Below are 144,179 nucleotides of genomic sequence, written 5' to 3'. Positions count from 1 at the left end.
AATAATAACAAAAAGCTCTGGATAGAGCGCAACAGTTAATGACAATTGACAGAGTGCCCACCGCTTTGCGCGATCTATGTCAGAAAACGATCAAGACACTCCCGGTGGTTGCACTTTGCAGAATCTGACGTGATGCACAGTCATCTAGAATGTTATCTATTGAATGACACAAGTGTCAAAAAGGGCCTTAAAAAAACCTTAAAAAAACAAGCAGTGGCATAAGACAGTATATAATGGCCATGAGGGCACCTATGACTAAGTCTAATCACTACATTGAGATAGTAACTTTGGGATGAGACGAGTGTCATTAGGGCTTTAAGAAAAACAAGCATAGGCAAAGAATAGCCATGAGGGCACCTTAGATATTGTTAGATCACTATACTGAATGGACACATAACACTATACTGAGTCGGGTACACCATACTGGAAAGACTCAAAACGAGGACCAGGGGATATCATCATTCAGCCCCGTTCGGTCGGTCCCCAACTTCAGCACCCATTTCTGTTCCTTCTTGTGTAAGAAATCGCTCACATTGGTGATATGAGACGGAATGAATGGTTTCTCCAAAACTGTCCACTTAAAGGACGTGGGTGTATGATTCTGTGTGATGAAATGATTGGTGAGTTTGGTGGCCTGTCGCCTGCAGTTAATAGTACTTCTGTGCTCAGATAGCCGCACCTTTATTTTGCGGGTGGTCATCCCGACATACCTGAGTTGACACGGACAGGTTATGAGATAAATTAATTTGTCACTATTACAATTCGTGAACTTTAGTTGTTTCCAGGGTTTGGAAGTCCCGATGTCTATCTCATTTGTCCTGGAAGTTTGGGCACATGATTGGCAAGTGCCACAGGGGTGGTGGCCGGTCACAGGAGGTAGATCCCAAAGGGTGCCTACAGCTCTTGGCGTCTCACCGAGGGGTCTGGTGTGTACCATCCTATCCCGCAGATTGGGACCCCTTTTGAAGGAGAACAGTGGTTGTGGAATAGAATGAGGGCCTGAGTTCAAGATGGGCCAGCGTTTCTTAACCGCTTTCTTGATATTATGGGATAGTGTGCCAAAGGTGTGTACAAAGGTTAGCCTCTCAAGGGGTGCTTTAGGGGTAGTAGGTTCTAACAGTGCTTCCCTGTTGTTGTTCTTAGCACGTTTTAAAGCTCGGTTGACCAAGCGGGGTGGATATTTCCTTGCAACAAGCTGGTTTTTGAGTGCAGTGGAGTGCGTTCCGAAGGAAATGTCAGTGGAACAGTTCCTTTGGACTCGCAGGAACTGTCCAAACGGAAGATTATCGCGCATGGACTTGGGATGGTGGCTGTCATATAACAACAGAGAGTTCCTGGACATAGGCTTCCTGTACAACTCGGATTCCAAACCCGTAGATGTGGCTTTAATCAAAAGATCCAGAAAGGCTAGTTTATCCACGCCAATCTCAATGGTGAAGCGTAGAAAGGCATTCCTGCTATTCAACCAGCCAAGGAAGTCTCGACAACTGTCTTCAGAGCCACGCCACACCACCAGGACGTCATCAATGTATCGTCTCCATGTTCTTATATGATCACGATAAGGATTGGACTCATTGAGGACAAACCTCTGTTCGAAATAATGCACGTAGAGATTAGCCAAGCTGGGGGCATAAACGCTCCCCATGCTTGTTCCAGACACTTGTAAGTAGATGTTATTTTCGAACTGGAAGAAGTTCTTCTTCATGGCTAGAGTAGCACAAGCCATGATAAAATGTGTCGGAGTAATGGTATCTATCTCAGTGGAGTCCAATAGTGAATGAATAACCTCCAGGGTTTCGTCCTGGGGTATAGAGGTGTATAATGCCTCTACATCAAACGAAACCAACAGGTCCGTGTTGATGTTGAAATCGAGATCAGGTAATATACGTAAGACATCGGTTGTGTCCTTAAGGTAAGTCGGCATGGTTTGGACCATCGGGCGTAGGAAGTGATCGACAAACGTGGACAAGGGTTCCAGAACGGACCCAATGCCCGAGATGATAGGTCTGCCGGGTGGTGGGCGTTTCTCCTTATGTACTTTAGGTAGTATATAGAAGTAGGGAGTCACCGGATGTTCAGTATTAAGGAAACGGGCCTCTGACTCCGTTACCCATCCTTCGCTCACTGCTTCCTCTGTCATGTTCCGAATCGTCCTTTGCAGATCTGCTGTGGGGTCTTGGTCCAGGAGGCGGTAAGATCTGACATCACTTAATTGGCGAAGGCACTCGGCCCTGTATGTCTCGGTGTCAAGAATGACGATTGCTCCCCCCTTATCGGCCGGCTTAATTGTTATAGATTCATCAGCCGACAAGGACTTGAGGGCTTGGTGCTCAGCCTTGGGGAGGTTGCAGAAGGTTTTATTGTCATGTTCAAAGAGCTCATCGATATCCCTTTCAATGGCCTGCTCAAAAGCCAGGACGTTTGCTGGCATTAGGTGAGTGGGGGGATTAAACGTCGATTTAGGTCTAAGTCCAGTGTTGGTCATAGTTTCATCTTGGGCCGGTATCTCTTTGTCCTTAAAGAAGAAGTGCAACCGCACTTTCCTAATGAATTTGGACAGTTCCACACGAGTTTCGAAATGTTCGTTCTTGTGTGTTGGAACGAAGCCCAGTCCTCTGTTAAGAGCCGTTTGCTCAATCTGGGTGAGTGTGCGACTACTCAGATTGATCACGATGTTGTCTCCGTTGGAGTCTGATCTTTGTTCTTGGCCGTGGCACTCCGTAGATTTCGAGTCGTACTCGTTGTCGGCGGAGAGTTGAAGTGTACTTGAGGTTGTGGTTGTGCTGGTGTTTGGGACTGCCCTCTCTTTCTGCCCCGTGACCTGCCACGGCCATACCCTAAAAAAGGCTGCCCATTAAAGTTGGTTTGGAAGGCTGGTGGGAAATTCGGAGGAAAGGGTCCCATGGGAGGTTGGAAGGGGATCTGTTGGTTGGGAGGAAAATTCGGAGGCCCATACTGCCACGGATGTGGTGGCCACCATTGTTGGGGACCCTGACTGTGTTGGTTGCCTCTCCATGGCCATTATATACTGTCTTATGCCACTGCTTGTTTTTTTAAGGTTTTTTTAAGGCCCTTTTTGACACTGGTGTCATTCAATAGATAACATTCTAGATGACTGTGCATCACGTCAGATTCTGCAAAGTGCAACCACCGGGAGTGTCTTGATCGTTTTCTGACATAGATCGCGCAAAGCGGTGGGCACTCTGTCAATTGTCATTAACTGTTGCGCTCTATCCAGAGCTTTTTGTTATTATTGTCCTTGACTGGGCATACTATTGGTTACCTAGCCGGGACGTAGCCCCAATCAGGGGCTCCGTTCCTTTGCTGACGCGTGACGCTTTGTTTGGCGCGTCACGTGAGCTGAACGGACCAATGAGTCAACACGCTACATAATCATGGTGTAAACATCCCGCCGGTACCTCCCCAGACGGCACAGATGCCGCGAGGAAGTACCGACGGATAGGTGAGTGCGCGCTACGCTCCCTGGCAATAGCGCGCAGTTCTGAGCCTCAGCATAGAGTCCTTAACTGACAAGCAGATAGAAAACGGGTCTTCTGGGTCTTTTGTTGTCCCACGCGCTCACAGCCCTGTAATGGTTGGGGAATGTGTTACTGCTGCAAGTAACATTTGAACCTGGCGGGTCGTACGCTGTGATACGAGCGTTTCTGGCATTTGAGTCCTGCAACATTGGGCATATTCTACAATCTAGCGGTGACGTGACACCCACCGCCATACACTACCTGGCTTTACACTACCTGGCTTTGCACACTTGATATTTGGGTCCAATTAAAACACATTTTGCAACATCAGATACATGCATTTGATGCTAAAATGGCTATGACATTACTCCTCATCATATGCTAACATCTTACTATAAGTAGTGCTCTCATTGATTAAATTCAGGCTCTACACGGTGAAGGATTCTTGACTTTGAATTTATTCACCTCCCTTTTTTATAGAGCGGTGCTTCACCAGTCCTGAGCCGCAGCCAGGCGAGGTGAGGTGTTTATCTCTTACTGATCAGGTAAGGGGTACCCTGTGAGACTTGAAATATTTCATTCATCACGTTTTCATTTACACTTGGTCAGTGTGCCTTTTTAAGAGTTCAGGTTCTGGACTACACCTATGTGGATAAATTTGCACGAGGTGTATTAGATAGGCTTGTTGTAGACAGCTATGGGGAGATTAGCTCACGCCATGCTTTGTATTTTCAGCCCGCCGCTGAGTGTAAGAAGAGGTCTGGAACAGACACAACCTGGAGGTTCAGGTGACTTTTCTGTGTCGTTCCTACACTACCTTTTATTCTTTTACTTATCTGTCACGTTGGGTTTGTTTTGTTTGCAGTAGCTGTAACTAATAGGTCCTGAAGAAAGCAAGGCTAATAGCCAGGTTTGCTGAAACATGTCGACCACGTCACACCACTAGGCAGGTTATAATTTCACCCTGTCTGAGCTATTTTTTAACATTGGTGCTAGGAGTCAAACCCTAATAAATTAATTATTGCTCCTTAAACCAATTTTATTCACCCCTATTCTTTTCCTGGTTTTTCTTGCACTGCACTATAGATTTCTCTTCAACCCCATCAGCTACCTTACCAACACATATGGTTTGCACCATAATACCAACACATACAGACTTACAGGAAGATCTCTTCTTTCTGTCAATACACCGAGATCTGGTACAGTGTTGGTCCTCGGGGCCCCAAATGATGAAGGGCGGTTCCGAGTGGTGACTGATGGGAGCCAGAGACCAGATACTTATTTTGATCTGGCATAGAGATATATACATATATACACATATATATGTTCTTTAGCATTTACCCCGAAATCATATGGATAGTGGGAGCGCTACACCCGTTCTGTCTTCACTAACTAGCCTGTCTTTTTATTGACCCTCTGGTACTCTGTTGTGAATACTGTTAGTTGGGCTTGTATTCAGAGCTGGTCATTAAACTGCCCATGGGTCCCCCCTTACTGTATGTGTTTTGAATAGGAAAAATTTCACCCATAAATACCATGAAACAATTTAGACCCTCCTATCTTTCACATAGAGAGGGAAAACAGACTCAGTCATATATAAAGTACATAATGCAATATGTGCAAACAAACGTCCAATAAATTTCTTTTTGAACAAACAATGGTCAAATAATACTTATTAAACATTGTTAATGCAAAAGTTAAAATCTTGTTAAAATTAATTGGACCAAAAGATTACATTTATGTTGTAATCTTAATCAAGAAAAAATCAGGGGCAAGTGCCCAAATTCTAATCCACATGAAGGATTGCCAATATTGCACAAAATGACAACAAACAATTGATCATGGTAAAAATTACCCAATGTGCAGATCATGAAATGTGACTACTTTTAGCCATACATTATTATTAGTTAAAATCAGATGATAGTCAGGATGCAATTATTAAGCAAGTCTTATAAACGTAAAGAAAAAGATACAAAAGTTCATGTCCTGAATCACATATAGCAATGATAGAAAAGGATCAGTTCACATAGTTCTCCAAATGCATAAACACACATATATACACACATATGAATATATTCCAAAATACGGCTTTCTTAGTGGGATCATTATTGAATACCTGAATATAACTGGTATTTACAAGGAAAAATAGAAATTAGAAATCCTCCGCCAGATCATCATTTGGTCAAATTAAGAGACCAAAATTTCACATAAATGAAACTCATGTTAAAATTCATTATTATCAATAAATATAATACCCATAATATAAAACCTAAATTCATACATATACACACATATATATTCGATTTGCTGTAGAAGACCATGATTTCATCAAGGATAAACAACACCTGAGGGTTGGTTAAGAAAAAGAGGATAAAGGTCTGATGTTGAGCCCAACATCAGAAATATGGACAATTCAAAGTCACATATTGCAGGTATATTCATAGAAAATGGACCAAATCTTCCCCTGTATTCAGCCCATTGGATATCTTCGTATTAAGTCTAACTATGTAATGACTCTCTAGCTGGCGGAGTTTCTTCTCTCTATCACCACCCCTTATTGATTTCGGTACAGAGTCAATTACATAGTACTTAAGATCTTCCAATTTATTTTGGTGCACAAGTTTGAAATGGCGGGCAACCGGATAAGATGGATCAGAATTCACGATTGCCCGCAAGTGCTGGAGGATCCTATTGAATACTGGGAGTTTGGTACTGCCAATATATAAAAGATGACATGTACATTCTAAAACATATACCGCACAATCAGTTTTGCAGGGAAATGTCCCTTGATCTTATTAATAGAACCTGAAAAAGGATCCAAAAAAGACTGTTTGTTTAAACCAAACTTACATGCACGACAAGAGTAGTATTTTACAAAGCCCCTCTTCTCAGTCAACCAATTACTTTTATCGATCACTTCAGGATTGGTCTTCACTAATGAATCACGCATCGATGGTGCTCTTCTGAAAGTGATAGTGGGTTGATTGAGAAGTTCCGGAGATAAAGTAATGTCAGTATGTAAGATAGACCAATGTTTACTGACAATTTTTCTGATGGCCTGCTCTTGACTACAAAAGGTAGTGATTAGCCTTACCGGAGGTGGAACGGTTAGTTCAACAGGATTCACATCAGTTATTTCATTAGTCTCTAATGGAACACCTATATTCAGTTTATCAAGTGCCCATTGCAAATCTTTAGCCTTATATCCTCGATTTAAAAATCTTTCCCTAGATTCGTTCAAACAGGTGTCTAAATCCTCTTTCCTATTGCAAATCCTCTGAATGCGTAAAAACTCACCGTAAGGAATACTTTTTATGAGGTGCCTAGGGTGAGCACTACTGGCATGAAGAATGGAATTTCCAGCAGTTACTTTGCGATGTAGTTTGGTGCAAATGTTCATATGATCAACAAAAACCTCCACATCTAAAAATTCTACCTTTGAATCACTGACTTGTGCTGTAAATTCCAAATTTAGGGAGTTGTCATTGATCTTTCTGACAAAATCCATAGCTGATTCTTTTGTGCCATTCCATATGACAAACACGTCGTCAATAAACCGCCACCATTTGATAACGTGTTTAGAGAAATCATTCTTATGGGATTGTGTGAGGACGTGCTCCTCCCACCAGCCCACGTGCAAGCACGCGTAACTGGGAGAGAAGCACACCCCCATTGCCACACCTCTGAGTTGTTGAAACAATTTTTTATTAAAGATAAAGAAATTGTTGGTCAAACACATTTCCGTCATACGGAGTAGCATTTTGTTATGTTCATTATAACAAATATTCCTTTTTGACAGAAAGAATTTGATAGCATTTAGGCCATCTAGATGGTCGATACTTGTATAGAGGGAACAGATGTCCATCACTAAAAAATGATACCCATCTTCCCAAATCACATCTTTAAGTTTTTCCAAAAAATCTCCCGTATCACGAATGAAGGAAGGTAAATCAGCTACATAGTCATGAAGAAAAAAATCCACATACTTAGACATGGATTCTAACAGGCTACCTTGTGCCGAAATGATAGGACGGCCTGGCACTGGAGTAATCAATTTATGAATTTTAGTGAGTAAATATAAGGTAGGAGTAATAGGATATTCTGTTTTTAGAAAATTGTACTCATCCTTATCAATTAAACTCTCCCTCTTCCACTTGGATAGCTCTTTAAAAATCTGATCCTTCACTTTTAGCAAGATTGGAAAAGCTACTTTTTTGTAACAATTAACATCACCTAATTGTTTTTTGGCTTCTTCCAAATATGCATCTCGAGGCCAGAGAACAATATTCCCGCCCTTGTCTGCTTTATTAATTATGATGTTTTTTTCTTTACTCAGTTTATCCATCAGGTGGGAATATTGTTGCTCTCTAAAATGGCCTTTTTTGGTTACAGAAATGCATTTCTTATGTAAAGCCTTAAGGTCATTAATCACACAGTCACCAAAAATATCTATAGCATCTCTCGCCATGACTGGCATGAATGTCGAGGGTGGACGAAAAGGAGTGAGGGCAGCAGTTGAGGTGGAGATACCCATACCCAAAAGATCCTCTTGTGTATTTAGCACATTATCATCATTATCATCTGCCAATCCACTAATTGTACGCAGTGCCACTACATCAGCTACTTGAAAGCGAGCACTAGGCTGATTACTAGCAATAATTGATGTTGCTTTTACATTCGCTTTTTTAAGTTTATGAAACTTTATGAGTTTTAACTTTCTAATAAACTTAAAAATATCAATGCGTGATTGTACATACTTAAAATTACTTTTAGGACAAAAAGAAAGTCCCAACGACAAGAGCTGCAATTCAGCAGTGTTTAATTCGAGCTCCGTCATATTAATCACAGTATTGACAGATGATTGAAACACATCTTTAGGTTGCCTCTCCTGGGTGCTCAATTTCTCTTTTTGAAGCCTCCGCGCTTTCCTCCTCTCTTTGCGTTTCCTGTTGCGTTCACTACATTTTGTGGCTGGGTCTGGGGCGCCCAAGATCTGAGCGTTTGATGACTATCCTCGATCATGAACCCCAACTCTTCCGAGGGAGTGAAGCTTTGGGGCTCCGACATGTTTAAATGCGACTCATTTTCGCTTGGAATTGATTCCTCATTACTGCTGGATGGTATACTTGTTCCTGAGCTTGATGCAATATCAGAGATGGTGCCTTGATTTATAGATATCAATGGAGGTTGGACTTTATTCATTGCAAGTTTTTTCACATTGTCAAAGCGTTTAGCAAATGTAAAAATACGTCCAGTCTCGTAATCGCGTTTGTCTCGCGCAAATTTAGTGATTTTTCGATTCATGATCACATTTTCGTGTTTATCAAGGCGTTTTTGTATTTCATCCCTTCCTTTTTTAACAACCTCTTTCTGATCAAGGGCATCAAGTTCACCAATTAAATTTTGAATTTCTGCCGCTATTTCCAATCTATCAATCTCGGCGTACTTTACCAGCATTATAACCATGTTCATTGAGCATTCCAAATTGTTTGTAGCCCACTCCTTTAGCATTAGTGGATTAGGCTTATCGAATGAGGGGGCAATCAACACACGCAGTCCTCTAGGCACCCTGCCAGCCTCCTTGTATTTTTCTAGGGATTTTCGCTCCCACCACTTTGTTAATTCATTTTTTTGAAGTTTCTCCAATTTTTTCAATAAACTCTTTGCATCTTTTGCTTCCGTTGCTTGCACACTCATCTGTTGCTTGGCCCCGGTAGTTACTGGCATACCGGCAAACATTGCATCCGCACGTTCATCTCGGGTCCTAAGCACGTCAGTTGTGGACGCCACAGCGTTTTATTCGGCAATAAAGATATGCACAGTTCAATATTAATTGCGACTTGTATTTTGATCGTGAATCCCAATCCCACCAGCACCTTATATCACAAAAGATGTTCGATGAATGTTGCAGGGAAACAAACAGGTCGCAATTTCCTTATTATTCTTCACACCCACTTAAATCCGGCATACGGGCTCCTTCAGCGCGTAAGAGCAAGCGTCTCACCTGTTTAGCAAACAACCGGACCGGGAGTCCTCCGACGCCGTAGTCCAGCCGCTCACACACAACCGGCTTCCGCTTCACCCTCGATGCGCTTAGAGCTTCCTCGTTTCCGCCTGGTGGGGGGCTTGTTGCTATACCACTTCCGGGTCAAATACAAATATCGGAAAACCGATAGTAGCCGCCATAAACAAGCCACCAACGTGAAGAGGGTCCGTCAAACACGCCGACAGCCACCGCGTGTTAGAATCAGTGAGAACCAAGTCCTGGGAAGAAAGCAAACTCCCTTTCGGCAAACTGCTATACCAGGAACGGACCACCACAAGGTTTTTGAAGTTTTCTTAGTGCATTTTATTCCAGCCTTCACACAAAATGACGCGTTTCAACCGAGTTTCCTTGATCACATGACGTGTTTAGGAAAAATTTCACCCATAAATACCATGAAATAATTTAGACCCTCCCATCTTTCACATAGAGAGGGAAAACAGACTCAGTCATATATAAAGTACATAATGCAATATGTGCAAACAAACGTCCAATAAATTTCTTTTTGAACAAACAATAGTCAAATAATACTTATTAAACATTGTTAATGCAAAAGTTAAAATCTTGTTAAAATTAATTGGACCAAAAGATTACATTTATGTTGTAATCTTAATCAAGAAAAAATCAACTATATATATTTAAAAAAAAAAATTTAAGTTACAATAATTATTTATTAATTTTAAGTTTATTTAAGTATTTTAAGTATGTTTAAATTAATTATATTTATTATTATAGTACTTTAAAATTACTTTTAAGATATTTTAAAAAATCGATATTTGAACTATATTTTTTCCTATCGATATTTTGGAGTCAATATTTTTGTACTCACCTGTTTGTAGATAGGAAGTCGATATTCTGGTTTTCTATATTTTTACCTCGATATTTTGGTAAGTCGATATTTTGACTGTCGATATTATGTCAGTGATTCGGTACATACTTATATTTTCGGGAATTAATATGTGAAATTCACTACATTGTACCGTCTGGAACATAGAATAAGGCATTGCTGGGATTCAGTGGCAAAACAATAAAAAATAATAAGGAATCTGAGGAATGCCTCTAGTCAAGATAAGCAAGATACGTTTTACAAAAGATAGTAACGAAATACTTTGAACAAATAGCACAGTAAAAGCACTGTGAATATTATAAAGCGCAGTGTGGTTATGGAAGAGGCAAAGCACACCCTACTGTACTTTATGTCAATATCAGCAGCCGCAAAGGTGTTTCATAACCATATAGAGGCAAGAAGGAGCAGGCAGAGTGGTTTTACTTTTCAAGGCAGTCTGAGGTGACTTCCATAATAATGTATAGTAAGTGGTTATATTTTCCCATATGCTATAGCTGCCATGTAGGCCCTTGCTTGGGTGATACCATCTGTCATTTATCAAACAATACTTTGAATGGCTGTTATTTATAAATCTACAATTTCTGGTTGGCAAAAGTATGCACCCTGTCCAAGCAGAAGCCACAATCCTAGTCAGGGTAAGCCAGATACACACTAAAAGACAACCTGAACTCACCCTCTGGTAGCTTGGCACAGAACAGTCAGGCTTATCTAAAGAGACAATGTGTAAAGTATTTGTGAATCACACACACAGTAACACAAAGAATACACCACAGAAAGGCTCCACACAGGTTTATGAAAATAAATTATCATATTATAAACAAAACAAGATCACAATGTCAAAAATCCATTGTATAGAAGTTGATATATTGAATTTTAAAAGAGTAAATACAATAATGCGCTTCGAACCAAGTAGTACTAAAAAGGTTACTTTAGGACATTCTGGACCAGGGCAAAGTCAAAGTTCGGGCCAGCCACGATAGAGCGCCGGCAGGCAACAGGACCCACGCAGGCCCTGTGAACAAAGTAACTTTTTTGGTTGCACACAACGAGATGTGTTGATCTTCTCGATGCAGTGAGGCGATGTGTCAGTTCTGAAGATGGGTGCCAGAATCAAGAGGCGTCAAGGGATATGCTGGTTTCTGCCATGTAATCGAGGGGATGCATCAAACTCACTAACCTGCAGTGGCAGTGATACGCTGTCTGCTGCATCGATCTCTGGAGGCAAAGCGCTGGCTCCAAGGCAATGACCCTATGTAACTCTCGCAACCGGGGCGATGTGCCGGTTTTGTTACACACAGACAGGAGCTGCATAAAAATCCATATTGCAACTATCTGGGCCACTTCCAGTGAGCCAGGCACAGGAGCAGGGGTAGAGACTTTGATATCCCTGAGGTCTCAAGCAACATGAGACAAGCCAACGCGCCCTTGGAGAACACTTGGAGGGAAGAAAAAGTCCAGCTCTCCTTTAGCAGAATTAGAGAGCAGCAGGCAGCAGGGCAACAAACAGAAAAGTAGGCCTTTGGATCAGCAGTCCATTTGAGCCCTTTAAGCAGCACAGCAGTCTTTCTGACAAAAGTTTAGTTCAAGATCCAGAAGTGTCTGATTTTAGGGGGTCAGAGACCCAGGGCCTCATTTATGAGGCCGTGCGTCACTTTTACGCCGCCGGTGCGTCACTTTTTGTGACGCACCAGCAGCGTAAATAATGTGCCTTGTTGCACCATATTTACAAAGTGACGCATCTAAGTAGATGCGTCACTTTGTAAACCCCTGCGCCACATTATACCTGCGCCAGGAATAATGTATGCAAGGGGGGCGTATTGATGCAAGGAAGGGTCGTAGAAGTGACGCAGTGAAATCTATGAGATTTCACTGCGTCACTTTTAGGACACCGTTGCGTCAAAATCTTGCGCCTGCCTCACAGCAGGCGTAAGACTGACGCAGGCCCTTTCACATGGGGCTTGCCCCATGTGAAAGGGCGCATTGCTGGAGTAGCGTCACTTTTGTGACACACTCCAGCAATGCGTCACTTTTGCGCTTACAGATACGTCAGAAATACTGACGTATCTGTAACTCCTTGCGACATGATGCATCATTGGTGTCGCAAGGAGTGCGCAGTGAAAAGTGACGCATCGCTGTTTTCACACAGCGATGCGTCACTTTTCATGAATGAGGCCCCCAGTATTTATACCCAAAAGGGCCTATGATGTGGGGGTGGCTTCAAAGCAGCTCTCTGAAGTACACATGTTCCCCTTTCAGTCCAGCCCTGTCTGCTAGTCTGTCCATTGGGGGTAAATCAGCCCTTTGTTTAGAGACAGGACACTACATATTCTAGTGAAGTGTTAGCCCCTCCCTTCCATCCTGTCCAGGAAAGGCTATCAGAACAGTTGTATGTAGATGGGTACTCAGACACGTCTATCCTTCCTGTGTTGTTGCTGCCTACAGGGAATGCTCAAAGTGTAGCTGTCACCCTCCCCAGACATGTATTGGAGACAGACTGTCAGGCACACATAGCTGTAAATGCAGAGAAATGTCCACTTTCTAAGTGATCAGGAATTACAGTTTAAAAGTGTATTAAGAAATTTCCAATGCTAACCTATGAGAGAAGTAGGCCTCAAAGTAGTGAAAAACAAAATAGGTTGTTTGTCACTACCAGGAAATGAAAAAATAAAAGTATGTGTCCTACCTTTTACGTACAACGCACCCTACCATTGGGGATACCTAAGGCATACCTTAAGGGTGACTTATATGTAATAAAAAAGGGAGTTTAAGGCTTGGCAAATAGTTTTAAATGCCAAGTTGAAGTGGCAGTAAACTGCACACCCAGGCACTGCAGTGGCAAGCCTGAGTCAGGTTTGAAAGGGTAGTTCTGTGGGTGGCACAATCCGTGCTGCAATTCACTAGCAAAACACACAAGAGGATGGACGGAATGTTGCACAATGGCAAAACATTCACCCCCAGTCACAGATCTGGGTTTAATCCATCGTTATTTTGCTCACCAAGCCACCCCAGTTCAGACATGGCCATATGCAAATCAGCCTTGACCCTGTGCCTCATGGGAACAGTCCAGCCGGAACTGGCAAGCCATGTTTTCCCCGGACCGGAATTAAGCATCCTAGGACTGGTTTCTGGCTATCAGCCATCTTCAGCCAGGATCGCTTGACTCTAGTGGCGTAGTGAGCACGGGACCCACGTCTGGGCATACCCTTCCCACATAGGGTGAACAGCAAAACACACAAGATGATGGAAGGAATGTTGCACAATGGCAAAATATTCACCCCCAGTCACAGATCTGGGTTTAATCCATCGTTATTTTGCTCACCAAGCCACCCCAGTTCAGACATGGCCATATGTAAATCAGCCTTGACCCTGTGCCTCATGGGAACAGTCCAGCCGGAACTGGCAAGCCATGTTTTCCCCGGACCGGAATTAAGCATCCTAGGACTGGTTTCTGGCTATCAGCCATCTTCAGCCAGGATCGCTTGACTCTAGTGGCGTAGTGAGCACGGGACCCACGTCTGGGCATACCCTTCCCACATAGGGTGAACAGCAAAACAAACAAGATGATGGACGGAATGTTGCACAATGGCAAAATATTCACCCCCAGTCACAGATCTGGGTTTAATCCATCGTTATTTTGCTCACCAAGCCACCTCAGTTCAGGCATGGCCATATGCAAATCAGACTTGACCCTATCAGCCCTCTTCAGCCAGGATAGCTTGACTCCAGTGGCGTAGTGAGCACGGTGTCACAGTCGTAGCCTCCACAGGATCAGGGTGATGCTCAAAGGGGTCCACCTCCTGATTTCCCAAAACTCTGACTGAATGAACATACACAGAGCCTCTAGTAATCAAGCGAGGGAAAGGTAAGGGAAGGGACTGGAACGGAAGGGACAACTGAAACGAGAAAAACACAAAGGTTATAGCATTCACTTCTGCCTACTCTCATTAAAGTCTCGCTAGTAGAACACCTACCCCAGGTATCTTTCTGGAGGTGAACCCTTCCTCTATGCTGTATGTAGTAGTTGCATCTCTCTACCATAAAGCATCGAAATCTGGAAATAAATAATCACAATTATATTCCTTGCATACACTTTCAGGATTTTCATGAATCAAACAGGTGTTGTCCCATACATACCATTCCTCCTTCCCAATGTCAACGTAAAAGAACAACCCTTCTCCAGTAACCGGCAATGTTGCAGCACAAGGGTATTTTAAAGAATAATAGAAACAAGGGTTCCCCGCATAAAGCACAATTAGTCTTGAACTTAGGCAGAGGAATGAAAGTAACAAGGAAAGAAATAAAGGTCCCGATAATCCAACCAGGAAGTCAATAAGGTCTTATCCAAGAAAGAGCAATTCAGCTATAGCGTTCAATATAGAGAATGGCCTCACCGGAGGCTTACCCCAGGATAGAATGGAAAATAACTATAACCTCTACTTATCTAGTAGTAGCAACAGCTTCAGTCTCCCTCCATCTACAAGGGAAAAGGATATCAACCGGTGGTAAAATCCGTGTTTCAGCCGAGAACGCACGAGGGTCAGTTATCGCCGCAGCCGCAGACAGTAACTCCAGCAAGTTCTTCTCCAGACGCGGAGTTCGGCTGCTGCCTAACTCCGCCAAGGCAAAACTGCGTCTCAGCCGAGAACGCTTGAAGGGCCGTTACTGCTGCAGCCGCAGACAGTAACTCCAGCAAGTTCTTCTCCAGACGCGGAGTTCGGCAGCTGCCGAACTTTGCCAAGGCAAAACAGCGTATCCGCCGAGAATGCTTAACGAAGCACAAACCAAGGAACTCGATGCTCTCAGAACCTCACACAAGTTTCCAGTGAGGAATCACGTACAGCGCAGGTCTGCGCTACGTGAGCCTATATGTCCATGGCTCCTCCTTTCTTTAGAGCCTTCTGGGAGATGTAGTTTGCAGGCGCGTCTTGCAAACCGTGACACACGGGACCCACTTCTGGGCATACCCTTCCCACATAGGGTGAATAGCAAAACACACAAGAAGATGGACGGTATGTTGCACAATGGCAAAACATTCATCCCCAGTCAAAGATCTGGGTTTAATCCATTGTTATTTTGCTCACCAAGCCACCCCACTTCAGACATGGCCATATGCAAATCAGTCGTGACCCTGTGCCTCATGGGAACAGTCCAGCCTGAACTGCATTTGTCACCCCGAGTGGGACGGGTATGCTCAGACGTGAGTCCTGTGCACTCCATGCCACTGGAATCAAGCTATCCTGGCTGATGAGGGCTGAAAGCCCGAAACCGGTCCTAGGATGCTTGTTTCCAGTTTAGGGAGGACCTGGCTTGGCAGTTTGGGCTGGACTGTTCCCATGGGGCACAGGGTCAAGACTGATTTGCATATGGCTGGGTTCAAACTGGAATGGCATGGTGAGCAAAAAACGATGGATTTAGGCCCAGATCTCTGTACTGGGGTGAATGTATGACATTATTCTGCATTCTGTCCATCAACTGTTGTTATTGCATTTGTCACCCCGAGTGGGACGGGTACGCTCAGACGTGAGTCCTGTGCACTCCATGCCACTGGAATCAAGCTATCCTGGCTGATGAGAGCTGAAAGCCCGAAACCCGTCCCAGGATGCTTGTTTGCAGTCCAGGGAGGACCTGGCTTGGCAGTTCGGGCTGGACTGTTCCCACGGGGCACAGGGTCAAGACTGATTTGCATATGGCTGAGTTCAAACTGGAATGGCATGGTGAGCAAAAAAACAATGGATTTAGGCCCAGATCTCTGTACTGGGGTGAATGTACGACATTGTTCCGCATTCTGTCCATCAACTGTTGTTATTGCATTTGTCACCCTGAGTGGGGCGGGTATGCTCAGACGTGAGTCCCGTGCACTCCATGCCACTGGAATCAAGCTACCCTGGCTGATGAGGGCTGAAAGCCCGAAACCAGTCCTAGGATGCATAGGATGCTTGTTTCCAGTCCAGGGAGGACCTGGCTTGGCAGTTCGGGCTGGACTGTTCCCATAGGGCACAGGGTCAAGACTGATTTGCGTATGGCTGGGTTCAAACTGGAATGGCATGATGAGCAAAAAAACGATGGATTTAGGCCCAGATCTCTGTACTTTGGTGAATGTATGACATTGTTCTGCATTCTGTCCATCAACAGATGTTATTGCATTTGTCACCCGAGTGGGACGAGTATGCTCAGACGTGATTCCCGTGCACTCCATGCCACTGGAATCAAGCTATCCTGGCTGATAAGGGCTGAAAGCCCGAAACCGGTCCTAGGATGCTTGTTTCCAGTCCAGGGAGCACCTGGCATGGCAGTTCGGGCTGGACTGTTCCCATGGGGCACAGGGTCAAGACTGATTTGCATTTCACTGGTTTCAAACTGAAATGGCATGGTGAGCACAAAAACAATGGATTTAGGCCCTGATCTCGGCACTGGGGTGAATGTATGACATTGTTCTGCATTCTGTTCATCAACTGTTGTTATTGCATTTGCAACCCCGAGTGGGACGGGTATGCTCAGACGTGAGTCCCGTGCACTCCATGTCACTGGAATCAAGCTATCCTGGCTGATGAGGGCTGAAAGCCCGAAACCAGTCCTAGGATGCTTGTTTCCAGTCCAGGGAGGACCTGGCTTGGCAGTTCGGGCTGGACTGTTCCCATGAGGCACAGGGTCAAGACTGATTTGCATATGGCTGGGTTCAAACTGGAATGGCATGGTGAGCAAACAATTGATGGATTTAGGCCCAGATCTCTGTACCTGGGTGAATGTATGACATTGTTCTGCATTCTGTCCATCAACTGTTGTTATAGCATTTGTCACCCCGAGTGGGACGGGTATGCTCAGACGTGAGTCCCATGCACTCCATGCCACTGGAATCAAGCTATCCTGGCTGATGTGGGCTGAAAGACGAAACTGGTCCTAGGATGCTTGTTTCCAGTTCAGAGTGGGCCTGGCTTGGCAGTTCGGGCTGGACTGTTCCCATGGGGCACAGGGTCAAGACTGATTTGCATATGGCTGGGTTCAAACTGGAATGGCATGGTGAGCAAAAAAACGATGGATTTAAGCCCAGATCTTTGTACTGGGGTGAATGTATGATATTGTTCTGCATTCTGTCCATCAACTGTTGTTGTAATAAGCAGTGCAAATGTTACTTATATAATTAGCATACAACTGGTGAATTTCAGTAGATTCTTTGTTTTAAAATTGCAGAGCTTTTTCTGTGAATTACTAAGGTTTTTTTTCATGTAAGTTAAAATCTTGCCTATTTTTAAAATATATGTTTTCACCATTTGCAAAGGTGAAAGTGTTCCTTGTGTGTGTGTTATAGTTATAGTTATGTCAGAGTTTTCAGAGGAAGAATATTTATTTTGTTGCTAATAAAGTTGGTGCCATTTGACGAATCTGCACAAAACTTGCCAAAAAAAGTTCATCCACCTCATCTCCTTCACCTTGACCCATCAAGTGGAGGCCAAGAAAAAGGGGGTTCATGAAATATTTATTTCCCATGTTAATTGCCATAAGAAACTTTGCTGATATACACAGAAAGACAGCTGAACAGAATTACACCAAATTTGTTAAAAAGTTATCCTTGAGGAACATGGCAGCCACCAGCTGAACGGCCGCAGCTGGCTCGCTCCAGAGATGCTGTTTTATAGATTCCCATCATTTTTCTCCTAGCTTTGTAGGTGAAATTATGATTTTCTCCCCTGAAAATACACACAAAATCATCTGTAACCCCCTTTGAGTTACTGGGTATGCTGTCGGAGTACGGAGAGTGCTGTGCTGGACTCCCGCGCGGTGAGGAAAGCTCGGGTGGAGAGAGGAGCGGCAGCCGCGGCTGGTGTTCGCGGTGGGCGGAGGCGACCCATGCGCGAAAGAGACGTGCCTCGGCTATCTTTCTGTTCCGGGTCAGCGGCGAAGGAGGCGAAGGAGGGGCTCGGGTTCCCTTTCGGTCACAGCGGATTTTCACGTTGTGGTGGGAGAGGAGAAGTCAGGTTTGGAGCTCGATTTGATTAATTTGGGAGCCGTTGCCAGAACCAAGGTAGGGAATTCTCATATTCTCAGAGGCTACAATGTGTAGAGGACCCGGAAGAGAGTGTGGTCCCGAGAGAGACTTACCCTGTCCAAGGAAAAGGAGGTGGAAGCTCGGGGGCTCCGATTAGATGGATGGATAAAGAGGGCAAGCTCAGCGTTGGTAGTTCCGCCGGGCAGAAAGACTTTGGACACACAGTAGTGGCATTACCAGAGGTGGTTCAGACCCTAAAAGTTAATAGGTATGCCCTCCGCGCCAGATCAGTATTTTACCCTCTAAATGAAAAAACAGTTTACCTCCCCTGCGTTTCCCCTCCTATATCTGAAGTAGGGGTAAACGCCAGACGGGGTAAAGGGAAAGGGTGCAACTCCGAGGAAGGTGTTGGAGAAAAAACTAAAAAAGCAGATATTGCTGGTAAAATGAAAGTGATGGGAAAGAAAGGATCACCTCCAAAGATAAAAGTTACTCCCTTCCTTAAAACTTTCTATAAAGTCATGTCTAGTAGTACTGCGTTAATAGCCTCCTCCCAATTTAATCATTGAGATGTAGCCAAAGATAATGTAAGCTAGGGGGCACCCATCAATGTCAATACTGCCAATATCATTAGTCTGGTGAATGAAGAGGCAATAGATCAGCAAGTAGCTGAAGCCCCGATTACGATTCACCCAGCTGTAAACCTGTCCAATAAATATTAAGTTTTGGCAAATAGTGACCCAGGTAGTTCCCCTATGGTGCTCTCTGGTGTCGGTAATCCTGATCAAGAAGGTGCAGCATGGCAAGTAGGAGTTGTAGAAGATAATGGCAACGGCATGACCAATGGCATGACCACAAATGGAGTACCAGAGACAACAAGAACACCTGATGTAGCCTCCTCCACTTTAGCGGATATTCTCTTAGCAATGAAGGACGAAATAGCCTGTAGATTTACAGTCTCAGAAAATAATCAAGCTGAAATGGCCAGCAGATTCCTAACCTCAGAGGCGAACCAGGCAGCAATCCAAGCCTCTTGCGAAATATTAACTAAAAGATTAGATGAGGTCACATTAAGAACTGAGGTCATGGAGGAAAAAATCCCGATAATGAAGGACTCTAAGCGATTGACCGAAGCGGAGGTAGCCAAACTGTCTACCCAGAACAGAGAACTGAAAGAGGACATAGAACGCTTAGAAAATCATTCACGACGGAATAACTTAAGACTCTTAAATGTTCCTCGAGCTCTGGAGGGGTCTGATCTTAAGGGGTATGTGATCTCATTGTTAAAGGGTACGGTTCTGAAAGGAGTGCAAGATGTCGACCTTGATCACGAAATTCAAAGGGTGCATCGTAATCCTTTTAGAAGGAATTCAGCTAAGCAAAGGCCAAGGAAGATTTTGGTCAACTTTTTAACATACACAGTCAAGGAGCAGATTCTATCCCCTGCCCTAATAGTAGGCTCCATCTCTTTTGATAGCTCTAATCCTTTCTCCTTTCAAATAAGATCCGACATCTCGCATGTAACTGCTACTAGACAGTGGGAGTTGGGGAAAAGGTGGGGAGGAGAATAAATAGAATAGGGGCTAAGGCACAGTTGAAGTTTCTAGCATTGCTTCGTGTGATGTGGAACAATCGCATGTACCAGATAATATCAGGGGAGGAGGCAGACGCCCTCATTGTAAAGATTAAGGAGGAACAAGGAGTCAATAAGTAGAGGGGTGAGGATTAAAGAGATAAGTAAAAGATAAGTAAATACTTCGGATTGCTCAATGTGAATTCTAGCAGGAACTCAGTAAATTTTGGATGTAGCATCGCAGGGGGGAGGAGGAGCTAAATAGGCTCTGCCTTTTGGAAGTGAGGGTTCCTCATGGGAAGAAGGGGCACAGGCCCAGGGGATTTGGGGAGGGGGTCACTTGGGTGGGGAGCAATGGGTAAAAAACAAAAAAAAAATTCTCATCTCACATTAACAGACAACACACCACGTCGAGCAAAGGAGTTAGCCATACATGCTATTCATGTAGTTTGGGAATATGGCAGGAAACCAAGGTTTGAGGGATAGAAGGACCATCTTTATCTCTTGGAATGTAAATGGATTGAGGTGCCCGCGTCGACCAAGGTTAGTTTTCAAATATCTGGAATAATCCACTGCCCATGTCTGTTTATTACAAGAGACACATTTGAGTTTAGCAGAAAGTTGTTACTTTTTTTTTTAAAGTCCCATTGATCAAATGTTTTAGTGGATCTAACCAGACATATCATTGTAGAGGTGTAGCAATACTGGTGAAACATGGCACTTTATGTACCATTAAAAGAACGCAAACAGACTCCTCTGGGAGATGGTTAGTAGCCCAAATTACTTTAAATGATATGGACATAGTGTGTGCCTCGTTTTATGGTCCTAATATCGATGAGTTGACCTATATTCTTAAGTTGGAATCAATATTGATGCTGGAACCACCTCCTTATATTTTAGGTGGAGATTTTAATGTCCTATTGGACCCTATAAAAGATAGGTCTAATCTGAGTCCGTATAAAGGTGCTCCAAAGATACTTTGTGCATTATTAAATCTGATCCAACATTTAGATCTGACTGATGTGTGGAGAGTTATGAAGGGCAATCAATAGGGCTTCAACTTTTATAGTAGGAAATACGGTCACTCCTCTAGGATAGATAATGTTTTTATAGATAGACAGGTTTTGAATGATGTAGGGGAGATAACCGTTATGCCAAGCCACCTCTCAGACCATGCACCCTTGCAGTTTATATTTCAGAGTAAAGGGTTGCAGGTACAGTCTAAATGGACACTGAAGAGGGCCATGCTCCTTGACCCTGAAGTTATTGAGACTATGAAGAACTTTTCTCTAGAATTGTTACCGCTGAATAACGGCTCTTCAACAATGGATTTTATTTGGGATGCATACAAGGCGTGTTTAAGGGGGAGATTACATGGTATTATATGTTCTAAGAATAGGGCAGAGGCCGGGGTATTGAAAAATATTGAGGAAAGAATAAGCCAGTTAGAGAAGGAGAGAAATGGCTTAAAGAAAGGGGACCCAGCAAATCTTTTGCGAGTTTTGCAGGATCTAGACGAGGCTCAACAGGAATATAGAGGGAAGCTGGATGCAAGATGTAGAGCGCAATGGGACTCTAGAAACATGCAAAATTTTGAATATGGGGAAAAAGCGGGTGCCTTACTGGCATGGAAAGCCAGATTTGACCGTACCAGAAATGATATTAAAGAACTGATTATCAATGCTAACGGGGAGACATCAAGTAAAAACGTAGATATGCAATCCTGCTTCCTTTTGGATGTTTTCAGACCTCTATAAAGAAGATCAGGCTCCATCCCCTTGTTCAATTCACTCATGGCTGAGTAATAAACTATTGCCTATATTGTCCGAGGAGGGTAGGAACAGTTTAGATGCTCCTATCACGGTGGAGGAAATCGCAGAGCAGATTAAGAAATCAAAGAATAAAAAAGCCGCTGGCTCGGACTCACTTCCAAGTGAAGTATATAAGCATCTTGCAGAAGACCCGTCTCCCATTTTGGGCACTATTTCTAACTCTGTATACTGCCCAGCTGGTAGAGTACCCAGCTCGTGGAAGGAGGCAATAATAGTTCTAATCCTAAAGCGAGGCAAGGACCCCCTGAGGGCTGACTCATATCGGCCAATCTCCCTGCTAAATGACGATTATAAGATCTTTATGGGCGTTTTGGCTGGGAGATTGGCAAAACTGGTACCCAAGCTGATACATACAGACCAGAAGGGGTTTGTGGCTGGAAGGCTAATCCAGGAGCAGACTCATCTACTGATAGGCAATATAGATCTAGCCATTCAAAGATCTGATCCCTTGGCCGTAGTAGCATTAGACGCGTCCAAGGCATTCAATAGAGTCAGCTGGGTATACTTATGGGAAGTTTTGGAGGTAATGGGGGTTGATCCCATTTTTATTCATACCCTACAGAATTGCTATCAGGGATCCTCGGCGCGGATCCTTCTAAATGGACTGTTAACAGCAGGTATTAATATTCAGCGAGGAACTCGGCAGGGGTGCCCCATCTCCCCCCTATTATTCAATATTTACATTGAGCCCTTGGCGCAAGCTATAAGGTTGAACAAATGAATCACCCCTTATAGATCTGGACTTTACAGCTCCAAATGAGCCCTTTATGCAGATGACCTTATATTATATACAAGTGACCCGGAGGTAGCGATTCCCCGGGTTGAGGAGTTATTAGTTGAATTTGGATCCATGTCAGGCTATGCGGTGAACAGATCAAAAATAGAGGATATGTGTTGGAATTTGGAGCAGTGGAGGGGACCAGTGAGCACAGAGTTTAGATATCTGGGGATCTATATCGTGAAAGATTTGGAAAAAATCCCTCAGATTAATCTAAGCAGAGTGACTAAAGAAATAGACCGTCTTTTCAGTAGATGGAGAAATCTTCCTCTAACCATTTACGGGAAAATCAATCTGGTAAAGATGGTCATTCTCCCTAAACTTTCTGACTTATTCTCCACCATACCACTAACCTTTTTAAAGAAAAGCATTAGTAAGGTACAGAGTAAGATTGGGAGTTTTGTTTGGGGGGACAAGGGGGTCCGCTTGACCTGGAAAAAACTCAGACACAGATTAATTAAAGGAGGGATGGCTCTTCCCGACATAGGTCTCTATGCAGTAGCATTCCAGTTTAAGAGCATCCGGATGTTACTTGTTAAACCCGATGAGTCAGCTTGGGGTAGACTGCTGGGAGAGATGGTGAGAGCTGAAGGAGGAGGAGGAGGTGAGACCTTTTTGTACAAGTTTGGGTCCCCCCAGATTCTTTAAGCGGGTACGTCTGAAGGTCTTGAGGGCAGCTCTGGAGTTGTGGCACAGGGCGAGACTTAGTTGGGGGATAGGTTATTATTTGGACCTGTCACCAGTCTGGGAATCGCCTGGAACCCCGGAGTGCTTGAAAGACAGTCTGGCGTTGCCAATAAAGAGGGCAGGAATTAACATCTGGAAAGAGCTGGTGGACACTGATGGGGTACATCCTTGGGAATATCTGAGAGTCAAGATAGGCATTGGTCTGTCTAGATTTAAATATTTACAGCTAGTGTCCTGGTATGATGAAGAGAGAGAGGAGGTAAGGGGAAATGAAGAGATTGAGAGGTTGTGTCAATCCGCTCTACCAATTAAAAAGGAAATCTCGATATGGTATGAATACCTATCAGAAGCTGAAGATCTAGCAATTCCCTCGCCAGAGGCGGTATGGAACCGAACCCCTATAGAATCCTCAGTAGAGTCCCTCTTTGAGCCGTCATTAAAGACACTATATAAGTTCATAAAACCTGCCTGTCTGAAAAAGAATCATTTCTTTGTTATAAATAGACTCTATTATTCCCTAGCTAAGATAGCAAAGTTTGCCCCAGTACCACCACCCAAGTGTCCAAGATGCCAAACACTGTTAGCTAATGACCTCCACGTCTTTTTTGAGTGTTCTGAATTGAAATCCTTTTGGAACGAGGTGGGCGACTCACTTCGGGACATTTTTAAAACCAGCGTCGATGTGAATCTTTCTTTAGTCCTATTTGGAGATGATGGTGATTTTTGTCAGAAAGCCTCACAGCAAGATAGAGGTCTCCTATTATATATGATTCTGTCGGCGCGGAGAGAGATCTGTAAGAAATGGAAAGATCCCCTCCCACCAAATCGAGAGGACTGGATCAAAGCCTCGTTTGCCATGGCCCGGCTAGAATATGAAGGTGTGGAGGATAAGTTGATAAACATTTGGCATCCTCTTATGAGCTGGGGGCGAAGCCTCAGATTGATCTAGCTTGTCCTATGATTACACCAAGTCCCGTGCAAAAGGGGACGGGTCGGGTGACCCAAGCGTGTGCGGTAAGCCAAGAGGCCCACAGTTAGTAATAGCGGCTTTATAAGATCCGAAGAGACTTAAAAGGTGAGATGAGGATAAAAAAAACAACAAGCATTTACAATGCAATGGTTTCGCCTTTGGAAAAGTTAAGAGCTATTGGCATTGCTCACACACAGAGCCCCACACACAAATACACACACACACAGACAGAGCCGGACACACACACACAGAGCCAGACACACAAACAGAGCCAGACACACACACAGAGCAAGACACACACACAGAGCCAGACACACACACAGAGCCAGACACACACACAGAGCCAGACACACACACACACAGAGCCAGACACACACACAGAGCCAGACACACACACAGAGCCAGACACACACACACACACACACAGAGCAAGACACACACACAGAGCCAGACACACACACACACAGCCAGACACACACACACACAGAGCCAGACACACACACACACAGCCAGACACACACACACAGAGCCAGACACACACACACAGCGAGCCAGACACACACACACAGCCAGACTCACACAGAGCCAGACACACACTCACACAGAGCCAGACACACACACACACAGAGCCAGACACACACACACACAGAGCCAGACACACACACACAGGGCTTGGCTAATAATAGTAATAGGCCAGGGCTTGGAGGGGCCTGCCTCGTCTGCGGATTCCCCCAAGGAATTCTCCCCATCCTATTGTACACTGGGGATTTCTGATACCTCTGGGATGGACTCTTACCCCATATCTGGTCTGGCTAGGAAAGCTCTCTTCAAGCACTCACACACCCCCAAATCCATGCCTGCAGCGCTTTTACTCTTCTGGGCACACTGGGGTTGACGTGCTTGGCAGGCATAAGCTATTTGCATTATGTGGCGTTCAAAGGGCCCCATGGCTGCTACCAATGCTTGGTGGATGGAAGCATCCACTGCATCGCAAAACTCATCATTCAGGGGGAGAACCTGCAGATACTCCTCCTCTACATATTCCTCCTCCATGATGGTGAATGTGAGCACTGCCGCATTTAGGCCAAATAGCAGGTAAACAGTATAGCCAAGCGTTCTATGTGCTAGTATGTCTAAATGCTCTATGCACTAGTGGGGGCTGTCAAAGTGTAGCCAGAGGCTATTTCTAGCGTGCCTGGAGTCACTAACTTTATGCACGCTAGTCAGTATTAAGTAATCCGCTAGGGGCGACTCACCCTTAAGTATATTGCGCGTCCTAAACACCTAGGCCCGCCCCGATCAGCCTCCGTGAGGGAAAACAGACACTTGAGCCTACGCAGCATTTAATATACAGACTGCGGAGCGATCGTCAATTAAGGCAATGAGAAAAGAATACCGAGTTGCAAGCGTAAGGGCTTCCAGGCGGCTCCGGCAATGTGTGTGATCTCGGGCTCTGTGTCCGGCGCTCATTGATCTCGTCTGACCAGCACATCACAGATCAACGAGACGCGCAGTCACGTGCCCCCTGCCAATCCAATGTGCGCACCACTGCCCGTGACTCGTCCAGTGAGGGGGCCGCGAGTGGAGCGTACAGAGACAGCTCCAACGGCCCTGACTGGTCAGACACACACACAGAGCAAGACATACAAACAGAGCCAGACACACACACAGAGCCAGACACACACACAGAGCCAGACACACACACACACAGAGCCAGACACACACACACACAGAGCCAGACACACACACAGAGCCAGACACACACACACACACACAGAGCAAGACACACACACAGAGCCAGACACACACACACAGAGCCAGACACACACACACACACAGAGCCAGACACACACACACACAGCCAGACACACACACACACAGAGCCAGACACACACACACAGCGAGCCAGACACACACACACAGCCAGACTCACACAGAGCCAGACACACACTCACACAGAGCCAGACACACACACACACAGAGCCAGACACACACACACACAGAGCCAGACACACACACACAGGGCTTGGCTAATAATAGTAATAGGCCAGGGCTTGGAGGGGCCTGCCTCGTCTGCGGATTCCCCCCAGGAATCCTCCCCATCCTATTGTACACTGGGGATTTCTGATACCTCTGGGATGGACTCTTACCCCATATCTGGTCTGGCTAGGAAAGCTCTCTTCAAGCACTCACACACCCCCAAATCCATGCCTGCAGTGCTTTTACCCTTCTGGGCACACTGGCATTGACGTGCTTGGCAAGCATAAGCTATTTGCATTATGTGGTGTTCAAAGGGCCCCATGGCTGCTACCAATGCTTGGTGGATGGAAGCATCCACTGCATCGCAAAACTCATCATTCAGGGGGAGAAACTGCAGATACTCCTCCTCTACATATTCCTCCTCCATGATGGTGAATGTGAGCAGTGCCGCATTTAGGCTAAATTATAAGAATCAACAAGGGCCTTGACTCCTTACTCAGAAAGGCTGAGTCCAACTAAACTGGATAAACAACAAAAAAGCCAATTCCGGGATAATTTTACAATATTTTCAAAAAACGCTGCTTTTAAAGCAGCGTTTTTTGAAAATATTGTAAAATTATCCCGGAATTGGCTTTTTCGCATTTAGGCTAAATAGCAGGTAAACAGTATAGCCAAGCGTTCTATGTGCTAGTATGTCTAAATGCTCTATGCACTAGTGGGGGCTGTCAAAGTGTAGCCAGAGGCTATTTCTAGCATGCCTGGAGTCACTAACTTTATGCACGCTAGTCAGTATTAAGTAATCCGCTAGGGGCGACTCACCCTTAAGTATATTGGGCGTCCTAAACACCTAGGCCCGCCCCGATCAGCCTCCGTGAGGGAAAACAGACACTTGAGCCTACGCAGCATTTAATATACAGACTGCGGAGCGATCGTCAATTAAGGCAATGAGAAAAGAATACCGAGCTGCAAGCGTAAGGGCTTCCAGGCGGCTCCGGCAATGTGTGTGATCTCGGGCTCTGTGTCCGGCGCTCATTGATCTCGTCTGACCAGCGCATCACAGATCAACGAGACGCGCAGTCACGTGCCCCCTGCCAATCCAATGTGCGCACCACTGCCCGTGACTCGTCCAGTGAGGGGGCCGCGAGTGGAGCGTACAGAGACAGCTCCAACTGCCCTGACTGGTTGTAAGCAACAAGAATCAACTCAGAAAACATGCAATAGCGTATCAGTACTCAAATAAGTACGCTAACACATAAACGCCATATTACCTGACACAATACAAGCAAGAGGGAAAGCGCACTTACAAGTCAGGTCCCGGGCCGGCAGCCAATCACAGCGCGGCCCGGGAATGACGTCAGGGGGGGTGTCCCGGGCCGGCAGCCAATCACAGCGCGGCCCGGGGAATGACGTCACGGGGAGTCCCGGGCCGGCAGCCAATTACAGCGCGGCCCGGGACAAAGGGGCGGGACTTAAAAAAGCCCGAGAAACGCCCCCGAATCGCGTTTTCCCCGAGAAAGCGTGATTGACAGCCTCTGTCTCCCAATGGCTAGCCTCCATTTATGGAGCTAGCCAATGAGAGACAGAGGCGGGTCATCGATCCCACATACAACTCAAAAGCTTTTTTAGCGCATGCGCACTACGTGCGCACTTGCAGGCAGAACCTAAAAAGTTATCCTTTACTCAGAAATCATGCTTTTTAGTGATTTGGTGTCGATCTGCTCAGCCGTTTTTGGAAAATAAGCATTTAAAGAATTTCCTGGAATGGTCATGAAAGGTTTAAAAAGTTAGATATATCTGGATGGTTGGCCTTGTGGGAGTCCTGTGGAATTCCAGAGTACACATTTTATAAAAATCGGGCCCTCTGATTGAACAAGGGAGCTTTTTTTCCTGTTGACCATTTTGGTACCGTGGGATCACTCACAGTCCTGTGGTAATGAGCAATCTGATTTGGCTGACCACAACTCAGAAGAAAATATTGCTGCCTCCATTACAGGACTCGGGGACTCAGTGTCAGTGTCCTAAAAATGTTTAAGCTAAAGCAGTATAATGGTGCTAGGTGGGTACACCCTGAACCTCTAGCAGTTGTGTGGGGGACCCAGAGGAAACCTCATGGACCAAAGTTTTCTATTAAAGGTACTGTAGTGCTCCTAAAGGACCCAGTAGTGCCCTCCTGTGAGGTACCACTGTATTCCAGCAAAAAGGCACCTCTCAAGCTTCATCCTGCAGCCAACCCTGCAGCACAAAGGCTATGGATTGCAGTTGGTTTGAGACCAGGTACTGCAGCCAACCCCTATGACAAATAACCTAAGGCTGTGTAGTGGGGAAGTTTACCACCCAATGCGGGGTCTGTACGCAAGACGTCATAAATGTCCATAAGGCTATTATTGAGAGTGACTTTACAACTGTATTTATGGTCTGCACACTTGCTGAAGATGTCTGCAATCAGGCAGAGATATTGCTATGGGAAAGCATGAGGAAAATTATAAAAAAGTGTATTAAAGATTAGAAAAAAGTTAAAATTGGTTTAAGTTAAATGTTGATGTAAATCAATTTTATATATTTATATTAAAGGTAGTACAAATTAAAAATACTAATATACTAATTGCTTAATTTTGAATGCTTTTTAAATACATTTTGTATAATAAATTAAAGTTTGTTTTTATAAACATGTATTAAAAAAATTCCCACAGTGAAATGTTTAGTTTTATTTAGTATAGATTAAAGATTAGTAAGAAAAAATCAGTTGTGAGTAGGATTAATTTAGAATGAGTTAATTATTTAAAAAAATAAACGTATTTCTTCTTTTAAATGTAAACAATGTTATTCAAATAATTTATAATGATATTGTTTTTTTTATAATTTTGATTTTTTTTTAACTTAAGATACATGTATATATTTAAAAAAAATGTAAATACATTCATCTGTTTGAAGGTTATTTCCAATTGGACTTTTACCTCTATTATGTTCTATGTTATTTCCAATCAACCCCCTGAGGGTCAAAAAGCCGTTGAGGCTCCTCAGATAATTTGTTTTAGGGAAATATTTGGGGTTGGGTGTGACTCGCTCTGACCATAACCCCGAAAGGTCCCCACAGTTTCTTTCCCCTGGGGCTTAGAGCATCCACATCACCATGGCAATTAATAGAACATTTTAATTATTTTAAGGGTAGTTTTGCAAATGGCCAGGCAGAGAGGAAGTAAATGACAGTTCACTTGACATGGTTAATGGCTGCACTGTTTGGGTTCTGGGTCAGCCAGTAACTGGAGGTCCCAACGAACTCTGGACAGTTCTGAAACTTAGACACCAGGTGAATCGAGGGTGGTGTGGCTTGCATAGGCCCTACAACTTGTTATTTTTCTCAGAAAGCCCAGAAACTTCACACTTAGGCTAAAGTTATTCATTGTCCTCATATTTCTGTTAGAGAAAGTATTGCAATCTGCAGGATCCACAAAATTCCTTCCACCCAGTGTTCCCACACTTCTCCCGATAAAAACCATACCCCACTTGTGTGACTGGGCTTATTACCTAAGACAAGACCATGGAAGACCACATTGGTAGTACATTGACTTCATCTGGTCACAGTTTTCTTCTGATCCCGTACTGACTCTGGTACCCCTCTCTTGGCAGGGTGTTTCTTACACTTCAGATTAAAACGTAACACTCCCTGCCTTTTAATAATATTTTGTGCTACCTTATTATATAAGTGAACATTTTGGTAGGGTGTAAGGAGATTCTAATTACCCTAGGGGGTGCTGGCCCCTTCCCATTGATCAATCAAGGGATCTCTTTGGCAAGGTCAGACAACACTCACCAAGACTTGCTGTCTGGCTTATCATTAGCGCTCATTACACCCACTGTTTCGGAGGAGCAGTAAAATGTGGTTCCCCTCTACCATTTTTAAAATCCACAAGTAATGCTGTCTTTCTGTTAATGTGTGGAGCATACTTTTGGTAGTTGCGCCCAGTGCAGGTGACCGCTGAAGGAACAGGCTCGGACTACTATTGTCCACATATTGAAGGGCTTCTTAAATCACTAAGAATGTGACTGAGGTGTGATACTGGCTACAAGAAAAGGTCAGGTTTAATTACTGTGTCACTCACCTGTACTGAGAATTATCCTTATCATCTCGTGCAATGACCATTCTTTACAACAGTTTATTGTATGACACGTAATCCATGCAGAATCAGTAACTGTAAATGGGTGGGACAAATATCATGTTCTGCTGTTGTTAATATATATATTGCTGAGAGCGCCATAAACACAAGACGGTGGGATTAACAGTCGAAAGAGGACTGAGGGTTATGGTTGTAAAGGTGATATACAATAGCTCATAGAAATTCCACTTCCTGAACCAGCTGCAACAGCATTTGTTCAGATGACAAAGTACGACAGAACTCTGGACACCCTTTGAGATGCAGTCATAAGGCACATGAAATTCACTGCGTTAACTTGAGGAGGGAAAGTTCGTTCTGTGAATTATCGGCCCGCATTGACCCCCGTGGAGGGCGCTAGCGAGCAGAGAGAGCTGAGCAGGAGCAGTGGCAGAGTAGTGGCAGCTGAGACTGAGGCTGGACTGAGGCTGGAGCTGCAACAAGACGCATCGCATTTCGGAGCACCGTCGCCATTTCAGCGGTCCCTGCCGGTCCCAAGCTGCTCGCCGCCGGTAAAGGAACGGCCTCCTCTGGTGCGAGCGGCGCTAAGCCAGGGGCTGCGGGGATCATTGGACAAGCTGCGGGACACGGCGGCGAGGCGGCGAGGTGGTGAAGCGGCAGCGAGGAGGAGAGGCGGTGAGACGAGGTGAGGCTCACAGCGCATAGCACCTGCGTTATCAGGAAGCCCCCAACTCTGCCCCCAGCTCTGCCTCTGTGTACGATTATATTTGGACATAATCCCCCCGCCTGCAAACAAATGAGGAAGGGGGGGTGAGGGAGCGTCTGATGTACCACGGATCTCACGGATCTCCGCAGCTGACTGGGGTGCGAGTTGATTCTCACCCCTCTTGTTCAAACAATCCTCCGCTTGGCGCTTGGCGCTTGGGGCTTTGGAGCTTGGACTTCTGGCTATTTCATTTCATTGAATCCACCGACTTATAGATCTTTCGGACTTGATGAGTATTACGGCCTGTGGCCAGCAAAGTGCAGCAGAGAGCCAAAAAAAAAACAGTGAAAATAGTAACAGAGTCAGTAGCCCTGCAAAAACCCATCAGCATAAACGAAAGACTTGGCAGACCTGGCTACTGATTATAGCCACAGCTGCAGCAGGCCCTCACGGGTGGGAGGTTCCCGCACTGGCTGTTTTACTGGCTGACATCCTAACGCTTTTTGATTGTGTCAAGCATTTTATGAACTTTACTTTACGCTTTTAAGCTCTATTATAAGCATTATTAAACCGCCCTTTCGGACATACACGTAACTAATGGAAATTTCCACCTGATGCTACTTCACAGTCGCGGCAGACCCTTGGCAGACTATTGGCAGACTAACAGCAGACTAATTGTATGTCAAATAGCTCACACAAGGGCTCCACCTGGCTCTACCAGATACCTAGTAAAACTGACTTCCAAAAGTGACTTTCAAGCCAGTAGTTACTACACCTCATACGCTACACCTCTCCGGACTTCGCAAACCACATCTCGCTATCATCCCTGATGGCAGCTATTCCTATTTAGAGGGACAGATAGGCTTGGGAGGGGGAGTGGAGGTGGAGTGGGATTTGAAGGAGAAGTGGTAGAGGTGGTACATTGGACACAGATACCAGGACACAAGGATAACAGCCTACCAGGTTTAATCTTATTAAATAGACCTGAAAGAATGAGATCTGGAAAAGTGCGGCACAACATAAGTATAAGGTCAAAAAAAGACGAAGAAGACAGGAACCAGGGCACACAAAAGTCAAGTAGAAAAAGGAAGAGGATGGCACAACAAAGAGAGAAACTAGTGTCGGCACCTGAGCTAACAACCCCAAGTTCAAAACAAAGTAATATAGGGATCCAAAAATTATTTTTTCTAAAGGACCCCATGACGTCAATTGACGGGCAAACGCAGGAACAAGCCCTCCAATCAAGCCCAATTACACCGGCACCAAGTGTAAAAGAGAATGTGCAGCTACAATTAAACATTATGAAGGAGAATAAAAAGGATTCACAGGACACTCATAGTGAGAGCAGTCCAATAAAAAATCCACCTGACCAGAAACAAATCTCTCGGTCTTTCGCCAAGCAAAATAGTAACATTGGCCGTGGCAATTCCATTGTGGTAATAGCCCAAATAAATATGAACGACTCCCAATCTCATGAAAGAGATAAGTAAAAAAAGACCAAGGATAAGGGCAAGGTGGAAGAAGTAACAACGAGGAATAAATTGGTGGCGGGACAAATTGCTGCACAGGATGACTCATGGCCAACCTCCTTCTCCCTACCTGACGATATAAGCTTGGACAGACAAACAGGAATGGAAAAAACCATCCAATCCCAGTAAGAAGCATACCTAAAGATCAGCCAAGGTCCGCATGCTAATTATAGATCACAAGAACATGAAAAAAGCATACCAGGGGGTAACGGAAGACTGGAATCTACACCATTGCATCCAAGTGTCAACCCCCACGAACGGGACAAAGGCCAAAACAAAACTAAAGGATGGTCAAAAAACAACCAGGAATCTCCAATTACGATATCATCAATGAGCAGGGCAGACGAAGAATTTGACGTACAGGAAACACCGCCCAAAGAAGAAGATAAGTCCCCATGGAGTAAAACATTATTAAATACCTTAGACCAGGCAATCAAAGCACTAAACTTCCAGTCGGATAAAATGGACGTTCAGATCGACTTAATAAATCTTATAGCGGGCCATATTTCAGGTATAAACACCAGGCTGGACCACATGGCAACCCTGCTTTTAGGGAGGGTTTATAAGGGATTCCGCACAGAGACTATACAGGCAAGTTGTTTATGTGGTAAATTAGTGGATAATATGTCAAATTTACCAGTAATACTAAATGACATACTAAGGGCGGTCCAATCATCAATGGATACAAAACATAACACCAAAACTATGAGCAATACTGGGGCAATAAAATCTGACGTTGAAATTGGGAGCCAATACATAGTAAGAGATTCTACCCAAAACAGCTATGTAGAGGAAGAGATAAGCAAGTTAAGTAAAGAAAAATCTGACAATGAAGCAGGTCAAACAGAGGAGGCACAACACGCAATAATCCATACTAAAGTCAAGTTAACAAAAAGACAAAGAAAGCGCGCTAGGAAAGGGAGGGCTCAACTTAAATTCCAACCTTCAACAGTTATTCATACCTATCCCATCTTTCATCATACCACTACTAGGAAAGAGAAAACCAGCTTCCGAAGTAACTGTTTCACATCATATAGACATGCCCCCGGACCAATCAGCCCAGTCAAGTGCTGTGAATGGGACCAGCCTGATTATAGAATCATCACTCCTCTCAACCTCCTCAAAATTAAAACAGACACAAGAGATTATACAACCAAACAGCCAGAAAAAGAAGCAAAAAAAAAACCACGAACTCAGGATAAAGATAAGATTCAAGATGAGACTGACGAAAGGGTCTTAATCCAAGAGGCCTGTATAAAACAGATAGTAGCGGTCCACCAGATAGACGAAACGCAAACACTCCAAGTCAAACCAGCAAACCAAGACATAAGGTACCAAAATGACCCAATCAACGCGGATACCAAACAAAATATAACAAATAAACCTAACCAAAGGCAATCCATAAAAAGAGCAGATGAAAAGGAAAACACAAGAACACCAATAAAAATTAATTCAAACGAAGATGGACGAACCTGCAGTATTTATCAAGCAAACAAACAAACAGCGTGTACTCATGTACTACTAAATACGAACACTGACAAAAACACGGACAGGATTAACGAACCTATCACCTACTCTAAAAGAACAGATGGGTCATATGAAGAACTAATAATAAAAACTCTGAGTCAAGGGAGAAGAATAAACGTAAAAGGTGGAACAACACAAAATACAAAATCAGAAGAAGAAAAAAAACCAAAAATGAGCTCACAAACTCAAGCAGAAACAAACAATAAACTGGCATTTATACCGGAATACCAGACAACAGGGCGTCAAGACTTCCTGAATAGAGGTAATATAATGCGGCTATTAAGAGAAATCCCAGAACTGGACGACATAGAATCCCAAGATCTTTTGTCTGTAGAATTTAAGCGTACAAAAAATATTTCAGAGGTTGAAGAGTCCTTAACCACCTGGTCATCCAAAGACATAGTTGATAGAATACTTGCAATGAGCTTGTCCTTTGAAGCCTGGGGCATAGCACTGAGGCGGGACGAATGGAAAAAATATCCATTTCCACTTTTAAAAACCTTAACCATAGGTAAAAAGAAAATGGAAGAGGGGAACACCCAAAAATCATGTCTAAAAGGAGCTTGTTCAGTAACTCCGCAAAAAAACATAACACAAAATATAAGGAGACACGAAAATGCAGTGGCGCAAGGAGGCGCTCAGGAACAGATTACTGATTGGTCCTGGGTGGCATCGGCTTTGAGCAATAAATGTTCCTAACATGTCCAGTCATTTAAAAGAAGATATAACATTACATCCATGGATAATAACTGGTAATCAAAAGGAATCCATTGCTGCAAACCCACACACGATCAGCCTCTGCTCCTGGAACGTTCATGGTTTTAATAGTATGTGGCATGACCACGAAACCGCAAACTTCTTGGATCAACATGACTTAATACTGCTACTAGAAACCTGGAACCTACCCCAAATCTCCATCCCGGGTTTTATCGAGTTTCACGTCCTCGCTGAAAAACCTTCTAAATTTGGTCACCCTAGAGGAGGCTTATCAACATATATCGCCCAACAATGCAGATGGCATTCGGAAGAAGTAGACACTGTGGTAAACTGGATACAAGTAATAAAACTTACGGAGAAGTTGGTCTCTGGTTCAGGTACTTGCAATCCATTAGTGCTTAACGTTTATGTACACCCGGAAAAGAAAGAGAAAAATGAAAAACTGATTACACTACTAACCTTGATCAGGGCCTTGCAAAGCACTCACGAGTCGCACTCCATGATCATCTCAGGGGATTTTAATAGCAATCTAACAAAAGATGACAAAATAGCTCAAGCTCTTGAAGAACTGGGCCTTTTCATCCTAAACAAGAAAGACAGTGGGGACAGTGGCATACCTATAACTTTTGTAAGCGGTAATCGAAAGTCAACAATAGACTTCACAATAATGAGCAATAGCCTGATATCGATGGTGAGCGCATTTTCAGTGGTGCAACGTGTGGAAAGTGATCATTTCCCTCTAATCACTAAAATAAAAATGTTGGTCAGCAAGACGGAAAAACAAAACACCGTCATCCAGTATACCGAAAAATTCAATCTACATAAACTGAAATGGGGAGGTAAGGATATAAAACCAACAATGGACAAATTAAAAAATTAACTGCTAAATCTAACATCGGAAGAAAAAGAAAATCCGGTAAAAACATGGGAACATCTATGTGAAGCAGTAACAAGAAATCCCCCAATCACAAATCAAATTTCAAGAAGATTCAATACTGGGAAAAAGCCTTGGTATACAATCACCCTGAGGGAAGAAAAAAGAAAAATCGCACGAGAAGTCCGCAAGCAGGTATTATTGATAAAAAGTGGAATAAAATCAAACAAATCAAAATTGAAAGTCATGCGGAAAAGATATAAGAACATGTTAAGTAGCGCAAAAACATCGTACCAAGAGGAAATGTGGCCAAACTTACTAATTGCCGGGAAACACAATAACGCCAGAACATTTTGGGGTATTATCAACAAAGGGGGAATACCCTAAGACAGGAGGCAGGCATTGGAGAAAGTAAGTGGACTCAGCATGTTGAAAACATGTTTATCGACAGGATGGATGGTCAAAGCTGGCCCTGTAAACCAGAGTGTAAATTATGCACTAGAAACTCCGAACATGCGGAAACTATCTTAGGAAAAGGAGATAATCCACCAGAAGAAAATCTGAAGCAAACTTTGGGTAGTGGAAATGAGAACAAACTTGAAAACATACTGCTTAGTAAATCAGAAAAATTAGTGAACGCCGTGCCTAACACCCTAGTAACAATAGACCAGCTTAAAGCTATAATAAATCGCCTGAAAAAAGAGGGTGCAGCGGGTCCTAACGGGCTTCCAAACTCTATCTTCAAATATTCACCTGAATTCTGGGCAGAATATTTAACACCATTCTTCAATTCAATTTATAATCAGAATAAACTGCCAAGATCCGGGAATGGGAGTATAATTCACCCCATTTTCAAACAAGGTGATCACAATGAGCCGGGGAACTACAGGCTGATTTCGCTAATGGATGTTGAGGCAAAATTATACGGGTCATGCCTACTATCACTTCTTCAGGACTGGATGGAAGATACGAACATAATACCAATGTTCCAAACTGGTTTCCGGTCAAGGACCGGCACACTAACAAACTTGATAACCCTGGCTCTCCTGAAGGAAAAAGCTGAAAAAAGGAAGACGAGACTGTACGCTTGCTTTATAGACCTGCGAGCAGCCTTTGACAGACTGAACAGAACCCATCTATGGGAAAAACTAAGATCATGGGGTATCCCGAAGAAGCTATTGGAGGCTATTACAGGCTTGAATAGTAACACCTGGGCTCGAGTAAAATTGGGAGACGGTAGCAGCGTAACGGCCGAAATTAGAACACAACAGGACTTAAAACAAGACTGTGTACTGGCCCCAAATTTATTCAACCTTTACATGGCAGGCATTGTCAGCCACATGGAGGTCGGGAAATGCCATCCACCCTATCTGTCAAAAATTCCTATCCCATTCCTGCAGTATGCAGATGACATTGTCGTTCTGAGTCAAACGCCAATAGGCCTGCAAAGATCGATCATCAATTTGACAACTTATTTGGAACACGAATGTTTGGAATTGAATAAAGACAAAACCAAAGTTGTCCGCATTGTGGATCCAAAAAAGCCAACATTCAAATGGTATGCAAATAGTTCCCCAATAAAGGAGGAAACATAATATAAGTACTTAGGTTTGAAATTGGGGCGAGGACAGACGAATAAAGAACATAAAATCGATCTAAAAGCAAAAGCTCAGTCCCTGATCTACGAATACCGGCAATTACAAAAAAAACTAAGTTGTCCAAATTATACACACCTGCTGAAAGTGATAAAAGCACAAACCCTACCCTCCTTGTCATACACACTGTCCACCTGGTGTGGCAAAGAAGCAGGGCTGTTAACCAGCTTACAAACAAAAGTATACAAGGCAGTTCTAAACCTCCCAAAATCGTCGGCACCGGCGCAGGTTCGTCTAGAATTTGGCCTTCTGATTCAGAAGTTTCGCAGTATGGGAACCTTTGTGAAACTCTGTCATAAAAATAAAATACGCATGTCAGAAGAGGGCTCAATGGACAACCTGTGCTGGAAAGAAATCGCCACCCAGCAGAAACTGCACGTCCCAAACAGTTGGGGAGACTACCTGTCCCAATCCCTGAACTGTATAGGAATTGAAGAAACTTGGGACACGAGGCCAGATAGACATACTTTTGACAAAATCGCAAACAACGCGGTCAAATGGGAATCCTATCTGGAAGATAAAATAAATACTGCAAAACGACGACACGGGTGGACTGTGATAAATTCATATTCCGGGATAAAACCACAGACCTATCTGGAAAGACACTTTAATAGTGCCCTAAAACAAAGATATATAAAACATCGACTAGGCCTACAGTTTTCAAAGGATTTGTTACCATCCAGGAAAAATTGTCACACTGACCCCCATTGTCGTTTATGTGGATATCAAAATGAAACATTAACCCACTTACTATGTGTTTGCCCTGCGCTTAAGGATTTGAGGAGACGGCTTTTAAAGAACATTTTTAACAAATTGAACATTCGGACATGTAGGCAAGCTGTAATTTGATGGCTAGATGGATCATGTCCTATGTTGGCCTTTAGCGGGGTCAAATATATGATGAAAGCCCAATCACTCTTACAGCAAGCTGAACATGGAATCATACCACCAAAATGAATTATATGATATTTATTTTTCATCTGGCAAACAGTTTCTATTAGCTAATATTTTAACACGCGTTTTATGTTCTATGATGATCTAAATGCATTTTGTAATAATTTTTAATAATTTTAAACAATAAAAATTGACTTGACACTGCGTTAACTCGGAAATCATTCAACTATCAATAGAAGTGTGCAGTGCTTCATTTTGAGTTTGTCAACGTGTTTCATTAGTGGACAATTACATAATTTGCATTTGTTTAGAAATTCTACATAACATAAATTAGTGTGATGTTGATTGCTTCCTTCTTCTGTACACATTATATCTTATTTCTATCTTGAATTCGTTCCATGTGTCTCTCCTTATTGGGCACTCCTTCCGTTGCACATTAACTGTTTTTTTTCTTTTCTGTAGGATTTCAGCTCTGTTTATATCATTTTTATCGGATTAGCACTGATATCTCTATTTTAAGCACAGCAATGCCATTTTGTAAGTCTCGACTCCTCTAGCAAGAGTCAGTCTAAGAATTTCAGGCAATATGTGACTTTGTTTCTCTATGTGTGATGTTCTATAAACCAACACAAGTTTTTGAGCATACAATAAAAATGTCAATTTTTCTTAATGCACATGCTAGTATTATTGTAGAGCACCCCAGATTTCTAAACCTTAGTAAAATATATTTAACTCGCGAATTATAAACTGTTTTGTAGAACAGGATGCTGTTAGGCTATTCGTTTTAAGCTCTTTCCAAAGAATAATCCGCATCCAGCAGCAACTGAAAGAGGCTTTTCTACTGTTGCAATGATGGGGCAACCCCCGGTACAAAGGAAATCCTCCCTTAACACGACGAACCTGTGCTCTGCCGCTCTTTCCTTTGTTCCCCTGGTAAAGCAGCTTAGTGCAGCACTTCTATCATTGAATTCCGTTAATAAGTGACAGCCTCGGCTGACGTCTTCTTATATGACTGCTTTAAATATCTATTACTCGCGACTTACATCAGCAGCAAAGGTCAGAAGCAAATGATGTCCGTGAAATAGTGCATGTCGGTGCAAAGGGCGGCTGTTCCGGGCACTTACGTCAATCACTGCAGGTCAAGGAAGCTGCAGCTTGAAGCCATTTCGCAAGTTGTGGAACAGTGAAGGCTCAACTTTCTATTTCTGTTCAAATAGGTTGAATTTTTTGTCTAATTTTAATACTTACTTTCAATATTTATGATTTAACCTTTCAGAGGTGGAATGGTGTGCCTGGAACCGTAAAAGTCTCAGCAGTTCCGCCCGTATAAAAGTCCTTTTTGCATTTCTTTCCCATTTCTTTCCAGTAGTCGCTGTGGGTGGAGATGTGGACTGCTGATGCACAACAGCTGGCTCGCACCACTCCGTTCGATAAATATTTGCTTTTTCATCATTCTAACAAAGCCTGCTGTCCTGAGTGAGCCATAACGCTGCTAAAAGGAAGAAAGCAGGATTGGAGATAAGGTACTGCGATGTATTCCAGAGCTAGCAGGGGCTTGGTACCCTTTCCTTTGAAGCTGGTGGTCAAGTGCCCTACTATGTAATGCCCAGTCCAGCCCCCGGACAAAGGTAACAGCAAGACTAAACAGTGGCGGCCAGAATGGCTCGCTGGTGAAGCGGCAGGCGGGTTGCACAGGGGTTGGGGCTGCGTGGATCGCAAAATTAAAAAAAATATTAAAAATATAAAATAAACTTACCATGCTGCTGGTCCGGCGTCTCTGCCCCTGCTCTCCTCGTGGAACTTGAGTAACAGAAAGCAGGTCGCACTGACCAATCACAATGCTGCAATGCAGCCTTGTGACTGGTATGCACCCAGGCACCCCTGACCAATCACAATGCTGTAGTGTAGCTTTGTGATTGGTTTGAGCGTTTTGGTTCTACGCTCAACCAGGGAATGGGGGCGTGGGCTTGTTCTCCACGCAGGCTGTAATACAACCTGCATGGAAAATGGGGAAAGTGCGCATGACTGGTTTGGGCGGCCCGAGAGGGCCGACCAAACAGTCATTGTGCACTTATGAGTGGGCAAACCCCTCCACCCCTGCTAAGCTCCGAGAGCGGAGTAGCCCCACCCACCCGCACGCACGCAAAGCAGCACCAAGCATAAAATGATTTTAGGTTTCTTCTTCCACGCACTGCTTAAAAGCAGTGGGACAGCGCTCCACCACCATAGCAGAGGAGCCGCCACTGATACTAATATAAGGCATTGTCAGACTGCTCCCTTGCCTGGCGAACTTAAAATGAGACATTGATGTTACAGCAAAAAAACTGAGCTGTGTGAATTTGCAGACATCAAACGGGTGTACGGACTTTCTGACCTTTTTCTTACTATTTTGTTAACTTGTCTGCTACCTTAACTGACTCTAGTCCTTCTTTCTCAGGATGGCTTATTTGCTCTCCATTGTGCTATTGTAATTATTTCAACAATTACTCGCTCTTTTTACTGACTGCCACATCACTGTTTTTTGCAGTCTCTCTACAAACAGCTTAAGCTGTCTTTCCCAGAGGGCATTGTAAACCATACCTTAAGATACACTTGGGCTTTTGGTCTGCTCCCTGCTCATCATTAGAAGGCTTTATGCTCAGAAATCCATGCTCAAAATTCAATGGCTTTCGTTCTTATTCTTGTGTTTGTCCTACCCCTGGAGTGTGTGCATTTCACCATGGTTTTAGGCAGTGTATCTTTCTACTGATGATGTCAGGGGACTATTTTTCTTTCCACTTTTTCATATGACATTTGTGATTCAGCTGTCGGTGGCAGTGCCTGCCTTGCATATTCCTATCCACTCTCTGTCCTGTTATGTTATTTGGATTTGTATGACCACCTACTCAACCCAAAGTGGAGTATCTTAGCTCTATAACAGCACTTTAGTGGATTAGGACTGGAACTCGAACAGTCGAAGAAACATCAAAATGGGCGAAAGTGAGGCAATGTTAGAATACCCATGTTTTCAACTGTTTCTTAAAGCTGATGAAGTTTTCAGTAAGATGGAGAGATAGCAGTAGGGTGTTCCACTGGTGTGTGCCACCAGAAAGGAAAAGGCACAACACCCGCTTCCCGTGTTCAGGGAACAAAAGTAGATTGTAAAGATGTGGAGAAGAGTACATGGGTAGGTTTTATGATCCACATTCTTTTGTCAGTTAGCAGGGCCAGTGCCATGCAGAGCCTTTTGTGTGTAACACAGTAGTTTAAGCAGAGCATGCATAAGCATTGAAAGCTAGGGGAGGGAGTTAAGGTGTGGGGACATGGAAGTACAGGCTGGGACATTGAGTGCCAAGCGAGCAGTGGCATGTTGCATGTTCTGCTATCTCCTCAATACATATTCAGGAATCCTTACGTATAGTGCATTAACATTATCGGATAGGCTGATGATCAAGGCCTGGCTGAGAGTCTTACAAATGCAGACATGGAGCCATTTAAATACCTGGTGAACCAGTCTAAGAAATTCAACACTAGATGAAAAAGAAAAAGATGAAAAAATTTTTATCTTTCGAGGTCCCCCAGCAACATTGAAATATGAAATACCAGCATTTCTAATGCACACAGCTACCTCCAGAGAGGTGTCCTGGCGCTGGGGGTCATCGGGAAGATTAAGCGAGCTATTGCCCAGAGTCACATGGTGCTGGGCTAACCTGCCCCGACACCAGGGATTGAACCATGAACCCTGTGGCTGGAGTCAGGCACCTTGGCCGCTGACCCACACCTCTTCCACATTCATCTGTCACTTATGGTTCCTGCTGATGGCCATTAGCCACAGCCTAGCACATTTCACAATAGTCCAACTTCAGCCTGCACTCATAACCAGGCTATTACAGACTATCTTAGTCTGTTTCCCCAACATCAAGCACTGCAAATGCAGTACTCTGATCCTACCTCATGACCAGATCTGTCATGTGGCACCCAACGTCCTAGTCAGGTAACTGTCACCTATGCCTGGGCCCTTTTTCCTTCCTATGCAGCCCCTTATCACCCTGGGGCTATAACCACAGACTCATCTCTGTACATTCTCAGGACTTTCATCAACTGTCATCACCATGGCCTGAGTGCAGCGCTCCACCACCTCAACATCCCCCTGGTTCTGGACTCAAATACTGACTCTGGACATCTTTAGGAATTTAACCCACTGCTATCTCTGAACCCACGGATTTCAGCCACATCCCACAGCATCTGACTAGAGCACACGTTCCAAAGGCCATGCTATAGCCATTGCCAAAATCCTGATCAGAATCATGACAGTGCGTTTTACTCCCTGATCGTCAACAATGGTCTGCCATTCCAGGCTCTCCGTTGCCTCAGGTATAGGAAATGGATGCTCACTCCTGCTTCCTCTCGATGACTTGAACTGATCTGACCTTCCAACAATGTGAAAGCAGGCAATTTCATATGGAGCAGGTGTGAACCTGGCCTATCATTTGTGAGCTACCATCTTTCACATTCTACCCCCTGCCTGTCACTTCCTAGGTGACAGACATCTTCTAAGGGTCTAATATCTCACTATTCCTTTCCCATGTGATGATCTTGGTGCATGGCCCATACAACCACTTTCCCAAAGGTCATTACCAATGACCGGGCCCATGTCCCAATGGCTTATTTCCCACCATTCGTCTACAGCTCAATCTGTCCCCATGCAGCATACCCAGACCGTTGGCCACAGTCCAGTGTGAGACCTTTGACCAATGCTCATAAATTGGCGTATCACATGTACCATTCAGGGACCAGTTGAAACCACCACATACTACTGTCCAGCTCTTCTCCTGCATGCTCAGTGCCGAACCCCAAAGGTGTGTATCTCTGGTGCACTGTACGGCAGAAGATTTAACGATCACGCCGTGACTCCAAGGACTCCTTGTGTTGCAGAGCCAGAAATCAGAAGTTTACCCCTGAGCACTATCATGATGGGGCGATGCAAATTCTTCATGACTTGCAACTGACGGCTTGGCTTTAAAACATGATTTATGTGCTTTCGCAAAGGAAATTTTGCTGTCAATAAAAGCAGCCGTTCATTATCATCATCAATTGCTCTAGATCAAAATCATGAGTAGGAAAATGCTATCATCAAGGGAGATGGAGGTGCTGTAGGTCTGCTGAATAAAACAGGAGATCTCAGACGATGTATGATATCTGAGCCAGAGATTTCCAGAGTTGTAAATGAATTGGAACAAACATTTGTGAATGCAAAATAAAAAACAACCTTTGCCACCTTGAACAAATACCTAGTGTACAGAAATCTTTCGCAAAAGATTTAAAATCTCTGCTGTACACAACTGAGGAAGTTGGTCATCTGTTTATGGGGGAGAGTGGTGATCTTCTCAACCTGGACAGCAATGAGGTCACCCCTGCTACAGTTATCATGGCAGTGAAAACAGCACAGGAAGTGTTGCAAAAGTGTTCAAAGCCCATAACACATACAATACCTAGAAACCAATTTCAATTACTCAGCACCAGTCTCCACAAAACATCTGGGTCCAAAGGCAAACTATCTTTGTTAAAAAGTAATTGCAATCTGTTTGCTATGTTATATATTGGGTTGAGGCAAGAAACTGTAATTTGAAATGATTTTTCAAGCACAAGAATCAACCTTTTCTGAAACCTACATCTATGAATGAAAAACTCAGACAAGGACTGAAGTCGCAGCTATTACACTGTGTTGCTGGATGTACCACAATACACAACACTGCACCACAGGTGGATGTAAATATTAGACTGTGCAGTTATAGTAAATGTGCTACCTCCCAAGTCTTGTAAAACATTTGATGATTATGCTTCAATATTTGGTATACCCTACATAGAAATTCAAGCAAGGACTGTGAAATGATTGGATCTGATGTGGAATATGCATATTTTACTGGTGATGGTCTTTCCAAGTGATTTGAATCTAACACTACTACACCCAAAGATTGCATGGTTTTCTTAGACGAGGCAAAAACAAGGAAGAGTTGTTTAGTTTACTGAGTAGGCGTGTGCAGCCTAATTATATTGAAGGGAAGCAAGTAATTGTCACCAGCCATGATAAAGTTGCAAGTTCCACACCAATTACGAATTATTTTTCAATAATATTGCCTTTCAATCATGAGGAAGCAGCCAGACAAGTTATGCTTCATTCTTGCCTTGCAGCAACAGAAGGTCATTCCAAAATAAGGATTCAAACAGTAGATACTGATGTAGTCATTCTCGCGATTGCTAATTTTAAAAACAATGGATGTCAAGAATTTTGGTTAGCAGTTGGTATTGGAAAAAAGTTCAGCTACATAACAGCACACGGTATTGTAACAAGCTTTGTCATTGATATATGTGAATCTCTGCTCTTTTTCCATGCTGTTACAGGTTGCAACCCACAATGGCTTTTCATGGGAGACGGAAGAAAGCAGCTTATGACACCTTGATGCCACGATCGTCGGCTACTCCCACATTTAAATTTCTGTTGGATCGACCAAGTCCTGTTCATTCTGTTCCCTTTGGCAATGTTGAGAGATTTATTGTACTAATGTATAGCTGCAATTGTCCATTGCAGTAAATAACAGTACTCGCCAATTCAGGTTTGCAAGTGGCAACAGAACATCCAGCCAACACAAGACGCTCTCCTTCAACATGTTAAATGATCTGCCTACCAAGGGGCAGTGTTTGGAGTCAAACTTTAGTGCCCATCCAAGGATTGCCAAATGTACATGATTTGGGCTGGAAGCAGATTGATGGAGTAACAACACTACATTGGACAACCATTCTGGCGGCATCTAAGGCATGCAAATAACTTATTTGTTTTGGGTGCAGAAAAAGTCATGCCAAAATCAATGCAAATGCACAAAGACGAGACTGCTGAGTACCGACATTTGTAGCAGTGGAAACTCTTATCAAGATTAAGACAGTGTACTAACTCAAATCATCATTGCTTCGTATTATAGAAATGTTATTAGGGTTTACTATATTTGTGTATTGTTTAATTACAATGGAAACATTATCCACATGTTCTTAGTATGTGTTGTACAGTGTGTTACTTATTCCTGGTGTTCGTATTGGTGGCCATTTTGGTGTTATTGTTATGATGTTACAGTCTCGATCCAACAAGGGCATGCACATGCCATGAACTGATATATACAAATTTACTTTTGTGCCGAATTTATCGCAAATCAGAAGATTTAAATTATTTTTTGTTATAGGTTTGCCATCTTGAATTTCAAATAGACTATATGATGTCATAGCGATACAAAAGGGGATGATGGACGGAGCGTTTAAGCAAATTAAACACTCACCCCCAGTCAACTGATCTGGGTTTAATCCATCACCATTCTTTAGCCCACTCAGCCACCCCATTTCAGACATGGCTATATGCAAATCAGCCTGACCCTGTGCCTCATGGGAACAGCCCAGCCCGAACTGCCAAGCCATGTCTTACATGGACCGGAAACAAGCATCCTGGGACCGGTTTCGGATTCATAATCCTCATCAGCCAGGCTATCTTGAATCCAGTGGCCAAGTGAGCAAGGGACTCACGTCTGAGCATACCCTGCCACACTTAGGGCGAACAAAGCGATACAAAAGGGGATGATGGACGGAGCGTTTAAGCAAATTAAACACTCACCCCCAGTCAACTTATCTGGGTTTAATCCATCACCATTCTTTAGCCCACTCAGCCACCCCATTTCAGACATGGCTATATGCAAATCAGTCTGACCCAGTGCCTCATGGGAACAGCCCAGCCCGAACTGCCAAGCCATGTCTTACATGGACCGGAAACAAGCATCCTGGGACCGGTTTCAGATTCATAATCCTCATCAGCCAGGCTATCTTGAATCCAGTGGACAAGTGAGCAAGGGACTCACGTCTGAGCATACCCTGCCACACTTAGGGCGAACAAAGCGATACAAAAGGGGATGATGGACGGAGCGTTTAAGCAAATTAAACACTCACCCCCAGTCAACGGATCTGGGTTTAATCCATCACCATTCTTTAGCCCACTCAGCCACCCCATTTCAGACATGGCTATATGCAAATCAGTCTTACCCTGTGCCTCATGGGAACAGCCCAGCCCGAACTGCCAAGCCATGTCTTACATGGACCGGAAACAAGCATCCTGGGACCGGTTTCGGATTCATAATCCTCATCAGCCAGGCTATCTTGAATCCAGTGGCCAAGTGAGCAAGGGACTCACGTCTGAGCATACCCTGCCACACTTAGGGCGAACAAAGCGATACAAAAGGGGATGATGGACGGAGCGTTTAAGCAAATTAAACACTCACCCCCAGTCAACTTATCTGGGTTTAATCCATCACCATTCTTTAGCCCACTCAGCCACCCCATTTCAGACATGGCTATATGCAAATCAGTCTGACCCAGTGCCTCATGGGAACAGCCCAGCCCGAACTGCCAAGCCATGTCTTACATGGACCGGAAACAAGCATCCTGGGACCGGTTTCGGATTCATAATCCTCATCAGCCAGGCTATCTTGAATCCAGTGGACAAGTGAGCAAGGGACTCACGTCTGAGCATACCCTGCCACACTTAGGGCGAACAAAGCGATACAAAAGGGGATGATGGACGGAGCGTTTAAGCAAATTAAACACTCACCCCCAGTCAACTGATCTGGGTTTAATCCATCACCATTCTTTAGCCCACTCAGCCACCCCATTTCAGACATGGCTATATGCAAATCAGTCTTACCCTGTGCCTCATGGGAACAGCCCAGCCCGAACTGCCAAGCCATGTCTTACATGGACCGGAAACAAGCATCCTGGGACCGGTTTCGGATTCATAATCCTCATCAGCCAGGCTATCTTGAATCCAGTGGCCAAGTGAGCAAGGGACTCACGTCTGAGCATACCCTGCCACACTTAGGGCGAACAAAGCGATACAAAAGGGGATGATGGACGGAGCGTTTAAGCAAATTAAACACTCACCCCCAGTCAACGGATCTGGTTTTAATCCATCACCATTCTTTAGCTCACTCAGCCACCCCATTTCAGACATGGCTATATGCAAATCAGTCTGACCCTGTGCCTCATGGGAACAGCCCAGCCCGAACTGCCAAGCCATGTCTTACATGGACCGGAAACAAGCATCCTGGGACCGGTTTCGGATTCATAATCCTCATCAGCCAGGCTATCTTTAATCCAGTGGCCAAGTGAGCAAGGGACTCACGTCTGAGCATACCCTGCCACACTTAGGGCGAACAAAGCGATACAAAAGGGGATGATGGACGGAGCGTTTAAGCAAATTAAACACTCACCCCCAGTCAACTGATCTGGGTTTAATCCATCACCATTCTTTAGCCCACTCAACCACCCCATTTCAGACATGGCTATATGCAAATCAGTCTGACCCTGTGCTTCATGGGAACATCCCCAGCCCGAACTGCCAAGCCATGTCTCACATGGACCGGAAACAAGCATACTGGGACCGGTTTCGGATTCATAATCCTCATCAGCCAGGCTATCTTGAATCCAGTGGCCAAGTGAGCAAGGGACTCACGTCTGAGCATACCCTGCCACACTTAAGGCGCACAAAGCGATACAAAAGGGGATGATGGACGGAGCGTTTAAGCAAATTAAACACTTCAATGAGGCACAGGGTCAGACTGATTTGCATATAGCCATGTCTGAACTGGGGTGGCCGAGTGAGCTAAAGAATGGTGATGGATTAAACCCAGATCAGTTGACTGGGGGTGAGTGTTTGATTTGCTCAAACGCTCCGTCCATCATCCCCTTTTGTATCGCTTTGTTCGCCCTAAGTGTGGCAGGGTATGCTCAGACGTGAGTCCCTTGCTCACTTGGCCACTGGATTCAAGATAGCCTGGCTGATGAGGATTATGAATCCGAAACCGGTCCCAGGATGCTTGTTTCCGGTCCAGGGAAGACATGGCTTGGCAGTTCGGGCTGGACTGTTCCCATGAGGCACAGGGTCAGACTGATTTGCATATAGCCATGTCTGAACTGGGGTGGCCGAGTGAGCTAAAGAATGGTGATGGATTAAACCCAGATCAATTGACTGGGGGTGAGTGTTTGATTTGCTCAAATGCTCCGTCCATCATCCCCTTTTGTATCGCTTTGTTCACCCTAAGTGTGGCAGGGTATGCTCAGACGTGAGTCCCTTGCTCACTTGGCCACTGGATTCAAGATAGCCTGGCTGATGAGGATTATGAATCCGAAACCGGTCCCAGGATGCTTGTTTCCAGTCCAGGGAAGACATGGCTTGGCAGTTCGGGCTGGACTGTTCCCATGAGGCACAGGGTCAGACTGATTTGCATATAGCCATGTCTGAACTGGGGTGGCCGAGTGAGCTAAAGAATGGTGATGGATTAAACCCAGATCAGTTGACTGGGGGTGGTTGTTTGATTTGCTCAAACGCTCCGTCCGTCATCCCCTTTTGTATCGCTTTGTTCGCCCTAAGTGTGGCACGGTATGCTCAGACGTGAGTCCCTTGCTCACTTGGTCACTGGATTCAAGATAGCCTGGCTGATGAGGATTATGAATCCGAAACCAGTCCCAGGATGCTTGTTTCCGGTCCAGGGAAGACATGGCTTGGCAGTTCGGGCTGGACTGTTCCCATGAGGCACAGGGTCAGACTGATTTGCATATAGCCATGTCTGAACTGGGTGGCCGAGTGAGCTAAAGAATGGTGATGGATTAAACCCAGATCAGTTGACTGGGGGTGAGTGTTTGATTTGCTCAAGCGCTCCGTCCATCATCCCCTTTTTGTATCGCTTTGTTCGCCCTAAGTGTGGCAGAGTATGCTCAGACGTGAGTCCCTTGCTCACTTGGCCACTGGATTCAAGATAGCCTGGCTGATGAGGATTATGAATCCGAAACCGGTCCCAGGATGCTTGTTTCCGGTCCAGGGAAGACATGGCTTGGCAGTTCGGGCTGGACTGTTCCCATGAGGCACAGGGTCAGACTGATTTGCATATAGCCATGTCTGAACTGGGGTGGCCGAGTGAGCTTAAGAATGGTGATGGATTAAACCCAGATCAGTTGACTGGGGGTGAGTGTTTGATTTGCTCAAACGCTCCGTCCATCATACCCTTTTGTATCGCTTTGTTCGCCCTAAGTGTGGCAGGGTATGCTCAGACGTGAGTCCCTTGCTCACTTGGCCAGTGGATTCAAGATAGCCTGGCTGATGAGGATTATGAATCCGAAACCGGTCCCAGGATGCTTGTTTCCGGTCCAGGGTAGACATGGCTTGGCAGTTCGGGCTGGACTGTTCCCATGAGGCACAGGGTCAGACTGATTTGCATATAGCCATGTCTGAACTGGGGTGGCCGAGTGAGCTAAAGAATGGTGATGGATTAAACCCAGATCAGTTGACTGGGGGTGAGTGTTTGATTTGCTCAAACGCTCCGTCCATTGTCCCCTTTTGTATTGCTTTGTTCGCCCTAAGTGTGGCAGGGTATGCTCAGACGTGAGTCCCTTGCTCACTTGGCCACTGGATTCAAGATAGCCTGGCTGATGAGGATTATGAATCCGAAACCAGTCCCAGGATGCTTGTTTCCGGTCCAGGGAAGACATGGCTTGGCAGTTCGGGCTGGACTGTTCCCATGAGGCACAGGGTCAGACTGATTTGCATATAGCCATGTCTGAACTGGGGTGGCCGAGTGAGCTAAAGATTGGTGATGGATTAAACCCAGATCAGTTGACTGGGGGTGAGTGTTTGATTTGCTCAAACGCTCCGTCCATCATCACATTTGTATCGCTTTGTTCGCCCTAAGTGTGGCAGGGTATGCTCAGACGTGAGTCCCCTGCTCACTTGGCCACTGGATTCAAGATAGCCTGGCTGATGAGGATTATGAATCCGAAACCGGTCCCAGGAGGCTTGTTTCCGGTCCAGGGAAGACATGGCTTGGCAGTTCGGGCTGGACTGTTCCCATGAGGCACAGGGTCAGACTGATTTGCATATAGCCATGTCTGAACTGGGGTGGCCGAGTGAGCTAAAGAATGGTGATTAATTAAACCCAGATCAGTTGACTGGGGGTGGTTGTTTGATTTGCTCAAACGCTCCATCCGTCATCCCCTTTTGTATCGCTTTGTTCGCCCTAAGTGTGGCACGGTATGCTCAGACGTGAGTCCCTTGCTCACTTGGCCACTGGATTCAAGATAGCCTGGCTGATGAGGATTATGAATCCGAAACCGGTCCCAGGATGCTTGTTTCCGGTCCAGGGAAGACATGGCTTGGCAGTTCGGGCTGGACTGTTCCCATGAGGCACAGGGTCAGACTGATTTGCATATAGCCATGTCTGAACTGGGTGGCCGAGTGAGCTAAAGAATGGTGATGGATTAAACCCAGATCAGTTGACTGGGGGTGAGTGTTTGATTTGCTCAAACGCTCCGTCCATCATCCCCTTTTTGTATCGCTTTGTTCGCCCTAAGTGTGGCAGAGTATGCTCAGACGTGAGTCCCTTGCTCACTTGGCCACTGGATTCAAGATAGCCTGGCTGATGAGGATTATGAATCCGAAACCGGTCCCAGGATGCTTGTTTCCGGTCCAGGGAAGACATGGCTTGGCAGTTCGGGCTGGACTGTTCCCATGAGGCACAGGGTCAGACTGATATGCATATAGCCATGTCTGAACTGGGGTGGCCGAGTGAGCTTAAGAATGGTGATGGATTAAACCCAGATCAGTTGACTGGGGGTGAGTGTTTGATTTGCTCAAACGCTCTGTCCATCATAACCTTTTGTATCGCTTTGTTCGCCCTAAGTGTGGCAGGGTATGCTCAGACGTGAGTCCCCTGCTCACTTGACCACTGGATTCAAGATAGCCTGGCTGATGAGGATTATGAATCCGAAACCGGTCCCAGGATGCTTGTTTCCGGTCCAGGGAAGACATGGCTTGGCAGTTCGGGCTGGACTGTTCCCATGAGGCACAGGGTCAGACTGATTTGCATATAGCCATGTCTGAACTGGGGTGGCCGAGTGAGCTAAAGAATGGTGATGGATTAAACCCAGATCAGTTGACTGGGGGTGAGTGTTTGATTTGCGCAAACGCTCCGTCCATCATCCCCTTTTGTATCGCTTTGTTCGCCCTAAGTGTGGCAGGGTATGCTCAGACATGAGTCCCTTGCTCACTTGGCCACTGGATTCAAGATAGCCTGGCTGATGAGGATTATGAATCCGAAACCGGTCCCAGGATGCTTGTTTCCGGTCCAGGGAAGACATGGCTTGGCAGTTCGGGCTGGACTGTTCCCATGAGGCACAGGGTCAGACTGATTTGCATATAGCCATGTCTGAACTGGGGTGGCCGAGTGAGCTAAAGAATGGTGATGGATTAAACCCAGATCAGTTGACTGGGGGTGAGTGTTTGATATGCTCAAACGCTCCGTCCATCATCCCCTTTTGTATCGCTATATGATGTTATTGGCAAGATCCATGTGAGGTCTTGCTCATATATGATTACTATTCCAAAATCGAATATCTGTACCAACTTTCAGCTTTCGATCACAACCGGAACGATTTTTCAGTCTAACAGCTATACAATAATCGATTAGTGGAGGGCCACTCAAATTAGTTGGCATTGGAACTTAGTAACCTGTCTGGTGACTGTTTACATTGCACTAGGATCTGTTGAGAACGAAAAGACATACCTCATATAAAACATTCTTGTACAAACAAGGACCAAAACAAAGAACATTTGTTGAAATAAATAACATTAAAATACTTTCAAGAGAAAAACATCAGGATTCAAACCCATCTTCAAACTGTTGACACCCCTTCCCTCTTGAAAAAGAGATATTCTAATATTCTTAGATGGTTCTCATTTTTGGAGATAGACAAACACTCCCTCTTAAACATCCTCTCAGATATCAGATATCCCTCCTTCCAAAACTACAATTTCCCAGCCATTTTGATCAAAAACTGCACCCACATTCATTGCACCTCACTTTGAAATTCATTAACACTTCCCTTTCACGGGGTATCTGTTCAACCAAGCTCCGAATAGCCAATGTCCTCTCTGCTGTATCAACTCAATGTGGATCTAAAAAAACTTCAGAATAAAATCAAAGTAAATGTTTTCTTGGTAAAAATAACAAACGCAGTCAGTTCAATTCAATAGTAATCTTTATTTATCAACAGGCGGCAAAAGAGCATAATAAATACAATTCCTAAAGTGCAGCAATTCAATATATTCCTCTTCACATTATAATATTTTACAAACAGCATTATTTTAGGAAGGCCCTTGATAACATGATTTATCTAAAAGATGTATATAAATAGCATAAATTAAAATCATTCATACAATACGTCATGTCTATCCATAGCAATTCCTTTTCCTAATAGCAGCTGTTATAAAATTGATCACTTGCAAAAGAAACAATTGATGAACGGAATGCTGGAAAATGCAAACATTCACCCCCAGTCACAAGGATCTGGGTTAATTCCATCATTCTTTTGATCAGCACACCACCCCAGTTTGGACCCAGCCATATGCAAATCAGTCTTGACCCTGTTCATTGTGGGAACAGTCCAGCCCAAACTGCCAAGCCAGGCCCTCCCTGGAACTGAAACAAGCAACCTGAGACCAGTTTTAGGGAATCGCCCTTCATCAGCCAGGCTAGCTTGAATCAAGTGGTGTGGTGAGTGCGGGGCCCACGTCTGGGCATACCCTTCCCACTTAGGGCAACATATGCAAAAAAAACAATTGATGGACGGAATGCTGGACAATGCAAACAGTCACACCCAGTCACAAGGATCTGGGTTAAATCCATAATTCTTTTGCTCACCACACCACCCCAGTTTGGACCCAGCCATATGCAAATCAGTCTTGGCCCGGTTCCTTGTGGGAACAGTCCAGTCCGAACTGCCAAGCCAGGCCGTTCCTGGAACGGAAACAAGCATCCTGAGGCTGGTTTCAGGGCATCACCCTTCCTCAGTCAGGCTACCTTGAATCCAGTGGTGTTGTGAGCACGGGACCCACGTCTGGGCATACTCTTCCCACTTAGGGTGACATCTGCAAAAGAAACAATTGATGGACTGAATGCTGGACAATGCAAACAGTCACACCCAGTCACAATGATCTGGGTTAAATCCATAATTCTTTTGCTCACCACACCACCCCAGTTTGGACCCAGCCATATGCAAATCAGTCTTGGCCCGGTTCCTTGTGGGAACAGTCCAGTCCGAACTGCCAAGCCAGGCCGTTCCTGGAACGGAAACAAGCATCCTGAGGCTGGTTTCAGGGCATCACCCTTCATCAGTCAGGCTACCTTGAATCCAGTGGTGTTGTGAGCACGGGACCCACGTCTGGGCATACTCTTTCCACTTAGGGTGACATCTGCAAAAGAAACAATTGATGGACTGAATGCTGGACAATGCAAACATTCACCCCCTGTCACAATGATCTGGGTTAAATCCATCATTATTATGCTCACCACACCACCCCAGTTTGGACAAAGCCATATGCAAATCAGTCTTGACCCTGTTCCTTGTGGGAACAGTCCAGCCCAAACTGACAAGCCAGGCCCTCCCTGGAACGGAAACAAGCATCCTGTGACCGGTTTCAGGGCATCACCCTTCATCAGCCATGCTAGCTTGAATCCAGTGGTGTGGTGAGCATGGGACCCACGTCTGGACATACCCTTCTCACTTAGGGCAACATATGCAAAAGAAACAATTGATGGACAGAATGCTGGACAATACAAACATTCACCCCCAGTCACAAGGATCTGGGTTAAATCAATCATTCTATTGCTCACCACACCACCCCAGTTTGGACCCAGCCATATGCAAATCAGTCTTGACCCTGTTCCTTGTGGGAACAGTCCAGCCCAAACTGCCAAGCCAGGCCCTCTCTGGAATGGAAACAAGCATCCTGAGTTCGGTTTCAGGGCATCACCCTACAACAGCCAGGCTAGCTTGAATCCAGTGGTGTGGTGAGCAAAGGACCCACGTCTGGGCATACTCTTCCCACTTAGGGTGACATCTGCAAAAGAAACAATTGATGGACTGAATGCTGGACAATGCAAACAGTCACACCCAGTCACAATGATCTGGGTTAAATCCATAATTCTTTTGCTCACCACACCACCCCAGTTAAGACCCAGCCATATCCAAATCTTTTTTTAAATTGTCCTTTTTGCATTTGTCACCCTGAGTGGTACGGGTATGCCCAGACGTGGGTCCCGTGCTCTCCATGCCACTGGAGTCAAGCTAGCCTGGCTGATGAGGGCTGAAAGCCCGAAACCGGTCCTAGGATGCTTGTTTCCAGTCCAGAAATGACCTCGCCTGGCAGTTCAGGCTGGACTGTTCCCATTGGGCGCAGGGTCAAGACTGATTTGCATGTGGCTGAGTCCAAACTGGAATGGCATCGTGAGCAAAAAAACTATGGATTTAGGCCCAGATCTTTGTACTGGAGTGAATGTATGACATTGTTTTGCATTCTGTCCATCAATTGTACTTTTTGCATTTGTCACCCTGAGTGGGACGGGTATGCCCAGACATCGGTCCTGTGCTCTTCATGCCACTGGAGTCACGCTATCCTGATTGATGAGGGCTCAAAGCCCAAAACTGGTCCTAGGATGCCTGTTTCCATTCCAGGGAGGACTTCGCCTGGCAGTTCAAGCTGGACTGTTCCCATTGGGAGAAGGGTCAAGACTGATTTGCATATGGCTGGATCCAAACTGGATTGGCATGGTGAGCAAAATAACGATGGATTTATGCCCAGATATCTGTACTGGGGTGAATGTATATCATTGTTCTGCAGTCTGTCCATCAATTGTACTTTTTGCACAAAATTGATCATGGCATAACTTACTTATGGAATACTTAAAACTTGTGAATAAATCATTCCTGACTGATATTGCCTGAGATTTGGTGCTGGTAGGATAGGGACTAAAAAGGACTTCTGTGGCGTAAAGTATAAAGTGTAAAACAATAGAAAGTGGACTGTGCAATGATTAGAACCCATATCACATAGACATGTTGGAAGTGCATTTCACCAGAAATGCACGGGAATGCACAAGGTATGACAAGGCTTACTGAATTGCCTAAATGTTGATAAGCGTCTTCTGTCAATGTCACTGGGACTGAATCACTATGTCTTTTTGACAGAGAAACCCCAGTCTAAAAAAGAAATTCACAACCAGGAAATAAAGAGATATAGGAGATATAAAAGATGAGGATTACTACCATCTCATACGGTATTTAGAGCTAGTTTCAAAACTTGCAGAACAAACACTTTTTATTTTACTGAAACATTCTTTTATTTTTATTTTTTACATTTCTTACAGAGAATCAGAGAGCCCTGATGAGAATCTAGGCAATTACAACCTAAGATTCGAAACGTGTCGGCACATCAGAAAGAGCATAGAGGAACAGATAGAGATTTTTTCTTGTATAGATGAAATATTTGTTTATTGAATACATGCTCTTACTGATACATAGATAATTCTTTTAAAAATCTATGGAATTGATGTATTTATTGCATTAATTATACTTAAGGTCACAATTGATTTAATGTGTTTTGTATATAATTGTGTGTATTGTGATGTAATATGTACAGTTTGTTTAATGTAGTTGAATGTAAATAGATTTGTCTAAAGTGTTTTTTAGATTATATGTAAACTTTGCACTATCTTTTTATTTTCACAAAAAAATGGTTTAATGATAAAACAAAAAGAAGAAGAATAAAAATGGTATAAATGAATAAGAGGTACAAACATAAAGAAATGTGTTTGACTAATGAGCATAAATCGTAAGCGCTTTCAAAAAGTAGAGATCCAGGCGAAATCTGTTTTTTGCACTTATAGGGCCCTGCCTGTCTCTCGTCCCTTTGGGCCAAAATCCTCTTTTTATACAGATCTTTCTAAAAGTGGCATTTTCAGAATTGTGACTTAAAATCTACAGATTGTGACTTAAATCATTACAGGGAGTTTTAAATTACAATTCTTTAGATACCAAACTCGACAATACTGCCTGCTCCCAATTATAATTTCTCACTTATTAAATCTATTAGGTTAACCCAATGTTATCCAATTGGAGAGGCAGGCCTTGCAAGAGAGAAACATGTATTTAAGAGATTTTTACTACCAGGGCATATAATCCTTAAAAGTATGTCTCTAAAGTTTATATACACTGCACCCTGCGGTATGGGATATTTCGGGCCTACCCTAGGGGTGACCTATATGTATTAAAAAGGAACGTTTAGGCCTGGCAAAAGGTTTATTTTGACATGTCAAAATGGCAGAGCATACTGCACACACAGGGTACAATGGCAGGCCTGAGACATATTTAAAAGGCTATTTAAGTGGATAGCCCAATGAGTGCTGCAGGCCCACTGATAGGATTTAATGTTTAGGGCCTGGATACATGTAGTACCATTTTACTGGGGACGTGCATGTAAATAAATGTGCCAAATGGGTTTAAGTCAATTTTACCATGTTTAAAGGAGGGAGCACAAACACTTTAGCACCAGTTAGCACTGGTAAAGAGCACAGAGCCCTAAAAGCCACGAAAAACAGGTTCAGAAAACAGGAGGCCTAAGGAAAGATGTTTGGGGGATGACCATGCAGAGAGGGCAAGCTCCAACAGATCCTAATTCTAAACCCTCTTCATTAGCTACAGATGACAGCCAAAATCTCATGTCGCTTTGCATTACTTACTTTCAGTACATCAGCCTGTCTTCCTCCATGAGAAGCGCATATTCTCAACGGATTCATAATCTGCCCGAAGCTAATAGCTCCTGTTCCACAAAATACCAAATTTAATGTAGTAAAAAACTATAATGCAAGCATTCACTAAATATGTATAAAAACTCATAAATGCTTCACCTAAATAATTGAGACTTTCTCTACCCTGGCCGTCATTCTGCAGGGTTCTTAACTAATATGTTTGAGGTACACTTTCCATATGGCTATCCTACTCAATCCTTTTTTATACTTTTCCTTAATTATTTATGTATCTGTTGTGTGCATGAATTCCTCTCCAGGCATGATCTCAGAGTATGTCTGTCACTTTGTGTATGCTGTCTTATTTAACACGTCATGTGTACACTGCTCTGACACCACTGGGTTAAATTCCATTATGAACATTGTAGTTATGAATAAATTAATAGTTTGCGATTCACCAGGCAACAGATATTGTTTTGCGTGCATCTGTGGAAGTGATTTACATAGTTTCCCCATGTCCAGACTACCTGAATATTGATTTCCCTTTTGCAGCAGCACCGGAACATGAGCCATATTTGCAGTATTGTTACACATAAAGAAATACGTATTTTTGTTGCATCTTCTGTGGCCCCTTATAAGCCTTCAAGACATCATGATTCTAATTGAAAGTACCAGAAATAGAAAGACGTGTAGATTATTGTGACTCGACAACGTGCTGTGTTAGTCATTTAGGGCCAGATGAATTAAGCGGATGTATGACGTTACAACGCATACATTCACAACGCATACCATTACAACAAACATTTAACAACGCAAGATCCATTACATTGCGTGCTATTACAACGCATGCCATTACAACGCAGATGCTATTACAACGCATACCATTACAATATAATGGCATGCGTTGTAATAGCATCTGCGTTGTAATGGCATGCATTGTAATAGCATGCGTTGTAATGGATCTTGCGTTGTAAAAGTTTAATTGTAATGGTATTGCGTTGTTATGCCCGCGTTGGGATGGCTGTTTCCCGAATCAAGCCTATCTGGATTCACAAATGGCCTGATTCACAGAATCAGGCCTGAAAAAAGGCATTAGGTATGGTTTAATCCGAAATTGCAATTCAGTAACATGTTTCCAAATTGCTATTTGGGATTTCATATGTATGCCAAATTGGTATTTCGAAGGGGGGTGTTTAGGGTGTCCCTTCCAAATACCAAATTAAATGGTATGTATTGTTGGTTTGCGACCAAACTCCATCGCAAAATAGTCATACTTTACCACCCATTCTACATTGATGGGAACCCATTTACAAATAGTAAGGGGTCCCCTTTCCTTTTGAGAATGTAAAAAAATATTATTTCTTAACAGCAGGCAATGGCCAATGGACAATAACCTGCTCTTAAAAAAATTCAACTGAACGATTATTTTTTTTTTTTAATGCATCCTGTTTCCCTTTCCTTTAAGGGCTGCATTTCAAAACAACAACAAAAATAGCTTTATTTGAAAGCAATCACAGACATGGTCGTCTGCTGAACTCAGTAGACCACCATCAGTGTGATGGCTGCATTTCTGAATGGGTCGCAAATAAATAATATTCATGAGGTAGGTCAACTTGCGACCTACTAGAAATCTTGTTTTGGAAATTAAAAGGTTCACACATTAGGAATACCAATTTCCTTATTGTGATTTGGAGATAATCACAATTAGGAAATCAGTATTTTTAATGTTGGTACATTTGGCCCTTGGTAACTGCATGTCTGCTCTAGTGACACCAAAGTGGGAACAACTCCTCTGTAAAGCCTTGCACAGTTCGCTATTGCAGCCAAAATCAGGCTACTACATGAGAACACACATAAGGTTGCTAAAATAGATTTTAATTTACCAGCCCGTATTGACAGTAAGCTGCATTAAGATTGCCATTTTGGTCATGAAAAAGCAAGGAAAGACTCCAGTATAATTTGCTTGGTGTATGTATGTCTATACAAAGGTATGTGCTCTATAAGACTTAGATGAGCCATGCAATGAATTCAAAGCTTGTGCGACCAATTATAACCTCCCTTGTAGATATTTATTAAGCAACTATACAGTTATAACAAAAATAATTGCCACTTTGTAAATATAAAGGCAGATAATTACCCTGTTTTTTCCCCTCTATGATACAATCATGTGTTAGTCTTGTAATGTATACATTTCCTCGATATTGATATCATTTTCTCCCGTAAATTAAACTTTGACCCCAACATGCACTTACTTCTGCAAACAGCTGACAGCGCTCACAAGAAAATATACGGGCCCTGATATACCATTGTTTTGTGTCACCCTTGCACCACGGAAGGAGACGTAAAACCTAGATTCAGATTTCCCAAGCCACGCAAGGCCACCCTGAGTGGCTTGGTAAATCTGGTGTAACGCAAGGCTGCTCAAGTCGCTGCTGCATGGTTGGGGCGTTACATGGGAGGAGCAAGGGTGTTCCCACGCATCCATCCATGCATTGGACACATTCCCAGATTTACTAAAAATGGTAATCCTGAGAATGCCTCAGAACTGTGGGCCTCATTTATGAGCCCTTGCGTCACTTTTACGCCACCGGTGCGTCACTTTTTGTGACGCACCAGTGGCGTAAACAATGCACCTTGTTGCGCCATATTTACAAAGTGACGCATCTAGGTAGATGCGTCACTTTGTAAACCCCTGTGCCACATTATACCTGCGCCAGGTATAATGTATGCAAAGGGGGCGTATTGACGCAAGAAAGGGTCGTAGAAGTGATGCAGGGAAATCTATGAGATTTCACTGCATCACTTCTAGGACACCGTTGCGTCAAAATCTCGCGCCTGCCTCACAGCAGGGGTAAGACTGACGCAAGCCCTTTCACATGGGGCTTGCCCCATGTGAAAGAACGCATTGCTGGAGTTGCGTCACTTTTGTGACACACTCCAGCAATGCGTCACTTTTGCGCTTACAGATACGTCAGAAATACTGACGTATCTGTAACTCCTTGCGACATGATGCGTCATACATTAAATATGACGCATCAGGTATGTCGCAAGGAGTGCAAACTGAGAAGTGACTCATCGCTGCTTTCACGCAGCGATGCGTCATTTCTCATAAATGAGGCCCCGTATGCCTTCACGCCAGAGGCGCAACGAAGAGAAATATATTTGTTTCTCCTTCTTTCTAAGCGTGGTGCATTCTGAAGAACACTTGGAAGAAAATGCCTCTCAGGGTTGCTTTTGTGCAGGAAGGTGCCTCTTCCTGCACAAAAATATTCCTACCTACAACACAGGCGCAAGGGTGCCTGAGTTGGCACACGGCAACACATTGTGCATTACCGCATGCAGAGAGCAGGAATGTGCCATATATTGGTAAATTTAGTGCAACAAGTTGTCTTGCTGTGTTGCGTTGCGTATAAGTATGATAATTCTGCCCCATAATGATGTACGCAGCACAAAGATGATGTTCAAAACAACGAGTCGTTCGCGTGAAGTTATACTGCAGAACTGCATCCCATTATCTCTAGAGACACGTGGCTTCAATGTACACCAATAAAAGGAAAATAATTTATTAGGCAACCTAAGTTACTTCAAACTTCAGTTCTTACAGCGCGTGATTTTCCGATTAGAATAGGATGATGTCTTTGGGCGCGTTTTCCATGGGCCTCTGCTGCTCCCGCCTCTCGCTGTATCTCGCGTGGTGATAGAGATATATAATCACAATGGTGGCACCGTTCAACAGAATAATGACCAGCAGTAGCCAAAACGAGTATCCATAGCTGTTCTGTTGGCTGAACGTAGTTTCGCCTTTAAAGTTCTTCTTTATCAGACGCTCGGGGAATTTGTTGACCTCAGTGTTGACCGCGCCCAGGATCAGGGCGAGTAGGATGAAGCTACCTAGAAAATGGAGCACACATTAGTCCTCATTCAAAAACGCACCTCACTGTAATATATCGTGCATACAAGTTACAGGTACTCAGCGCTATTATTCAACAATTAGGATACAGTACAAACATGGGGCCCAGGTTAACACTATTCTCTCCATTCCCATTCATGGTGTGCAAATGTGCACAAAACACATTTATTTACGAAAGGCCTCTGAGGTGGGAGTGGCTTCAAACTGTGCATCACTAGACAGTGAAAGACACGCTATTGTTTTGAGTGACGTAGCTCAGTGTTTCAAGTCAATTGTACAGGGTTGTTCCAGTTCGTTGCCCTTCTCCATACAGTTGTTATGTTGGTTATATGTTGTTCTGCCACTTTAAGGGCTCTTCAAAGAGCAAGGGCCGGGGACGATTGAAAAGAGGGTCAGGGTGGAGGGAAGGAGGGGACTTGTTAGAGGGAATCAGAATGAGCTCTGTGGGTTGACTGATGTCTCCCAACACTTTAGCACAACACTGATTGGAGCACTAGTGCATTGTGGGTAGTCGGCCTTCCACCCTGATGTATTGGTACAAACGAAGAGAAGAGGGGGGAAATGTTGACAGTTGGCGGAGGAAAGAACAGGAGGGAATCGGAGCGTGAATTTGTTAGAAGGTGTAGTGTAAATAACTACAAATGATTTGAATAAATAGTAAGTTTATTCCATATAAAGAAGCACTCCTGCATACAGCCGAAGTCTCCAGGAACTCCGTGGTAACTGACAAAGATTACAGTTAATAGCAAGCATATACATACAGTGAACTGTAAATGGTCACGAGTGATACAGAGTTAAACAATAACAAAGCTCGAGGTGATAAGTTAAATCAAAACATAGGCACGAGTCAGTACGAGTCCATGTGGGAGAAATGCGCGAGTGGACCTCGCGCCACGCATGTACTCGCGCTGACTCGTGTGCTAGCTATACAACAGAAGGTGAGGTGAGTTGTGACAGTGAGAGGAATTAGGGCAAAGCAAGACAGAGAGTTACAGCGCGGGTGGACCAGAAATAGTGCTTCGGAAGGCAGACGACTGCCACCTTCCTCCTCACCTCAATGCGAGCCACCTATTTCCTAATGGATACATGTCCTTAAGAAAACATAGTTGAGAACGGAGATGAAGGGAGAAAGAGCTACAGTAAATCAAAAGGCTTCTTAAAGAGAATCATCAGTATTACATGAGAAACGTACCACAAGGTGCTAACCTTTTAGCTCTTGCACTTGCCTAGAGTAGGTTATCCTGGAGGCTAAACTTTCGGATCTCAAAAGCCTTCACCTAGGTTGCATAAGTGGGTTCCGTATTGATGTGTCAAAGCTTTATCCTGGTGGCCAAAGGTGCATACACCCACAAATGCTTGTTCACTCCCTTTTTGTCTTTATTGTGTATATACTTTCACACCTCTCTATCACGAATACCTATACACATACAATGATACTGTCTCATACTCATAGTTATAAACTCTGGCACACACATAAAAAGTGAATGCATCATATTCGTGGCAAAGAGGTCTTAGAGTGCACGTCACAATCTGTGTACATGAGTGTGCATTTACATCTACATTGATTCATGCATATTTGTATGTGCATGTGAGTGTGTGTGCGGATTTATGTACAGTTGTTTGTGTCATGGGTGTGATCATTGACAAAAGTTCTCCTCTCCTGTAACCCTGATCTTGAAATGAGGCTCGTGTCAGTGGCATGTAAAGTCAAATCAATTTAAAATCTGTAGTTCTGTTTTCTTGGGAATTTCTTTTCACGGTTCGTCATAAATATATATGCCAGGAACCACATTGCAAACATGTATACATTCATACCCTAAACAGATTTAGTGAGTATATATGTTAGCATTTTACTCCTTCTTGTACTCCAAGAACTGATGCGCTTGAATGGCTCACTTTCTAGGTTTATTTAAATTGTTTAGTGCCATGAAACTATCTTTTTTCTGTGTGCAAGTGCTATGTCATGTTTTAAAATTGACAAAAAATTAATACACACAATAGGACACATGCTTACAGACTCAATATAATGTAATCATAGAGCCTGATTCACATAGGGAAGTTACACTTTCAAGTAAGCTTACACTTTTTGATAAGTTTACTAATTTAGAGTAGTTACAAATTCTGACTGTAAGTTGCTACTTAAAAACAGTACTAAGTCTAGCACTACACTGGGCCAACCACTGGTATTGCCATACCCTCCCATAGAAAAGTATTGAAATATTGACTTAAAATAAAACCCTATTGGAAATAATGTTAAATTAAATAAATTACTTACTTTAAAATACATTTTTCTCCCTGTATGTCCGGGGCATGCCACATTTTCCCTGAATATGCCCGCCATGTGTTGGACATGAGCAAGCAAAACCAGTAATGATTCACCAACCCTTGATAGTGTGGGCTATTGTGTCTGTGGCCAGGTGACCCTTTGTAGGATGAGCCTCCAGGTCAGAGATTTACACAGGTGAAGCCAACAGAGGCTCAATTGGTATAAACACAGTGCTTTCCATGACTCTAAATAGAGTGAAGAAACAGTAGGAGCATATTTACGAGCCCCTACCGCCTCCACAACATTATTTTCAGTGACGTTGCGATGGTGATAGGTGCTTCGCTTTATTCACAAGGCAGTGTTAAGCCATTTAACGTGGCTTAAAGCGGCCTTGTTAATAAGTCACCCTTTCAGTCTGTACTTAGAGTTAAAGGGGAAGGCAATGGGTGTTTTGCAGTGGGCGTTCCACCACAACACCCACTGATTTTGACGCTGCCTCCTATTTACAAGGGCAGCGTATATAGGATGCAGCGCCAAAATTAAGACCAGTGAAAACCTGATCTTAAATAGGCGAAACGAGTAGAAATGCTTTATTCCTCATCGCTTTTGTTGTTTCCATGTGTCCTGTCTTGTGCAGCACATATAGAAACAACAAATTGCCTAAGATTGTTTATATGCAGGAAGCTCCCCCTTGCTGCACATAAACAATCATGTTTAAAAAATGCTGTTTTGCAACTTCTATGTGGGCTGCATTAGGCAGCACATATAGAAGTTACAAAACGGCATTTAAAGATTGTTTATGTGCAGGAAGGGGGACCTCCCTGCACACAATCTTCCTCTCAACACAGGCACCCTTGCACTATTGTGCAAGTGTGCCTGCGATGGCTCTAGGCAGCTAAAGTTAGCACCAGCATAGAGAGAAACACAGGGCTGCACCATATTCTAGTGAATATGTTGCAGCCCTGCGTTTCTAAAGTGATGAAGCGTGTCGTTAGCCTTCTTGGCTTAACGACACGATTTGCCACTTTATTGTAAATATGCCCCTAGGTTTGGCAGGACAGGAGCACCGTTGATTTATGGTCGTTCTCCCACTCCAGCAACATCTAAATGAAGAAAACTAAGAAGTGATGGGTGAATTACCTGAATTAATCTCAGCCATTTGTAATTCTTCTGGACCATACTTCAATACATCAATTGTTTGACCAATTCGTCACATTAGAGTGGAATGAGCAATGTGCAAATCAGTTTTGGTCGGTTCCAATAGGAACCGTGCAGCCAGAGCTCTCAAGACAAGTCCCTTCTGAATGGGAGCTTAAGCGCACCTAGACCAGCTTCAATTTATATGGGTCTTATCAGCAGCGTGTAGTTTGAGCCCTATGGCACAGCATCCACAGGACCAACATCTAGGCATAGCCCCAGAGAAAAACTAAAACCTCATGGGTGGATTGTTTGACTTAATCTCAGGCTTACCACAAAGAATGTTTTGTCTCTCAAACATTTCTATCTTCAAATTTGAATGCACAGTCCTGGAACATTTCTCTGTAACTTGTTGTCCAAGTACAAGGAGAACAGTAGACAAGTGTTTTTTCTGGAGTGACAAATAGAAACGTAGTACTTCTATTGCTGCCTCACTGAATCTTTTGTACAGTGTACAGCCTAAAAAAGAGGAAAGTACACTCCCGAATCTCCATTTGAAGAAAAATGGTAAATCATGGGGGCAAGTTGACATATCCACCTCAATTTGAGATCTTCTGTTTTTAGTAGACTAACAGAGAACACTTTCTCTCAAGAAAATGCCAGATTTCTTATAATAATATATCAAGCTTGATGCACAAACGCTTTAGTGAATCGAACCAGGCATTGCATAGTTAGGCATCTTTAATCTCATGTCTATTATGGTGAAGGCAAACACACTTACCATTTAGGACACTCCATACGTACACTCCGATTGGTCCAAAAAATGTTTGGTAGGGATTGCTCACACTGTTGTAACATGTAATCCCAGAGCTCAAAAGAGAACAGAAAAGGCCAGCCACCAGCAACACGATAATCAAAATATGAACAATTTCAGCACTGTCAGTTCCTCTGGCTTCCTTTAACACTAAAACAAAATTTTGGATTAATGTACAATATGATGATTTTAATTACAAAACAGTGCACCATGGGTTGTCATGTTATATGCATATCTAGTAAACATTCACCAATCTGTCTTTCTTTTTTATTCCAGCACTAGGATCAGAATTGAATTAATGAAAGTAGACCAACTTGAAAAAAAAATGTTTAACTCTTTTCCCACATCTTAACATTTGAACTCTTAGGTAGCCTCAAAATTGTACTTTACCCCAGTAATTTGCTAGTATTTTCAGTGGAACACTGTTGAGCAAATAAACATTCATGAGTGGCCATAGTATGGCTAATAATCTCACCAAGTACAGCGTCATGAGTTCTGGCGTACTTCCCAGATTATCAGTTTACTAAAATACCCAGGATAGAAGAAGTGACATCAAGCACCCTTTGACCCCACGCTGCCCCACCCACAGTCTCGTACCTTTTCTCATATGTTGAGGGGGCTAGGGAATTCTATGGAGGGAAAACTATGGAAGGCAATCACAGTTCTTGCATCCCTGTTTCATTTATTTAACCCTTTTACCTTTAATTCATTTGTCTGTGTAAATAACCCATGAAACGAACATTAGACGGTTCAATGCTAAGATTTCCAAATTACAAGGCACTGACAGCAGTGAGTACCCCTTTTCATTCCCAACTGATGCTCATAGCAATATGTGTGAATTTCAGCATTCATTAGTCTTAAATACTGTAGCATACCTGCAGTAGCTCTAGGCGAGCTGTTCGGTCATAAACGCAATAACCCTTATAGCCATCAAAGCATGTGTCACCTTATCAATCCATTCTCAAAACTGGAGTATTAATAGTATTTCACACCTTGCAGATCTGCATATATTCTCTATATAAATATTGTAAATTACTACATTAAGGCCAGTTGTTAACACAAATTTTAAAATTAAGCTACATTACCTAGCTAACATATTTATCTATATTTAGGTCAAAATTAACTTTCGTAGTAAACCATACATCTCACAGTATTGAGACCGAAATTACATTTATATAGAACTGACCACCCCTGACTAAGTACTAAAGCACTTTACATTAGGTAGATCGCAAGCCAGGAGTCGAAGTTCATATTAAATCTAATGTTTACTGGGATTAGTCTGGTGCTCTGAAAAGGCACAATTTGATGGATTGGCTCATGTTTCTTTGTGGCACATTAATGACTTAAGTGTGAGGATAAGAGAGGGCCATGTGGGAAGCAAATAGTTGAGGGAATTAATTGATTTTGTTAGGTTGCAGGGATATGGTTTCAAACAAAGAAAGATTAAGATAGGCATTTGATTTAGGATACTGTTTATACCCGTAGCCCCAATTTTCTTTTCCCAGGTCCTTTAACGGCATATGGACTATATTCCATATTAAAAATACTAAACAGCTTGGCGCACCACATTTCGAAAGAAGGAACCTCTTATTGTAGCCAAAAGGACGCTATTGATATCCGGGCCACCGCCATAGCCATAAAAATGAAGTAACGGCATTTATACATTGGTTTCCCCTGGTGCACATTCTTCCCCAATCCCTAACAGCATCATAGATGGAGAAATTTTAACTGGGGCCCCCGTGATCTCTGACAAAAACCTCTCTATGGATCCTATCAAAGAGTTTAGAGCAGTACAAGCATAAAAAACATGAAGAATATATGCACTATCTGCTCTGCACCGAAAGCATTTTCCGTCATTCTGCCCCCCCCCCACCCACCCACTTCATCATCTTGGCAGGAGCATGGTACAGATTAAAGAGCATTTTATAATGTTGACTTTTTAAATTAGCTGCCATTAGAATCCTCCCAGACAAATCAATCAATTTCTCCAATGAGATAGCGGGGTTTCCCAGCCAGATTTGGGGGTCCTTGAGAGAGTATATGGCAGGATAGTGTTATGGCCAAATGAAATTTGTTATGTTTTAAGCTATTTTGATGTAATGTTATATCATGTAGGACCATGCCTTCTGTTAATGTTTGTAATATTCAGTGATCGATGACTTTTGTATCTTGCTGCTGTAGATTTCAATAAACACAATTTTTTATAACGTATTCTGTAGCTAAAAACCTGTTGAAAGAAAAAATTTAAAAAATTGGCTGTAAAGGGATGTGGATTTTAACAGTCTTTTTAGAGATGCTTTATAAGTTTCAAATAGATTGCAGATACTTTAGGCACTGCAAAAAACAAACCCAGTGCTTTTTGAGACACCATTTATGAGCGACCGTCAAGCAGTGCAACATTTAAGCACATCCCAGTAAACAACTACAATTTGACAACACAATTCCAAAAGTTAGGATCTATAATTGATCAAGACGTGATGATAAAACTAGCTCTCCTGCACATCACCCTACTGTATGCAGTGCACACAATGCTCTATCAACCAGAAAGGAACCCTATGTGTATCTACTATAGCAGCATATTCAATACTGCAACGTTTTGTAACACCAAACATACACTACAGGTATAAACATATGCAATGCAAAACGTCCACCCAATGTAATATATAACAAGGCAGTTGATAAACACGTTGCAGCAATCATCACTAAAACATGTGTGCATGTGTGCATGTTTCTATGACCCATTCATTCACCTGTTTGGAAGGTGCTGTAACCCCCACCTGAAAAGCACCAGGCCCCACAGAACAGACACCACAGTCTGCTCAATGGATGTGCCTGAGGTCACAGTGACCCTACAGCATCCATTCTGTGGTAGTCTTTGTGACATGATATTTTGTGCTTTACTTTAAAATCCTGAGTGTATGCGTAGCTGTACAAATATCAATAATAAAATATAAAATGCATGCTTAGTTAAGCTGTCACATACCAATCATTTTGTAGTTTTAAAACTCCATATAGATAGTTTATTTACACCTTCTACAACATTCTAAATTTGTAAAATGTTCACACCAGCAAATAAAAATCAAACAATGGATACACAATGTCTATAAATCAAAATCTGTTAATAAATGCGCTTATCAAAACCATGAAACAACGATTTTAAGCCATTAAGAAAGTTTTCATGGACTGTAATGTTTAAAACAAGTATCACAAATCGAAAAAACTTTGCTGTATAAGACTGAATACATATGCACAAGTACACAAATCCATACATTTAAACCATGAATAATCAAATCAGCCTCTGCTTTGGGTGTACAAAACTAAAACACATTGCAAGTAAACAGAGTTCAGATTTAACTGTGACAGCAGTGACAAAATCCACTAACACCTGTGTATTGACCCTGCTGCATAAAAAGTGAAGGGTTCTTAAGCTGTGTTGCCCAGCAGCATGTCTCTTAGAGATAGCACAATTTGTTAGCTGTTAGAACTCTGGTTCTTTATGAGACCTCTGTAATCTTCACAAACAGGAGTTATGGAAAGAAGGAGCATCAATATGTGGGTTGTGGCTGTAAGAATGCGTGTTTCATCGTCTCGCTATAAAAGTCTCTGGTTGACATTTGAAGGCTTTGAGCCAGTCAAGTGCACCTCTTTAGTATTACACATCTCAGTTACATACACAATTAAAAATATTGTCCAAATGTCTATCAGTCTGCATTCCATTTAACAACACATCCATCATCTTTCTTCTTTCATTTACATGATTTCTTGTCATGCGCCACATTTGATCAACTTTACCATATTCGAATCTATGTAATTTACAGAAATGCTTAACAGTATTCCTATTTGATGGTTTTCATTTCTTATGTGCCATAAATGGGTGTTTTGCTCTATGTCAGAAAAGTGTGTGTTTTATGACACATGTTTAGACCGCTCATTCCATTCTTTAATCACAAACCCAATTCATAACAATATTTGTTTTGGGGTTGGTCCACATGTTCAGGCCCACAAATAATAATAATGTGTGATCGAATAATGATATTGTTTAATGAGTGAATGCCATTGAATCTTGTTCATTCACATCCTAGAGGGTTCTAGGGTTCTAGTCCTAACATGGTAAATCTTACATCCGAGGTAGATTTTGCCACATGGTTATATTAGTTGATAAATATCACGTATCATGCTTATGCCAAATTTACAAAATATTTTAAACTGAGGAAGATGCCAATTGTATAGTTGTTATCCATGTTTTCATTAGCTGTTTATTTTTTTCGAGTAACAAAAGAAGCTGTACATTTGTAATGGTGTGTATCCATTTTTCAGTGAAAATGTAAATCCTACATCTGACATAGTCTTATTCATCACTATTGAGTTTCATAATTCCCTTTGTTTTTAATAAACTTGAGATTTGATCATTTTATTTAGGGCTTAGGGGCTCATTACAATGTCAGGCAGAAAGCCTCCGAGCAACACCATCTCGAGTTCAGGACCGACCAACGCGCGGTCGGCGGTTCCGACTACCAAATTACGATTCGACCGAACACGGATTGCCATTGATTCCTATGGGAGCTCGTGTTCAGACCGACAACCAGCTGTAACACAGGGTTCTATGGGGAAATGGGGTGAGAGCCGAAAACCCTGCACCCTGTCACAGGCATCCCACGGTGCCTGCCATACAGTGCAGGGTTTTACAGGGGGGTCCCTTAGGTACCCCCTCAGCCATCAACCGTAGGCCGCAGGGTCTAAGGGGCCCTGCCAGAGGCCCCAAAAGTCACTTTCCGACAGTCTTTCCGTGTCAGACAGGCTGATGCCAACAGGCTGTTGGAAATCGACATTGTAATCCTGACGGCAGAAACACTGTCCATAGTGGTGTACAATGCGGTTCTGACCGACTGGAATACTCAGCAAGTTGGTCAGAATAGATACAGAATGACTGCACGGTTTACGTTACAACAGCGAACATCGTAATCAGGTGGTCGGAATGTAAACCGACCGAGTCAGTCGGATAGGATCCAACACTGTCGAGGAGATTCCAACTGTCGGGAAGAGGCATTCCGTCTGACATCGTAAAGAGCCCCTAAGTATTTTTTAATCACTCCTCCACAATTGTGACCTTTATTCCCATTTCAAATTTAAGCAGTAACACTTTCACTGCCAGCGTTATTTAAAAAAATCTGAATCAGGTTATTTAAATGAATATGCCACGCATGCATTTAGAATGCATGCCATAACAACGCAATCATTACAACGAGTGTGTTGTTACATTGCATACCATTACCACACAAGTCATTACAACGACTTGCTGTAGGGGGGCGCTGGATGTTAAAATAGAATAATTTACTTGTCCAACTCCAATCTGTGCAACAGTAGGGAAGGTGTTGGATTTAAAATCCCACACCTGTTGCCCCCTAGACAAGCTGTTGTAACGGCTTGCGTTGTAATGGCATGCGATGTAACAACAGGGTTGTTGTAATGACTGCGTTGTAATGGCATGTGTTGTTTTGCATGCGGAGTAAATTATGTTAACTTATTTAAACACATGTACATCTTTGAGCACACATGCAAACTATTTTTCTGCCATTTTAGGGCTATGGATTGATGCACACCCAGCATCAAATTATCATTACAGTCAGAATATATAATACAAAGTGTGGAAATATTTTGATTTTTTTACACTTGCTCAATATTTTGATTAATTTCTCAAATGGAAAAACAAAAATATCAGCATGCTAATCAAGAAAATGGTGTCCTGAATATCTGGTTTCCAACAATACCAAATATGTGTGGTGTAAGTTTACCCACAGATGGCACAATCAATTATATATTATTAGCACACATTACAAACATTTGGCAGTTGCACTGTTTATATAATGACATATACCATACTTTAACCTATATAAAAGTGATACATTTTCTAATTTTGTATATACTAAATCATTTATTTGTGCAAGCCAGACTTCCCTCTCCATCATTGACCTGTCTATGGAATTCACTGAATATAAACATTTGCAAATGTTTAGCAACTGTTACCCAAACATCCATAAATCTCACCAAACAAGGAACCTCCAATCATCTTGAACTCCTCATCACGTCACCCCCTGCTTTGCCAAAGCTAGGCTGGGAGGGTGGTCCCTCCCAGTTAGAACCACAACCCTGTGGAACTCCTTGCCTGAGCACATCAGAAAGGCCAACTCGGAGTCTAGCTTCTGGAAATCCTTGAAGACATGGCTCTTTAGTCTTCCTTAGTACCCTGTTGATCCCAACAGACTCACTCCACCTCTTTCTATGTCTTTGATGCCAGCACAGGGACACTCCCGTTGGGGGTAGCTGCGCACTCTATAAGCTATGTATAATATAATAATAATAATAATAATAATAATAATAATAATTGATCATTCCTTTTACTCTCCATTACAGAAGAACATATTACTGCCAAGGCTTGACCCCCAACCTTGTTCCTTTGGGTTTCCTGAGCATGGCATGTAGGCACCAGACATTTGTGAGTTTTTTAATGGTTCCAGGGTATCCACAGATGATAAAATAGGTGCAGGGCAATTTGAACATTCACAGGTCACAGGTATAATCCCCAGGCTGCAGGGGAACCAATGTCGTAGTAGACCTTTGGTAGCCCATGGTGGTCCCCATATTTGCCACCCACGGCAGCCTAATTTAAGAGCGGTGGAAGGGGTGCTGGCGATTCCTAAGTTTGTCGCCCGTGACAGCCACAGGTAACAGAGGGTAGGCCGCCACCCCATCCCCTCCCACCTGGGCATACTGCCCCCCTTGCTACGCCCCAGAGGGGAGCCAACCACAACCATATTTCCTTACCCTCTGCACATCCTAATGTTTGTTTTGCTGAGTGTGAGATCTCCTTCACCCTGATTTGCTGGCCAGGTAAAAGAGCTGACCAAGATGCCAGAATGTAAGCATTTTGTACCCAAAACATAGTTGTTTCCTTCAGTCTTCTTCACAAGGAATATATCCATGATGAGGATTGATCCTAATTTGTGTTCCCCTACATCTTCTTGGTATAGGTGTATCAGACATGTATTTTCTTTCCATGGTTTTGAGCAGTGATCCACACACTAGGCACCCGTAAATGCTGTTGATGAGGGAGATTCCATGATGGATGTATCCAGTATTATTGACAGGAATCAGCCAGTACCAAAGACCCCCGACATTCCTGAAAACTAGAGACACGAGTGAATCTATGGTGGGGTATATGAATCTCAGTAAGTTGTATTACCCATAATCCCCCACAAATGTCAAAGTATGGGAGAAATAAAACACAATTGCATCAATGTTCTGTAACACTTCATAACCTCAGTCAGATGACAAAAGTCCTCCCATCAAAGGCTCCCATTTCCTGACAAAATCATTACCTCATATCTTTTCATGGGTCCATTGTGCAGGACAGGTATAGGCCAAAAAATGTGACCATGTGTAGTTCACTTTTGTATAATCAATGTTTAATTTGTGCAGGGAATTCTGGGTAATAAACAGTGGTGGTCTCCACTTTCCCAAACCATCCAAGACTCCCTCAGGTGTCCAGTGCTAGAAATTAGAAGGTTTGGTTAGTTGCCCTGGGTGTCAGACAACCCCAGGACCATACCTGTGTGTGTCTGTTTGGATTTTTTCTTAGGGTAACAGAAAATCTAAACAGCATCAGATTACTCACTGGGTCACGGATTTGTGTGGCAGTGTATCGGCAAGGAGCCAGATGGTGTTTGTATTTTTTGTTAGGCTAAGAAAAAAGCCAGTGTCCAGCTCCTTCCAAGGCCTCAAATGTGTGTGTATTTACACTGTTACCAGGCATGATTTTTTCTTAGTCTCAGAAAATAGCCAAAAGAGCATCTAACTCATTGCTTAAGCACAGACATTTTATGCATGTGCCCAAGCGAGGAACAGATACTCTATGGATTGTCTCTTAGCCTAAGGAAAAATAGAAACAGCATCAGGGTCCTCACTTGGGCAAAAAATTATTTGAAATTAGGCTACAAGGGAAATTCCACATTAGCCTTCTAGTCCCTTAAATGAAATACTGTGAAATCCGGTTCTTTCATGTTCGCAGCCAAATCTGTTATTAACATATCTTGTTTTCTTGGTAAAAGACAGGATGTAAATCTAACCCCTCCAAAGTTCAACACTTTCTTGGATTTAGCTTATGTTGGAGTAAGAATAGTATATCTACTCTCTCCAAAGTCCACCATTTATCCGAGTTTAGATTAAATTGGAGCTAGATTAGTTAGTAAGAGTTCTTTAAAGCTGTATACTTTTTACAAGTAAAATTTGCTTTTTATCAAAATGTTACTTTATTGCTTTAGTTAAATATACTTTTTTAATTAAAAGTGTTACATACGCTCACTAATATATGTTGACTAATTTCAAATGTTAGCTCATTGCTGATATTATTAATATTTTCTAATCGTGTTTAAATATTGTTTATAAAACACGCACACACACATACACACATATACATCTAAAATAAAAAACAAAAGTGAAAGATAACTTGAAGTTAGGAAAAAGTTATTTATTCTTTGTATACAAACCAAACTTAAACTGTACAAACATTGGAAATTCTAAAGTTATAGTTAAAACTTAAATTAGTAATTTACACACCAGCTTCAAATTACTAACATTCACGCACCTCTGTACACAGTCTTATCGCTTTACTCGCTCCACTACATCAACTATAACTCACCACTCTACTATGCACTGTGTTCTCACAAATCTTGTCATTTGAGATGTCATAAGTGTTATCAATGCCATGATTTCAAATGCTATAAGTCCTGTAATATGCAAGGGTATAACGAGCCCATTGAGAAGGGGCAAGTTATAGTTAATGTTATGTGGTGACAAGGCTGTGTATGGGGGTGTGCAACTTGAATTTATAGTAATTTAAAGGTGATGCGTAAATTAGAAATGTATGTCCTAACTATAACTTTAGAATTTCTAATGTTTGTGTAGTTTAAGTTGAGTTTGTATCGAAAGAATAAATAAAGTTTTCCTAACTTTAAACGTTTGGTTATTTCATTGAAGTTAAATGTTTCCTATTATTTAATAAAAATGTGTTTTCAAATTGTAGTGTTGAGTGTCATTTAATTTAGTATTGTTAAGTGCAGTGTTATAGAGTATAGTGAATGACAGTGTCGCACAGTCTAGTGTCATAGAGTCTAGAGTTGTAGAGTGGCATACAGTGGTGTAGGGTAGAGTGGAGTGGACGTCCATATAGTGGAGTAAAGAATTATACAGTGGAGTGGTGTGGTGTGTTGTATAGTAGAGTGGAGTATTGTAGAGTGGGGTGGTGTGGTGTACATTGGAGTGGTGTATGAGGTCTATGAGGTGCCATGCCACTCTACTCCACTCCACATCACTGTACTGTACAGCATAACACTCCACCACTGTGTTACAGTTTACTACACTGTATCCTACTCACTCCTCTGAATTCAACTACACTGTATGATACTATAGCCCTCTCTACACCACTGTTCCACAATGATGCCAGTCCACTGTCCGACACCCTACTGTACTCTTATTTAACTCCACTCTACAAGAATACACTACACTCTATGCAACTATATGACACTTTTCTCTACTATGTACATATCCCTGATATGCCACTCTATTACAATGTATAAGACTTTAGCACATGTCACTCCACTTCTCTCTACAGGATACCATTCCACTGTATGACACAGCACTCCCTTCTACAACATGCTTCTGCATTGTATGACAGTGTACCACTGTCCATTGTACAACACACCACTCTACGACACTTCAGTGTATAATAGTACACTGTATGATACTCTCTGCCACTCTACTAGACACTCCGCTCCACTCCACAACACTGAACTGTACCATACTTTATGTAATGTGCTGTACTTCACTCTATAGCACTAATTTGTACAACACTCTTCACTACACTTTGCCACTGTACTACACTATACTTGAAAACACCCCACTCCATGACACTCACCTGTCATAGTGTTGAGTGCTGGGTGGTACAGTGGAGTGGAGTAGTGTGTCACAGAGTGTTGTAAAGTGTTGTTTAGCACTGTACAGTCAATTAGCATAGTGGAGTAGAGTGTTGTACAGTGGAGTGGCATACAGTACAGTTTTGTAGAGTGTGGTGCACTAAAGTGGTATAGAGTGTTGTAGAGTTGAATGGCAAAGAGTTGCATAGAGTAGAGTGGAGTAAAGTTGAGCAGTGGAGTACATTGGAGTAGAGTGGAGTAGTATGTTATACAGTACAGTGGAGTAAGGTGTGATGATTTCGCATAGAGGTGGCTATGTAGTGTGCCTTAGAGTGGAGTCGAATGACGTGGAATGGCGAAGAGTTGAGTAGAGTGTCCTACAGTGGCATAAAGTGGAGTGGAGTGATGTACAGGGAATTGTAAGGGCATACCGTTTAGTAGAGTGTCGCACAGTGGCATAGAGTGCAGTAGAGTGGAGTTTTATAGAGTGTTTTAGAGTGGAGTGGTGCACATTGGAATGTGATACACTGGTGTAGAGTGGAGTAAACTGCCGTACAGTGGAGTTGAGTGAAATAAAGTAGCACAGACTTGACTAAACTAACAGATAGTGGAGTGGAGTCTTGTATACTACAAAGCTGTTGAGTAAAGTACAGTGTAGTGGTGTAGCATAGAGTGGAGTAAAGTGTTATAGGGTGGCGTGGTATGTCATACAGTGGAGTGATATGCTGTATCGTAGAGTGTGGGAAACTTGTAGAATGGAGTAGAGTGGAGTGGCATAGAGTGGAATACAGTGTTGTAGAGTGGAGTGAGCTAGAGTAGAGTACAAAATGGTATAGGGGAGTGGCATAGAGTGTTGTAAAGTGGAGTGGCATACAGTGCCGTTGAGTGGAGAGGGGTACAAAAGGGGATGGTGATGGACGGAGCATCTGAACCAATCAAACACTCACACCCAGTCAACAGATCTGGGTTTAATCCATCACCGTTCTTTAGCCCACTCTGCCACCCCAGTTCATACATGGCCATATGCAAATCAGTCTGACCCTGTGCCTCATGGGAACAGTCCAGCCCGAACTGCCAAGCCATGCCTTCCCCGGACCGGAAACAAGCTTCCAAGGACTGGTTTCTGGCATTTCAGCCGTCTTGAGCCCGGCTTGCTTAAATCCAGTGGCAAAGAGTCCCTTGTTCACTTTGCCACTGGATTCAAGCAACCTGGGCTGAAGACGGCTTAAATGCCAGAAACCGGTCCTCAGAAGCTTGTTTTCGGTCCAGTGAAGGCATGGCTTGGCAGTTCGGGATGGACTGTTCCCATGAGGCACAGGGTCAGACTGATTTGCATATGGCCATGTCTGAACTGGGGTGGCAGAGTGGGCTAAAGAACGGAGGTGGATTAAACCCAGATCTGTTAACTGGGTGTGAGTGTTTGGTTCAGATGCTCCGTCCATCACCACCCCCTTTTGTACCACTTTGTTCGCCATAAGTTGGCAGGGTATGCTCAGACGTGAGTCCCTTGCTCACTTTGCCACTGGATTCAGGCAAGCCAGGCTGAAGACGGCTGAATTGCCAGAAACCGGTCCTCGGAAGCTTGTTTCCGGTCCAGGGAAGGCATGGCTTGGCAGTTCGGGCTGGACTGTTCCCATGAGGCACAGGGTCAGACTGATTTGCATATGGCCATGTCTGAACTGGAGTGGCAGAGTGGGCTAAAGAACGGTGATGGATTAAACCCAGATCTGTTGACTGGGTGTGAGTGTTTGATTGGTTCAGATGCTCCATCCATCACCACCCCTTTTGTACCACGTTGAGTGGAGAGGAGCAGTGGAGTAGAGTTGAGGAGAGTGCAGCATGGTATAGAGAAGACTGAAGTAAGCTGCTGTAGAGTGGCATTGAGGGAGATGCGTAGAGTGTCAATGAGTGGAGTACAGTGTAATAGAGTGACATACGGTGGACTACAGTGTTGTATAGTGACAGATTGGATATAGTTTTGTGAAGGGGAGTAGTATAGAGTATAGTACAGGTCGGAAGAGTGAAGGGGCATAGAGTGTTGTACAGTGGAGTAGAGGTTCGTAGAGGGGAGTTGACTCAATTGGCATAGACTGGAGTGGCATAGAGTGCAGTGTCAAACACTATTGTGTCATAGAGTGTCGTATCATGCAGCATTGCGATGTACAGTGTCATGGAAATGACTGTTGTGGTGTATAGTGGAGTGATGTCTAGTCAAGTGACATATAGTGGAATAGCATAGAGGGGAGTTGTATATAGGAGTAGAGTAGAGTGGAATAGCATAAAGTGGAGAAACATATAGCGGAGTGGCATATAGTGAATTGTCCTAGACTGGAGTGGTGTACAGTGGAGTGGAATAAAGTGGAATAGCATACAGTGGCGTGGGGTACAATTTGCTATCACACAGAGGAGTGCCCTACAGTGGAATAGCGTACAGTTGAGTGGCGTATAGTGGGCTGGCATAGAGTGGAATAGCATAGATTGGAGTGCCGTACCGTGCAGGAGAGTAGAATAGCATAGATTAAAGTAGCATACAGGAGTGGTGTCCAGTTTAGTGGCGTAGACTGGAGTGGCATAGACTGGGTTTGCATACAGTAGAGTGGCACAGAGTGGAGTGGCGTAGAGTGGAGTGGGTTAGAGTAGAGTGGAGTGGAGTGGCATAGCGTGGAGTGCGTACAGTGGAATAGCATGTAGTAGAGTAGCGTTCAGTGAGGTGGAGTGGCATAGAGTAGAATAGCATAGAGTGGAGTGGTGTAGAGTGGTGTTGCATACAATGGAATAGTGTAAACTGGAGTGGGGTAGAGTGGAATGGCATAGAGTGGCGTGGTGTCCAGTGGAGTAGCTTATAGTGGAATAGAGAAGAGTGGAGTGACATACAGTTGAGTACCAGAGAGTGGAATAGCATAGAGTGGAGACACGTACAGTAGAGTGGCATATAGTTGGGTTTCCTTGATTGGAGTGGCGTACAGTGGAGTGGGGTAAAGTGGAAAAGCATACAGTGAAATGTGGTACAGTGGACTATCGTGAAGAAGAGTGCCATACAGTGGAAAAGCATACAGTAGAGTGGTGTAGAGTGGGGCAGCATACACTGGAATCGCATAGATTGGAGTGGCATACAGTGCAGTGGTGTAAAGTGGAATAGCACAGAGTAGAGTAGCATACAGTGGAGTGGTGTCCAGTGTACTGGAGTAGAGTGGAGAGGCATGGATCAGAGTGGCATAGTACCCCCAGCATGACCCCCTACACTACACAAACACCACTGCACTACCCTAAACCCTAAAACACTACCCCCAGCATGACCCTTTCACCCTCTAAACACAACTGCACTACCCTAAACCCGAAAACACTACCCCAGCACGACCCCCTTCAATACCCAAACACAACTGCACTACCCTAAATCCAAAAACACTACCCCCAGCACAACCCCTACACTACACAAACACCACTACATGACCCTAAACCCTAAAACACGACCCCCTACACTACACAAACACCACTGCACTACCCTAAAACACTACCACCAGTATGACCACTACACTACTCAAACACCACTGCACTACCCTAAACCTTAAAACACTACCCCAGCACAACCACCTATACTACCCATACACCACTGCACTACCCTAAACCCGAAAACACTACCCCCAGCACGACCCCCTAGGGTACTGCACTACCCTACCCCCAGCATGATCCCCTTCACTACCCAAACACTACTGCACTACCCAAAACCCTAGAAAAGAAACCCCCACCCCATGCTCAATCCCCCTTACATCTCACTCGTCATGGTTCCTCTCTCCTCGTGGTTCCTGCTTCACGTCCTCTCTGAGGGGCGGTGCATGTCGTTGTGAGGAAACGGAACAGCCTTTGTTTCCTTACAACTACGTGGATCGTTTACATGTTTTTTGGAACGCATGGTCATTTACCATAATACCTTTACAACAAAATTTGTTGTAAAGGCATGTGGTAAATGATCATGCGTTCTAAAAAAATGCATAGGAATGACTTCGCGATGTACAATACATGCATGGTAATGCATGAGTTGTAATGGTATCGCAAAGTAAAAAAGTTGTTGTAACGGCTGTTTACCAATCTAAGCTGGCCCCTGTTCTTCAGTTAGACGTTTATTTGATCAATTAGGAGGAAGGACTGTGTTTTTTTACCGAAAAGTGCATTCCCTGCTGTTGTATTGTGAAAGTGTCCGCTTGGCCTGGTTTAACTTCCGGTGAGAAAGTGGAAGAGTCTGTTTGGATCTAAAAGAGTTCTGTTGGACGGGGCCGGCGCGACACGTCATCAGAAAACATAGCTAATGGAAAGTGTCCTCCCTGAAGGGTGGAGCAGTGCCATGAGAGGTCAACGAGTGTAGGTCTCACCGCAGTATGACCATACCGCTTGACCCATGTGCTGCCTCCAAGGGTACAGGAGACAGAAGCGGCATCGCAGGTCATCTTAAAGACCGTTGTAGCGCAAATTCTACATTTTGGTACTAGGGAATTTTAACTTCGTTGTTCCTGCCAGATATAAAGAGAAGATCCTGTGTTATTCAGTGCCCTCGTTACCTTTTTTGTCGGTTGTGGTGCTTGTCACGACTGGGCACCCCACCTTGTGTGCCATCTGCAGGGCCTCTGCCCTCGGAGCACTGGTTTCGATTTCTGGAGTGGCAACATAAACAGTTGCTCCCAAAGGACTAGCCTGAACATTTAGGCAAATATCCCCTGCACCAGCATTCCACGGAAATTCATTCCTAGCTCTCCCACGTCGACGCATCTTAATTTAATTAATCAAACGAATTTCGTAGCGCGCACTGAATCGCATTTTGCGATTCAGTGCGCGCTACGAAATTTGTTTCATTAATTAAATTGTTTACTTACCTGCAATTATCCATATGCCGGTTTTTAGCACCCTCCACCCTGCCCCTCCCTCTCCCCACCTCCCTGCCCCACCGTAACTCCCCCCACGGGCCGCGGCTGCATATAGACACCTATGTAGCTACTCACCAACCCATGCAGCCACTTATACACAAAGTGAGAGACTGGTACAGATATTTGCATATTTAAACATTACTCACTAACCCATGTATTCACTAAGATACACTTAATCAGTCAGTTATACAATCAATTTTAAAAAAACAAAAATCATCCATTTAGGCACTTATATACCCATTTATTCTTCCATCGACCTTGAGATATACATATATAAAACATATTTAAATTTAAGAAAAACACACATTCACTGGATGACCTCATCAGTGATGTAATTTGAGATGTCATCAGTGATGTCATCAGTGATATCACTGATCATGTCATGAGTGATGTAATATGTGATGTCATCAGCAGTGCATTGCGGGAGCATGAGTTATAGTTAGCTGAACTAACTATAACGGGGGAATTTCTATGGTTTTGTACGAGTGAAATGTCCAACTATAACACCCCTGAAACCTATGTTTTTTTCAGTGAATATATATATATATATATATATACTTCTGGGTTTGTGGTTTTCTGGTGAACATCCAAACTGCTGGTGGTGCTAGCTTTAAGAGCGATACCACTACGCCCTTTTTAAACATCACTGCATTTTCTCCCAAGTGAAGAGAAAGGCTGCACTGAGAAATATAAGCATTATTCATTTATTTGAAGACAAAGCTTGCCACAGGAATGCATTTCAGCTGTTCACTCAGTCTTTGTCAACCTAAGAGAGGCTCATTATCTCTATAGATTAAATACATTCACATGTGCGAGTAGGTAAACATAGACAAAATACTTTCGTGTTTTCGAAAATGAATAAAGTACTTATTTTGTTCGTAACCACTGTTTTACCTCCACACAATCAACGAAAATTTAAATCATTCAGAGTGCGTTACTGCAGTTCTTGCAGATTCAAAATATAACGGTAAAAATATGTGCTCAATGACTTCCTTTTAGTTATCCGGTGTTGATAATAAATGAGACTGTCATTCTGGTTACAAATTACCGCTCTCTTTCAGGCGTCATTTTCATTGAAAATTAACAAGAAGGAAGTTCTCCGGAAAGTAATAAGTAAAGCATTTAAAGGAATGTGCAAAGTAATAATTGTGCTCCTGATTTGGGACTGAATATTTATGGCCACTGAAAGAGAGCGATAATTTGTAATGAAAATGGCAGTCTTTTGGGGTGTTCATCCAATCAAGATTTCTATGCTCGCAGTTAATCACTTTTCAGAGTTTGGGATCCTTCAACAGAGCAAGGCTGTAGGATGCAGATGAAGAGGGTTCCACAAGGTTGGATACCTTCTCTGCGAAGGTTCGCTGAATTGGATTTACTTCTGCATAGAAACTTTGAACTAACCCTGAATCTTAAGCCCGGCAGCAACGCACCTGGGTTGATAGGCTTGGCAGGCTTGTTCCTGTACCCAGAGGTCTTAATGTTTTAAAAGTTTTCAAATTGTAGTAGCCAGGTGTTCAGGGATGGTAGGAGCCAGACACAGCTTAGGGTGCAGGACTTCAGGAACAGCCATTTGGGCTTAGGGCTCACTCCAGCAGAGGCCGAAAGCAGGCTCCAGGTCTGGTCTAATTGGAGCTGGTCAGTTGGGCAGGCCCATTAAAAGGCCTCTTGCAGCTTGTTGGGTCCCTGTAGCTTTAACAGAAGGTCAGCCTCCTAAAAACCTGGAGTACACTTATTTGTCCTGGGAAAAGAAGGAGCAGGTCCAATGCTTTAGGGCTTCTCTCAGGCCACAGATAGTCTAGTCTAGGGTGCCAATGAATGCCACAATTGTGGCTGCCACTACCTTTTGGGTAAAGGTTTTCCTCGTCTCTCCATGCCCAATTGGGTAAACGTTCTCAGAGTTAACACTGTTTATTTTTGCAGCAGCTTTTATCTGCTCTACTGCAAAAAGTCCCACAGTGCCAATCCTTCCTAAAATCCAAAATGGTAAAACCCTTCTCCCTTCCTGTTGCAGGGCTTGTGTGGCCTGGCTAATAAGTAACCCTTCCTCAGTGGTCACTCCAAACTAGTTCTGGGGGCATCCTCCCCACCCACTGGGTTTGTTGCTTGGCTGATTCAGGAAACAAAGCAAGAGGCTGTCCAGGGGTTATCTAACCTTTGCCTGTGACATGGAAGCACCCTCTGAAGTAAATTACATTACTGGGCACAGTCCAAATGGCCCAAACCCTCCTCAATCCCAAGCTTTTGTCTTTTGCTGGGAGCACTTTTATATCTCATTCAGGAACATTGACCGGATAGGTGGCAGTTGAAGGCTAATGTAAGTTGGCCTTCGAGAAAATCCATCTTCAGCATTAAGTTGGTCTTTTAATCAATATTTTTAATCAATATTAAAAGGAGTTGTTACATCATTTTTCTTGCTGGTTCCTACCCTGAGATAACAGAAATAATATTTATTATTGCTTCACATCGTTTCTCTAGGGACCAGCCAGTCTTCCTATAGTGATATTAGCTTTTGGCTTCTAGTCACTGTAAGGACATGTTGATAATCAATTTCTATATGTCCTATTTTATATTCTAAGCACCTTGCATTGTAGGCTACAAGGCCTACAAGGTTTAAATTATGAACATGTAAAAAGAAGGGGTATATGTCAAAAGGGTTTATGTTGATAGGTCAAATTATAGTTTTAACACTGCAACAATCAGGCTAAAGTGATAGGCCTGAAGCCTCGTTTGCACTTCCACTGTAGCAGATGGCACAACAGATGGTGTAGTCCACAAGTGACCTTTAATTGCCAGGCCCTGGATACACTTTGTACCATATATTAGGACTAATAAGCAAGTTAAATACACCAATTAGGTGTATGCCCATTTGAGCATGTTTAAAGGGGAGCAAAGGCACTCTACAACTGGTAAGCAAGAGTAAAGTGCATAGTATTCTAAAGCCTCAAAATAGGTAGAGCAAAAATAAGTGGGACATCATGCAAAAGAAGGTAATTTCCTAGACAGGTCAGCCAGAACAGAAGGAGGGGATAGCCATGAAGGTTCTCATCGCTGAAGCAAACAAATCTGGAAAGACCATCAGCATTGGTGAGGTCAGTCCCAAGGTGGTGTTCTACCATAAAGTCCATATCCTGTGGACCATCCCATCAGTTTTTGATTGTCTCTCCACATTTCGCATGAGCCACCTGACAGATCTGTACTCTGTTTGAACCAGAACTAAGTATCAAGCATTTATGATCTCTATTTCTTCGGAGACCACTGCAAATGCTCCCCTTTCAGTATCACTCCACCTCTGCTCCCTGTGTAGCAGCCATCTGTTGATAAATGCTACAGGTTTTTCTAGCCCCTCATCATTAAGCTGTGGGAGAACTGTCCAAGTGCCATGCTCTGAAGCATCTGTCCACACAGTAATTTCCTTATTGAAGTCAGGTGCCGTGAGTACTGGTGCTGACCACACGATCTCCTTCAATGTGTCATATTCCCTTTGAAAAGCCTCTGTTCAGATCAAATTTATGGGTTGCTTTTATGATGTGAGTTCAGTAAGGAGGCACCAATGGTCCCATAGCTTTCACAAAGCACCTGCAATACTTAGTGAGAGTTCTGAAAGGTTCCCTAGTAAGGGTGGCGTAATTTACTGTTGGACCGGCCTTACATGTCCTCCATCAACTTGGCAGCCCAAGTACAGAGGTGAACCCTGTCCTATCTAGTACTTACTTCCCATGATAGCCAACATGTTTGTTGCAGAGGCTGACACACTCCTGTCTGGTAGGTCAGGTGGTCTTCCTAGCTAGAGCTGAAGACTGCAGTGTCATCAATCGGGACGGCATTGAATTCTCCAACTCAACCAGTACATGGTTGGCTAACTATTGGAAGGTGACAAGGTCATTCTTTAACCCAAAGGGCATTATCCAGGATCTGGAAATATCTCTCAGGCATGGAGACTACTTTTCTATCATTTGAATACTCAGTTAGGGCAATCTGCCAAAACCCTGATGTCAGGTCAAAGATACTAAAGAACTTGTCAGACCCTAATCTGCCAACAAGCTCTGGATATTGGGTGAGCATCAGTCTTGGTGACTGGCCTGATTCCCCTGTAGTCCACATAGACTCAATGTCCTGGGGTGCCGCCCAGGGGGGACTTTGGTACCAACACCACTGGGCTGGACTGAGAACAAAGAGGAAAACAGCCTTAGCAGCTGGCAGCATTCCATCTGTTAACCTGTCAAAGTAGGGGAGTAGGCTGCTCCCTCCACTGACCCACCCTGCTCATTGTGTGACAGGATAGGTCATGGAGGAATTAACTTATTTCCTTCTCGCCCCAATCTGTCACCATGAGCATAGTGAATTCAAACCTCTCATAATGGGGCTTCAATCTGTTCACATTGACCCTTAAGGAGTACAAGGGGTCTACAGATCCACCAGGTTGGTGACCACCCCCTTCCTCTCTTTCGTTTCATATGGCCTGATCCACTAATCCTGGAGGGCTCAGGGCTTTATATGCTCCACAACCCACACTTTATGACCAGGTTGTTTTTTTCCAGAGCGGCCTTCTGGTCATACCATTGTTTTATTCTTTCCTGGCTGGCCTCCAAAATAAGTTTGGCCCTTTTCAGATATTGCACCATCCTTGCTCTGAGGGCCAACACATACTCTACTAGGTCTTGTGAGAATGTCATTTGGGCTTTCGCCCATCTCTTCTTCACAAGACTGGAAGTCCTCTCATAGGGTGACTTTAAAGGGGCTGAAACTTCTATTCCTTCTTTAGTGCTTCCCTGTAAGCAACCAACAAGCATGGCAGTAAGATGTCTCACTTCTGCCTTATGAGCTCAGTGACACCCATATTCACAATCATACCTTTCAGGGTCTTGCTAAACCTTTCCATAAGCCCATTGGTCTGAGGGTGCTACGATGTGAAGAACTTGTGGGTAACCCCAATACTCATCTCACATTGACTTAACGTACAATGAAACTAAATTGGTCCCTCTATCAGGCACCATGTCCCTTGGGGAACCCTCCTCAAGTAAATATCCCCATCATTGTCTTGGCACAGGTACTGTTCTCAGGGGTACAATCTCAGGTTATGTTATATTATGTTAATAACACATATATAGCACAAAGACTACTGGTCTCTTGGCGCTCATCTGAAGGTTGTGAAACATGTTAGTGCCAAACTTGTTTACATAAAAACATTTTCAGTCTTTTACGAAAGAGGAGGAGAGTGGTTTCTTTCCTCACACTTCCTCAGACCAGGCACAAACAGTAGGATAAACCTGCACCCTAGGGCTGTCTTAGCATTAAGGGGAAAACAATGTTCACTCCTGTCCTCTTAAAGGGTGTCCATACTGCAGGGAAATTCTGGAGGGAAGCCTTGCACTTCCCTCCTAACTTGCCACTGTCCTGACAGGTCATACAAGTCCTACTGAATGCATCTGCCTGGATACTTATTTGAGGCCACTAAAAGTGGATGGCCAGGTGGTCAAAGGTCTACCCGAGAGAACCTCCTAAGGGGATGTTGTACCCAGCTCCAGTGGGAAAGCCAGATAGCTCGGGGGGACCACTAACACTCTGGCTGACCTAGTCACCTTAAACTCACTATATAGGAGACCATTCTCCCATTAAATGTGGTGATCACCATAGATGTCTCCATCTTTCTGCACCTCAGCCTCTTACTAAGGATCCTTGAGAATGGGGTACTTCCTCTGCACTTTACAGAACTCTGCCTGGTTTGGTCCTCCTACAGCTTGTCACCCAGGCCAGCTTAGTCAGATATCCAAGGACAGATTTATCCTCTCCTGTACCTACTGGGTACTTCCCCTTTGGGTTGGAATCCTTCCGGACCATAGCCATCCTTGGCACTAGTTTCTAATGGCCCCAATCCCTTCTGATCTTGGTTTGAACCAGGGCCACTGTTTCAGGGTCCAGGCATGCCTGACTCCCCATCAGGGCAGCTATAGACTGTGTGGTCATGAACATCCACTCAGGCAATCCTAACATTTCAGCATGTGACATGAGCTCTACCTTCTTCCAGACAGTATGCTCCAGGTCATTCCCAAGCAGACAGTCAGCCAGAGTAGCTGGACTTACCTTACCCCATCCTACTCCAGGGGAATCATCACCACAGGATAGTTTCTGACCTGATTGTAAGAAATCACTACTCAGTGGACTATATCTGAGATAACCTACACTGCAGGCACAAGATGAAACCTGACAGGGTCATATTGGCTCATTTGTCTCTCAGAGCCTCCACATTCTTCCCCTTGATGGTAAGTCACTACCTGCATGTCAGAACCCAGGCGTCCTGCGCGATAAACTGGAACAGGCTTCAGTATAGAAAGTGAATTTTGTGTTTGGGCATCTATGACTGCTTTTTATGTTTCCCATTTTAACCTCCTTTTCTTTAAGTTCTTTACGGAGCAAATGCCTTTACATTTGCTGACAGGAGTCGGCCTTTGCTCCCTCTCCCTTGCAAAGCGTTTAAAAAAATGCTTCACGCCAGCGAGCCATTGCTTGGCTTACTGGTCCTGGACTTGACCATGCCACCACCTGCATATCAGAGCTGCGTCTTCTGGATTTCCTTCCTGACTCTTCTACAGCTGGGGTTCTTGGTTCCAACTTCCTATTTTGGATCACCTTCACTGGCCGCTTTCCCTGCCTTGCCACATCAACCATTACAAGCAAGGAGGTAACCCAATGCTAGTTGTGGACCTGCAGGTAGATTCATGAAGCCGAAATCGGCTCGCAAAGGGCCAGATTCTGAGAATCTGGCCCTTTGCGAGCGCAATTTTTGCATTTGGGATTCATCATCCCAAATGCAAAAATCGCAATTATAGAATTCGCTAAATTGCGAGGAATTGCATTTAAGGAATCTCTATTTGAGATTCCTTAAATGCAATTCATAAACCATTTTTGAATTGCGAAATCGCTATTTTTGGCCGCTATTTACCGCGAAGTCTGACTTCGTGGTAAATAGCGAAAACTCAGAAAAATGAACTTTAGGGCATTTTTCTAAGTTGTATGTTACACACACATGTCCTTTGGACATGTGTGTGCGCAACATCAGTCTACATTTACATTTCAGGGGTGCTACAGGGTGTCCTTTGGTCACCCCTACTCCCTTGAAATCGCATCCTTATTTGCGATTAGCAAATTGCTAATCGCAAATAAGAAATGACTCCCCATTCATTCCTATGGGCTCCTTTGTCTCTCAGAGCCTTCACATTCTTCCCCTTGATGGTAGGTCACTACCTGTATGTCAGAACCCAGGCGTTTAGGCCCATAGGAATGAATGGGGAGTCATTCCTTTCGCAAATAAGGAAGCTGTAGAAATCGCAAATAAAATTGCGATTTCTACATGAATCCCGTTTTGCGAGTCTTTAATAGCGATTCCTTAATAACCGCTATTAAGGACTCGCAAAACGGGACAATGATGAATCTGGGGGCTGGTCCTCAAACCAATCTTTTGTTAAAATTAATTCAAATACGTTATTTACACATTTCAGAGCTAATTGATTATCACGCTCTTTGGGTAGAAAACAAATCCTAAAGGGAAGAAGAAAAGATGTGCAAAAGCCAAACATATACGGAAGATTGTGAGTTTATTCCGTTGAGTAGCGGAGTTATTCTTAATTTTTCAAGATGCAAAAAAACACACAACAACAATTTCATAAAAGGTTGCTCCGGGGGAACGTGCAGAAGAGAGAGTGCTCAAAAGTTGTGGTTGGGAAAAAAATCCCAGGAGTAGAGTAAAATAAAGGAGTTAGAAAGGTTAGAAGTGAGATTGATAAAGGATATCAATTTGGGTGGCCTGGCCCAAAGTTATTTTACATGGTCTATTTACATCATTTTACAATCACAGATTGTTATCCTGTGAGGCATGTCATGAGTTGGTGTTGGGTGGGTCCAGGTGTGGGGGTATATAGTCGTCGACGTTTCGACTCGACTTGTGGCGCATAGGAGTGTTTGAACCTTGGCCTGCGAGTCTTCCTCAGGACTGGGGAACGGGGGCAACCAACCAGTGGTGTAGGATGTCTCATCTAATGAAGGAAAAAAGCTGTCAGTGCTGGCACATCTCCAAAGTTCCAGAAAAGTGGGTATAGAGTGGTAAGAGCTTACCCGCATTTCATCATGGCGGGGACTAGTCTGGTGATTCAGGTCACAAGGCAGGAACAGCCCTTCTCTGCCGCGAAAAAGCGCCAATCAAGGGTCAAAGTCTGCTGCTCGGGGGTTGGTCAGACGTGCACCGAATGCATAGGGGCCTGTGAAACAATGAGAGGAAGGGATTGGCGGCCAGCAAGGTATGCTTACAGTGGTTTATAGCTAAAAACGGAGTGCCCAGGGCAAAGATCTAAAAAAGACATAGGGGCGATGATGACCCGGGGCGTGGCCGCAATATTGCAAGTAGGTAAAGATTTTCCAAAGGATGCCGAGCCGCGGTGAGCGTCAGTCTACAGCAAGAGAGTGTGATTCGTATTCTATAATGGTGATGATGGCTGGGAGAGGCTGTACCCTTGCACTGGGTATCGGCACCGCTTGTGATGGGCTTGTATTACACAGCAGTGTGATGGGTAAAACATGCAGGCGGCGATGATTTACCTGTACGTTGTGCGCTCCCGCTCGTATTCCGCTGATAGAGATGGTAGCCTTGGTGCTCGGGGGTTACTTAAAGCACCGCGAGGACGTATCCGGCGTGGTAGCGTGAAGCTCATGCTACCCGCGTCATGCTCAATAGATGGAGAGCTAGGAAAGACTGCTCCCTGTGTCGGGATGCAGTAGTGGTCATGTATGATCAGTTGAGTATTCACAAATACATAAGGTCGGGTACTTAATGCATCAACAAGTTCTTGTGATCGGCACAACTCTGATGCTTAATACATCAACAATTCAAAACAACAATTCAATACTTCAGACACGTGTGACAGATTAGATAGTGTGGCAGGAGCCGGTTATACATAATTCTACAAGGGCTCGCAGTTCCAAAGGATCCATTTATAAAGCTGATATTTAGGAGTACAATTAAACGTGAAACTAAGCACATTAAGGATCCGCATATTAAAAGATGGGGACAGACAATGACATACATAGAATTATGTACAATGAAAAAGGAACCTGGGTCCAACAAGTGCACTGGTTCTCTGATAATGTCAGTGGGTCAAGGTAAGGTAGTTGGAAGGGCACATTTTTAGACATTGGTAAGCACAGATACCTGTCTACCTATTGCCTCTGACTCGTCCAGCCGCCTAGCTACTGTATCCAGAAGGTGTATCCACCTGCATTCACGAACATTTAAAATGTTCGTGAAATCACCCCCTCTGGGGTTGGTTTTTACTCTCTCAATAACCCACCATTTGAGACTCTCAGGGGTGTGTTCAAAAGATGTGAAATGGTCCACCAAAGGTGCTCCATGGACCTTACAGCGGATACGACTGCAGTGTTGTAAGATCCTGCTTTTTACCTTTTGGACCTTGTGTCCAATGTACATAAAATTGCAAGGGCATGTTATGGCACATATTACTGCTGACGTGTTACAATTGCTGTGTTCTTGTAAGGAATAGGTGTGGTTGGTATGGCTAAATTGTTTCACTTCACTCGTCATAGGGCAGGCCATAAATTGGCCACATTTGTGGTGTCCTTTTACTGGTGGTATCCTCCACAGGGTAGCTATTGGACCATTCGTTTGAAAACAAGGATGAACGTGTGAACGACAACACGAGGGAGATTGACTATTGAAGTAACTCAAGAATTCCAACTATTTCTTCCGAACTAAAGACTCTCTGTGTGACTCATAGGTCCTTGAGCACGTGTTGTTCTCTGGTTAATAGGGAAATCCTCCTTCTTGGATGTACAGCATTATTCAAAGCCATTTTTAAGGGGAAAGCTTTAAAATTAAGGATCTGTGACAACTCTCTGAAATCAACTGCACATTTCGTTTTACAGAGGAAATAACACACCTCTAGAACCGTATAGACCCCACGACCTCAATGATAGAAGAGAAAAAAATGTGTCTTTCTTAGTCCTGATGAAGGTGATAGACATTTGGGTTTCACCGAAACGTACGTAGGCCATGACAAGCATCTGAGACTCTTATCCAAGATCAAACCAAGAAGAAGAAATTACCAGGGTCTCAAACTGGTGGACTTACGCTGTTTGGTCAAAAAGTGAAATTAATTACAACGTTACTGGTGTATCTATGAATATGATTTTCTCTCAGATGTCTTTTTTTAACGTGTATTTATTTGTGTGGCATTGTAGTTGGTATGTATGAGTAGGATGACAGGAGTGAATGTAAGTGTGATGAGTCTTAGTGTGGCGGTCACTGTAAATACATTTCACAATTTGTAAAAAGTGGAAAAAATGTTTGGTACTCATGTGTTTTGAACAACATAATGACTTCTCTTTATGGTATAACTGTGATGTCCATAAACTGAATCCCTAAGATGTCTGTAAACAAAAAATACCATAAAATATTTTTGATAAATAAATAAACAGAAAAAAAGGAAATGTATATGTGTGAATAGATTCTATTGCTGTGAGTAATAAATAGATTAGAGTTACTACCATTCTGTAAATCAGATAGGTCAGTAAAGAGGTTCCTTGTTATATATTGTATTTTTTCTTCCGCGTACGCGTTCGCATTTGTATAGCTGCTGGTGTTTGCAGACACCGGACACCCTACTTCTTTCACACTCAGAGAAGTGCCTCCTCGTATCCAACAACAAACCAGATTTTGAGACCTCTAGGAGGTGTTACCAATAAAATGTGCCCTCCAAGAATGGGGGCATTACCTATTGGGGTCGCCACACACCATCACCATCTATTCAGATGATAAAAACGTACAATTCTCTAGAGCAGCCAGAACCCTCACTCCCAGCCAAATGATATAGGTTTTATTTTTGTGTGAATACGACTTTATCATCATATATCGTTCTGGTGCTCAACAAGAAAAAGCAGATGCCTTATCCAGACTGGGCAAGGAACATAAAACCGCCTCAGAAACTCCACTCTCTATCATACCTAGTCAAAGAATTATTTGAGATGGGGACAAAAGGGTCGAAGTTTCTACTAAATTTCTGGAGCAGATGGTCAAGGCCTGTGAGGTACTAGAATCGATTCTTGATCATGTAGTATTGATAATCGATATGTTAGAATTAGCATGGTGTCCCTAGACTCACACCGTAGACATACAACATTAGTATTTGCGGTGTTTACTTTTACTTAGCTTCACACCACGTTACGCTATATGAATACCATATTATGGCCTTCTTTAATATCGTGCACGCACAGGCCCTATTCTCATTTGTCTCTAAAAACCCTGCTCCTGGGGAAGAAACCAACTGTTGCAGAAACTGCTGTTTCAGCTCGTTAGACTCGGCAAGGTCGTAGTTAGCTGAGGAAGGGCCGATAAGCACATTCCGGGAGGGGTGCAGGGTGGACTGTCTCTGAGAAGACAGAAGGGAGTCACCCGTCTGACCTTGCTGCCTGAGCGAAGCAAGGAGCTCTTTGTGTGCCTTATATGGGTTTTCCTATTACTGTACTAGCTTGTACCAATTTGTATTTTTCCATGTTAGGCTATGATGATTATAACAACTACTCGTAGGGGAGGGTCAGAGGGAAATTATTTAACGACAAAACAGGTGAATACCCCCAGTATGAATACACTAACAACAAGAAACCTGTAAGTCGAAAAGTACAGAGAAAGATAACGCTGGCATTGGAAGAATTGCACAGAGAGAGTGAAATTAAACTAGCATATCAACAGAAAGCTGTTAAAGTCCTATCAGACCACCCAAATGGCGGAGCCTCATCACGTAGGACTCCTAGACCTTGGTTTGTGTGCAAGTGCCCAGACGTATTTTGGCATTGCATCACTCAGCCATGGTCTAATCACCAAAGTTGTTCATGCGGATGGTGTGTCTGACATGTGCAGTGCAAAAAATCAAGTGGTGTGTATAAAATGGCTGAACAGGCAAACAAATAAACTTTAATGGCGTTTGCCTGAACGTCAGGTTAAAAATTAGTGAGGTGACAGTGTGACAAAATCACTGTCTAACTTGCTTGGTAAAGATCAAAAATTAGGGCCAACATGTTTCTGCCATAACGTGAAAGTCCACTGGCATTCTTCAGGGCCAAGCTGGAATGCTACTGCAAGTAAACTACTAATTGTGTTATAATTAAATGTGTGAAAGGAAAAATTTTTTTTCAACCAAAATCCAATCAAATTGGTCATACAAGACCATCCTACCGCATCTTCTTATGTAGTCCACAAGATGCAGTTGGTCTTCCCTGCAAACAATATACAAGAGGAGAAACCATGTAGATACTATACACAGGTACTGTATGAACAAAACATAAATATTACTATCACTCTAATCAGCACTTAGAAGATAAGTGCTGCTACTGTGCCGAAACCAATGCCAGCTCACTAAACACTGAAACACGTCCATCACCATTTAGCGATGGCCCCATAGGGGGTGCGCAACCTGGCGTCACCAACAGATAATCTGTGTGTCCTTTGACATAAGTATGAACACTTACCCATCAATTTGTGGGAGTTCAGCCTCACCTCACCCGGCAACTGCTCGGAATGATAAGGCCCCGCTCTAAACATGTAAATAGAGACAGTTCCAGGTTAGATATCTGCCCCTAAGATGTTCCTTCTACATCATTGTTAAAACCCAGTCATTTTCTTTTCTGTCTGAAGAAGGTCCCCCACCCAGGCAGAACCGGTGGACGCATAGGGCGACTGACACATCAAACCCTTAGAGACATCTGCTCAATTATGATGTAAATCAATATGAATGCTAAACCATAGTGCTATGCTGACCTAAGGCCACCATTTTATGCATGTGGTCAGTCCATAATGTTTGGTAATAGTCTTAATCAAGGGTACTGTTGTCAAATATACTAGTAAAAACGAGCTCACTAGTTGACAAACATAGGACAGGGAGCTGCCTTGATACCTATCTGCCCTTGAATTCCCAATTCGACTGTACATAAGCAGCCAGCAAAACACCAGTGGTCTGAACCCCCAACCATAACTCAGCCGAAGCCCCTGCTCCTACCTTACCTGTCCGTCGGTACCTCGCGGCGGGAACTCGAGCCGAAGGGGAGGCACCGACGGACAGATCAAGCACGCTTTTGTACTCCCGTTGATTATCCAATAACGAGTCTGAATCGACTCAGCTGTGCTCAAGCCTAGTCCGCAGCGCGTGCGCGGCTCGAACACACTATACCTCGCGCCTGCGCAGTGCAGTCAACAGACCCTCTGCACACACACTACCGACAGGCCACTGAACGCGACGCATGCGTTTTCATTGAACATGGACGCAGCTTAGCGTCGCACTACCCAGGTGTAACCGCGCATGCCCGGTCACACAGACGCTGCCAACCACACCCATGCGTGCGCATCAGGCGTCTTGGAATCACGCTTAGTTGTGCGCGTGCGCACAAACCGGAACGCGCGTTGTTACCGTTCGTGATCACAAATGAACGAACTCTGGCAGTAAGCCAAATATTTACATAATAGCGAAGACCAGCAGTAAACTATGTCGTTCAGGGTCACGCCTACACACTCATGTATTTGCTTCATGCAATTTGAATTATGCAATTTGGAGAACAGTACCTGTCCCAACAGTGAAATCCAGTGTCTATAAATACTATCCCAGCAAGACTGTCAGTGTCAACACAGTCCGCATCCTACAACATGGTGTTTTGTGATGGAGGATATAACCCAGTAAGTGGCAAATAGAACTAATGTGCCCACCCATACTAGGGACTCAGCAAATATAGGGGAAATACCTCCCTTTCATAGGCAACAAACCCCCCTCACAAAGATCATCATGTCATGGAGTGGAGTACAGTGGCTGAATATTACATCTCGGAGTGATGTCTGACCCAAGTGATGGAGGGAGTCAACAGGTCCCTTTGTTGATAAACCCACAGTGGTGATCTGTGGAAATGGAAACATCCCAAGGATGCCCTCTGGGCAAAGCCAGAGATTAACTACTAGGGAGCCCCTGGAGGCCTCATTACATACGGATGTAGCAGAGGAGCACAAGATGGCAAATGTAGCACTCAGATCGATATCCATGAAATGTTGTCATTTAGCCCATTAATATCAGATTTCAGCTTAAAGATCCATCGCTGTTCTCTCACAAACAGAAAGTGCGAAACATCCGAGATATGTGGTGGGATGTAAGGCTTTTCTAGAACCACCCACATGAGTTCCTCCGCTTTATGTTGCGCCTCAAGGAAATGGTTCGTGAGCCCTGTCGCCTGTTTCTTGCAACGGATGGTGCTTTTATGTTCACTGATGCGGGACTTGATCATTCTCGTTGTGTGGCCCACATACTGCTTCTTACAGGGACAGGTGATAAGGTAGATAAGTTTCTCCGAATTACAATTGGTGTGTCGCATGAGCTTCCAGGGTCTGTTTGTCCCAATGTCGATTGTAAGAGTCTTGCGTGTCTGTGGGCAGGCTGCGCAACTGCCACATGGGTAGTGGCCCTGGACCGGGTTAGTATTCCACAGGGTGTTCGGAGTTTGTCTGTTCTCGCCCCGTGGTCTGGTATGGACCAGACTGTCCCGAATCGATGGTCCTCTCTTATAGGCAAACAGGGGGCGAGGTATAGTAGCCTCACCTACGTTCAAAATCTTCCAGTGTTTCAGTATGGTCTTCTTCACTGCATTGGAAGATGTGGTGAAAGTCTGCACCATGGTCATCCGATCATTGGTGTCAGTAGACCTCTTGTGCTGCAAGAGTGCCTCCCGGTTATTGTTGAAAGCCCTCTTGCGAGCACGGCGTACAAGATGATTCGGGTATTGTCGCTCTCTCAAATTGGTAGACAATTCTTGAGCATGATAGTTGTAGAGACTATTAGAGGAACAATTCCGTCTCAACCTCAAAAATTGGCCTACAGGTAGATTTTCACGCAATGATTGCGGGTGGAAACTCTGGAATGACAGTAGCGAGTTCCGTGACATTGGCTTTTTGAAAAGTTCACTTTGTAGACCTCCCTCTGCTGGAAAAATGCGGAGGTCCAAGTACGCAAGTTCTTCTTTGCTGCTCTCCATAGTGAACTTGAGGAACCGATTCCTTGAGTTGAGCCATGTGTGGAAAGACGACACTTCCAGGGACGATCCTCTCCATATCACCAGGATGTCGTCAATATATCGTTTCCACAGTACCACCTGGTGGAAAAAGGGGTTACTGTGGTTCAGGACATGGTCTATCTCAAATTGGTGCATGTACAGATTCGCCAAACTGGGGGCAAAGACGCTCCCCATTGAGGTCCCTGAGACCTGGAGATAAAGCTCATTTTGATATTGAAAAAAATTCTCCATCATTGCAATTCGTGCGCACTCCATTATGAAGGCAACTGGTGTTATTGTGTCCATCGGTTTAGCCTCTAAGAGGGTTCTGATGCAGTCTAGTGTTTCTTGCTGGGGGATAGAGGTGTACAGAGACTCAACGTCGAAACTAACCAATAGGTCTGTTTCTGTGTCGAACTCTGCATCCGCTAGTAGTCTGAGCACATCCCCGGTGTCCTGTAGGTACGTCGGTGTTTCCTTGACAAGAGGTTTCAGGAAGAAATCCACAAAAGTGGATAGAGGCTCGAGTAACGAGCCTATACCCGAGATTATGGGCCTTCCGGGAGGAGGTCTTTGGGCCTTGTGTATTTTGGGAAGGCAATAGAAATACGGGGTCACCGGATGTGTTGCAATCAGATACCTCGCTTCCTGGGGAGTGATCCACCCTTCTGATGATCCTTCTTCCACCAGACTCTTGATGTCATTAGAGATTCTCTGTGTCGGGTCTTCGTTGAGGCGACGATAGGCACTGGTAACGTTGAGTTGTCTCTGACACTCCTCATGGTAGACGTTAGTGTCTTGCAACACTATCGCGCCGCCCTTATCAGCGGGCTTGATGGTGATGAGCCTGTCGTTCGCTAGAATAGACAGAGCTCGTTTCTCTGAGGTAGACATATTGAAGAAGTGTTTGCGTTGCTGAGTGTGATTCAGAACCTCATGCGTCACTGCTTGTTCGAAGGCTAGGACGTTAGCTGGTATTTGTTGGTTCAAGGGAGTAAAAGTGGATTTGGGTTTTAAGCCAGTGTTCAGTTCACCTTGATCCAATACAACAGCCTCTTCCGCGTTAGAACGGGATGTTCTGAAAAAGAAATGCAGTCGTATCTTCCTAAAAAAACCTTCGAGTTCACACCTCAAGTTGAAGGGATCACCCAAGTAGGTGGGGACAAAGCCCAACCCCTTGTTCAGGACTGTGTTTTCAATGGGTGTAATAACCCTTGAGCTCAAATTCACCACTAGGTCGCTGCTCCTGTTGTTGGGCCTGTCTTGTTGTTGGTCTGTGGTGCCCAGTTCACAGTTTGCTGGCCTCTCCTCTTGCCTCGGTTCCTGCCTCGGCCTTGCCATAAAAAAGACTGGTCATAGTAAAATGACGGGTTGGGTGGATACATGGGGGGACCCATTGGTGGAGGTCCCATTGGTCCCTGAGGATAATTCCACGGTCCCGGTGGCCACCATTGTCCCTGGTTAGGGTATTGTTGAGCACCTCGACCTCTATTAGGTCTTCTCTGGAATCCTCTTCCTCGCATCCCTGTATTTGAGCCTGCATTAGAATTACCTTGATCACTCGCCCCTGAGTCCGAGCCCGAAGATGAGTAATTCGACCCATATCTTTTGCCTCTCGAGTTGGTTGATGGGGCTACATAGGAATCGCTCAGATAGGGATAGGCCAATTCCATAGAAAAGCGTGCTAAATCTTTTTTGAATTTCTCTATTTTGTTCAATAAGATATTGTCACGGTACTCCTTGTTGGTTTTGTTGGTTTCATCCAAATTTTTCTTGTAAATCACAGGGCGAATTGCCGCATTAATCTGTCCTTCCAGAACCTGGATCTCTATAAATAAGGCATCAGCTGTTTTCTTGGCTGTTTTGATAATTAAGATCAGCCAGTCGCGGGTGCAACGCCAGCCGATCAGAGCCCAACTTTTCAAAAACTCCTTGTCAGCTAAAAAAAGTCGTGGTGCCGTAGTGACAATCAAACCCGATGGTGCACATTTGCCATGCAGGTACTCGTTCATGATCACCCCATGTAAGGAGATGCGGGAGTGATTTTTCTTAAGGTTCAAAAGTTTAACCCAGTCGTCCTCCGTCGTGGGGTTGGAGGTCGAGGGTAGGTCATCTAATATACTAGGATTATTGCTGAGGATATTGTTCAGATCCTCATCGTCGAATGCTAAACCACCAAAGTCCTCCATAGTGAGGAACCGTGACAGACAAAAACCTAAATGAATAGACTGGGTGAGCTAAAAGAATTCCCACTACATGTGCTGTGTGGTACTAAAATTGAAAAGCAAAGACCCGCAGCCTAAGCTGCTCAAAACATTATAACAACTACTCGTAGGGGAGGGTCAGAGGGAAATTATTTAACGACAAAACAGGTGAATACCCCCAGTATGAATACACTAACAACAAGAAACCTGTAAGTCGAAAAGTACAGAGAAAGATAACGCTGGCATTGGAAGAATTGCACAGAGAGAGTGAAATTAAACTAGCATATCAACAGAAAGCTGTTAAAGTCCTATCAGACCACCCAAATGGCGGAGCCTCATCACGTAGGACTCCTAGACCTTGGTTTGTGTGCAAGTGCCCAGACGTATTTTGGCATTGCATCACTCAGCCATGGTCTAATCACCAAAGTTGTTCATGCGGATGGTGTGTCTGACATGTGCAGTGCAAAAAATCAAGTGGTGTGTATAAAATGGCTGAACAGGCAAACAAATAAACTTTAATGGCGTTTGCCTGAACGTCAGGTTAAAAATTAGTGAGGTGACAGTGTGACAAAATCACTGTCTAACTTGCTTGGTAAAGATCAAAAATTAGGGCCAACATGTTTCTGCCATAACGTGAAAGTCCACTGGCATTCTTCAGGGCCAAGCTGGAATGCTACTGCAAGTAAACTACTAATTGTGTTATAATTAAATGTGTGAAAGGAAAATTTTTTTTTCTAAAACAAAATCCAATCAAATTGGTCATACAAGACCATCCTACCGCATCTTCTTATGTAGTCCACAAGATGCAGTTGGTCTTCCCTGCAAACAATATACAAGAGGAGAAACCATGTAGATACATTTTTGGTTGAAAAAAATTTTTTCCTTTCACAAATTTAATTATAACACAATTAGTAGTTTACTTGCAGTAGCATTCCAGCTTGGCCCTGAAGAATGCCAGTGGACTTTCACGTTATGGCAGAAACATGTTGGCCCTAATTTTTGATCTTTACCAAGCAAGTTAGACAGTGATTTTGTCACACTGTCACCTCACTAATTTTTAACCTGACGTTCAGGCAAACGCCATTAAAGTTTATTTGTTTGCCTGTTCAGCCATTTTATACACACCACTTGATTTTTTGCACTGCACATGTCAGACACACCATCCGCATGAACAACTTTGGTGATTAGACCATGGCTGAGTGATGCAATGCCAAAATACGTCTGGGCACTTGCACACAAACCAAGGTCTAGGAGTCCTACGTGATGAGGCTCCGCCATTTGGGTGGTCTGATAGGACTTTAACAGCTTTCTGTTGATATGCTAGTTTAATTTCACTCTCTCTGTGCAATTCTTCCAATGCCAGCGTTATCTTTCTCTGTACTTTTCGACTTACAGGTTTCTTGTTGTTAGTGTATTCATACTGGGGGTATTCACCTGTTTTGTCGTTAAATAATTTCCCTCTGACCCTCCCCTACGAGTAGTTGTTATAATGTTTTGAGCAGCTTAGGCTGCGGGTCTTTGCTTTTCAATTTTAGTACCACACAGCACATGTAGTGGGAATTCTTTTAGCTCACCCAGTCTATTCATTTAGGTTTTTGTCTGTCACGGTTCCTCACTATGGAGGACTTTGGTGGTTTAGCATTCGACGATGAGGATCTGAACAATATCCTCAGCAATAATCCTAGTATATTAGATGACCTACCCTCGACCTCCAACCCCACGACGGAGGACGACTGGGTTAAACTTTTGAACCTTAAGAAAAATCACTCCCGCATCTCCTTACATGGGGTGATCATGAACGAGTACCTGCATGGCAAATGTGCACCATCGGGTTTGATTGTCACTACGGCACCACGACTTTTTTTAGCTGACAAGGAGTTTTTGAAAAGTTGGGCTCTGATCGGCTGGCGTTGCACCCGCGACTGGCTGATCTTAATTATCAAAACAGCCAAGAAAACAGCTGATGCCTTATTTATAGAGATCCAGGTTCTGGAAGGACAGATTAATGCGGCAATTCGCCCTGTGATTTACAAGAAAAATTTGGATGAAACCAACAAAACCAACAAGGAGTACCGTGACAATATCTTATTGAACAAAATAGAGAAATTCAAAAAAGATTTAGCACGCTTTTCTATGGAATTGGCCTATCCCTATCTGAGCGATTCCTATGTAGCCCCATCAACCAACTCGAGAGGCAAAAGATATGGGTCGAATTACTCATCTTCGGGCTCGGACTCAGGGGCGAGTGATCAAGGTAATTCTAATGCAGGCTCAAATACAGGGATGCGAGGAAGAGGATTCCAGAGAAGACCTAATAGAGGTCGAGGTGCTCAACAATACCCTAACCAGGGACAATGGTGGCCACCGGGACCGTGGAATTATCCTCAGGGACCAATGGGACCTCCACCAATGGGTCCCCCCATGTATCCACCCAACCCGTCATTTTACTATGACCAGTCTTTTTTATGGCAAGGCCGAGGCAGGAACCGAGGCAAGAGGAGAGGCCAGCAAACTGTGAACTGGGCACCACAGACCAACAACAAGACAGGCCCAACAACAGGAGCAGCGACCTAGTGGTGAATTTGAGCTCAAGGGTTATTACACCCATTGAAAACACAGTCCTGAACAAGGGGTTGGGCTTTGTCCCCACCTACTTGGGTGATCCCTTCAACTTGAGGTGTGAACTCGAAGGTTTTTTTAGGAAGATACGACTGCATTTCTTTTTCAGAACATCCCGTTCTAACGCGGAAGAGGCTGTTGTATTGGATCAAGGTGAACTGAACACTGGCTTAAAACCCAAATCCACTTTTACTCCCTTGAACCAACAAATACCAGCTAACGTCCTAGCCTTCGAACAAGCAGTGACGCATGAGGTTCTGAATCACACTCAGCAACGCAAACACTTCTTCAATATGTCTACCTCAGAGAAACGAGCTCTGTCTATTCTAGCGAACGACAGGCTCATCACCATCAAGCCCGCTGATAAGGGCGGCGCGATAGTGTTGCAAGACACTAACGTCTACCATGAGGAGTGTCAGAGACAACTCAACGTTACCAGTGCCTATCGTCGCCTCAACGAAGACCCGACACAGAGAATCTCTAATGACATCAAGAGTCTGGTGGAAGAAGGATCATCAGAAGGGTGGATCACTCCCCAGGAAGCGAGGTATCTGATTGCAACACATCCGGTGACCCCGTATTTCTATTGCCTTCCCAAAATACACAAGGCCCAAAGACCTCCTCCCGGAAGGCCCATAATCTCGGGTATAGGCTCGTTACTCGAGCCTCTATCCACTTTTGTGGATTTCTTCCTGAAACCTCTTGTCAAGGAAACACCGACGTACCTACAGGACACCGGGGATGTGCTCAGACTACTAGCGGATGCAGAGTTCGACACAGAAACAGACCTATTGGTTAGTTTCGACGTTGAGTCTCTGTACACCTCTATCCCCCAGCAAGAAACACTAGACTGCATCAGAACCCTCTTAGAGGCTAAACCGATGGACACAATAACACCAGTTGCCTTCATAATGGAGTGCGCACGAATTGCAATGATGGAGAATTTTTTTCAATATCAAAATGAGCTTTATCTCCAGGTCTCAGGGACCTCAATGGGGAGCGTCTTTGCCCCCAGTTTGGCGAATCTGTACATGCACCAATTTGAGATAGACCATGTCCTGAACCACAGTAACCCCTTTTTCCACCAGGTGGTACTGTGGAAACGATATATTGACGACATCCTGGTGATATGGAGAGGATCGTCCCTGGAAGTGTCGTCTTTCCACACATGGCTCAACTCAAGGAATCGGTTCCTCAAGTTCACTATGGAGAGCAGCAAAGAAGAACTTGCGTACTTGGACCTCCGCATTTTTCCAGCAGAGGGAGGTCTACAAAGTGAACTTTTCAAAAAGCCAATGTCACGGAACTCGCTACTGTCATTCCAGAGTTTCCACCCGCAATCATTGCGTGAAAATCTACCTGTAGGCCAATTTTTGAGGTTGAGACGGAATTGTTCCTCTAATAGTCTCTACAACTATCATGCTCAAGAATTGTCTACCAATTTGAGAGAGCGACAATACCCGAATCATCTTGTACGCCGTGCTCGCAAGAGGGCTTTCAACAATAACCGGGAGGCACTCTTGCAGCACAAGAGGTCTACTGACACCAATGATCGGATGACCATGGTGCAGACTTTCACCACATCTTCCAATGCAGTGAAGAAGACCATACTGAAACACTGGAAGATTTTGAACGTAGGTGAGGCTACTATACCTCGCCCCCTGTTTGCCTATAAGAGAGGACCATCGATTCGGGACAGTCTGGTCCATACCAGACCACGGGGCGAGAACAGACAAACTCCGAACACCCTGTGGAATACTAACCCGGTCCAGGGCCACTACCCATGTGGCAGTTGCGCAGCCTGCCCACAGACACGCAAGACTCTTACAATCGACATTGGGACAAACAGACCCTGGAAGCTCATGCGACACACCAATTGTAATTCGGAGAAACTTATCTACCTTATCACCTGTCCCTGTAAGAAGCAGTATGTGGGCCACACAACGAGAATGACCAAGTCCCGCATCAGTGAACATAAAAGCACCATCCGTTGCAAGAAACAGGCGACAGGGCTCACGAACCATTTCCTTGAGGCGCAACATAAAGCGGAGGAACTCATGTGGGTGGTTCTAGAAAAGCCTTACATCCCACCACATATCTCGGATGTTTCGCACTTTCTGTTTGTGAGAGAACAGCGATGGATCTTTAAGCTGAAATCTGATATTAATGGGCTAAATGACAACATTTCATGGATATCGATCTGAGTGCTACATTTGCCATCTTGTGCTCCTCTGCTACATCCGTATGTAATGAGGCCTCCAGGGGCTCCCTAGTAGTTAATCTCTGGCTTTGCCCAGAGGGCATCCTTGGGATGTTTCCATTTCCACAGATCACCACTGTGGGTTTATCAACAAAGGGACCTGTTGACTCCCTCCATCACTTGGGTCAGACATCACTCCGAGATGTAATATTCAGCCACTGTACTCCACTCCATGACATGATGATCTTTGTGAGGGGGGTTTGTTGCCTATGAAAGGGAGGTATTTCCCCTATATTTGCTGAGTCCCTAGTATGGGTGGGCACATTAGTTCTATTTGCCACTTACTGGGTTATATCCTCCATCACAAAACACCATGTTGTAGGATGCGGACTGTGTTGACACTGACAGTCTTGCTGGGATAGTATTTATAGACACTGGATTTCACTGTTGGGACAGGTACTGTTCTCCAAATTGCATAATTCAAATTGCATGAAGCAAATACATGAGTGTGTAGGCGTGACCCTGAACGACATAGTTTACTGCTGGTCTTCGCTATTATGTAAATATTTGGCTTACTGCCAGAGTTCGTTCATTTGTGATCACGAACGGTAACAACGCGCGTTCCGGTTTGTGCGCACGCGCACAACTAAGCGTGATTCCAAGACGCCTGATGCGCACGCATGGGTGTGGTTGGCAGCGTCTGTGTGACCGGGCATGCGCGGTTACACCTGGGTAGTGCGACGCTAAGCTGCGTCCATGTTCAATGAAAACGCATGCGTCGCGTTCAGTGGCCTGTCGGTAGTGTGTGTGCAGAGGGTCTGTTGACTGCACTGCGCAGGCGCGAGGTATAGTGTGTTCGAGCCGCGCACGCGCTGCGGACTAGGCTTGAGCACAGCTGAGTCGATTCAGACTCGTTATTGGATAATCAACGGGAGTACAAAAGCGTGCTTGATCTGTCCGTCGGTGCCTCCCCTTCGGCTCGAGTTCCCGCCGCGAGGTACCGACGGACAGGTAAGGTAGGAGCAGGGGCTTCGGCTGAGTTATGGTTGGGGGTTCAGACCACTGGTGTTTTGCTGGCTGCTTATGTACAGTCGAATTGGGAATTCAAGGGCAGATAGGTATCAAGGCAGCTCCCTGTCCTATGTTTGTCAACTAGTGAGCTCGTTTTTACTAGTATATTTGACAACAGTACCCTTGATTAAGACTATTACCAAACATTATGGACTGACCACATGCATAAAATGGTGGCCTTAGGTCAGCATAGCACTATGGTTTAGCATTCATATTGATTTACATCATAATTGAGCAGATGTCTCTAAGGGTTTGATGTGTCAGTCGCCCTATGCGTCCACCGGTTCTGCCTGGGTGGGGGACCTTCTTCAGACAGAAAAGAAAATGACTGGGTTTTAACAATGATGTAGAAGGAACATCTTAGGGGCAGATATCTAACCTGGAACTGTCTCTATTTACATGTTTAGAGCGGGGCCTTATCATTCCGAGCAGTTGCCGGGTGAGGTGAGGCTGAACTCCCACAAATTGATGGGTAAGTGTTCATACTTATGTCAAAGGACACACAGATTATCTGTTGGTGACGCCAGGTTGCGCACCCCCTATGGGGCCATCGCTAAATGGTGATGGACGTGTTTCAGTGTTTAGTGAGCTGGCATTGGTTTCGGCACAGTAGCAGCACTTATCTTCTAAGTGCTGATTAGAGTGATAGTAATATTTATGTTTTGTTCATACAGTACCTGTGTATAGTATCTACATGGTTTCTCCTCTTGTATATTGTTTGCAGGGAAGACCAACTGCATCTTGTGGACTACATAAGAAGATGCGGTAGGATGGTCTTGTATGACCAATTTGATTGGATTTTGGTTGAAAAAAAATTTTTCCTTTCACACATTTAATTATAACACAATTAGTAGTTTACTTGCAGTAGCATTCCAGCTTGGCCCTGAAGAATGCCAGTGGACTTTCACGTTATGGCAGAAACATGTTGGCCCTAATTTTTGATCTTTACCAAGCAAGTTAGACAGTGATTTTGTCACACTGTCCCCTCACTAATTTTTAACCTGACGTTCAGGCAAACGCCATTAAAGTTTATTTGTTTGCCTGTTCAGCCATTTTATACACACCACTTGATTTTTTGCACTGCACATGTCAGACACACCATCCGCATGAACAACTTTGGTGATTAGACCATGGCTGAGTGATGCAATGCCAAAATACGTCTGGGCACTTGCACACAAACCAAGGTCTAGGAGTCCTACGTGATGAGGCTCCGCCATTTGGGTGGTCTGATAGGACTTTAACAGCTTTCTGTTGATATGCTAGTTTAATTTCACTCTCTCTGTGCAATTCTTCCAATGCCAGCGTTATCTTTCTCTGTACTTTTCGACTTACAGGTTTCTTGTTGTTAGTGTATTCATACTGGGGGTATTCACCTGTTTTGTCGTTAAATAATTTCCCTCTGACCCTCCCCTACGAGTAGTTGTTATAATGTTTTGAGCAGCTTAGGCTGCGGGTCTTTGCTTTTCAATTTTAGTACCACACAGCACATGTAGTGGGAATTCTTTTAGCTCACCCAGTCTATTCATTTAGGTTTTTGTCTGTCACGGTTCCTCACTATGGAGGACTTTGGTGGTTTAGCATTCGACGATGAGGATCTGAACAATATCCTCAGCAATAATCCTAGTATATTAGATGACCTACCCTCGACCTCCAACCCCACGACGGAGGACGACTGGGTTAAACTTTTGAACCTTAAGAAAAATCACTCCCGCATCTCCTTACATGGGGTGATCATGAACGAGTACCTGCATGGCAAATGTGCACCATCGGGTTTGATTGTCACTACGGCACCACGACTTTTTTTAGCTGACAAGGAGTTTTTGAAAAGTTGGGCTCTGATCGGCTGGCGTTGCACCCGCGACTGGCTGATCTTAATTATCAAAACAGCCAAGAAAACAGCTGATGCCTTATTTATAGAGATCCAGGTTCTGGAAGGACAGATTAATGCGGCAATTCGCCCTGTGATTTACAAGAAAAATTTGGATGAAACCAACAAAACCAACAAGGAGTACCGTGACAATATCTTATTGAACAAAATAGAGAAATTCAAAAAAGATTTAGCACGCTTTTCTATGGAATTGGCCTATCCCTATCTGAGCGATTCCTATGTAGCCCCATCAACCAACTCGAGAGGCAAAAGATATGGGTCGAATTACTCATCTTCGGGCTCGGACTCAGGGGCGAGTGATCAAGGTAATTCTAATGCAGGCTCAAATACAGGGATGCGAGGAAGAGGATTCCAGAGAAGACCTAATAGAGGTCGAGGTGCTCAACAATACCCTAACCAGGGACAATGGTGGCCACCGGGACCGTGGAATTATCCTCAGGGACCAATGGGACCTCCACCAATGGGTCCCCCCATGTATCCACCCAACCCGTCATTTTACTATGACCAGTCTTTTTTATGGCAAGGCCGAGGCAGGAACCGAGGCAAGAGGAGAGGCCAGCAAACTGTGAACTGGGCACCACAGACCAACAACAAGACAGGCCCAACAACAGGAGCAGCGACCTAGTGGTGAATTTGAGCTCAAGGGTTATTACACCCATTGAAAACACAGTCCTGAACAAGGGGTTGGGCTTTGTCCCCACCTACTTGGGTGATCCCTTCAACTTGAGGTGTGAACTCGAAGGTTTTTTTAGGAAGATACGACTGCATTTCTTTTTCAGAACATCCCGTTCTAACGCGGAAGAGGCTGTTGTATTGGATCAAGGTGAACTGAACACTGGCTTAAAACCCAAATCCACTTTTACTCCCTTGAACCAACAAATACCAGCTAACGTCCTAGCCTTCGAACAAGCAGTGACGCATGAGGTTCTGAATCACACTCAGCAACGCAAACACTTCTTCAATATGTCTACCTCAGAGAAACGAGCTCTGTCTATTCTAGCGAACGACAGGCTCATCACCATCAAGCCCGCTGATAAGGGCGGCGCGATAGTGTTGCAAGACACTAACGTCTACCATGAGGAGTGTCAGAGACAACTCAACGTTACCAGTGCCTATCGTCGCCTCAACGAAGACCCGACACAGAGAATCTCTAATGACATCAAGAGTCTGGTGGAAGAAGGATCATCAGAAGGGTGGATCACTCCCCAGGAAGCGAGGTATCTGATTGCAACACATCCGGTGACCCCGTATTTCTATTGCCTTCCCAAAATACACAAGGCCCAAAGACCTCCTCCCGGAAGGCCCATAATCTCGGGTATAGGCTCGTTACTCGAGCCTCTATCCACTTTTGTGGATTTCTTCCTGAAACCTCTTGTCAAGGAAACACCGACGTACCTACAGGACACCGGGGATGTGCTCAGACTACTAGCGGATGCAGAGTTCGACACAGAAACAGACCTATTGGTTAGTTTCGACGTTGAGTCTCTGTACACCTCTATCCCCCAGCAAGAAACACTAGACTGCATCAGAACCCTCTTAGAGGCTAAACCGATGGACACAATAACACCAGTTGCCTTCATAATGGAGTGCGCACGAATTGCAATGATGGAGAATTTTTTTCAATATCAAAATGAGCTTTATCTCCAGGTCTCAGGGACCTCAATGGGGAGCGTCTTTGCCCCCAGTTTGGCGAATCTGTACATGCACCAATTTGAGATAGACCATGTCCTGAACCACAGTAACCCCTTTTTCCACCAGGTGGTACTGTGGAAACGATATATTGACGACATCCTGGTGATATGGAGAGGATCGTCCCTGGAAGTGTCGTCTTTCCACACATGGCTCAACTCAAGGAATCGGTTCCTCAAGTTCACTATGGAGAGCAGCAAAGAAGAACTTGCGTACTTGGACCTCCGCATTTTTCCAGCAGAGGGAGGTCTACAAAGTGAACTTTTCAAAAAGCCAATGTCACGGAACTCGCTACTGTCATTCCAGAGTTTCCACCCGCAATCATTGCGTGAAAATCTACCTGTAGGCCAATTTTTGAGGTTGAGACGGAATTGTTCCTCTAATAGTCTCTACAACTATCATGCTCAAGAATTGTCTACCAATTTGAGAGAGCGACAATACCCGAATCATCTTGTACGCCGTGCTCGCAAGAGGGCTTTCAACAATAACCGGGAGGCACTCTTGCAGCACAAGAGGTCTACTGACACCAATGATCGGATGACCATGGTGCAGACTTTCACCACATCTTCCAATGCAGTGAAGAAGACCATACTGAAACACTGGAAGATTTTGAACGTAGGTGAGGCTACTATACCTCGCCCCCTGTTTGCCTATAAGAGAGGACCATCGATTCGGGACAGTCTGGTCCATACCAGACCACGGGGCGAGAACAGACAAACTCCGAACACCCTGTGGAATACTAACCCGGTCCAGGGCCACTACCCATGTGGCAGTTGCGCAGCCTGCCCACAGACACGCAAGACTCTTACAATCGACATTGGGACAAACAGACCCTGGAAGCTCATGCGACACACCAATTGTAATTCGGAGAAACTTATCTACCTTATCACCTGTCCCTGTAAGAAGCAGTATGTGGGCCACACAACGAGAATGATCAAGTCCCGCATCAGTGAACATAAAAGCACCATCCGTTGCAAGAAACAGGCGACAGGGCTCACGAACCATTTCCTTGAGGCGCAACATAAAGCGGAGGAACTCATGTGGGTGGTTCTAGAAAAGCCTTACATCCCACCACATATCTCGGATGTTTCGCACTTTCTGTTTGTGAGAGAACAGCGATGGATCTTTAAGCTGAAATCTGATATTAATGGGCTAAATGACAACATTTCATGGATATCGATCTGAGTGCTACATTTGCCATCTTGTGCTCCTCTGCTACATCCGTATGTAATGAGGCCTCCAGGGGCTCCCTAGTAGTTAATCTCTGGCTTTGCCCAGAGGGCATCCTTGGGATGTTTCCATTTCCACAGATCACCACTGTGGGTTTATCAACAAAGGGACCTGTTGACTCCCTCCATCACTTGGGTCAGACATCACTCCGAGATGTAATATTCAGCCACTGTACTCCACTCCATGACATGATGATCTTTGTGAGGGGGGTTTGTTGCCTATGAAAGGGAGGTATTTCCCCTATATTTGCTGAGTCCCTAGTATGGGTGGGCACATTAGTTCTATTTGCCACTTACTGGGTTATATCCTCCATCACAAAACACCATGTTGTAGGATGCGGACTGTGTTGACACTGACAGTCTTGCTGGGATAGTATTTATAGACACTGGATTTCACTGTTGGGACAGGTACTGTTCTCCAAATTGCATAATTCAAATTGCATGAAGCAAATACATGAGTGTGTAGGCGTGACCCTGAACGACATAGTTTACTGCTGGTCTTCGCTATTATGTAAATATTTGGCTTACTGCCAGAGTTCGTTCATTTGTGATCACGAACGGTAACAACGCGCGTTCCGGTTTGTGCGCACGCGCACAACTAAGCGTGATTCCAAGACGCCTGATGCGCACGCATGGGTGTGGTTGGCAGCGTCTGTGTGACCGGGCATGCGCGGTTACACCTGGGTAGTGCGACGCTAAGCTGCGTCCATGTTCAATGAAAACGCATGCGTCGCGTTCAGTGGCCTGTCGGTAGTGTGTGTGCAGAGGGTCTGTTGACTGCACTGCGCAGGCGCGAGGTATAGTGTGTTCGAGCCGCGCACGCGCTGCGGACTAGGCTTGAGCACAGCTGAGTCGATTCAGACTCGTTATTGGATAATCAACGGGAGTACAAAAGCGTGCTTGATCTGTCCGTCGGTGCCTCCCCTTCGGCTCGAGTTCCCGCCGCGAGGTACCGACGGACAGGTAAGGTAGGAGCAGGGGCTTCGGCTGAGTTATGGTTGGGGGTTCAGACCACTGGTGTTTTGCTGGCTGCTTATGTACAGTCGAATTGGGAATTCAAGGGCAGATAGGTATCAAGGCAGCTCCCTGTCCTATGTTTGTCAACTAGTGAGCTCGTTTTTACTAGTATATTTGACAACAGTACCCTTGATTAAGACTATTACCAAACATTATGGACTGACCACATGCATAAAATGGTGGCCTTAGGTCAGCATAGCACTATGGTTTAGCATTCATATTGATTTACATCATAATTGAGCAGATGTCTCTAAGGGTTTGATGTGTCAGTCGCCCTATGCGTCCACCGGTTCTGCCTGGGTGGGGGACCTTCTTCAGACAGAAAAGAAAATGACTGGGTTTTAACAATGATGTAGAAGGAACATCTTAGGGGCAGATATCTAACCTGGAACTGTCTCTATTTACATGTTTAGAGCGGGGCCTTATCATTCCGAGCAGTTGCCGGGTGAGGTGAGGCTGAACTCCCACAAATTGATGGGTAAGTGTTCATACTTATGTCAAAGGACACACAGATTATCTGTTGGTGACGCCAGGTTGCGCACCCCCTATGGGGCCATCGCTAAATGGTGATGGACGTGTTTCAGTGTTTAGTGAGCTGGCATTGGTTTCGGCACAGTAGCAGCACTTATCTTCTAAGTGCTGATTAGAGTGATAGTAATATTTATGTTTTGTTCATACAGTACCTGTGTATAGTATCTACATGGTTTCTCCTCTTGTATATTGTTTGCAGGGAAGACCAACTGCATCTTGTGGACTACATAAGAAGATGCGGTAGGATGGTCTTGTATGACCAATTTGATTGGATTTTGGTTGAAAAAAAATTTTTCCTTTCACACATTTAATTATAACACAATTAGTAGTTTACTTGCAGTAGCATTCCAGCTTGGCCCTGAAGAATGCCAGTGGACTTTCACGTTATGGCAGAAACATGTTGGCCCTAATTTTTGATCTTTACCAAGCAAGTTAGACAGTGATTTTGTCACACTGTCACCTCACTAATTTTTAACCTGACGTTCAGGCAAACGCCATTAAAGTTTATTTGTTTGCCTGTTCAGCCATTTTATACACACCACTTGATTTTTTGCACTGCACATGTCAGACACACCATCCGCATGAACAACTTTGGTGATTAGACCATGGCTGAGTGATGCAATGCCAAAATACGTCTGGGCACTTGCACACAAACCAAGGTCTAGGAGTCCTACGTGATGAGGCTATGATGATGCCAATGCAACTGTATATATGTGATGTGCTGACAATGTGCCAGCAGTCTTCTTGGCAGACCTCGTGGGTTAGGTCGCAAGGAGCTCCTCTGGCAGAGTTTGTGTTTGTCTAATAAACGCTTGAACCTTCTACACTGCCGACCGACTGCTTATTGGTATTGGTAAGGGGATTTGGTAATGTAATGATAATTGTTGGGAGGCGATAATATAATTTCGGTACTTCAGTTGGCGACTCCGCCGGGACTCCGCGTTGGGGTCGTCCCTGTGTAAGCATAGGTGACGTTGAAAGGGGTTCTCCTGATTGGGGGGGTTGCAGACCTGATACATAAGAATTCGGGGTTTTGCTCTGCCCTCCTGGTCCGGAGGGCTCCAGCTGCTAGTAGCCCCACGCCGGAGTCCTTCGGGTGCAACCCGAGAACCTGCAACGTTGGTACTAACAAACGTCGGCAGTGGAGAACGTTCTGGCAGACCTGCGTGCACCAGGTGAGTGTTGTGTCTCGTTGTATGTTGAATTGCATATACAGATTTGGATAGCGGAATCTAAGCATTTGGTGGCCTATGGTCACGGAGGAACTCTGAATTTGCATTAGTTGCCGCGGACGCGGAGAGAATTTGGGCAGAGGTCCGACGGGGGCAGTGTGGAACTGCACGTGCGGATGCTCTGGGTATACTAAAGATAAGGATTACACGCCTAGGGGAACTGCGGTTCCTGCTCGGCCGGACTGTTCTCGGGAAAGCCGATGGTTGAGATTGGGTAGCACCCGGACAAATCTGGAGCGGCGCTTAAACGCGGGCTTACCCAGAATAGTTCGGGAAGTGAACCATGAATGCTGTCGGATGGCCTGTAGACCAGTCTGTGGTTTAAAACCTGTGTGACTATCTTTAGGCAGTCTGAGGATGAGACTGTTGTTGGAAGTGTTCTTTGCAGCCTTTTGAATAGTAGCAGAAGAGTTCTCCACAAGTAGGAGCCGACGGGCTCCACTTTTTGATTGCAACTGTTGGAATTTATGTGTTACGTTTTACGTCCATATTCTTTGTCAGATATATAATGAAAGACGGATGGGAGAATGATTGATGTCATGGCCATGAGAATGAAAGCACAATGATGACGTGATACTTAATTTTATTGAATTTGTACTAACGGAAAAATTCCTTTTCAGCCAGAAACGAGATAATCCAATATGCCGTGCCTTAGCAAGTTGTGCTTTGGTTGTGTCCGTAGTGATGAAGGGAGGTTAAACGAGAGTCAGCCGACCCCACCGGAGGGGACGCCTAGTCACGATATGTATTGTAAGCATGGTATTGGCCCCCTTATTTTTAACTCTTTGTGGCATAAATACACTAAGGACAATATAGAATTACAATGGCCGAAAACTGGGTCTTTCGATGAAAAGAAAATTGCGTATTTACAAGAACGCCTTTTTGTTAAGCGCAGTCGGCAATCGATGTTCGACACCCTTAACAAATGGCAGAAAGAAGCAAAAAGAAGACGCATTCGATCTGAAAAATTAATAAAGATAGAGCAGGGACAGACTGTTACTCAGAAGGCCATCGCATATGACAAAAGCAAGATAGAACGAAATATCGAAATTGCAGACAGACAATTTAGACTTCAAGTAGACCAATGTTATGTAGCTAGAGAGGGAACGGAAGATGAGATAGAAGAATTGTTAAGCGCAAGGCCTCCTCCGCCATATGCCCCGGAGCGTATATATCCCGCAATACCTGTCCAGCCCGAAGCTAGGCCACGGGCATCCGCGCGAGAGGAACAGGGCTCCGTTACTCGAGAGCGGAATAACAGTGTTTCCTCTCCTCATGGGGGGGCCTTGGTTACGCTTATCCCCGAGTCTGCACCAATACCCACATCCCTTCAGTCGCAATCGAGTTTCCCAACGCCGGAGATACATTCCCCCCAGGTTTGCATCGCACCTGGCGGATCTGAACAGACCCCGAGGGGAGCTGTAGGGGGCCTAGACAGCAAGCGATTGTTCACTAGATCATCTGTGGAATATGGCGAAAAAGAAGCATTAGAAGATCAGGCAATTAAGTGGATACGGAATGACGTGTACACTATGACTGACATATGGAGTACGGTGAAGGATTTAGAATCAGTCATGCAACAACATGTGCTATACCAGATGTCTAATTCACTTATTTGGTCTTGGGAAACAAGCTTCAGGGATGGGACGGCCCCTCAGATCCTGTATACTATCAGGGATTGGGCTCATAAATTTAGTCTAACACCGGAGGAAGTATTTAAGAATATAGACACTTTGGTTCAATATCGAAACAGATTATTCTTGAAGAGTCCGCAGTGGACTACGCAGCACCCTATGCGAGAGGTGCATCCCGTCTATCATCCCGAGATCCCCGAACAACGAGATGGTAATCAGACAGTCATACGGCAAGGGGTAGCGGCTAGGTTCCAGGAACAGTGGGTTTATACTCCATGGAAGAGAAGTGAGGTGCTGGCGTTGAAATCCCAACTGCCGGATCCCCGAAAGAATCCTACTGCATACTACAAAGAATTGACTGAGGCAGCCACCTCCGCTGTAATGACTTTAGCCGATGTTGAACTATTCTTTGGACTACTAGTACCGGTTGATATATGGCGACAGGTGCACGATTCTAGTCATGTTGAGTTAGGTGGCACATGGGAGGAGCTAAGGGGCTGGGACCAGGATCGCAAACCAGGGGACAAACCAAGAGCGGAAATAACTTCTCTTCCGGCGAAAATAATAACTTTTATGCATACTCTGATCCCACCCCGAAAAGTCGACTGGGACAAACTGTCCGCCTGTAGACAAAAGAAGGACGAAAGTGTGTCCGACTTCTTTACCAGGTTCGAAGAGGTTTTTATTGATTTTAGCGGGCAAGATTTGGCAACGGAAGGGGGCACGAGGTTGTTCGTTAACAGGTTCGTTACGAACCTGGCCCCGGAAATTTCAGCACGACTGGAGGCGGCAGAGAGTACCTGGACTACCTCTTCCCCGTCTGTAATCCTAAGCATGGCCCAGTACTATGAGCATAGAGAAAATGAAAATAAAGATAAGGTGGATAAAAGGGTTAAGGATCTGAAGACTCGAGTACTGTTACAGCAAGTGGTTCGAGGGCAAGGAGGAGGTAGAGGTAGTCGGGGCCCAATGACGAGAGGGGCGGGGACAGGAAGGGGTTCAGGAGGAGCCCCGTCAATCGGCATCAACCAGTGTTCCTATTGTAAAGAGGAGGGACACTGGAAGGCACAGTGTCCGTACTTGGCCGCCCAGAACGGAACGATTCGGGGACGAGGTAGAGGACGAGGGGGCCCCGACCGAGGTGATATGCACAGAGACGACCGGACAGGCAAGTTGGAAAAGAATCATTTCGATGATCCCCAGCACAGACAGTACTACCATGGCGACTATGACGAAGGGAATGACGATGTATATGTCCCAGCATAGGACAGCCAGGGACAGAGCGGGGGCCAAGTGTCAATTCCGGTCAATCAAAGGGGACCTTATGTAAAAGGGGAAGTATTGGGGACCTCTGAGGATTTTCTAATTGACACAGGAGCAATGAACAGTTCCGTTGCTCGATCATTGGTTCCAGGGGCGGCTCTGTCCGGGCGAAATAATGTTTCGGTGGGTTTCTCCGGAGTCCCCGTCGTAAGCCCCATCTCCAAACCTCTCCCTTTTACGATCGGTCCAGCCACCATTGACACTCCTTTCTTATTGACTTCGAATTGTGGAGAGAATCTGTTAGGATTGGATATGCTGAAGAGATTGAATGCAACTATACATTGTTCTGCGGATGGGGTCTATTTAACCATACGTCCCTCTGTAACCCCTGTTAAACAATGTTTCACGAAAAATGAACGACTCCCACCGGAGTTCGATGACATTCCGACTTCCCTTTGGGCGATAGGAGATGCAGATGTGGGTAAACTGGATATCCCCCCAGTTCACATCACATTGAAACAAGGTGCGAAATTACCACGCATCCCGCAGTACAAAATAGCGCCGGCGGGGGAACGGGCTTTACTGCACATCATTCAGGACCTGATTGACAAAGGGGTTGTAGAAGAAACGAATGCCAATGTTTGCAATAGCCCGATTCTCCCTATTTTGAAGAGGAACCATGATGGAGGGGAGACAGGTGCTGCCTATCGTTTCGTAATTGATTTACGAGCCGTTAACAAAATAGTGGTACCACAGTATCCGGTGGTGACCGATATCACTACCATTCTCACCATGATCCCTCCGACTGCACAGTATTTTTCGGTCATCGACCTGAAAAATGCTTTCTTTAGCATTCCTATCCATCCTGATAGTAGGCAGATCTTCGGATTTTCAATATCTGGTCGCAGCTTCCGCTTCTGTCGCGCTCCTCAAGGCTATACTGAAAGTCCGAGTATATATAGCCAGGCTCTCAAGGCTCTGTTGGATGACCTGGACTTGCCGGAAGGCAACGTCCTCTTGTAATATGTGGATGACTTACTCATTGCGTCTGATACGGAAGACGGATGTAAAGAAGCTACGATTAAATTGTTGCACCATTTGGCTGTTAAGGGGAACAAGGTATCATTATCGAAATTTCAGTACTGTCGAAAGGAGGTGACCTACTTAGGTCATCTCTTATCGAAGGAGGGTAGACGACTAACACCTGAACGAATTACCACCATTTCTAGCATGTCTGTACCTTGCACGCAGCGTGAAGTCCGCGCTTTTCTTGGCATCACATCTTACTGTCGCCAATGGATACCTAATTTTTCACTTCTGGCTAAACCCTTGTTGCATTTGACTACTAAAGATGTGCATGAACCCCTACCCTGGACGGATGAATGTCAGCTCTCTTTTGACTCTTTAAAAACTGCTTTATGCTCCGCTCCTGTTCTGGGTACTCCAGACTATCGTAAACCTTTTGTACTATATGTACACGAGGTCGACGGTTGTTCATTGTCTGTTTTAACGCAGGCCTTTGGAGGTAAGCAAAGACCGTGCGCCTATTTGTCAGCGACATTGGATAATGTTGCAAGAGCACTTCCTAGCTGTCTGAGGGCTACGGCTGCAGTGGCAGTGGCAATCCGGCAGTCAGAAGGACTCGTTTTAAATTCCAATTTGACTATAATGGTGCCGCATGCAGTAGACACCTTACTAAATAAAACAAAAACGCAGCATCTTACGAGTGCACGTCTTACTGGGTATGAGCTGACCTTATTTGCACCACATATTACAATTACTCGATGCGCAACCCTGAACCCAGCCACATTATTACCGCTCCCTACGAGTGGACAGGACACTGATTTACATGATTGCATATATCGCACAGAAGATGAGACCAAGGGTAGGATTGACCTCACGGACACACCCTTAGATCACCCCCAGGGGGAGCTATATGTGGATGGTTCCTGTTTCAAACTAACAGATGGCACAACGACAGCTGCATATGCGATCACGACCCTAAAAACGGTTGTTGAAACACTCCGAGTACCCCACCGATCAGCTCAAGCTGCTGAACTTATGGCCTTGTTGCGAGCCTGTGAGCTGAGTGAGGGACTCGAGGTCAATATCTACACAGACAGCCAATACTATTGCCTTTGGTGTAGCCCATAGTTTTGGGCGGCTGTGGAAGGAAAGGGGTTTCCTTACTTCACATGGTCAGAGAATACAGAACGGACAGCTAGTTTTGAGGTTGTTAGATGCTCTCACCCTACCCAAGAAAGTGGCTATCATAAAATGTAGTGCTCACAAAGCAATTGTGGATGAGGTGGGGGAAGGCAATGCTTTTGCAGACCAGGTGGCCAAGCAGACAGCACAGTCACTGATGTCACCCATGTATGTCCATTCCTCTGCCAGATGGGTGGGGGGGGACTCTGGCCTATTTGATAATACTATGGAAAGTGTGAGAATACTACAGAAGGAAGCCACCTCCGCAGAATTAGAGAGATGGGAACGCGAGGTAGGGAGATTGGATGAAAATAATTGTTGGATTGACTTGACCGACAAACGAAGGTGGCTATTGCCCAATGCACTGGTACAGGCCGTGGTAACCATGGCACACGGACCCGCGCATATAGGGGCAAAAGGTATTTGCGGGCTTTTAGATCCAGTTTGGAATAACCCAAATATCCAACGGACGGCTGTCCGCTTGGTCCAATATTGCATGGTTTACTTGCAGCATAATCCAGGAAAGGGAGAAACTGTTTTGAGCGGGAATTTTGCACCACCCACATTGCCCTTTGAAGTGCTCCAGATGGATTATATTCATATGGAACGCGTCAACAATTTAAAGTACGTACTGGTCGTGGTCTGTGCATTTAGTAAATGGGTCGAGGCATACCCTACCAAGGAAAACACAGCTTTGGCAACTGCAAAGGCCCTCCTGAAAGAGTTTGTGCCTCGCTTTGGATTGCCTCGCTTGATCTGGTCGGACAACGGGGGGCATTTCCATGGGGCCCTTGTTCAACATATTTGTAAGGGTTTACACATACAGCAAAAGTTCCATGCTGCCCGACACCCCCAATCAGCAGGGCTTGTGGAGAAGTACAATGGCATTTTAAAACTGAAAATGGCAAAAATAAAGGAGAGCACGGGGTTGAAATGGCCTGACACTTTACCCCTAGCCCTTATGTCTTTACGTGTCACCCCGCACTCCCGATCGGGTCTCTCTCCCTATGAGATACTGTTTGGGAGGCCTGCTAACGTGTGGGGGGTACCTAGACCTCGTTCTTTTGCAGATATTGAATATCCTATGTTGATTGATTATCTTTATGCTTTGACTAAAGACCTTCGTTCTGTCCATCAGCAGGTAGCTTCTGTACTGCAGCCACTGCCAGAGGGCCCCGGTCATCGCTTGCAGCCTGGCCAGTGGGTCCTGGTAAAAAAGTTCGAGCGGGACTCCAGCTTGGCTCCTAGATGGTCTGAGCCACGGCAGATTTTGTTGGCCACCCGGACGGCGGTTAAAGTGGATGATCGTAAGCATTGGATCCATGTTTCGCATCTCAAACGACTACCACTTCCACTCCCTGGTGAGCGGTCACGTCCAGGGGAAATTCTGACACAGGAAACTGAAAGAGCTGATGCATTCGTGCCCTTTTCTGACGCCTGCGAAATTGAGCGTAGGCCACAGGAGGGATCGGCGAGATCAGATGACTTGGTCTCCACTGAAGTTGCAAGTGAACGTGCAACAGCTTTGAATCCTGTTGCAAGTACCCCAGACGACGAAACCTCACAAGTACGGAAAGCCCCGGGTGTGCTCTTTTCTGACCCTGAAGTGCTGGGTCGCGAGCGATACAATTTCCGGCTCAGGATGCCGGCACGCGGCGCCTCAGACCCCATTGTTAGGAGATAGGGAAGGACTTCATTGCATAAGATAGGGCTTGCTAGACTCCAGGTCTGGGCGCTGAGCGAGACACTGGACTGAACTCGTTGAGAGCTGGAACTTTTGATCATTGTGCTCTGTTCAGAAAGAAGATTCTGTTAAAGCAAGACGGCTTCTACTTTGGGATAGGGATACGAGTCTGCCTGTGAGACTCTGACGGACGCAGGAAAGAAGAACCCTCTGGCAGGTCGGACTGCTAGGCCTATTTTTGGACTTTTAGCTAGCAATGTACCCTTTTGGTCGTGTTATAATAGAAGAAGAGTTTCCTATTGCGCCTCGATACATACCTTTTTATGAACCGATGTTTTCTACATGGACCACGAAGGTCAAAATAGCATTTGTTGTGACTATAACTGTTATCGTAGCTGTGTTCATGAGTCTGTTCATATATTTAGAACATAAATACCCATTACAGAAGTTTTTGCCAACTACCGTTGCACCCCCCGAACATTTCCTGTTCACCCTAGCACCACACAAAGAAAGACATCGCCAGAAATATGCTAAAAACGTATTCATAGAAATGTTGCACCAAACACACAATGTTACTAACACTACGGATTGTTGGGTTTGTGGGCTCCTGCCATCTGTAGTGCGCAATCATGATCTGTTTCTCTCCCGCCCTCTGTCTTATCTAGGTAGTTGTGAAGCTTGGTACAAACTGTTTCTGGCAATATACCGGCATGGGGGTGAGCATCACAGGGACCTCGATGTCAATGAGCATAATATTATTCTTGATTATGTTCGAGCACACTATGCTTATAATAGAACGGGACATGGGAATCAGGTGACAATTGACCCACAAGGTTGCATACAACTGTATTTAGCGGAAATGAACAAAACTTGGTTGCAAGATGAATTGTATGACTTTAAGGACTTTAATGCCACACAATATTTTCAGATTTTCATAGAACGTGATGTTACCAGAGATCGCACTGTACCTATCCCGATTTTGAATGTTTCTGCAGGATTTTGTGTGCAAGGGATGGGTAGGGTACAATATGGGTTTTCCTATTACTGTACTAGCTTGTACCAATTTGTATTTTTCCATGTTAGGCTATGATGATGCCAATGCAACTGTATATATGTGATGTGCTGACAATGTGCCAGCAGTCTTCTTGGCAGACCTCGTGGGTTAGGTCGCAAGGAGCTCCTCTGGCAGAGTTTGTGTTTGTCTAATAAACGCTTGAACCTTCTACACTGCCGACCGACTGCTTATTGGTATTGGTAAGGGGATTTGGTAATGTAATGATAATTGTTGGGAGGCGATAATATAATTTCGGTACTTCACCTGCTCTGAGATCCCTACACTAGGCTGGCAACAGGACCCCAACAATAGCATAAATGAAGGTCTATATTATCATTGGAAGAAGTTACTAGTACCCGATCCCGGTTTACAACAACAAGTCATACAATAGTGTCACAAAAGTTCACCCGCAGGACATCCAGGGGGAGAGAAAACCCTACAGACATGCCAAAGGTGGTTTTGGTGGGAAAATATGGCTAAAGATGTGAGTACATATATAAATGCTTCTTCTGTTTGTGCTAGACAAAAGGCATCTCATTGTGCCCCTGACGGTTTTTACAACCCTGGTTGGTCTCACAGATACCCTGTCTCTCCATCAGTATGGACATTATAACCAATCTTCCAACTGCTCAAGGCTACACTACCATTTTTGTAATTGTGGATCTGCTTACTAAAATGGCTAATTTTCTACCACTGAAAAAACTTCCCACAGCTAGAGAACTGGTGAATGTTTTCATCGAACAAATAGTAAGGTTACATGGGTTACCCTCCATTTTTATATCTGATTGAAAGACACAGTTCGTGTCCAGGTTCTGGCAAGGGATATGTACAGCACTGAATATTGATCATAGGTTATCCACAGCATACCATCCCCAAACTGATGGCCAAACAGAAAGAACAAATCGGACATTAGAACAATATTTACGCTGTCTCATGTGTACTATCACAAGTGACTGGGCTCAGGCTCTCCCAATGACAGAATTTGCATGCAACAACACCACCCATTCCTCCACTTCGGTGTCGCCCTTTTATTTCTGTACTGGGTGTCACCCTAATTCTTGCCCTTATTTCTGCCTTTACACCTAACAGAAATACCCGCAGTCAAAACAACACATCATGACACCCTTTTAGGCATATGGCCGAAGGCTACACAAGACTTGAGACATGCAAAAGACTCTATGAAACAACAAGCGGACAAACATTGTCGTCCTGCCCCTTTATATGAGGAAGGAGACCAAGTTTGATTGGCTACAAGAAACTTGAATTTAGAAAGGTCCAGGAAAACTACAACCCCAATATATAGGACTCTATCCGGTGAAGAAAGTGATGTCTCCTGTTACCTTAAAACTAGACTTACCTGAGGACATGTGTATCCACACTGTTTTTCACATTTTTTTGTTAAAGAAGTACAATCCCTTACCCGATCCCGAGAAACCCCCCTGCCTGTCACTATTGAAGGTAACTAAGAATACGAAGTGAAACACATTCTGGATTCATGGAGGCACAAAGACACTCTACTGCTTCATAGATTGGGTGGGGTATTCTCCATTAGATAGATTGTGGGAACCTGCAGAACAATTATATGCACCTGTCTTGGTGAGCCGTTTCCATGCCTTCATCCTTCAAAACCCCGCCCGGTAAATAAGCCTTTGGGTGGGAGAACTGTCAGACCCCAGGATGTAGCATAGAAAGTGCATTTTGTGTTTGGGCGTCTACAACCGCTTTTTATATTTCCAATTTGAACCTGCTTTTCTTCAAATTCTTTACGGAGCAAATGCCTTTATGTTTGCTGACAGGAGTCAGCCGTTGTTCCTTCTCCCTTGCGAAACGGTTAAAAAACGCCTAGCGCCAGCGAGCCATTGCTTGGCTTACTGGTCCTGGACTTGAAAACCCCCCCCACCCGCATATCGGAGCTGCGTCATCTGTATTACCTTCCTGACTCTTCTACGTCTGGCTGTTCTTGGTTCTGACTTCCTACTTTGGGTCGCCTTCTCTGGTCACATTCCCTACCTCGCCCCATCAACCAGCCTGCTCAGGACGTCAACGCCAACCACATTCCATTTTTCGGTGTTAAAAAGCATTCGGCGATGCGCAGACGCGTTCACATTTGTATAGCGGCTGGTGTTTGCAGACACAGAACACCCTACATCTTTCACACTCGGAGAAGTGTCTCCTTGTATCCGACAACGAACCGGATTTCGAGACAACTAATCCTCCCTGAAGCCAATTCTTAGCGCAGGAGCGCTAAAAGGTCTGTAAGCTGACCTTCTTCATTGTTTGTTTTCTTTTATTTTTGATGGACTTCAGATCACATTTATGGCAAGACTATTTCCTTATACCTTCCTAAAGACAATATATTAAGGAAGTTACTAAAACCTTTGTGAGGAATGATTGGAATTTCTCTTGCCAAATAGATTGGGGTTGGAAATAATTTATGGTGAGTAAATCCTTGATTGCCCTGGCATAAAATGAACTAACTAAAAGCGCGTTGAGAGAGAAATGTGTTGGATAGTATATTTGGTATTAATAGAATATTTATTTGTTCCTTTTCAGGTGGAGACAGAGTGTCGATTTCTGTTCTGGTGAAGTGGTGTGGTCCCTCCAAGAAACCTTCCCCCTGCCTCCCGGACAAGAGTATTCGAGGAGTGAGTAGTTATTAGAACTTCTCTTGGCACTAATGTCTGAGAGGGTGGGGGACTACTCTTCGCTCCTGTGGATTCTGACAAATCAGGTTAGTCGTTATTCTGCAAGTGACACTGTATTTCATAGTGTTAGCTAGTGCGCAAACAATCTCTCTTGCATTTACCTAAGGTACCGTTTTGGACACTCTGGGTCTGAGCCAAAGGTCAACTTATGTCCCACGCTCTCTGAGTAGAGTTAGCTTGGAATCTATCATGTGCTGGTGCAAATCTGTAAAGCAATTACTCAAGATGTGCTCCCTTATAAAGAAATTGTACAGCCCATCACAATCCTTTAGTATACAGAATCTACCCATGAGTGGTGTACCTGGTTCTCACTATCTGAACTATAGAAAATACCTATTTGGTGTTAGACCAAATTTGGGGATGAGGGCCTCTTTCATGTAACTTAGTCTGATGCATCTAGAGGTCCAATAGTGTAACCTTTTCAACAATGGGCATGCTCTTTTATAGTCAAACCCCCTAGTATTTCTCTGAGACTCAATGTATCTATAAAGCCACCATTTAAAGTGCAACCCACTTATCTTATCAATGTCATCCCCACCACATAATTAGCACCTGGTCTTTGGGGATGTGGACTTTATGTTTACCGCCTAGACGCTTCAGTATCACTGCCAATATTATCAATGGATTCACAGGCCCTCTGGAACCTCAAGTCCATCTTGCACTGGCTCCTCTCATGGCCCCTCAATGCAAGTGAGGCTGCCCCTGGGGTTACACACTCCTCTGATTCTGGAGCTGCCTTATTTTCATCCTCATCTTTGTCTTCCATCTGTGCCTCAGTATCCTTTGAGGTGGATTGTAGCAGCCAGATATCTTCCCAAGCTCTGGCTGCAATTTGCTAGTCCTCTTTTTTGGACACTCTGCTTAGCCTCAGCCCCCTTTCTGTGTACATCTTGCTTATCTCTGCCATGATTAGGTTCTCCACACCGGTCAGATCTACCGCCATGTTTTAAAAAGTTTAAGAGGCAAAAATTGAAGGATGGAATGAATTTAGGAAAAATAAGAAAATTACCCAAAATAAATCTAAGTCAAGTAAAAATCCAAAAAGTGATTTTTTTGCTGTTTAAAAAGGAATTTTCAATTTTAACTTTAATCACTGGTTCTGCAGACAAAAGTCCTGGATCCCACCGCTAAAATCCAATGTAAGAAATTGGGTTATTAGTCAAGAGAGCGGGTGACTACCCACCTTGAGTAATAATCACAATCCTTGTCAGGGTGAACCCTCCAAGTCACTAAATTATTATGAGCCCAAACCCCCCTACCCCTCTGATAAGTATGGCAGAGAGCAGATAGGCTTATCCTAGGGTGATGTGTAAGCGTTGATGTAGTACCAAAACAGTAATTATGTCAAAACAAAAAAAATTCAATTTAATGGATAAAATGACAAAAATCCCAAAAGATGACCAGGAAATATGAAATTCTAAAGTTTTAGATAGAAAAATAGATAGAGCTTCCTAAGTGTGATTTGAGGCCAACCATGATGATGCACAGGTCAGTGGCACAAAACAGTCTCAACCAGGTAAGAGGTTTCACCTTGGGACTTAGTCTTAAAGATGGAAGTCAAAAATCTTAACCAATGCAAGGCAGTAGGCTGCAGCTGAAGAGGGCTCTACCACTCGGATGACTGTTGGACACGGTTAGGTGAAGCCGTTAGTTTTAGTGGGAAAAGCTTAGAGTGGGAGAAATTCAAATTTTTCACCCAGGGATGTCCTCTCATAGGCAAGATTATTTTGATGCCTTGGCCCAGTCAAGATTTCTACATTCACACTTAGTCACTTTTTCGGAGCTTGAAATCCTTTAGAGGGGCAAAGCTGCAGGCTGTAGATTCAGAGGGCACTATGAGGCCGATACCTTCTCTGCAAGGTCTCTTGGAATTGGATTTGCTGCTGCAGAGAAGTTTGGAGTAGGAGAACCCTTAATCTTCAGTCCAGTGGCACCGCACCTTGGGTGGGCTTTGGCTTTAGAAGTTTGTCACTGTCCTCTGGAGTACTTGAAGTCAAAATGTTTTTAAGCTTCAGGTTTTCAGGAGTGGTAGGAGAAATCTAGCCACACACAGAAAAGGGTTCTAGGACCTCAGAAATAGCACTTCAGGGTCAGGACTCCCTCCAGCAAAGGCTACCGCAGGCTCCAGGGCAGGACAAGTTGCAGATGGGCAGCTGGGCAGTTTCAGGAAAGCCTCTTGTAGCATGGTTTGTCTGTGTAGTTTGAACAGGAGGTTAGTCTTCTGACTCTTGGTGTCCACGTCTTTGTCCTAGGTAGAAGAGGGAGCAGGTCCAAACCTTTAAGGCTTCACTTAGGTCACATACAGCAAGTCCATTCCTCTTCTGTTTTTCTGAAGAGGGTGCCAGGAGATGCCACATTTATGCATGCCACTATTTTGAATGTGGGGTTGACTCCTGGCCCCTCCCTAACCAATGAGGCATAAGTTCCCAGGTTTAACCCTACCCGCTGTTTACAGCATTTCCTATCTTCCCTACTGGAAACAATACCATAGTGACCCTAGCATGTAAACTCTAAAATGGTGAAACCTTTCTCCCCTGTTGCAGAGCTCACCCAGAGGTGTAGCCAGGGTATTGAGAAGACCCTCTTCTGTGGTCATTTCAAACCAGTTCTGGGGGTATCTCCACTCTCACTAGGATTGGTGCATGTCTGACGGGGGGAAAGGAAGGGGCCTGTCCTGTTGTCATTTGATATCTGCCTATGACAGGGGAGGCCCTTTGAAGTAAATTAACTTCCTGAGCGCTAGAGGAACAAAAATAACTACCCACATCCAAGTCTTTGTCTCTGCTCTGGAAGCAGTTTTCATTAGTAATTCAAGGCCTTTCACCAACTGGGTGATAGTTGAAAGGTTCTTGTAAATTAGTCCTCTGGAGTCTCAGGCAGGGAAATGGTAACTTTCTAAAAGTAACTTTTTCTTCATTGTTATCCTACTTCAACACTGAGTTACGCTTTTGATAAATATTAAAATGAGTTGTTGAATAATTTTTTCTTGCTGGTCCCTACTATGAGAAATTAATATTTAATATTGCTTCCCAGTGTTTCTCTATGGGCCAGACAACCTTCCTACAGAGAAAACAGTGGGTGCTAGTCACTGTGATGACATGTTAACATTAATTTTCTACATGTCATAATTTTAAATACCATACATCCTTCCTTCTGGACTAAAAGGCCAACATAGGGGTGACCTATTGTAATTTAGACGGAAGGTTTTGAGTTATCAAAAGAGTTTATGTTGACTGGGCAAACTGCAGTTTTCACAAGGGGTGGGTGGAACTTGCGGAATTTAACTCTGCAGAAGTTACATAAAAACTCAGCATGATTCCATTGAGTTCTGCCAACAGGTAGAAATAGACACTTAGGGCCCCATTAGGGCCCCATTAGGATGGCGGGCGGACTTTGTGGGAATGGCTGTTTATTGATTTGTTGTTTTTAAAGAAGAAAGGTATGTAGTATCCTGCAGCCCCATTCCCGCTGTGTCTGAACTGGTGTCCGGAATGCTGAGAGAGAAGGATGCAATAGATTCTTGGTGCGTAGTCTGAAGTAAAAGCTAGGAAAGAGTTGCAGTTGGGGATAAGATGGAGCCCTTATGGGATCTGCCTGCTCTTGATGTAACCGAAGGGACTAAAGAACGTACATCCTAGTTGAATGGCTGTAGACTCTTATATGAAGACCTTACCCTCAGATTTCAACACACATCAAGGGTGCCAGGGAGCCCCATCAAGGCTTTCACGTATATAGATATATTTACCCTATTGAACTCCATACTACAGTATAACTTAGACACTGCAGTCCGTGAGAATTCAAGAGGGGTTCGAAAATGTGAGATGGAGTTGGAAAAGTGCTGTGGAGGTACACTGTGCTTGCATTTCTCAAACAGAAGCAACTATTGTCAGACTGCTCTATGCAACAAAGCCTGCTCTGATTTGAGGTTGCCGCAAGTCACAGAAGCCAAACATATCAGGTGAGTGCAGGTGACAGCAGCCAGAATTACTAATGGAGTGGGTTTATTGGGGTTATTAATCACCCGGACAAAGTGAATTCATCCAAGACAGAGAAACCCATGATGGCGACAGTGCCAATGTGATGTTCCTCTGCCTGATGGTTCTGCCACACAGAACAGAGAGCTTGCATCCTTTGGTGCTCAAAGTTCAAATTGGTAGTGGAGCTGTCCCTTAATTAAACAGGTGGATGAGATGTTTCAGAAAGCTTCTCCTCAATATGATGGATATATTCTAACCCCATAACACCACAGTACCCACATTCGACACAGAAGCAGATCCTATTGTTATTTTTCTACGTGCTTCTTTAGAGCTCGGTAGGCTTCAAAGTCATGAAGAGAGGCCCTAGGATAAAACACTGCACCAACTAGAGGGTTATGAGCTTATACAAATACAATACAATCAGTAGATATTGTAATCTGTTTCTCTTTATTATTTACAGAACAGCGACAGGCAGATAGAGAGGAAAGGGGGGCCTTAAAGAGGTGTGCTCAGGTTTTGTCAAAGCAAGCAGCCATCTTCCAGGTAGGATGGCCGTGCATTTCATATCCATGATAACCATAGTAGAGTGTGCTAAACAGTGTGTATATATCAGTCTTACCAAAATGTTCTTGACCTCAAATAACAATTCATTTTTTTATACAGGTCTTACTTCTTACATTCCATTTCTTATGATGGAGCAAAACAGAATATTTCCTATGTATCAGTACCAGAGACAGAACGTTCTGACTTTCAATAAGGCTGTCCCAGCCAAAAGCTTGCCTTTCCCTACCTGAGTCCTCAGAAAAATAATATAACAATCTCTAGAAGGTAATACAAATTTTAGAATGCTTTTTTTTAATGTAATTCCGAGTTTTAAGTGATCAAGATATCACCAGCTATTGATTCTCATCTAGATTCATTGACACTACGCCAGCTTGCACATAAAACAAATCTGCAAGTTTGTTTGTGAAATGTATTTTATTAGAACATGTTTGTAATACATGATACTCTCCAGAGTAAATGTCAAGCAACTGAGGCGTAGGATTTGAATCCACTTCCAAGAAATGGTTGAAGAGAGCAGATTGGTACAGAGGCATGAACCTGTAGTGTTGCTGGGGTGAGAGAAGAGAGTCCTGAAAGAGCTACAATGGGACTTCTACCTGTGTGTAACCTCATGATGGCCCACATCTGGATTCCAGAGGGCTGTATTTACATCTGGTCTTTTAATTCTGATAATGTCAGGAATTACGAAAGGGTGTTATGGGATGAGAATTTTACCTTGCTTGCAGATTCTAAAAGGGTACTCAGATAATGCACTCTTATCAGGTGCCCCCTTGTTCCAGTGCAACTATGGATGAGACAAGAAGGCATTAAAAGGAGCTTATGCCCGTTGAAACAGTGCAGCTGTATTTTCGTTAAGTGTTATTCATTTTCTATTTCCTTTCCGGCCCACAGGCCTTTTGAATTTACTTCCAGTTTCTGTTTTACTGCAGAACCCTTGCTCTGGTTCTGATAGTTTCCATATCAGTTGAGGTTTTTTTATTTCACTTCTCCATGCTAGGGTTTGTCTCATACCATCTCATGATTCAGCATGCAAGGCGCCCTCCAGATAATAGCAGAGCATTTCCTAATGCGCACAGCCCATACCTCGGCTTTTCCTTCTCCCCACAGGTGGCCTGCCATGCTCATTTGTGAGCCTCACGCCCTACGATACAGTGTCATTCAAACAGTATCTATCATATTACTCAGACAACTAGATCCATCCAAATGTCCATCTGCAGACAGTTTTCCTTTTGCCACACACACACATTCTGGGACCATGTGTAGCCCAGTACAGTGTATATGCACAAAAACACACAAACACAAAACACCCTAGCACAGAGTGGCTACAAAAGATTCCAATTTGCATACCAAGACATCAATCCCAGGAACTTATGGTGGCCTGTGTATAGAACATCTGGGCTGTACGTGGGCAATGCCCTCCTACAATGAAAGAGTTGACATCACCAAAGTTTGTGTCTCACCACTGCATGGATATCTTAGGTTGGACTCACCAGTGGGAAATAAAGAAAAAGTTGTTTTTCAAACCTGCCTATGGCGTTTGTTTAGCACATCATTTACCCATGAGTTTCTTGGCCCTGGGTTTAACCTCTTCAGTGCTGGCCACGTTCAGCGGACGTCGCGTGCACTACCTCGCACGTCCGCTGAACGTTCCGGCCCCGCCCACGCAATAGAACGTTCCGCACCAGCGCGGAACGTTCGCGCAGCGGAGGGGTTCAGTAAAATACAGTTTGGCAGTTCAATGTGGAGAGACCAGTGGTGGCTGCCTCGCAACGGAGGTAGTTGGTGGAAATGGATTAAAAAATATAATAATAACAAAAAAATAAACATACCTTTTCCTTCGCCGCCGCGCCACCGCCACCTCTCTTTCTTCCTCTTCAGGTCTGCTACAGCACCAGAAGCACTCAGTCTTCCGGGCTCTCCCAGCCAATCATGGCGCTGCGGAAGCAGTGTCCTGATTAGTCTGAGCGTCCTGTTTGGATGCTCAGGCAGTGCCTGGGGAGGCTAGGCATGTTCTTGTGGAACATGCCAAGTGCGCATGACAGTTTGGCTGGGTCTGAGGGCTGACCAAACTGTCATGTGCACTTAGAGGAGTGCAAACCATTCCTCACTCTGTTTGGTGCCATAAAGCCCAACCCCGCCCCCACTTGGCTCTGAGTTCTGCATAGAAAAATAAAATGATTATAATGTCTTGTTATTATCATTTTCTTTTTCTTTTGTGCGCTGCTTAAATAGACTCAGACTTTCACAGCTTTTCTTAACTTTAGACAACCTGGCAATCTGCGAAGGGTTACCTGAAACCTGAGCAGTTTAATTGGAGGAAGCTCTGCAACATAGTGTGTGAATGTGCAGTATATTGGACTTCAGAGGAAATACAGAGATGCCAGCAAACTGGAGTAACATGTAGAACGGGGCACATGGACCATTTCCTGGGAATGAAAAACTATTTGGAAAATCTGCATTTGTCAGAGAGAATGTTTGCAGAGCTCTGCTCTTTTAGAATCATGCACCTTACGCCAGCCTGGGCCTGAGATGTGCCATAATAACTAAGATATGATGCATTTCTATTGCCTCCTAGAGATGGCAAACTGTGTGCTGCTTAGCGCTAAAACACAGGCCCCTTTGCACCACAGTGCATTGCAGGCAGGATTTTGCTTGTGCAGGAAGAGACCGCTCCTGCATGAAAACAATCCTTAACAGCATTTTCCTCTTTCTATGTGTACTGCAAAATGCAGCACACCTGGAAAGAGGAAATAACAAGGAGAAATAAAGACATTTCTCCTTGTCATGCCTAAATGGAGAGGAGTCGCATTCTGATACATTACCAGGTTTGTAAATCTTTCTAAATTTGAAAAAAGCTCCAACATTCATGAGTGGATGCATGTGAATGCCCATTTTCCACCCAGGGAACGCCTTCCCAATGTGGCTTTGCATGGTTTTGTAAGTAACAAAAATGATTTTGCATTGGGGTAGCACCACAAAATGAATACAACTCAGATACAAGGGGCCAGATGTATGAATCCGTTTGCGATTCGCAAACGCCGGAATTCGCAGAATTCCGGCGTTTGCGAATCGCATACTGTGTTTTGGTATGTATGTGCACAGTCGCAAAATAAGGAATCGCAAAAATTGCGATTCCTTATTTTGCTCAAGCATTTAAGGAATCGCAATTTTGCGATTCCTTAAATGCTATGCATCAAACATTTATTTTTGCGACTCCTCCTTAAGAAATGCAAATTACCACCAACTTGAAGATGGTGGTAATATGCGAATTCTTTCACAAATGCACTTTTTTGCATTTGTGAAGGTGGCCTGTGGCGCACATACATGCCCTTAGGGCATGTATGTACGCCATATGCGCACACATGTCAATTTCAGAGGTGCAGCAGGGTGTCCAAAAGACACCCTTGCACCCTTAAAATTATTCTCAATTTGCGATTAGCAAATTGCGAATCGCAAATTGAGAATAATTTCACAATCATTCCTTTGGGCCTCCTGGCCCATAGAAATGAATGGGAAATTATTCCTTAATTGCGATTAGCAATTTGCTAATCGCAATTAAGGAATTTTAAGAAATCGCTAAAAAATAGCGAATTTCTACATACATACCATTTTGCGATTCTCAAATAGCTATTCCTTAAAAATCGCTATTTGAGAATAGCAAAAGGGTATCTTGATACATCTGGCACAAAATCTTAGTAAACTTGCCCCAGAATTTTTACAGGGAACCTATCAAATACAATCCAATATTTTTTCAAGTGTGCTCCCTGCCTTTGATTTAACACAAAAGAGCCACGCGAGATTTAATTTTTCAATTATATATCCCTCATGCTTCTACTCAACATAGCATCCGTTGTTGGACATACACAAAAATATGACAGGATGTCCTCAGACACCACCAGGACTCATGCTTCATCATAGGACAACCCATGCTCTCCATAAACCCAGTTTGATGGAGAGCGGGCCTTCACCCGGAGTCAGGGAGGCACTGCTATCTAAGAACGGGCCCGTGATCTAGATAAACTAAACACCAATGTGACATCCTGAACCAACCTTTATATTTACTAGAAATGACACTTGTACCATTAACCTGTTTCTGCCTGGTGGCTCATGTGAGTCCATGGCATTCCTCAGGATGGAAACACGGGATCCTGGTATGGCAAATATACACTAATTATGCCACTACTAAGAGAAAGGGTGACCTGTGTCAACCTCTTTTGTATTTGACCTATAAGTACCTGTAACAGATAAAGATAATATTGAGATATCGCCTAGTGTAGATCACGGATATGTACAATCATAGCTAACCATCAGCATGCAACATGTTCATGCTCGGTGAGAAGTGTCACTGCACATGTGAGATAATCAGAAACAATTTTTTTATCGAGTTGTGAGACCTGCTCACAATCGTAACCCAGTATCTGTTCATCTGTTCCCCATGAAGGAAGGGCTCAGGAACCCCTGTAGTCACACTCTAAAAGTAACAATGGAAAGGACTTCACCATCAGCCAGTTATAGCATCTACCCCCATTTGCAGTAAAATACATCATGGGATTCAAAATCCCCGACACATCCACCCTCTTACTTTGTCAGGGTGTGTTCTTTTCAAGAAACTTGATCGTGTCTGCTCCTTCATCCGGACGTGAGGAGGAGGGTCGGGATGCATATTTATAGGGAGTCTTCATGCCGATTGAAATCGCAGCTGTAGTCACTCATAATGCCTAACCGCTGAGGGGCAATTGCCTTCACCTGTGGCGGCATTTCTAAGACAGTGCTTGGTATGCTTCTCTACACAACATCGGTCCTGACATCAATACAGCAGCATATCAAACTGGCCAATCCTGGTCGTCCATTTAAGGTTCATGGTACTCGTAGTCCCGGACTCGTAAATTACTCGGTCAAAGCCCACCGGCTGGGAGAGCCCCAATATATATGGGTCCTGTTCCCTGGATGAGGGCCTTCCTGCATGGTGTGGCTATGATTAGTGATGTCATAAAGGCGGCACCCATGGGGGACCACACACGGTCCCTACCTCGGATGCTCATGGGACTTGTGGTCCCAGACAATGGTCCAGTCAGTCCTATTGCTTTTCAATGTTTGGTAGTTGTTTCACCCTGAGTGCTGATTTCTCTCTGCATGTGGGTCTCGATCTCCTACACTGTGATTAAAAAAAACAAATCAATTGTATGACAAATAAAATATGCTCCGTTGGCATTATTAGGGATAGTCATGGGATTTAGAAAATACGAGTCATTATGAGTGTTTACCGAGATGTACCGGTGTACCCCATGCATCCAATGTGAGTGTGCATGCGCTGCACAGACTTTATTAATATGATGTAGTACAGATGTAAATGTATGTCCGTTATCCAGAGTTTATATAAGACATAATGCATCTTGGTGGATCAAGACTGCCTTATAGTGTTGTAATCATATGCAATTAGGTCTTTAAACTAATTGTAACCATGGTATTTCAACGTTTAGCCCCTTCTCCCATGTTCTCAATCGGTACACCCATCTTTATTCTCTATGAACAGGTTTTTTGAAGGTTTGGGGAGTAAGTGTTTAAGTTTCTCTAGAATCACCCATGTCATGTCTATATCTTTATGTGCCACCCTGTTCACGGTCTTTCTGATTCCATTGTGATGGCAGGCATTCCATACTGGTATCATAGAATGTGCATGTTACTATGCTAGATGTTCACTAATCAGACACCACAGCTTGGTTTCAGCTGTTCATTCAACAGCTGAGCAACGGATGCAGGTGTGGCAGACAGCATATTCACTTATGTTCAGACATGAGCATAGGCCATGTCGCTGGATGTTGCCTTTTCCAAGGTGCAAAAACGAAAGCCATTCCTAATCACAAACTGCACTTCTAAAGTTACTACAGCCAAAAAACCCAAAACAACAGTAAAGTACTCCAGCTCGGAAATGGAGTACATCCAGCATTGCACATAGCCAACCACTGCTACTGCAACACCCTACCATAGAAAATAATGAAGTTAGGGACATAAAGTAAAACCACAAAGGAAATCATGTTAAATTAAATTAAGTATTAATAGTAATTAAACATTTAAAAATATATATATATAATATGTAATGGTGGAAAATAAATGAAAATTATAAAAATATTTTAATGGCTTTGCATTTACAAATGAATGCAAAAATAAATGTTAATAAATATAAGTAAATTACTTTTAATTATTTTGACACATTACTTTTAATCATTAATAATGCATAATATTTGTTTTACTTTAGGTGGGAATAAATGTATTTAGTTAAGCTTCAGAAACATTAATTTAATGGGGAATTGATTATATTTTAACTAATTTAGGGGCCGATTATGATGGCGGACGGACCTGAGTCCGTCCGCCACCATAGAGTAGGAGGGACCGTCCACAGGGGCAGCGGCGGTCCCTCCATGCAAATTACGATGTGACCGCCAGGGTGGCGGTCACATCCTGTATTAATAACATTGCGGCGGGTGCTGCTTCAAGCAGCACCCACCGCAATGTTAAAAATGCATGTATTACATTTACATGCACAAAGCGGCAGGCACCGTGCGGTGCCTGCCGCTTTGTGCATGTAAATGTTGGGGGGTACCATAGGTACCCCCCATGTGCACCCCCCACCCCCCAACACCCTGGGGGCCCGCAACGGGCCCCCAAAAGCAAAAGTCCACATGCTTTTCCACGGCGGAAAAGCCGCCGCGGAAAAGCATGTCTCCGTGCAAATCTTAATTTGGCTGACGGTCTCTTGCAGACACCGTCACCAAATAGCCCTCCCACACCGCGGATCAGCGGCGGACGGACCTGCCGTCCGCCGCTGGTCCAACCGCAATCCCACCGCCATCCTAATCTGGCGGTGGGTGTTCTATGTGGCTGCAGCGGTGAATCCGCATACTCCGGGCCGGCGGTGGCTTCTGCCGGCCAGGAGTATGCGGATTCACCGCAATCATAATGAGGCCCTTAATGTTAAATTAAGAATTTAAAACATAGGTATTTAGTTCTATGATTACAATAAATAGCTAAAAATAATGAATGTTCATATTTTACATAAGAAATATTTCAACAAACTTTTAATATGTTGAATCATTTTTTTTACTTATTCCTATACTTAACCACATATAGACATTGCAATCAAAGATGTGATCGCTGTATGGAAAAGTATAGGGAGAAGTTGTCTATACTTTAGCATAGGTAGATCTCCACCCTGCTGGCAGAGATCTCCATCCAGTAAAGAATAGGGAAGGGTAAAACAGTTTTTTTCAACTTGGAGAAAGTTTGTTTTATATATTTATTTTAAATGTAGTACAAAAGAGAAAATGCTGCAGCATTATTAATTACATTTTGAATAAAAAACGTAATTAAAATACGTTAAATTGCATTAAACATATTTTTCTTAAAGTTAGGTTAAAAACTAAATTCCTCCCTAATATACAAAGTGACATTTTTATTATGCATTAAAAATGAATAAAAGTAATGCATAATATTAATTTAAAGTATTATGTCTATATTTAATAAAAATTTATCACTACTTTTTTATTTAAAACATTACAATAGTTTACAATTAAATTAAAAATATATTTTACCATTAAATGATAAGTATTTATATTTTCAAATGTTAACATTTAAGTCCATGTTTCCATTGGTTTTTATTGGAAGTTGTTACACTATAAGTGATTGTCCATGTGTGTTGCTTGACCTAAAACCGTTTGTTTTTGTAGTAACTTACACCTGTAAGTTAGGCTTCACTCCATTTTCAGGGGTGGAGTGGTGTAGGTCTACACTTTTGAGTAACTTTACACTCAGATTTTGTGAATTGTCAAAAGTGGTAAAGTTACTCAGAAGTGTAAGAGTAAGATTATACACGTAGACTACCCACAAGTCTAACTTACCTATGTGAGTAGCCCCATTAGAGCGTACTGGTTGTACAACGTAGGTGTGGTCGTGTTTGGTAATGATAAACTGATAACCGAAGGTGAAATTGTGAAGAGAACAGGAGCCATTGTCGATGTTCCTGATGGTCTTGAACTGCTTCGCCATGTTGTAGACGCTATGGGCAATTGATGCAAAGGGGCCACTCGCAACAACACCCGCAGAAGAGTTGGTCTGAAGGCAACTGGAATCCTTCGCAAGATCTCTGTCCGAGAGCCAATGCAGACTGGTGTTAAAGCTGTTGACAGTTTGGTACCCATTGGCCGTAGTCAGCGTGAGTTGATTATTGGCGACAGGCAGACTGGTAAAGCCTCAATTGCTATTGATACCATCATTAACCAGAAGAGATTTAACGATGGAACAAAATAAAAAATGAAAACTTTACTGTATTTATGTTGCCATTGGTCAGAAAAGATCCACAGTAGCTCAACTGGTCAAGAGACTCACCGATGCAGATGCCATGAAGTACACCATTGTAGTTTCTGCCGCTGCTTCTGATGCTGCTCCTCTTCAGTACCTGGCTCCTTACTCTGGCTGCTCCATGGGGGAATACTTCAGGGATAAAGGCAAACATGCATTGATCATCTACGATGATTTATCCAAATAGGCTGTCGCCTACCATCAAATGTTCCTGCGGCTGCGTCACCCCCAGGCCGTGAGGCTTATCCCGGCAATGTGTTCTACCAGCACTCTCGTCTGTTGGAATGAGCGGCCAAAATGAACGATCAGTTTGGAGGTGCTTCTCTGACTGCCCTGCCTGTGATTGAGACCCAAGCAGAAGATGTGTCTGCCTACATTCCAACAAATGTAATCTCACCACTGACTGGCAGATCTTTTAGGAAACTGAATTGTTTTACAAGGGTATCCACCCTGCCATCAATGTTAGGGCTCTCTGTATCCCATGGTGGATCTGCTGCTCAGACTAAAGCCATGAAACAGGTGGCCGGTTCGATGAAGTTGGAGCTTGGCCAGCACTGCGAGGTTGCAGCTTTTGCTCAATTTGACTCTGATCTTGATGCTGCTACACAACAGCTGCTGAATCATGGTGTGCATCTGACAGAACTGCTGAAGCAAGGTCAATAGGTCCCTATGGCCATAGAAGAAAGATTTTGCTGTGATTTCACCTCTGAGGCGGAAGCCGGAGGTACTCTGTGCTCCCTTGCACGCTGGGATATTTTAAAAGGTGATTTAGTAAAGAATCATATTTTTTCTTAAAATTGTGTATAATATTTTAAATAGATCGTTTTTATCCCTGAATCGACCTCGAGACGAGATTACATCGCCGAGGCCCTTTACATCCCTTCAAGCCGCTTTTCCAGGCGCTGGGAACCCCTGAGCATCACTTTAGGCGCCATTTTAGATTGGGAAGGCAGGCCGGATTGCTCGGCGCCCCTCCCACTCCCCTTGGATATTTAAGGGCGAGGCATTGCTACTAACAGTGATTTTGCTGTGATTTCACCTCTGAGGCGGAAGCCGGAGGTACTCTGGGCTCCCTTGCACGCTGGGATATTTTAAAAGGTGATTTAGTAAAGAATCATATTTTTTCTTAAAATTGTGTATAATATTTTAAATAGATCGTTTTTATCCCTGAATCGACCTCGAGACGAGATTACATCGCCGAGGCCCTTTACATCCCTTCAAGCCGCTTTTCCAGGCGCTGGGAACCCCTGAGCATCACTTTAGGCGCCATTTTAGATTGGGAAGGCGGGCCGGATTGCTCGGCGCCCCTCCCACTCCCCTTGGATATTTAAGGGCGAGGCATTGCTACTAACAGTGATTTTGCTGTGATTTCACCTCTGAGGCGGAAGCCGGAGGTACTCTGTGCTCCCTTGCACGCTGGGATATTTTAAAAGGTGATTTAGTAAAGAATCATATTTTTTCTTAAAATTGTGTATAATATTTTAAATAGATCGTTTTTATCCCTGAATCGACCTCGAGACGAGATTACATCGCCGAGGCCCTTTACATCCCTTCAAGCCGCTTTTCCAGGCGCTGGGAACCCCTGAGCATCACTTTAGGCGCCATTTTAGATTGGGAAGGCGGGCCGGATTGCTCGGCGCCCCTCCCACCCCCCCACGCCCCCTCCTTTCTCCCATGCCCCATTTACCATGGATATAAGAAAGGGACTTAGCCGACCGCGCAGCGGGCGGGCGCAGCGGGCGCGCCGGCGGCGCGCCAAAGGCGCGCCAAAGGCAAGCCCGTCTGCGCCCGTCCGCGCCTGGCCCGGGCCTAGGGCCATCCCCCCTGGCTCTAACCCACTACCACCAGGAGGTTACTACTCCTCCCTCCAGCTTCGACAGCTACGTCCCCCGATCCTTCAGGCGTGCACAATCTCAAACCCCTATTCCTTGCCTTCTAGTGCGGTCTCATGCTGCGGGGGCTGTAAAACACCCATACCTTCCGCCCATAAAATCCCCCTCGGCAACATGAAAAGTAATATGAAAGCGTACAATATTGCCCTCTCTAATGTCCGTTCAGCAGTTAAACATCGTCAGGACATCCATGAGCTGCTCAATGACTACAATATTGACCTACTTTTCATAACCGAAACCTGGATGGACGAAGCGTCCAGTCCTGATGTAGTGATTGCTTTACCTAGCGGGTATGTTATACACAGACTGGACAGACAACTGAAGAAAAAAGGTGGTGGCATAGCTATCATCGCACGGGATACTTTTTCTGTCAGGACTAAAATGATCACCCGATCCTCCTGCGAAGCCCTAGAATTTGCCATTAATCTGTCCCCAACTTATACATTTAAAGGCATCCTTCTATACCGCCCTCCGGGGCCCAGGAATGAATTCATTTCAGATTTTAGATCTCTATTGGAAGTATTTGCCCTCGAAAAATCTCTCACGATCTTAGGCGATTTTAACTTTCATTTTGATTTGCCTGAAAATCCAGATACGGCTACTCTTTTAGCAGATATGACCACTTTCGGCCTTTACCCTCTGGTCATGTCTCCCACGCATGATGGGGGCCACTCCCTGGATGGCATATTCACTAATACAGGGGGTATACAAGTCACCCAAATACTTCCTCTGACATGGACTGACCACCATCTTATTCTGGCTTCACTGTCAGCACAGGACTCTCCCAATGGCAAATTGGGTACCAACCCCCGTCAACCTTATTTGGCATGGGACGACATAGACATCTCTAGGTTACAAGCAAACCTCACTGATACTACCCCGTTATTATCCACTAATCCTAACATCGCAATGTCCCAATACCATGAATGGGTAAGCTCGGCAGCCTCGGAACTGGTTCAGACCAAACAACGATCCCGTAACAGATCTGCCCCGTCAGCGCCATGGTACTCTGCTGAGCTGCGCAGCCAGAAGCAACTGTGTAGGAACTGTGAGAGGCACTGGCGGAAAGATTATACTGATGAAGCCAAAACTAAGTATAAAGATGCAATGGCCAAATACAAAATTTTAATCTGTGAGGCAAAGAAAAAATATTACTGTGAAAAAATAGAACTAGCTAAAAATTCCAGAAAACTTTTGTTTGAAACCACCAAACAGTTAGCTGGGTTTTCTTCTGATTTGACCCCTCCCCCTTCCCAATCGCTTTGTAATGACCTTGCAAATTTTTTCTTTACCAAAGTTGAGGACATTTACAGTGTCTTCGCTAATAATGCAATCACTCGCCACACTTTTTCCCCGTCACATAATGGTCCTAACTTATTGCAGTTCATAGAAGTAGATATTCCTCAGGTACGAAATATCATATCATCCATCAAATCAGGCTCTGCATCGGACCCATGTCCCCTGAAAACCCTACGCCCGATTATTGAAACTGTTCTTCCGTCCATAACCACGATCTGCAATTCTGTGTTCAGCACGGGTATCTACCCAGAGTTTCTAAAAAGGACACTTGTAAAACCCCTCCTCAAAAAACCCAACCTAGACAAGGATGATCCTAAAAGTTATCGTCCTATCGCTAGTTTGCCTCTCTTAGCGAAAGTAGTTGAAAAATTTATGAATTTTCAACTATCCTCCTTTGTCGAGGAAAATAGGTTACTGGACGAATCACAGTTTGGCTTTCGCCAATTCCACGGAACAGAGACGGCCTTGGTTAAAGCAGCGGACGATATTAGATCTATCCGGGATGAAGGAGGCACAGCAGTTCTTATTCTGCTGGACCTATCTGCAGCATTCGACACGGTCGACCATGTCACCTTGGTCGACCGTGTCGGTGGCTTGGGCATCCAAGGGAACGCCAGAGGACTCATCGCCTCATTTCTAGCGGGGAGGTCTCAGGTGGTTACCATCGGACCGTTCAAATCACCTTCTTTGTCACTGCCATGCGGAGTTCCCCAAGGCTCATCCCTTAGTCCGACTTTATTTAACATTTATGTGTCGGACCTTGCCAGAGTCATCAAGGCACATGGGATGAGCCTTACCTCCTACGCAGATGACACGCAGTTGGTCCTAGCAGTCAAAAACGATGGGCCTAAGATTGCCAGTAATTTCAATCAGGGCATGCAGGCAATTGGGAGCTGGATGGCTGCCAATTGCCTGAAATTAAATTCCGACAAATCGGAAGTTGTCATTTTTGGCAAATTATCCCCGGAATGGCCCTCACCCTGGTGGCCTTTATCCATGGGCCAGCCCCCGGCACCGACCGATAAGGTGAGGAACTTGGGGGTGGTGTTCGACAATCGCCTGAATTTCCTACCTCATGCAAACCAGATCTCCTCCTCTGCTTTTCATAAATTACGGATCATAAAAAAAATCTTACCATTCCTACCTGAAAATGCTGGTAAAACCCTGGTCACGCACCTGGTTCTATCCACCTTGGACTACTGTAACGCTTTGTTCTTGGGCGCCCAAGAGAAGGTGCTTCAAAAAATGCAGATCATTCAGAATGCTGCCGCTAGGTTACTTGGGCGCATTCCAAAATACCAGTCAGTGTCAACCACCATAAGACAGCTGCATTGGCTGCCGGTGAGAAAGAGGATCGAATTCAAGTCCCTATGCCTGGTATATAAAGCATTACACAATATAGGGCCTGCTTTCTTGACCCAAAATCTCATCCCTTACCACCCTGCTAGAACGTTGCGTTCATCTTCTTTACAGGAACTACTGGTACCTCGCACAAAATCGGTAGCGTGGGGTGACAGAAGATTCCTGGTAGCCGCCCCGAAATTGTGGAATACTGTCCCACTGACCATTAAAAAGAGTACCTCTCTCTGGATGTTTCGCAAACAGCTCAAGACCTGGCTCTTTAAACAATAATACTTCAATCTCCTTGGTGGTTATACACTGCAGAAATCTCAGCGCCGAGATGCCCGAGGGCCTTCGTTCGCGCTTTATAAGTGTTTTAATAAATAAATATTAAATAAATAAATAAATAAAGAGCAGGTAACAGTAATCTGTGCTGGTGTTAGAGGATACCCGGACAAATTGGAGCCTTCAAAGATCACAAAGTTTGAGAGTGTGTTTGTTGCTTACATCCGTATCCAGCACCAGGAGCTTTTAGCCACTATCAGGACCGATGGAAAGATTTCAGAGCAGACTGATGCCAAGATGAAGGAGATTGTGGTGAACTTCCTGTCCACCTTCGAAGCATAACCATCCCACAGACTTAATTTTGGAATCGCCAGTCCTCTTGAGACTCTTTGAAATTATACTCTGGTCCCATTCTCCATAAACTATTGAAGCATTTATACTTTTGTTGTACAGAAATGTCTCTAATTGAGAATAAATATGTACCATAAAAAGTGTTGATAATGGAATTGCAAAAAAAAAATGTTTAAAAAAAGAGTGTACTGGTTGAACTTTCACTGAATATGTTACTGAATATGTTACATTTAGGGCTCCCTGAGTTCCGATTTTGCTCGTTTTTAGAGATAAATACAGAAAACAACTTGATTCCTGGCTATATTTATTTTTTAAAGTAGGACATAAACAGAAAATAGGCCTCCTATACAGATATGTTCAAAACTGTCAATCAGGATTGCCAGGCGAATGGCTGGTCTGACCTACAGACAGTCGCAGAGAATAATATAAAGGTCTCCCCTCCCCCACTCACCCCAACACAATATCAATTTCAAGTCTCAATGTATAAATGCTTAAGAGTAACTTTGGAACTTCAGGCAAAAGCTTGGGAATCCAGAAGTAAAAGCATACAAAATAAAATGCGAATAATTACCTTGAAAAGTGGATTCTGGTATGCCGAGTCCAGATTCATAGATCGTCTGTGATTTGCCTTCAAAGAGCCCGTAGGCTAAGCTGACGTACCCCCCAGAAGCATTATTCGCAGATAATTCTGTGAACGCGATCCTGCTCGACACCCAGTCCTGTGTTCCGAGGGAAGTGCAAACGAGTACGAAGGACCCCACACTGGCGAGGAAGCCGGCCATGAACATGGAGGTCTTTTTCCTGGACGGCATGGTGACGCCCTTTAGAGGGGAGCTGTTCTGCCCGTCTCCCTCTTTACGAAAGCCCTGCTGTGAAAAGGAAGGCGCCCAGGACTCCAGATGTGTCTCAGCGGCTCATTTCCCTCTCATGGGATGTAGGGAAACTTTGTACCAACCAAGGCAATAAAGGCGGTTAGACTTTGGTCGGGAGAGAAGTGTTGCTATAGAGACTGCAGCCCGGTGTAGCAGAACATTCGGGAATAAGTCACTACTATGTCCATGAATAGTCTAGTCTTTTATTGCCTGTTTCCAAACAAATAAGCATCCACCGATAGGTCATAAATGAAAGTAAAAATACAATGAAAATGTACCTGTTTGTACATTGCAGCTAGTGGGTTCTCTTGTCGCTTATCATCTGTCAGCAGCGGAGGGCGCCAATTAGAGCCGAGTGCGGATTGTTTCCATAAACTAAAACTAATATTTCACCTGGAAGTTCTGGAGATACACTTTCAGTACGCGGCTTAAACACTCAGAACTTCCTTATGCATGACTGTTGTGAAATGTGCCCTTCAATAAGGAAAGAGTGCTTAATTGCTCGATCTCTCCTAGCTGTCAGACTAGTTTCATTATTTTGATGCACGATAATTAGAGTCCATCCCTTACACCTCATCAATGCGCTATTTGCATTTAAATTCTGATATTATATCTACTGTGTGCCATAATAATATTAACATGTGAACATTTAAGCGCCTGAATGAAATTTATTTACTGTAGAAATTAGTTTTATACACGTGCACTAATGTTCAGTTTAATATGAAGACATGTATTCTGTATTTACGTTTTGCATTTATATTTTAATTTACGATTACATAAATTCTGAAAGTCATATTTGAAAGCGTAATCATGTATGCCTTTACCTCACATGTGCATCTATTCTTGAGTTATATGTGCACAGGTATAACGTCTTAGTCGTATTTGAAGTGCACGTTTGAATGTTTAGTTAAAGGCCTTGTGATTTTGGAATGTATTTTGCTTGGTTATTGTGCTCTTTCTTTTGAAGGTGAGTTCTCCAGGTTTCATTAGCTAGAGAAAAGGAGCCTTACTGTGTGTATTCGTTTCTTTAAAGTAAGGTCTGGGAATAGAATTCCTGGCAGAAATGTGAAGATCTAATGAGCAGAGGAAGTCTCCTATTCATCGCGTATCAGAAATGAAGGATTTTCAAGGTTGCAGCAACTATGCACGTTTTGTGGGATGGGACAAGAAGAGAGGTGATTGGTTCCTGGAGGGGTGAGAAGAGATACGATTTTTGCTGAAGTTTCTGTTTTTTATTAATTAGCGTTCACACTGTTAGAAGGGAACAGATTCCCATGGACATAGAAGGTGGTGGTGTAACATAGGCCTCCGCAGCCCCCTGGAGCGTGGGAGCCCCCCTCAGCACAATACTCTGGCTGGAGAGCTCCCGATTGAGTCCAGAGGGGACCCCTCCACATGCTTTGCTGGGGGGGCCCTAATGTTTTGTTACACCAGTGTTGGAAGGTGTTAGACCTGGCATTTCTTGGCCTGATTACCCCTGACTTTTTGCCTCTACCTCCTCTATTTTTGATGCTTTGATGAATTTCGTTTTGCTGGCTTAGATGTTTTGGGCAATTTGCCACTGCTGATCAGTGTCAAAGTGCAAGTGCTCCTTGTATAAAGTGTTATGGTAATTGTTTACCCATAATTGGTATGTATCTCTTACTAATAAAGTCCATAGTAAAGTGCACTATGTGTGCCAGGGCTGGTAATGCAAATGCTACTAGTGGGCCCGCAGCACTAATTGTGCCACCCACACAAGTAACCCTAAAAAGAGATCTCAGGCCTGCCACTACAGTGCCTGTGTGCAGTTTGTTAACTGCCTTGTTGTCCTGACAAGTGCACCCACTTGCCAGGCCTTACCCTTCCCTTTTTATGCACATCAGACACCCCTATACGAGGCCCAAGGTACCCCCTTGGGCAGGGTGCATTGTATGTGAAAGGTAGGACATGTAATGAAGGGTGTACCATGTCCTGACAGTGAAATACTGCCAAATTCATTTTTTACTGTTGCAAGGCCATCTTGCCCATAGGACAGAATGGGGAATGCTGTGTCATATGATCCAAGCATATCTTCCCACAGGAAAACGACTTTTAAAACACGGTCAAAACACTGCAATACATTTACATCGCTGTTTTTACAACGAAAGTTGTTACAACAACTTGCGCTGGATGGCGCTCTAGACTAAGGAATAGTGTGATTTACTATTCCAACACCTTGCCTACTGTTACGTAGGCTGGAGTTGGAATTGTAAATCATACTATTCCTAAGTCCAGCACCCTCCAGCGCAAGTTGTTGTAACGACTTGCGTTGTAAAAACAGCGATGTAATGTGCCGTGATCTAAATGATCGCGTTGTATCATCATACATCCCTTCCCATAGGCATAAGATGGAGAGATTGAGTTTAGTGTGCATGAACTAAGAATTTAATAACACATCTTTTTGTGAAGATGGTTTTTAAATTGTGTGTTTAGAAACCACGATTTTAGAAGTGGCTGGTTTCTTGTCTTAACCATCCTGAGTGCCTCTGCCTGGTTGTGTATTGACTGTCTGGGTTTGGATGTGACAGGGTCGGTGGAGTGTCCTGACACCAGAGAGGAGTCGGTGGGACAGCAACAGGCTGGCCTGCATTTGGTGTGGGGGAGGAGTAGCCCCCTGGATGTGAAAAGGACTGCGTTGCTGCCACAAAAGCAGGGCTCCACCTCCTGTAGTGCGTCTGGGGGCCTGACCCTCACTATCAAAAGAAGAAGGTGTGCACTGGCAGAAAGACACCCAGGTCTGGTTTGACCGGGCTCAGAACCCCAGAACACAAAGACTTTAAAGGCATTTAAGGGTATAAATGTGAGAGCTGAAACCCCTGAAAGGAAGACTGAACTCAAGCCTAAAAAGGATTGAGACTATTTCGTGATCAAGAGGAACCTCTGCCAAAGAAGAATGCTGAAGAGACTGAAGAGAAGGACTGCCCTTGCTGTGTGTTCTGGGGCTGGCCTGCAGTTTGCTGATTTGACTAAGGAGAGGGCAAGGGACTTTGCTGTGTACAGTGCCCCCCTGCTTGAAAGGACTTTGCTGTGTGCTGTGTCATGAAGTAACTTGTGTCCAAGGGCCCGAGAGGAGCTAGCTCCCTGTTGTGGAAACTCAGGACATAAAAGTTTCCGAGTGTGTCTCAGCGACGTTGTGTGCATATGCTTTTTGCAGCCGGAGACCTTCGTGAGAATTGCCCCGTGACCGTGTGCCCCAAAGCAGTCTTGCTCTCTGCTTCGATCAACAGAGTGACCAGAAGTGCTGTGATCATTATCACCATCGGCCCAGACCGTCGTCCCAAGAGGGAGCCATGAGAAATCACCGCCGCCGGCCCAAGCCTGCCTTTGCCAAAGTTAGACCTGTGAACCTTCACCATCGTGGGTCCGAGGTCCTTTGCCCAAGATCAATGGAGTCGCGCTGGTAGCCGATCAGCTGCGAGGGTGTCGCCTGGTAGCCCGACTCTCCCTGAGAGGAGCAGCCGCCGCCAACCCAAAGTCGCACAGCGTGAGGCCCAAGCCGCGAGGAGAAAGAGACTGCACCCCCCAGGTAACGCTCAGCGAGCGTGCGTGTGTCGCCGCCTGGGGTGGAGTGTGTGGTATGAGAGGCCGCTCTCGGCCTTTCCCATCTTTGCAGATGAGCCCCCGCTCAAGTCAGTATCGCGGCCCGTACTCGCCGAGGAGTGGCAGTACCGGGGTCAGATTGTAGAGCTGCACTTTGTTTCCTTCGTAACAGTATTGAGGGCATATTTTGGCAGTTGCTGACCGTGAGTCTGCCAAGAGTGGCATAGAGACCTTCACTAGCACCACGATCGGTGTCAAATTGCTTTTACGATCTGCATTAGTATGTGCACTACGAACTGTATTATTACTTGTTTTTACGGTCCACATTGGTACTTGCACTACGAATTGCATTATTACTTGCTTTTACGATCCGCATTAGTCCTTGCATTACGAACTGCATTATCACTTGTTTTACGATCCGCATTAGTACTTGCATTAAGGACAGTCTTATTTCTACATTAGGAACTGCATAGCATTGAATTAGGAGCGCATTAGATCATCGTGAACTGCTCATTAATACTGCAAGAACCT

At 44.2% G+C, this 144,179-nt stretch overlaps 1 protein-coding gene across 1 annotated transcript; it reads right to left on the bottom strand.

Moving 5' to 3' along the window:
- Window positions 1-52,266: 52,266 nt before the first annotated feature.
- Window positions 52,267-140,184, bottom strand: CLRN3 (clarin 3). Its single transcript, XM_078643510.1, has 3 exons — window positions 139,787-140,184; window positions 64,923-65,105; window positions 52,267-60,719 (listed from the first exon to the last, which is right to left on the bottom strand). Exons 1-3 carry the CDS (start codon window positions 140,025-140,027, stop codon window positions 60,448-60,450), a joined length of 696 nt encoding a protein of 231 aa, XP_078499636.1. The 5' UTR covers window positions 140,028-140,184; the 3' UTR covers window positions 52,267-60,447.
- Between the last annotated feature and the right edge of the window lie 3,995 nt (window positions 140,185-144,179).

Source organism: Lissotriton helveticus, chromosome 5_1, assembly GCF_964261635.1.
Source record: "Lissotriton helveticus chromosome 5_1, aLisHel1.1, whole genome shotgun sequence".
Taxonomy (NCBI): Eukaryota; Metazoa; Chordata; class Amphibia; order Caudata; family Salamandridae; genus Lissotriton; species Lissotriton helveticus.
The sequence above is the reverse complement of the archived record's forward strand: the minus strand, read 5'-3'. Positions and strand labels throughout refer to the sequence as shown.

Bases quoted from the DNA above. Each gene is read 5' to 3' on its own strand.
- CLRN3 (XM_078643510.1), bottom strand. From the start codon at position 140,027: ATGCCGTCCAGGAAAAAGACCTCCATGTTCATGGCCGGCTTCCTCGCC. The intron at 65,106-139,786 runs GTAATTATTCGC...ATTTTGTTTTAG, and splicing joins ACCAGAATCCACTTTTCAAG to TGTTAAAGGAAGCCAGAGGA. The intron at 60,720-64,922 runs GTAAGTGTGTTT...TCCATTTTCTAG, and splicing joins CGTATGGAGTGTCCTAAATG to GTAGCTTCATCCTACTCGCC.